Genomic DNA, 144179 nt, shown 5'->3' on the forward strand with positions numbered 1-144179 from the left:
GATGACTGATTAATATCAAAAGATATTTCTATTTAACTTAAATTTTCAAGCTTTATTTTAACTTTTCCTTAGTAATAGATATAATTATCCTACTTAGGCTTGGTTTATGGAACCGTCTCAAAAACATGCAACCTAGGGGTAATATGATTCTTTCTTCTCTGGCTGTTAATTCTTTCACAATGTGGGCCCTTTCCTACTAACAGATAAACTTTTGTCACTTACTGATCAGCTTGCAAAAACTATAAGCATGTACTGCATACATTAAATACATGTTAATGGATAGTTGGAAGAAGCACAAGCTGGAATCAGGATTGCCGGGAGAAATATCAATAACCTCAGATATGCAGATGACACCACCCTTATGGCAGAAAGTGAAGAGGAACTAAAAAGCTGTTGATGAATGTGAAAGAGGAGAGTGAAAAAGTTGGCTTAAAGCTCAACATTCAGAAAACTAAGATCATGGCATCTGGTCCCATCACTTCATGGGAAATAGATGGGGAAACAGTGGAAACAGTGGCAGACTTTAGTTTGGGGGGCTCCAAAATCACTGCAGGTGGTGACTGCAGCCATGAAATTAAAAGACCTTACTCCTTGGAAGGAAAGTTATGACCAACCTAGATAGCATATTCAAAAGCAGAGATGTTACTTTGCCAACAAAGGTCCATCTTCAAGGCTATGGCTTTTCCAGTGGTCATGTATGTTTGTAAGAGTTGAACTGTGAAGAGGGCTGAGTGCCAAAGAATTGATGCTTTTGAACTGTGGTGTTGGAGAAGACTCTTGAGAGTCCCTTGGACTGCAAGGAGATCCAACCAGTTCATCCTAAAGGAGATCAGTCCTGGGTGTTCTTTGGAAGGATTGATGCTAAAGCGGAAACTCCAATACTTTGGCCACCTCATGTGAAGAATTAACTCATTGGAAAGGACTCTGTTGCTGGGAGGGATTAGGGGCAGGAGGAGAAGGGGACGACAGAGGATGAGATGGCTGGATGTCATCACCGACTCGATGGACATGAGTTTGAGTGAACTCTGGGAGTTGGTGATGGACAGGGAGGCCTGGCGTGCTGTGATTCATGGGGTCGCAAAGAGTTGGACAAGATATAGCGACTAAACTGAACTGAATGGATAGTTAATATATACTAATAAATAGTTCTTCGTTCTGAACAAATACAGCCGTACACTAACTATATAATCCATTCAATCATTCATGAAGTGATTACTGAATGCCTAGTATATGCTAGGCTTTCTTCTTGGTGTTGGAGAAGCAACTATAGACAAAAATTAAAAAGTCTTAATTGTCACAGAGGTGTTTTTTTTTTTTTTTTCTTACAGTTAAAGAAAGAGGATGGAAAAAGAAAAAAAATAAATATACGGCATTTTAGGCTGTAATAGTAGTGATCAAATAAAATATAGTAGAGAAATAATCTGGAAAATGAAATTAGAGCAAAGATTTGAGTATGGGTAGGTAGTGCACTGTCTGGATACCAGTTGGAAAGCTTCCCATGAAGAGACATAGCAGGCACAGGAAGGGCCTGGATAGCATTATCTTGGCAAGGTCATGGAGCAAAAGGTCAGAGTGCCACAGAGCTGTCAGAAGGAACTAAATGGGACAGTGGTTACGAATAACCAGTGAGGTAGCAGAGGTCAGAGGTCACTTAGGACCTCTGAATTATTTTCTGGAAGAGATGAAAAGCTATTAGATAATTTCAAGCAGAGGAATAAGTCTTTGATTTACAATTTGAAAGAACCACAGTGTCTACTCTGTGGAGAACAGACTGTAGGAGGGAAAGACAGAAAATGAGAAACTCAGTAAAAGCCTCATTACAACAGTCTAGATGAGAGGTAATGAGGGCTTGAATAAGCATAGCAGAGGTGTAGATGGTGAGCTGCAGTCATATTTGTAATAGATTTTGAGGATGAAGCCAACAGGATTTGCTGACATTTAGAACATGGGATTAGATAGGTTTGGGGACAGATAGGTTTGGGAAAATACAGTTAAAAATTATTAAGATCATCCTTTCTTAGTAGTATCTGAAATAAAGGAAAGGAATATTTCATCTTATTTTGGTGTGCCTATAATGTATGTCAGGACTTCCCCAAGTGGCACTAGTGGTACAGAACACTCCTGTCAATCCAGGAGACAAAAGAGACATGGGTTTGATTCCTAAGTCAGGAAGGTATCTTGGAGGAGGGCATGGTAACCCACTCCAGTATTCTTTCCTGGAGAATCCCAAGGAGAGGAGCTGGGAAGGCTACAGTCCATGGGGTCACAAAGAGTAGGACATGACTGAAGTGACTTAGCACACAACACACATAATGTATGTTTACAGTTCGGATTTTACAATACTTGCTTGCTGCTGCTAAGTCGCTTCAATCGTGTCCAACTCTGTGCGACCCCATAGATGGCAGTCCCCTAGGCTCCTCCATCCCTGGGATTCTCCAGGAAAGAATACTGGAGTGGGTTGCCATTTCTTTTTTCAATGCATGAAAGTGAAAAGTGAAAGTGAAGTCGCTCAGTCGTGCCCAACTCTTAGTAACCCCATGGACTGCATAAACTTCCTTGATAAAGGACACTGAGGTCACTGATGGAGCCCCATCTATAGAAGTTCAATAATTTTACAGGAACATTTCAATAAGTGTCAACAACATCCACAAACACAATGTCATCATAGAGGCTGCTTTCTTCCTTTAGTAAGTCATCCTCCTCTTGGAGATTATGTATATGATTGAGAAGTCTTTGAGGGCGAGAATTAAGGGTTTTTAAAAGAGCATCACCTTCCTGAATAGTATAAATAAAACCACCTGCAACTCCCTCCACACCTTCCATGAATTCATGAGGCAAGGCACCCTCCCCAGTTGTAACGACTCTGAGAACTCCTCCTCCATCATTAACTGTCACTTTGTGGAGATTCCTTGACACCAGGCCTTGGAGGTCTTGGCTCTCCCACAGGATTGTACCTTCAAAGCTCTCAAGTAAGATGAATTGCTCCACAGGCTTGTACCACAGCTTGTTCACCTGCACACCACAGCTCAGAGGACTGAAGCGAGCATTGAAGAGGGCCTCCTCCTGTTCTGCGTGATAAAGCTTGACAGTGATGTTCCTCTGGAAACCCACATCACCGGCATCATAAAACACCCCAAGACTCATAATAATGATTGGATAGAGAACCCGGAAGCTCACGCTGACAACTCGGTCCTCAGAGAGCCCTGATGAAGTGTCTTCCAAAAGACTGAATGCTTTAATCTCCTGATTCAGAACTGGATTCATGATGTTGAGTAGCAAGTAACAATACTTGCTTAGTAAGAATCAAATGTAAAAAAAAAAAAAAAGTGTCTAAATGCCAAAGAAGACTTACAGTGTGGAACAGGCCAAGTATGGAACTATAGTAAATTTGATGGGTCTTCCACATCAGTTACTTAATTGTTTTCTTATAAAAAAAAAAAAAAAAGGGTACCCACTGATTCACTCTGACATTTTCTGCTGTTCATAGTGGTTGTACAAAATGGAAAGCAGTCCCTGAGATAGTTGGCATAAGCAGGGTCAAATGTAAATGCACACAGTGGTGACACAATTATATCATTACATAAACTACTCTAAGAAGTGATTCAAAAGCAGAGTATCTCCTGTAGCAGTATTACGTTTTCTACGTGAATTCTGAAAACTGATCTCATCATTTACTAGTGAACAGATTGTAAAAAAAAGTTATTTTTGTCTAAAATTGTTAAGATGATAATACTTTTCTTCTGTATAGTTTATTATTGGAAATTAAGTTCATTCAACATTTTTATATGCACCACCAGTTATTTTGATAAACAACCTTCAAAATCATGATGTTTAGCTTTCTCATTTGTACTCAGAAGCACTTAAAATCCTTCACTTATGTCTATATTAGATATTCTTCTTCAGTGAAACACAGTAAGTCTCTTTATATCCAGAGGGGATAGGTTCTAGGACCCCTGTAAATACCAAAATCTATAGGTACTCAAGTCCCTTATAAAACATGGTGTGGTATTTACATAAAACCCATGAACATACTTGAAACTATCTCTAGATTACTAGAGTTCAGTTCAGTCACTCAGTCATGTCTGACTCTTTGAGACCTCATGGACTGCAGCATGCCAGACCTCGCTTTCCATCACCAGCTCCTGGAGTTGACTCAAACTCATGTCGACTGAGTTGGTGTAGCCATCCTACCATCTCATCCTCTGAGTCCCCTTCTCCTCCCGCCTTCAACCTTTCCCAGCATCAGGATCTTTTCAAATGAGTCAGCTCTTCACATCAGGTGGCCAACGTATTGAAGTTTCAGCTTTGGCATCAGTCTTTCCAATGAATATTCAGGACTGATTTCCTTTAGGATGGACTGGTTGGAACTCCTTGCAGTCCAAGGGACTCTCAAGAATTTTCCAAGACCACAGTTCAAAAGCATCAATTCTTTTGCTCACTCAGCTTTCTTTATAGTACAACTCTCACGTCTACACATGACTACTGGAAAATCCATAGCTTTCACTAGATGGACTTTTGTTGGCAAAATAAACTCTTTGATTTTTAATATGCTGTTTAGTTTAATCATGACTTTTCTTCAAAGGAGTAAGCGTCTTTTAATTTCATGGCTACAGTCAGCATCTGCAGTGATTTTGGAGCCCCAAAAATAAAGTCTGACACTGTTTCCACTGTTTCCCCATCTATTTTCCATGAAGTAATGGGACCAGATGCCACGATCACAGTTTTCTGAATGTTGAGTCTTAAGCTAACTTTTTCACTCTCCTCTTTCACTTTCATCAAGAGGCTTTTTAGTTCTTCCACACTTTCTGCAATAAGGGTGGTGTTATCTGCATATCTGAGGTTATAGATATTTCTTCTGGCAATCTTGATTCCAGCTTGTGCTTCATCCAGCCTGGCATTTATCATGATGTACTCTGCATATAAGTTAAATAAGTAGGGTGACAATATACAGTCTTGACGTACTCCTTTCCAGATTTGGAACCAGTCTATTGTTCCATGTCCAGTTCTAACTGTTACTTCCTGACCTGCATACAGATTTCTCAGGAGGCAAGTCAGGTGGTCTGGTATACCCATCTCTTTCAGAATTTTCCACAGTTTATTGTGATCCACACAGTCAAAGGCTTTGGCATAGTCAATAAAGCAGAAATAGATTTTTTTTTTTTCTGGAACAATCTTGCTTTTTGATGATCCAACAGATGTTGGCAATTTGATCTCTGATTCCTCTGACTTTTCTAAATTCAGCTTGAACATCTGGAATTTCACAGTTCACGTACTGTTGAAGCTTGACTTGGAGAGCATCACTTTGAGCATCACTTTACTAGCAGGTGAGATGAGTACAATTGTGCAGTAGTTTGAGCATTCTTTGACACTGTCTTTCTTTGGGATTAGAATGAAAACTGACTTTTTCCAGTCCTGTGGACACTGCTGAGTTTTCCACATTTGCTGGTATATTGAGTGCAGCACTTTCACAGCATCATCTTTTAAGATTTGAAATAGCTCAACTGGAGTTTCATCACCTCCACTAGCTTTATTCACAGTAATGTTTCCAAAGGCCCACTTGACTTAGCATTCCAGGATGTCTGGCTCTAGGTGAGTTTTCACACCATTGTGATTATCTGGGTCATGAAGATCTTTGTTGTATAGTTCTTCTATGTATTCTTGCCACCCTTCTTAAAATCTTCTGTTTCTGTTAGATCCACACCATTTCTGTCCTTTATAGTGCCCATCTTTACATGAAATGTTCCCTTGGTATCTCTAATTTTCTTGAAGAGATCCCTAGTCTTTCCCATCCTATTGTTTTCCTCTATTTCTTTGCACTGATCACTGAAGAAAACTTTCTTAAGTCTCCTTGCTATTCTTTGGAACTCTGCATTCAAATGGATATATCTTTCCTTTTCTCCTTTGCTTTTCCTTTCTCTTCTTTTCACAACTATTTGTAAGGTCTCAGACGGCCATTTGGACTTTTCACATTTCTTTTTCTTGGGGATGGTCTTGATCCCTGCCTCCTGTGCAATATCATGAACCTCCGTCCATAGTTCTTCAGGCACTCTATCAGATCTAGTCCCTTGAATCTATTTCTCACTCCCACTGTATAATCGTAAGGGATTTGATTTAGGTCATACCTGAATGGTCTAGTGGTTTTCCCTACTTTTTTAAATTTAAGTCTGAATTTGGCAATAAGGAGTTCATGATCTGAGCCACAGTTAGCTCCCGGTCTTTTTTTTGCTGACTGCGTAGAGTTTCTCCAACTCTTGATTAGTTATTACAGATAACTATAACATATAACACAATGGAAACACTATATAAACAGCTGTAAATAGAATACAAATGTAAATAATTGCCAGTACAAGGCAAATTCAAGATTATCTCTTTAGAACTTTCTGGAATGCTGTTTTTCCCCAAATATTTTTAGTCCATGATTGGTTAAATCCACATCCACAGATGCAGAATGTGTGGATATGGAGGTAGACTGTATTGTATGTTTAACTTTAAAAATAACAACATTTATTAAGGTCTTAAACTGTCTTCTTTTTTTATTCCATTGAAATTTCTAGCTTTACCTATCTCTATAAATAAACTATGAGCTCCTTGATATCAAGGAACTTTCCATTATTCAAACTGGTTCCCAACACAAAGCACAGCACCTCAATAAATATTTATATAAAACTGCATATGATCTAAGTCTCAAAAATAAATTATATCTATGAAAGTTTTTAATTAACAAATGAACTTTGAAGCAAATGTCTTTGGTTTATATAAGGACAAAAAATAGCCTCCTGACTACCTCTGATTTCTTTTGTTTAGCACAACATTTTTGAGATGCATTGATGCTGTTGCATGAATCAGGATGATTATCTCTTTTTATTGTATTCTACTTAAGTATTCTACTTAATGGTGAAGAAATAAACATTTTAATACTGAAGTCACTGTCAATTGGCATATGCCATACTCTTGAAGGATACCAAGGAAAATGAGGAACAAACATATTTACTCCCAATAGTTCCCTAAACAATCCTTTTCTTCCCACTTTTGTCATTTTCCTTCATCTGTACCTAGAAGAGAATACTGAAGAAACCAAGTGTAAATAACAATAAATTAACTGAAAGTTCTTTCTTATAATAATATGAGCTTTGTTCTAAAACTGAAACTTGAAATATCAAGGCATCTTTTATTTCATTCATTAATTTCATCAGTTGAATTCTGTCTCTTTTAAAAGAACATTATTTCAATTAAGCATATTGTTTTAAAAGAAATTAAACATAATTTATTTTAACATATTGTTGTAATTATTCATCTCTTACAATGACTAGAGCATCACAGGACATGACCCACATACACTGTTTGCCTCTCTCAAATCATACAAACTCTAACCAGAGTGAGTTTGTGACAACGTTCTTATATTTGTGGTTACCTTAACTTTCATATTTGAAGAATGTGGCATGATTGAGAGGAGAAAATATAGACTTTAAAGCCAAGTTAGTTGTTTGTTTGTTTTCCTTTCTTTAATAATTTGTTATCTGTGTTAAGTATGGAAAATAACTCAACCATTTGACTCACCAGTTTTTATTCAGTGATATGATTTTAATTACATAGAATTGTGGTGAGAAAAAGATTAGATGTTCCTGTAAGTATTCCATCAGTAATAGTTCCTTCCTGATGACTGAGTTGTCCATTTTGTCAGATAATGGTTATTTATTTTTAGCCCTTGTCTCAACTTGTTCATTATCCAGTGCTTTTCTTTTCTCAAGAGTTTTATTAATGTAATTATATTTACTCCCTCCATAATCTCTTTCTCAAGTTCTTAATGTTGATCACACGGGTATTAAAATCTAAATAGGTAGTAAACATAAAAAAAAAAAAAAAGCTGTGCATGTTTATTCTATACACAATGGTGATGATGTTAATATCATTTAGGCTAAATACTACACAAAATTTAAAAAACTATGGCCATGGATTATAAGTAAGAAGAAATACTATTTACTAAGAATATCAAGAAAATTTTGACCTCATGGGTTAACTTCCAGTCATTATTTATGGCTCTTTAGTGTTTATTTTGAAGAAGGAAGCTAAAGATGTGTCTACAGGACAAAGTAAGCCAGGCATGATACAAACTTGCTTTTCACACCAAACTTGTTTTGTGGTAAACTGTAGTGAATATTGTAGCATTTCTTTTAAAGGCAATTTCATTCATTTGGAAAATTAGAAACAATGAACTCTTTTACACATCTTTATACAATCTATACTATATGTTCAACAAGTAGGTAGTTAAAAATATTTGCTGTTTTGAATTAAGTGAATTGGACCATAAAATTAGATTTTGCTTTGGGTTACCCAAAGAAACATTTCACTTATATGAGAAAAGTTAAATGTTTCAAACCAACTTATATTATAAACAGGATTCAGAGTTTGTGATTTATTCTAGACCTAAAAATAAATGTTCTTACTTAATTTCTCCTCAAATATGGTAAGATTTCTCAACAAAAAGCTATATATTTTTCTCTTTCAAGAACAAAATGCTGGCAATAAATATCAGGGAGGTTTATAGCTCAGTTTCAACACAAGGCTGGAGTATGTGGTGAGGGGTGGAAAATCAACTAGATAGATAGATAGATAGATAGATAGATATTGTTGTTGTTGCTCAGTCTCCCAATTGTGTCTGACTCTTTGCAACCCCATGGATTGCAGCGCCCCAGGCCTCCCTGTCCTTCACTATCTCCAGGAGTTTGCCCAAGTTCATGTTCATTGCATCAGTGATGCCATCCAGCCATCTCATCTTCTGAGGCCCTCTTCTCCTTCTGCTCTCAATCTTTCCCAGCATCAGGGACTTTTCCTATGAGTTGTCTGTTTGCATCAGATGACCAAAATATTGGAACTTCAGCTTCAGCACCAGTCCTTCCAGTGAACGTTCAGGGTTGATCTCCCTTAAGATTGACTGGTTTGATCTTGCTGTCCAGGGGAGTTTCAGGAGTCTTCTCCAGCGCCACACCTTGAAGATAGCAATTCTTTGGCATTCTGCCTTCTGTATGGTCCACCTCTCACAACCAAACGTGACCACTAGAAAGACCATAGCCTTGACTATACGAACCTTTGCCATCAGAGTAATGTCTCTGCTTTTCAACATACTGTCTAGGTTTGTCATCACTTTCCTGGCAAGAAGCAACTGTCTCCTGATTTCATGTTTGCAGTCACCATCCACAGTTATTTTGGGGCTCAAGAAAGGAAATCTGTCACTATTTCCACATTTTCCCCTTCTATTTGCCATGCAGTAATGGGGCTGCAATTTCCCACCTTGAAGGTCAGGAAGGGCGGTGGTGAGGAGATACCCCTCATCCAAGGTAAGGAACAGCAGCTGTGCTTTGTTGGAGCAGCCGTGAAGAGATAACCCACGCCCAAGGTAAAAGAAACCCAAGTAAGATGGTAGGTGTTGCAAGAGGGCATCAGAAGGCAGATACACTGAAACCATACTCACAGAAAACTAGTCAATCTAATCACACTAGGACCACAGCCTTGTCTAACTCAATGAAACAAAGCCATGCCCGTGGGGCCACCCAAGACGGGTGGGTCATGGTGGAGAGATCTGACAGGATGTGGTCCACTGGAGAAGGGAATGGCAAACCACTTCAGTATTCTTGCCTTGAGAACCCCATGAACAGTATGAAAAGGCAAAATGATAGGATACTGAAAGAGGAACTCCCCAGGTCAGTAGGTGTCCAATATGCTACTGGAGATTAGTGGAGAAATAACTCCAGAAAGAATGAAGGGATGGAGCCAAAGCAAAAAGAATACCCAGCTGTGGATGTGACTGGTGATAGAAGCAAGGTCCGATGCTGTAAAGAGCAATATTGCATAGGAACCTGGAATGTCAGGTCCATGAATCAAGGCAAATTGAAAGTGGTCAAACAAGAGATGGGAAGAGTTAATGTTGACATTCTAGGAATCAGCAAACTAAAATGGACTGGAATGGGTGAATTTAACTCAGATGACCAATATATCTACTACTGCAGGCAGGAATCCCTCAGAAGAAATGGAGTAGCCATAATGGTCAACAAAAGAGTCCAAAATGTAGTACTTGGATGAAATCTCAAAAACGACAGAATGATTTCTGTTCGTTTCCAAGGCAAATCATTCAATATCACAGTAATCCAAGTCTATGCTCCAATCAGTAATGCTGAAAAAGCTGAAGTTGAACAATTCTATGAAGACCTACAAGACCTTTTAGAACTAACACCCAAAAAAGATGTCCTTTTCATTATAGGGGACTGGAATGCAAAAGTAGGAAGTTAAGAAACACCTGGAGTAACAGGCAAATTTGGCCTTGGAATATGGAATGAAGCAAGGCAAAGACTAATAGAGTTTTGTCAAGAGAACGCACTGGTCATAGCAAACACCCTCTTCCAACAACACAAGAGAAGACTCTACACATGGACATCACCAGATGGTCAACACCAAAATCAGATTGATTATGTTCTTTGCAGTCAAAGATGGAGAAGCTCTATAAAGTCAACAACAACAACAACAAAAAGACGAGGAGCTGACTGTGGCTCAGATCATGAACTCCTTATTATCAAATTCAGACTGAAATTGAAGAAAGTAGGGAAAACCACTAGACCATTCAGGTGTGACCTAAATCAAATCCCTTATGATTATACAGTGGAAGTGAGAAATAGATTTAAGGGCCTAGATCTGATAGATAGAGTGCCTGATGAACTATGGACTGAGGTTCGTGACATTGTACAGAGGACAGGGATCGAGACCATCCCCATGGAAAAGAAATGCAAAAAAGAAAAATGGCTACAAATAGCTGTGAAAAGAAGAGAAGCAAAAAGCAAAGAAGAAAAGGAAAGATATAAGCATCGGAATGCAGAGTTCCAAAGAATAGCAAGAAGAGATAAGAAAGCCTTCCTCAGCAATCAATGCAAAGAAATAGAGGAAAACAACAGAATGGGAAAGACTAGAGATCTCTTCAAGAAAATTAGAGAAACCAAGGGAACAGTTCATGCAGAGATGGGCTTGAGAAAGGATAGAAATGGTATGGACCTAACAGAAGCAGATGATATTAAGATGAGGTGGCAAGAATACACAGAAGAACTGTACACAAAAGATCTTCACGACCCAGATAATCACGATGGTGTGATCACTCACCTGGAGCCTGACATCCTGGAATGTGAAGTCAAGTGGGCCTTAGAAAGCATCACTACGAACAAAGCTAGTGGAGGTGATGGAATTCCAGTGGAGCTATTTCAAGTCCTGAAAGATGATGCTGTGAAAGTGCTGCACTCAATATGCCAGCAAATTTGGAAAACTCAGCAGTGGCCACAGTACTGGAAGAGGTCAGTTTTCATTCCAATCCCAAAGAAAGGCAATGCCAAAGAATGCTCAAACTACTGCACAATTGCACTCATCTCACACGCTAGCAAAGTAATGCTCAAAATTCTCCAAGCCAGGCTTCAGCAATATGTGAACCCTGAACTTCCTGATGTTCACGCTGGTTTTAGAAAAGGCAGAGGAACCAGAGATCAAATTGCCAACATCCTCTGGATCATGGAAAAAGCAAGAGAGTTCCAGAAAAACATCTATTTCTGCTATTTTTTTAAAATTTATTTTTTTTTTTTTAATTTTATTTTATTTTTAAACTTTACATAATTGTATTAGTTTTGCCAAATATCAAAATGAATCCATCACAGGTATACATGTATTGACTATGCCAAAGCCTTTGACTGTGTGGATCACAATAAACTGTGGAAAATTCTGAAAGAGATGGGAATACCAGACCACCTGACCTGCCTCTTGAGAAACTTGCATGCAGGTCAGGAAGCAACAGTTAGAACTGGACATGGAACAAGAGACTGGTTCCAAATAGGAGAAGGAGTACGTCAAGTCTGTATCTTGTCACCCTGCTTATTTAACTTATATGCAGAGTACATCATGAGAAACGCTGAACTGGAAGAAACACAAGCTGAAATCAAGATTGCCAGGAGAAATATCAATAACTCAGATATATAGATGACTCCACTCTTATGGCAAAAAGTGTAGAGGAACTAAAAAGCCTCTTGATGAAAGTGAAAGTGGAGAGTGAAAAAGTTGGCTTAAAGCTCAACATTCAGAAAACTAAGATCATGGCATCTGGTCCGATCACTTCATGGCAAATAGATGGGGAAACAGTGGAAACAGTGTCAGACTTTATTTTGGGGGGCTGCAAAATCACTGTAGATGGTGACTGCTGCCGTGAAATTAAAAGACGCTTACTCCTTGGAAGGAAAGTTATGACCAACCTAGATAGCATATTCAAAAGCAGAGATGTTACTTTGCCAATTAAAGGTGTGTCTAGTCAAGGCTATGGTTTTTCCAGTGGTCATGTATGGATGTGAGAGTTGGACTGTGAAGAAGGCTGAGCGCCGAAGAATTGATGCTTTTGAATTGTGGTGTTAGAGAAGACTCTTGATAGTCCCTTGGGCTGCAAGGAGATCCAACAAGTCCATTCTGAATGAGATCAGTCCTGGGATTTCTTTGGAAGAATGATGCTAAAGCTGAAACTCCAGTACTTTGGCCACCTCATGCGAAGAGTTGACTCACTGGAAAAAACTCTGATGCTGGGAGGGATTGGGGTCAGGAGGAGAAGGGGAGAACAGAGGATGAGATGGCTGGAGGGCATCACTGGCTCTATGGATGTGAGTCTGGGTCAATTCCGGGAGTTGGTGATGGACAGAGAGGCCTGGCATGCTGCGATTCTTGGGGTCGCAAAGAGTCGGACATGACTGAGCAACTGAACTGAACTGACCTGAATGGGGCTGGATGCCATGATCTTAGTTTTTCTAATATTTTATCTGAAGCCAGCTCTTTTACTCTTCTCCTTCACCCTCATCAATAGTCTCTTTAGTTCCTCTTCACTTTCTGTCATTAGGGTGGTATGATTTGCATATCTGAGGCTGTTGATATTTCTCTTGGCTATCTTGATTCTGGCTTGTAACTCATCCAGCCTGGCATTGATATGCTCAGCCTAAAGGTTACACAATGATAACAGACAGCACTGTCATACTCCTTTCTTGATCTTGAACCAATCAGTTGTTCTGTACAGGGTTCTAGCTGTTGCTTCCTGACCTGCACAGGATTCTCAGGAGACAGGTACAATGGTCTGGTATTTGCATCTCTCTAAGAGCTTTCTAAAGTTTGTCATGATGTACAGAGTCAAAGACTTTAGTGTGTCAATGGAACAGGGATAGATGTTTTTTTCTGAAATTTCCTTGTTCTCTACAATCCAGGTAATGTTGGTAATTTGATCTCTAGTTCCTCTTCTTTTTCTAAATCCAGCTTGGGTATCTGGAAGTCCTTGGTTCTCATAATACTGAAGCCTACCATCCAAGATTTTAAATATGACCTTATTAGCATGGGAGATGAGTGCAACTATCCAATGGTTAACACATTCTTTGGTACTACCCTTCTTGGTTATTGGGATTAGGATTGAACTTTTTCAGTCCTGTGGCCACTGCTGGGTCTTCTAGATTAGCTGACATAATGAATGCAAAACCTTGATGGCATCCTCCTTCAGGGATTTTAATAGTTCTGTTGGAATTTCATTGCATCCACTAGCTTTATTAACAGCAGCGTGTCTCAAGGCCCACTTGACTTTGCACTCCAGAATGTCTGGCTCTGGGTGACTAACCACAGTATCATAGTAATCCGGTTCATTAAGATCTTTTTAATACAGTACTTCCATGTATTCTTTCCGTCTCTTTTTGATCTCTTCAGCATCTACTAGGTCTCTATCATTTTTATCCTTTATTGTGCCCGTCTTACAGCAGAATACTCTCTTGATGTTTCCAGTTTTCTTGAAGAGATCTCTAGTCTTTGTTGTTTTCTTCTATTATTAAACACTATTCATTGAAGAAGGCCTTCTTGTCCCTTCTAGCTATTCTTTGAAACTCTGCATATAATTGGATATGCCTTTCCCTCTCTCCCTTTCTACTCTCTTCTCTCTTTTTTCTTTGGGATGTTTTTGTTCCCTGCCTTCTGTACAAGATTATGGACCTCTGTCCATAGTTCTTCAGGCACACTGTTATCTAGATCTAGTCCCTTGAATCTATTTTTTATTTCTACTGCAAATTCATATGGGATTTGATTTAAGTCATAGCTGGCTGGCCTAATGGTTTTCCTGGTTTTCTTAACTTTAAGCCTGAATTGTGCTAATAAGAAGCTGATGATCTGAGCCACAGTCAGCCCCAGGTCTTGTTTTTGCTGACTGTATACAGATTCTCCATCTTCGGCTGCAAAGAATGTAATCAATTTAATTTTGGTATTTACCATTTGGTGATGTCTATGAGTAAAGCTGTCTCTTGTGTTGTTGAAAAAGAGTATTTCCTATGACTGATACACACTCTCGGCAGAATTCAATCAGCCTTTGCCCTGCTTCATTTTGTTCTCCAAGGCCAAACTTGCCTGTTACTCCAGGTATATTTTGACTTTCTACTTTTGCATTCCAATTCCTGATGATGAATAAAACATCTTTTTTAGGTGTTAGTTCTAGGAGGTCTTCTAGATCTTCACAGAACTGATCGACTTTAGCTTCTGCGGCATCAGTGGTAGGGGCATAGACTAGGATTACTCTGATGTTGAATGGCTTTCCTCGGAAATGAACCAAAATCGGGCTGTCATTTTTGAGGCTGCACCCAAGTACTGTATTTTGGACTCTTGTTGATTATGAGGGCTACTCCATTTCTTCTATGGGATTCTTGCCCCAAGTAGTAGATTATAACAGTCATCTAAATTAAATTTTCCCATTCCCATCCATTTTAGTTTGCTGATTCCAAGGATGTTGACGTTTATTTTTACCATCTCATGTTGATCTTGTCCAGTTTTCCTTGATTCATGAACCTAACATTCCAGGACTGTTATTTGCAGTATTTTGGGTTTTACTTTCATCACCAGGCGTATCAACAACTGTGCACTATATCCACTTTGGTGGATCTATATACACTAAAAGTATAGTATACATATATACACATATGTGTATATGTGTGTATATAGTATATATGTGTGTATATACTATACATATATTATACATATATGTTTTGAATATCCAAACCCCAAATTTTCATGATATGTTAATATGCAAAAATCCACATATACATGTGATGAAAACAGGGAAATTTATAGGTAGTAAGTACATGTTCTCTAGGTCTGAAAAGCACTTGAACTAGCTTGGGGGTATATTTATTTTCTATTCCAATTACGTGAGTCTGATAAGAATGTAACAAAATGTTAGCCACTTAGCTAAAGAGTTCAAAAGTTTAATCCAAGGTATGTCATTTGTGTCCCTTTTCTTGGCTTTCTATTTTGGACGTCAAATTTAAGAGAACCTTAATTTAACAATGTTAACAGCCATGTGACAAAAACACATATTTAGTAGATGAGAAAAAGCTAAGCAGAGAAAAGGATTAACAGGAGACAGAGGAGAGGGGGAGACAGAGACACATAGAGAGACTGAGAAAGGGGCTTAGTGCTGTTGAACATTACTGCCCAAGACACCCCAGAATTGCCTGTTTGTCTCTTTCTCTCCTTCAGTGTTAACAGCTAAACCAAAGAATGAAGCAAGGGTTGCTCTATTTGCTTAGTATCATTTCAGTGGGTTTCTGTCCTCTGTGTCACACACACACACAAAAGGTAGATAGATAAAAAGGTACCTAGAAAAATAGAATAAATGGAAGTAGAGTGTGAGGCTAAGATCACTGTCCAACGTTTAGAACTTTGTATATAATGGAAAGTTACATTTTTGTGATCAACTAAGAAATGCATTAATTTTAATCAACATATTCTAATAATGAATTAGAAAGTGGATTTTCAAAGTTCACATAATTCAGACTCAATATACACAAACTACATCAATCATCTGTTCATTTAACATTATCCTTGCATGTGATTAGTTCAGTTCAGTTCAGTCGCTCAGTCGTGTCCCACTCTTTGCGACCCCATGAATTGCAGCACGCCAGGCCTCCCTGTCCATCACCAACTTCCGGAGTTCACCCAGACTCACGTCCATCGACTCAGTGATGCCATCCAGCCATCTCATCCTCTGTCATCCCCTTCTCCTCCTGCCCCGAATCCCTCCCAGCATCAGAGACTTTTCCAATGAGTCAACTCTTTGCATGAGGTGGCCAAAGTCCTGGAGTTTCAGCTTTAGCATCATTCCTTCCAAAGAAATCCCAGGGCTGATCTCCTTCAGAATGGACTGGGTGGATCTCCTTGCAGTCCAAGGGACTCTCAAGAGTCTTCTCCAACACCACAGTTCAAAAGCATCAATTCTTCGGCACTCAGCCTTCATCACAGTCCAACTCTCACATCCATACATGACCACAGGAAAAACCATAGCCTTGACTAAATGGACCTTTGTTGGCAAAGTAATGTCTCTGCTTTTGAATATGCTATCTAGGTTGGTCATAACTTTCCTTCCAAGGAGTAAGCATCTTTTAATTTCATGGCTGCAGTCACTATCTACAGTGATTTTGGAGCCCAAAAATATAGTATGACACTCTTTCCACTGTTTCCCCATCTATTTCCCATGAAGTGATGGGACTGGATACAATGATCTTCGTTTTCTGAATGTTGAGCTTTAAGCCAAATTTTTCACTCTCCTCTTTCACTTTCATCAAGAGGCTTTTTAGTTCCTCTTCACTTTCTGCCATAAGGGTGGTGTCATCTGCATATCTGAGGTTATTGATATTTCTCCCAGCAATCTTGATTCCAGCTTGTGTTTCTTCCAGCCCAGTGTTTCTCATGATGTACTTTGCATATAAGTTAAATAAGCAAGGTGACAAGATACAGTCTTGACGTACTCCTTTTCCTATTTGGAACCAGTCTCTTGTTCCATGTCCAGTTCTAACTGTTGCTTCCTGACCTGTATACAAATTTCTCAAGAGGCATATCAGGTGGTCTGGTATACCCATCTCTTTCAGAATTTTCCCCAGTTTATTGTGATCCACACAGTCAAAGGCTTTGGCATAGTCAATAAAGCAGAAATAGATGTTTTTCTGGAACTCTCTTGCTTTTTCCATGATCCAGAGGATGTTGGCAATTTGATCTCTGGTTCCTCTGCCTTTTCTAAAACCAGCGTGAACATCAGGAAGTTCAGGGTTCACATATTGCTGAAGCCTGGCTTGGAGAATTTTGAGCATTACTTTACTAGCGTGTGAGATGAGTGCATTTGTGTGGTAGTTTGAGCATTCTTTGGCATTGCCTTTCTTTGGGATTGGAATGAAAACTGACTTTTTCCAGTACTGTGGCCACTGCTGAGTTTTCCAAATTTGCTGGCATATTGAGTGCAGCACTTTCACAGCATCATCTTTCAGGACTTGAAATAGCTCAACTGGAATTCCATCACCTCCACTAGCTTTGTTCGTAGTGATGCTTTCTAAGGCCCACTTGACTTTACATTCCAGAATGTCTGGCTCTAGGTCAGTGGTCACACCATCGTGATTATCTGGGTCATGAAGATCTTTTTTTGTGCAGTTCTTCTGTGTATTCTTGCCATCTCTTCTTAATACCTTCTGCTTCTCTTAGGTCCATACCATTTCTGTCTTTTATTGAACCCATCTTTGCATGAAATGTTCCTTTGGTATCTCTGATTTTCTTGACGAGATCTCTAGTCTTTCCCATTCTGTTGTTTTCCTCTATTTCTTTGCATTGATCGCTGAGGAAGGCTTTCTTATCTCTTCTTGCTATTCTTTGGAACTCTGCATTCAGATGCCTATATCTTTCCTTTTCTCCTTTGCTTTTTGCTTCTCTTCTTTTCACAGCTATTTTTAAGGCCTCTCCAGACATCCATTTTGCTTTTTTGCGTTTCTTTTCCATGGGGATGGTCTCGATCCCTGTCTTCTGTACAATGTCACGAACCTCAGTCTGTAGTTCATCAGGCACTCTATCTATCAGATCTAGGCCCTTAAATCTATTTCTCACTTCCACTGTATAATCATAAGGGATTTGATTTAGGTCATACCTGAGTGGTCTAGTGGTTTTCCCTACTTTCTTCAATTTCAGTCTGAATTTGGCAATAAGGATTTCATGATCTGAGCCACAGTCAGCTCCTGGTCTTGTTTTTGCTGACTGTATAGAGCTTCTCCATTTTTGGCTTCAAAGAATATAATCAATCTGATTTTGTTGCTGACCATCTGGTGATGTCCATGTATAGAGTCTTCTCTTGTGTTGTTGGAAGAGGGTGTTTGTTATGACCAGTGCATTTTCTTGGCAAAACTCATTAGTCTTTGCCCTGCTTCATTCTGTATTCCAAGGCCAAATTTGCCTGTTAGTCCAGGTGTTTCTTGATTTCCTACTTTTGCATTCCACTCCCCTATAATGAAAAGGATATTTTTTTTGGGTGTTTTTTCTAAAAGGTCTTGTAGGTCTTCATAGAACCGTTCATTTTCAGCTTCTTCAGCATTACTGGTTGGGGCATAGATTTGGATTACTGTGATATTGAATGGTTTGCCTTGGAAATGAACAGAGATCATTCTGTCGTTTTTGAGATTTCATCCAAGTACTGCATTTTGGACTCTTTTGTTGACCATGATGGCTAATCTGCAGTTAAAACATATTCTAGGGAAGCTCTGAATTATTAAAAAAAAAAAAAAACTAAGCAAAAAATAGCATAATTTTCCTCCTGAAGAAAAAGGAAAAAAACTTCTGAGGAAGGTTTCAAAGTTAATTTAAGCAAAACAGAATGATTTAGTGTTGAGAAATGCATTTAGGGTAAAGGAAAAACATAAGCATGAATATGTATCCTTCAGAGAGTTACATTTCAGCAAGTGAAACACTCACAAATATGAAACAAATAATAATAACTTGATATAGAACCAGAGGTAATTATAAATTCTTTTATACACTCCATGGAGTGTATATTCTAGAAAGTGTGGTGTCTTATCAAGGTAACAACTCAACAGAGCAGACTGTGATATTCCTTCATAAGGGAAAAGAGCCTGTAGGCTGTGTGGGGACAGAGAGAGGGAAGAGGAGCCTGGTGACAGTTCAGTTACTCAGCTGTCAGCAAAAATTTGGCTCTGGCCACTCACTTAATAAACCTGACTCAGCAGACCTAATCCTTGAGGAATCAGGTCCATCAATCCTAAAATCAAATGTAACAGCCATTTACTACTCCTGGAGCACTCTCTTTGCTGTATCACCAACAATCACACACTTATCCAAGACTTCCCTCCAACCATATACTGCACTCACCTAGGAAGACCTTCAAGAGAACTTATACTGTAATTGAATGGTTTAATTTCACTGAAGTTTTAGTCTATCCAGTTTCACTCCAGAACCAATTTTCTTAAATAAGGTTTTATTTGGTACAAGAAGAAGATAAAGGTGGTAGGGATTGAGATTAGAGGTATTTAGTTTTCATTGTTTACAAATGTTCTGATTGCCTATGTAGAAAACCTCAAAGGATCAACAAATGATTAAAGTCAATAACACAGTACAGCAAAGTTATACAATCTAAGCTTAATGTCTAAAAATGAGTTTTAATTTTACATATTAGGAACGATTAGAATATGATTCTGGCTGCTCGCTAGAGAATCTACCATTGGTAGAATGACCTTGTGAATTATCATCCAAACAGGGGAAATTATAATAGCAAAATGGAAATACTTGAAAATTAGCAAAAAACAACCAAAACAGACCCCAGAAAATCAAAAGGGATGGGCTTTCTATAGGTTTAAATGTGGAAGCCAGGAAAACAGAGTAGTACCAACATAATACAGATGGCTTGTACCAGGTCCTAGCAATGATACTGGTGAGAAGTAGTCAGTTACTAAATATATTTTGAAGATACAGTCAATAGAATTAAAAATAACATTTGTTTTTGAAAAAAAAATAAAGACATTCAAAGTATGAGAAGTATCTGTTACACATGTAAAAAGCAAAGGGTTTTTATCCAAATGTTAAGAAGAGCCTTAAATAAATTTAGTGACAAAGCACAATCAAAGATAAATAATAGATATTATACAAAATAGAACAACCAAAAAAGTGCTTTTTAATTAGAATGTTTAAGATCTACTCTCTTAGCAATTTCAAAAATAGGATACAGTATTATGTTACCATGCCGTACACTGTATCTCCCATCTTATCAAATATTTATGTGAAATTCTTTATATAAAAATACAATCGACCTTTGAACAATATGGGTTTGAACTATGTGGGTCAATTTATATGCATATTTTTTTCAAAAATTAAGTACTACATGGTCTGAGGTCAGCTGAGTCTGTGGATATAGAACTATGGACATGGAGGATTCACTGTAAAATTATACTCAAATTTTGGACTTCATGGGGAATGGCACCCCTAACCCACATTGTTGGAGTGCAAACTGTATATTCAACCACATTAGTAATCAGAGGGATGTACATTAAATGTTTTCGAGACATTGGATAACAGACAGTCAGGGCTGTAACCTCTAAGAGAAATGCAACAAAAGACATCTCTAAAGCTTTTCCTTAAGATGGTCTAAGATCTTCCTGCTTTATACCCACAGGCCCCAAACACAGGAGGTGGCTGCATATAAGGTACAGTAGGCTTACTGAGCTTACAGGACAACCCAGAATTCACAGAGACTGGGATATCTAGACTTGTGCAGCAGAAAATCAAAGAGGGAGTTACCCAAAGGAAGATTTTCAGGTATCTACACAGGAGTTCTCATGAGTCTCTGATCAAATCTAAGATGCATATCCAGGTACTAAGGTATTTGAACGTCATTAAATTCAAGAGAACAAAATAAGAAAGACTGAATTCTTATCATGATAAAAGCCATGAGGAATTGGCTTGTCATCTTTTAAAAGTACTCTAGGAGACCTGTCAACTTAGAACTCTAAATATACACATGCACACTCACACACACATCACACACACACACACAAACATAGATTTTTATGTGTACTCAAAACTGAAGCAACTCAATCATTAACAGCTGAAAGAGTTACAAACTGTGGAATATCTATATAATGAAATACTGCTGCTGCTGCTGCTAAGTCACTTCAGTCGTGTCCGACTCTGTGCAACCCCATAGACGGCAGCCTACCAGGCTCCTCTGTCCCCGGGATTCTCCAGGCAAGGACACTGGAGTGGATTGCCATTTCCTTCTCCAGTGCATGAAAGTGAAAAGTGAAAGTGAAGTCGCTCAGTTGTATCCTACTCTTAGCGACCCCTTGGACTGTAGCCCACCAGGCTCCTCCATCCATGGGATTTTCCAGGCAACAGTACTGGGGTGGGGTGCCATTGCCTTCTCTGAATGAAATGCTAGTTAGCAATATAAAGGAACAGGCTACTGATAACAGTACAAATAAATCTAAAAATCACACTGAGTAAAATAAACCAAGCAAACAATAGGACCCATGTATATAGTTCTATCTATGTAAAATTCTAGAAAATATAAGCTAAAATGTGGTAATAAATAATTACGAGATTTTTTGAAAACCACACAGGAATTGAAAAAAGCACAAGGAAACTTTGGGCGAGGTGATACATGTGTTCACTATATTGATTGTGATGATGGCTTCATGTCTCTATATGAATGTCAAAATTGGTCAAATCATACAACTTAAACATGTGCAGTTTATTACATGTTAATTAAATTTAATAAAGTTACAATAAAATGAAGCCAAAAATAAACATTTTTCTCCAAAAAATGTTGAAAAAAATGGACTATCAGTAAGTCTGTGTTGAAAGAAATATTATTGAAAGTTCTTCCACAAAATGAAAAGGACACACCAGATAGACAGAGGGAGCTCAACCCAGTGCTCTGTGACAACCTAGAGGGGTGAGATGGGGTGGGAGATGGGAGGGAGGTTCAAGAGGGAGGGGACATATGTATACCTGTAGCTGATTCATGTTGATATATGACAGAAACCATCAGAGAATTGTCAACAATTATCCTCCAATAAAAAATTGAAAAGAAAAATAAAAGAAACAAACAGTAGCAGAAATGGTAAATACATGATTAAATTTCTAAAAATTAAAAATAAAACAAATATGGCTGTTTAAAGTAAAAACTGTATTAATATACTGTCAGGTGTGTAACCAGTACAGAAATTAGATATATGTATGTGTGTATCAGATAATCAATTCCACTGGTTACATTTAGAGGTGCCCTAAAATGTGAAATGGGGACTATTCTCTTTACCTCAAAATCAACTAGTCATTTCTCTGGAAATTGCTGAGGAAGGACCACTTTGTGAGCAGTCAGTTGAGGGAGTAAAAGCCCATGTCCTGAAGGGGAATCCCATCAAGGTACAACAGCAACCACTATAATATTCTTATCCTTGTTATTCTTATTATTATTCTTTTGGGGATTGTAAATTCAGTTATTAAATAATTTTGGTTCATTGATGTTACATACATTATCTATTTCTAGATATAGATCAGAGAAAATCAGTGTTCACAGCTAGAAAGTGTACAATCCTTACAGTGCACTAACTATGACTTGAAATATAACCAGTTAGGAGCCACTATCTATATAATTTATGACTATAAATAAGTATTCTGAAAAGTAGGTGCATAAAATATGAAACAATAGGATTTATACCTTGATATAGTAGAAAGCATACAATGTGATGATATATCCTACAAAAATAAATCAGAACTTTTACTCACTGTTGAATGTCATTTTGTATGTCACTTATAATTTCATAGGTAATTTCATAAAAATCCTCACCTCCCTGGCAAACAGCAAATTTTGAAATCCTCTTTGTTTCGCAGGCCTCTTCAAAGACTCAGAGGCAAGTGTAAATGTATTTTACTGATTGATGTTTTGAAATCCTATGGAGCTTATTTAGAATAAGGTTTGCTAAGAAAGATACCTGGTTTAATTAAGGAATAGGTACTGCATACGAAAGCACTGGGAATGAAACATCGAATGTCTGTGTACTCTTGATAAGCACTTTTTTCATTTGTCAAATGAAGAAAGGAGGATCAGGCCTTATACTTTACTAATGGATTTTCTGTTAATAAATCCAAATCTTGAAGTAGAGAAAAACTGCAACATATCTCCATTTCTGTGATATCCATATCTATTTTCCTGTTACTTTATTCTTAAATTATACATTTGAAATGTATCCACACTTATTTATGCTTTATGCTTCGGGTTATGTTGTGTGATAAAAGGACATACTAGACTGGAAATAGAAGTATTTGTCCTTTCCCTTTTTAAAGCTACTAAAAGGTTTTCAGGAAAATGACTTTAAAATTGGCAGTCTTAATATGTACATAGTAGTTGTTTGAAGATCATATAACAAATCAAAAACTTGTATATAGTATTAGAGAAATTCAATATTGAGTCATTAGATAAGGTTATGCAATATGCATTATTTTAATTAATTTTTAACAGGTATATTTAAAAAGTATAAAGATTTTTAAAATATTATGAAAATAATACGCCATTATATTCTATCTTGCAACAAATAGTGTTTCTTTTCTCATTTTATTTTCCAGAAATAAGAACTTTACATACACTTACACAATCTACAGATATATATGTATATATGAAGACTTTTTTTCTTTCTTATTTGGAACTGACAAATGCAAGCAAATGACATTTCTTCTAAGGCCAGTTTAATGGTGATGAATTCCTTAAACTTTTGCTTATCTGGAAAACGCTTCATTTCTTCTTCAATTCTGAATGATAACTATCCTAGGTAGAGTATTCTGGGCTGGTAGGCTTTTTGTTTTTTGTTTTCCTTTTTTGCACTTTGAGTATATCATGCTACTCGCTTCTGTCTTGCACAATTACTTCTAATGCATTCCTCCTATTCTTTAACTTTTGACATTTTAATTATAATGTGTCTTGGAATGGGTCTCTGAATTGTTTATTTTTATGACACATATTTCAGTTCTTTTCAGTTGCTCAGTCATGTCTGACTCTTTCTAGCCCCATGGACTGCAGCAAACCAGGCCTCGTTGTGCAACACCAGCTCCCAGAACTTACTCAAACTCATGTCCATCAAGTTGGTGATGCCATCCAACCATCTCATCCTTTGTTATCCCCTTCTTGTCCTGCCTTCAATCTTTCCCAGCATCAAGATCTTTTCAAGTAAGTCAGTTCTTTGCATCAGGTGGCCAAACTATTGGAGTTTCAGCTTTAGCGTCATTCCTTCTAATGAACACCCAGGACTGATCTCCTTTAGAATGGACTGATTAGATCTCCTTGCAGTCCAAGGAACTCTCAAGAGTCTTCTCCAACACCACAGCTCAAAAGCATCTATTTTTCAGTGCTCAGTTTTCTTTATAGTCCAACTCTCACATACATACATGACTACAGGAGAAACCATAGCCTTGACTAGACAGACCTTTGTTGGCAAAGTAATGTCTCTGCTTTTTAATACGCTGTCTAGGTTGCTCATAACTTTTCTTCCAAGGAGCAAGCATCTTTTAATTTTATGGCTGCAATCACCATCAGAAGTGATTTTGGAGCCCAAAAATAAAGTCTGTCACTGTTTTCACTGTTGCCCATCTATTTGCCATGAAGTGATGGGACTGGATGCCATGATATTAGTTTCCTGAATGTTGAGTTTTAAGCCAACTTTTTTACTCTCATCAAGAGGCTCTTTAGTTCTTCTTTGCTTTCTGCCATAATGGTGGTGTCATCTGCATATCTGAGGTTACTGATATTTCTCACAGCAATTTTAATTCCATCTGGTGCTTCATCCAGGCTGGCACTTCACATGATGTACTCTGTATATAAGTTAAATAAGCAGGGTGACAGTATACAGCCTTGATATATTCCTTTCCTGATTTGGACTCAGTCTGCTGTTCCATTTCTGGTTCTAACTGTTGCTTCTTGACCTGCATACAAGTTTCTCTGGAGGCAGGTCACATGGCCTGGTATTCCCATCTCTTGAAGAATTTTCCATAGTTTTTTGTGATCCACACAGTCAAAGACTTTGGCATAGTCAATAAAGCAGAAATAGATGCTTTCTGGAATTCTCTTGCTTTGTGATTATCCAGTGGATGTTGGCAATTTGATCTCTGCTTCCTCTGCCTTTTCTAAATCCAGCTGGAACATCTGGAATTTCACAGTTCACATACTGTTGAAGCTTGGTTTGGAGTATTTTGAGTGTTACTTTACTAGCAGGTGAGATGTGTGCAGTTGTGCAGTTGTTTAAGCATTCTTTGGCATTGCCTTTCTTTGGGATTAGAATGAAAACTGACATTTTCCAGTCCTGTGGATACTGCTGAGTTTTCCACATTTGCTGGCATGTTGAGTGCAGCACTTTCACAGTGTCATCTTTTAGGATTTGAAATAGCTCAACTGGAATTTCATAACCTCCACTAGCTTTGTTCATAGTGATGCTTCCTAAGGCCCACTTGACTTTGCATTCCAGAGTATCTGGCTCTAGGTGAGCGATCACAGCATCATGATTATCTGGGTTGTGAAGATCTTTTTATATACTTCTTCTGTGTACTTGTGCCACCTCTTCTTAATATCTTCTGCTTCTGTTAAGTCCATATTATTTCTGTCCTATATTGTGCCCATCTTTGCATGAAATATTCCCTTGGTATCTCTGATTTTCTTGAAGAGATCTCTAGTCTTTCCCATCTATTGTTTTCCTCTATTTTTTTGCATTGATCTGAGGAAGTCTTTGCATTGCACTGAGGAAGGCTTTCTTATCTCTCCTTGATATTCGTTGGGACTCTGCATTCAAATGGGTATATCTTTCTTTTTCTCCTTTGCCTCTAGCTTCTCTTCTTTTCTCAGTGTTTGTTAGGCCTCCTCAGACAACCATTTTGCCTTTTTGCATTTCTTTTTCTTGGGGATGGTCTTGACCACTGCCTCTTGTACAATGTCACGAACCTCTGTCAATAGTTCTTCATGCAGTCTGTCTATCAGATCTAATCCTTTGAATCTATTTGTCATTTCCACTGTATAATCATAAGGGATTTGATTTAGGTCATACCTGAATGATCTAGTGGTTTTCCCTACTTTCTTCAATTTCAGTCTGAATTTGGCAATGAGGAGAAACCTGTTTAGATGTAGATTAGACACATATTTAGATTTATTTTTATATTTAATAATTATTTTTTGTGCAATACATTTGTTATAAATATTTTCAAGTATATTTTGTGTTTTATTTGCCATGTAGAATTTTAACATTTTGTTGTGGTATTTTCAGCCTTTCTTCCTAAACACTTTTTTGTGTCATTTAAGAAGTATTTTGAAAATTATTTTAATCATCTGGGTTCTTTCATACTAATACAAGGCTTTGTTTATGTTATATATGAATTCCATCAGGATTTAAATATATTGTGTGCTTATCTTCATACTTTGATTCTCTCAATTGACTGTGGTGTTCTAAATGGTAGAATCTTTACAAAGATCTCCCCAAATGATATTGGTGCTCTTTTATTTTTAATCTAGTTATGCTTTAGTGCTTCAGAGTTCATTGGAACAGTATTTTTCAAGGAAGAGTTTTTATGAAATTTTCTTGTTTCTTATGAAGCAAATCTTTTAATCTAAAATTTAAATTCAACATGATTATTGTACTTCAAATTTCTTTTGTTGGCCTGCTGTTTCTTCCTTATACACATTTTCATTGTGAATGAAGTTCTGGTTATCTCTTGAGTTTTTTTTTTTTTTCAAAACCAACTGCTGTTAAAATATTCCTATCAAGTCTTATGCTAGAAGTTAGTTGGCATCTTCCTACCTATGAAAGCATTCCCTGGGTCCACTGTTTTCACTGTTTTAACATGAGTAGATGACTAGAGTTATTCCCTTGTAGCTCAGTCAGTAAATAATCTGCCTCCAGTTCAGGAGACCTGGGTTCAATTACTGGGTCAGGATAATCCCTTGGAGAAGGAAATGGCAACCCACTCCAGTACTCTTGTCTGGGAAATCCTATGGACAGAGGAGCCTGGGCCAGCTACAGCCCATGGGGTTGGAGGAATCGGACACAACTTAGCAACTAAAACACCACAATGACTAGAGTAGGGCTAATTTTTTTTTTTTTTCCCTTTCCCTAGAAATGACCACCAGAGTCCAACAGGCAGACTATTTAAGTTTAGTTGTGCTAATTGCCTTATATGTGAACTGTGAACTTCCTGATGTTTAAGCTGGTTTTAGAAAAGGCAGAGGAACCAGAGATCAAATTGCCAACATCTGCTGGATCATGGAAAAAGCAAGAGAGTTCCAGAAAAACACCTATTTCTGCTTTATTGACTATGCCAAAGCCTTTGACTGTGTGGATCACAATAAACCGTGGGAAATTCTGAAAGAGATGGGAATACCAGACCACCTGACCTGCCTCTTGAGAAATTTGTATGCAGGTCAGTAAGCAACAGTTAGAACTGTACATCAGACTGCTTCCCAATAGGAAAAAGGAGTACATCAAGGCTGTATATTGTCACCCTGCTTATTTAACTTATATGCAGAGTACATCATGAGAAACTCTGGACTGGAAGAAACACAAGCTGGAATCAAGATTGCTGGGAGAAATCTCAATAACCTCAGATATGCAGATGACACCACCCTTATGGAAGAAAGTGAAGAGGAACTAAAAAGCCTCTTGATGAAAGTGAAGGTGGAGAGTGAAAAAGTTGGCTTAAATCTCAACATTGAGAAGACGAAGATCATGGCATCTGGTCCCATCAGTTTATGGGAAACAGATGGGGAAACAGTGGAAACAGTGTTAGACTTTATTTTTGGGGCTCCAAAATCACTGTAGATGGAGATTGCAGCCATGAAATTAAAAGACACTTACTCCTTGGAAGAAAAGTTATGTCCAACCTAGATAGCATATTCAAAAGCAGAGACATTACTTTGCCAACAAAGGTCCATCTAGTCAAGGCTATGGGTTTTCCTGTGGTCATGCATGGATGTGAGAGTTGGCCTGTGAAGAAGGTTAAGCGCCAAAGAATTGATGCTTTTTTTTTTTAATTTATTTTTTTATTTTATTATTTAACTTTACAATATTGTATTGGTTTTGCCATATATCAATATGAATCCACCACAAGTATACCCATGTTCCCCATCCTGAACCCTCCTTCCTCCTCCCTCCCCGTACCATCCCTCTGGGTCGTTCCAGAATGGATGCTTTTGAACTGTAGTGTTGGAGAAGACTCTTGAGAATCTCTTGGACTGCAAGGAGATCCAACCAGTCCATTATGAAGGAGACCAGCCCTGGGATTTCTTTGGAAGGAATGATGCTAAAGCTGAAACTCCAGTACTCTGTCCACCTCATGCAAAGAGTTGACTCATTGGAAAAGACTCTGATGCTGGGAGGGATTGGGGGCAGGAGGAGAAGGGGACGATAGAGGATGAGATGGCTGGATGGCATCACCAACTCGATGGACATGAGTCTGAGTGATCTCCGGGAGTTGGTGATGGACAGGGAGGCCTGGTGTGCTGCAATTCATGGGGTCACAAAGTGTCGGATACGACTGAGTGACAGAATTGAACTAAACTGATGAGTTCAGAAACTTTAAGTCTGTGAGTTTAATCACTTTCTCATGGGGCTTTCAGGTAACAGTCCATTTTAGCAGAACTAGTGCAAAATCCTCACTTCTATAACTCAAAACTCTTTCCTTTTAACCTTCATAGCCCTAGGTAGTATACAAGGGGAAAGAAGGGGAATCTTCTCCGAGCATGAAGGAGTACAGATGCATTCATGTCCCTCCTTTACAACCCCCTTCTCACTATATTTTCTACCAAGTTAGGGACTGATAAATATCCTTGTCTAAAAGTGGGATAATCAGTGGGCTTGTGAGACTAAATCTTTGCTTTGGAAAAAGAACACAGTGAGACACAGTGTAGTTAACTATGGAGCACCAAGAGACCAGTGGAAGACTATATTTCTCTGTCCCCATTCAGTTTTATAATGTATAGTTTATAGTTCTGTTTCCCCCACTTCCCGAGTCGAATGAGCAAATCTTAAATTATCCTGCATATGCTCACAAAAGGTTATGTGGTAGCTAAATGAAATCCAAGAAACATTGTGCAAAACACCAACCAAGATCTGAAAGAAGACAATGAGAAAAACCCTCAATAAATGTTCCCATACATTCAGACTGAACCCTGAAAGAAACTAATGACCAAAAATCCATGAGAAAGCCAATGTTTGTGTGGCTCTCTCACAGCTGGATCTAGCAGTGGCTAGATTCACTCATGTTGGAAGGAATTAATGGAGAAGACTAGATTATATTTGATTTTGAGGTAGTTTGGGGCAGATATCCATTTATATCTGCTTTCAATGTATCAATTTAATTCAGAACATAAGTGTACATATTAATTGGAATGTAGATTCAGATAAAATTTTGATATCAACATAATAGTAAGAAATTTCTGCTTTTTTTAAAATATCTTCTCAAAAGTTAAGTCTTTGCAGTTCTGATAATTTAATTATGGGTGTTTTGGCTTCCTTACACAAATCTAGAATAGTCTTTCAGAAAACAAGCCAGGTCTATGTATGTGTGAATTCCCACATGTCCTGGAGTGCAATTAACTCTACTTCTAGTCATGCTGTGGCACCTGTGGACAATGAAGAAATCCGTTACAAGAATTATTTCCATAGCATGAATATGCAAGCACCAGAATTAGTGTAATTCATTCAGCTGCAGATTATCTAGACTCCAGCCTCAATATGTTTTTATTGCCGTGTGTCAATTCTCTGACAGCTTCATAAATCCTGCTCAATAAACATTAAATGTTTACTTTTATAGTCTGACAAATAGAGAAACCTGGGGAAAGTTTTCCAGGATAGAGCTATGTAGTTTCAAATTCATGCAACAATTCTCATCTAAAGCTGGAGGCACTGTTTAGCAGTAACTATTTTCAATGTTTAACAGTAATGTTGAATGGGACAAAAAATTTTTATCTGGATATAAACTGTTCCCTTAGACAGAAAAGTAGTATTACTTGTTGTTGTTTTTTTTCCCTAGAGTATTCATTTGAGCTCTAGATTATATTTCAGTGCACATGTGATGACACATAAGTGAGATGAAAATAGCTAAATGTTAATGTATTTGATTTAAATATTATTCATGGTTCAATTTCAGCTCAGGATGTTAAACTGTTTTCCTTAGAATTGCCATTTCCCTACCCCCAAAATGGCTTGATTGAGTAAATATTTTAAATTGATATATTGGAAGCAGATAAATAGAATATTGACTCTTTTTTTTCAACATGAACTCAAAGAAAAATATATGTATAATATATTTATAGTGATACAGCACTAATGAAGATTACTGAAGATGGCTTTCCTGAAAATTTCATTCTTCCTTTTAGGGGCAGTTTATTCAATTGCTAAAACTTGACTTAATTATAAACCTTCAAAGATTTTGAGGCAATAAATTGAATATATTTAATTTTTTGAGCATTATCCCTAAAAATACTTTTATTTAGTATAATCTACTCTAAAATTCTGAACATGCAGACCAACAAACTAAGCATTATAAGAAATGTAGACATTTATTTCATTTTTATTATCTGAAACATACTTTTAAAAATTTACTCATATTTATTAAGCATCACTATTATGTGCCAGGTACAGTACCTGTTATAGACATCTGGGATACATCAGTGAAAAAAATGATGGAAATGCTTACCTTCTTTGAAAATTTGTTCATAAATTTGTATAAATGTCTTACACTGTATAAGAGATGCTATAACTACTTTGTAGAATTTAAAGAGCATCTTAGATAGCTGTTGTTCATTTGGCTTTTATAAGACTTTATTTGTTTTTCTTTAAAGTCTCATGGTTGCTAAAAGGGCCATAATGGCATTAAAACACCAATTTTACTTTGTAACTACAAAACCATATATTTCCTTTGGACATTTTCTAATTTAAGAGAAGCACTTTAATTTTATCACATTTATTTTTGTAATTAACTTATTGCATTCAGTTTCATCATGTTACTTAAGTTTGTTTAATTAAAATATTTTTGACTCATTAAAACAAATTACAGATATGCAATTAAAATGTTCATTTTATTCTGTCACAAATGTATCATAATTAGTGGCTCAGTTATGCATTGATCGATCTGTTCTTAGGGCCTGTACTACAGAGAAATTTGCTCTTTCTGTATTAGTTCCAACTAAATATCCAATATTATATTTATAGTTTATACTTTTTAGCTGAAAATTTGTATTTTATTCCCAAAATGAAGGTTTTTTTTAAAATTTTACTATTTTATGTTCCATATCTTTATGTTGGTTTTACATTTAACAATTGATGGCTAAAAGTTACATTTAACAAATCAACTATTTTAAAAACTTTTAGAAATTATCATTTTATCCAAATTATTTCATCTTTGGCTTCTACTACCTAATTCCTTTCAAAAGTAAATTCATCTCAATAGCTTTAAACTTTGTGTGCAAATGCATGCATGCAAGTCTGTGATATGGGTTTAATGCTAGTTTCTTAATGAAAGATATTTTTCTATCAGGTGATAAAAATACTGTGAATTCAGAAGGTTCTTCCACTTTACCAGCACAAATGGTCAGATGTATATCCCCGTATTCCTTGGGAGATTCAATCATGCCTTTTTCCTGAGAATATTTTTCTTGACTTCTAGAATACCATATATTCCTGAACTTTATTTTTGACAGTGATCATTATTAGCATGCCTGGACAGCAAATCCAATAGTTTGGTGTGAAACAGATTATAGAAATATAGAAATGTGTGACTGTGAGGCTCTGAGTATCTCCCTTTCTTATTAGCAGTTACATTCTTAGGCACCAACATGACTCTCCTTCTGTTATAAAATGCTGTAACATCCGGAGCTTCTGGTTCCTTAGCCTCTCCAACCTAGAGTGTTTCTCATGTCCTGCAAACCATGCCCTGAGTGTCAGAATACTCGTGTACCATTATGAGGAAATGGGGCATCATCAGTGAGACTGTGCATCTGCAAATCTACATTCTTATTTTGTATCTCTTCTACACTGAGTGCTGGTTTAAGAGTAAACTGATATGAAAGCAGAAGTAAATCAAGTCTGGATCACTGTTCCCAGCAATCTATTCTGAATTGGCTCCCTTTCCTCTGGCTTAGATTACAGTTCCTTCTGATTATTTTGTTGTCACAAATATAATATGTACATTTATACTGATGAATCAGTGACAATAAAATGATCTTTTTAAAAAGCTCATTTCTTCCACATACATATTCAGGACATTCATCTTCTTTCAGTGATGATGAACAATATTTCTAAAACTTTCAGGAGTAATACTTGTATTTACAAATAAGTCACTCTCATTCTTCTTCTGTATTGCCTGGGCATATTACTGGTCCAAATTTCTATTGAAAACTTGACTTTTTTCCCCATGATCACTTCGGTGCTTGATTGATGCTTCTTTGTTGTCTTAAGAGGAAAACTGTTGTCCCGCTAAGGGATATTTGTCTGAAGGTTATCATAGATGTAAAATCATTTGTTCCCGGGAACTAGAAATTGAATTAAGACAATTTCCTACCAAAAAAAAAAAAAACTTTCTAATTTATAAGTTGGCTTAATTCATTAAATAAACCAATAATTATTAATTTTAAACTTAAGTTTCTGTGCCCACAGCAGATTCATCTTAAAAAAATTTTTTTAATAAAAATTAATGGATTTTAAATGTGTGGATCACAAAAAACTCTGGAAAATTCTTAAAGAGATGGGAATACCAAACCATCTTACTTGCCTCCTGGAAAACCTATAAGCAGGTCAAGAAGCAACAGTTAGAACTTGACATGGAACAACAAACCGGTTTAAAATTGGGAGAAGAGTACATCAAGGCTGTATACTGTCACCCTGCTTATTTAACATACACAGAGTACATCATGCGAAATGCCCGGCTGGATGAAGCTCAAACTGGTATCAAGATAGCAGGGAGAAATATCAATAACCTCAGATATGCAGATGACACCTCCCTAATGGCAGAAAGTGAAGAGGAACTAAAGAGCCCCTTAATGAAGATGAAAGAGGAGAGTGAAAAATCTGGCTTAACACTTAATATTCAAAAAGCTAAGATCATGGCATAAAGTCCCAACAGTTCATGGCAAATAGATGGGGAAAAAAAGCAACAGTGACAGACTATTTTCTTCGGCTCCAAAATCACTGTGGATGGTGATAGAAGTCATGAAATTAAAAGATACCTGCTCTTGGAAAAATAGCTATGACAAACCTAGAAAGCAGCACAGACATCACTTTGCCAACAAAGGTCTGCATAGTCAAAGCTATGGTTTTTCCAGTAGCCATGTATTCATGTGAGAGTTGGACCATAAAGAAGGCTGAGTGCCAAAGAATTGATGCTTTTGACTGGTGGTGCTGAAGAAGACTCCTGAGAGTCCTATGGAAAACAAGGAGATCAAACCAGCCATTTCTAAAGGAAATAAATCCTGAATAGTCATTGGAAGGAAAGATGCTGAAGTTCCAATACTTTGGCCACTTGATGCAAAGAGCTGACTCATTGTAAAGGACCCTAAGGCTTGGAAAGATTGAGGGCAGGAGGAGAAAGAGACAACAGAGGATGGTTGGTTGCATGGCATCACCAAATCATTGGACATGATTTTGAGCAAACTCTGGGAGATAGTGAAGGATAGGGAAGCCTGGCATGCTGCAATCCATGACGTCACAGAGTTGGACCCGACTGAGCGACTGAACAACAATGTAATGATGAGTTGCAAATTTCAGTAATTGTCTTTAAACATGGTCTCTCAAATCACTCTTTTCTGCTTTCTTATTGTTTGGGCACATTCTACAATTTCCCTGTTACTTAGGTATACTCAACATTTCAGATTAGTTTAAATACTTCATCTTCTACCTGATTCCAAGGTTTTTTATCCCTTAGTTCAGTTCAGTGGACCTGAAGTAGAAATAAATTATGACCCATTGTTTTCTCCCTACAGGTTTCTTTTTACTGACTTGTTTTCCCTGTGTTGATCAGAACTTCTCCAGCGAATAACTGATTGGGTGCTACCACCAGCCCAATCAGCTTGCTTTGCTGGGGGCTTTTTTGGTTTTAGCACTGTAAGTCACACAATCTGGGAAGCGTTCATTCTTGGGAAAACTGAGAAGTCCTGTTCACGCTATACTGCTAATCTGGAAATGAGGCTGAGACAGTGTGCTGTATAAACACTTTCTGTGGGGTTATTCTGCCATGCAATCAGCTCCCTTAGTTACTTTCATGACCCAGAAGACACTCAGGCATTTTTGCCTTCCAAATAAAATGAATGCTGTCTGCTCCAACTCCTCCATTTCTGCCACTCCCAGTTGTCTGAAATTTCCTTCTAATTATATTTTTCTTATTTATTTAGACAAGATTAGAGAACAGCAAGCTACTCCAAGGACTAAGCAGAAAAGCAACCTGAGAATTGGAGAAAGACCGCCAGTCAGCTATTTATGGCACCATCTACAGTGTCTACCAATGACCCTCTTTGGACATAGTTCTTTCAGTTGACTTTGGGAAATAATCAAGCACTTTTTTTCTCTCAAAAAAAAGAAGAAGGAAAAAAACAACAAGAGTGGTGAAAGGGTCAAATGGTGTAGGTTGTAAAAAAGGTAAAAGCCTCCAGTTATAAAATAAGTAATCTTATGGATGTAATGTATATACACCATGAAGACTATAGTTAATAATGCTGTACTGTATATCTGAAAGTTAAAAGACTAAATCCTGAAAGTTATCATCCTAAGAAAAAAATCTGTAACCATGTGGTGATGGATGTTAATTAGACATACCCTGATGATCATTTTACAATATATATATACATATTGAATCATCATATTATACACCTGAAACTGATATAATTTATATGTTGATTAGGTATCAAATTGGAGAAGGAAATGGCAACCCACTCCAGTGTTCTTGCCTGGAGAATCCCAGGGGCAGGAGAGCCTGGTGGGCTGATGTCTATGGGGTCGCACAGAGTCGGACACGACTGAAGCGACTTAGCAGCAGCAGCAGGCATCAGATAAAAATACATAAATTTTTTACAACTTTGTCACTATTTACAAAGTTACTATCAGGAATTTTACTATAGCTAATATTTCCCTAAAAATCTGTTAGTTAGTTAGTTCAGTTGCTCAGTCGTGTCCAACTCTTTGTGACCCATGAATCGCAGCACGCCAGGCCTCCCTGTCCATCACCAACTCCCGGAGTTCACTTAAACTCACATCCATCGAGTCGGTGATGCCATCCAGCCATCTCATCGTCTGTCGCCCCCTTCTCCTGCTGCCTCCAATCCCTCCCAGCATCAGAGTCTTTTCTAATGAGTCAACTCTTCACTTGAGGTGGCCAATGTACTGGAGTTTCAGCTTTAATGAACACCTTCCAAAGAACACCCAGGACTGATCTCCTGCAGAATGGACTGGTTGGATCTCCTTGCAGTCCAACGGACTCTCAAGAGTCTTCTCCAACACCACAGTTCAAAAGCATCAATTCTTCAGTGCTCAGCTTTCTTCACAGTCCAACTCTCACATCCATACATGACCACAGGAAAAACCATAGCCTTGACTAGATGGACCTTTGTTGGCAAAGTAATGTCTCTGCTTTTGAATATGCTATCTAGGTTGGTCATAACTTTTCTTCCAAGGAATAAGGGTCTTTTAATTAGCCATCATCAAACACAGTTACTGACAAAAATATCACTGCTACCTCTAATAATACTGTTTAAGAAGTTCAGTAAAGAAAAACAGGAAGAACAAACTTGCTTTCTAGATGTCTCAAACATTGGTAAGAAAAACTGAGCTAGAATTATTAATAAATTAGTGTAAGTTGGGTGTCGGCTGCTGATAGTTTGGAACTCCTTGGTGGGTTCAAATATTGGTGATGTTGGAAGCAGGACTCATCTGAAGATGTTTCTATAAGGATCTCTTAAATTCACAAAAACTGCTTTTTGAAAATTCTAAGCAAGCATCATTTTGGTGTAGTCCTGGGGGTGAGACTGTGAGAAAGGCATAAAGCCCCACTAGGATCCTTCTCCCATACCTTTCCTATTGAGTAAAAGGCTTACAATTCAGAAGAGAGTGGTAGGGCTACATTAATGGTCACCCTAGTGCAGCAATAAACAATGGTAGTTAAAGAAAATGAAAAAGGGGGAAAAAAATAAAAGGTAGAAATATGTGCTGGACCCAAAACTACAGTGCATTAAGAGTAGGATCAAGGAGAGAGAGACACATTGCCAAGACCAAAGGATACAGTACTAACCTAAGACTGAGGCTTAAGCAGAAGACAGAGAACTCCCCTACAACCTCACTCTCAACCAGGCTACAAGTAAAGTAACAGTGAAATACTGCATCAAGAGTTCAGAGCTACTCACAAGGGAGAACTTCATCAGAAAGTGGATCAGGAACTGAGAAAAACCCTCTGACTAACCAATCTCTACCTTAATACAAGGTATAATTTGAAGAATTTGAAGCTATTAAAGATAAAGATTCAGGAAGATTCCCTGGAAAAGGAAATAGAAATACACTCTAGTATTCTTGCCTTGGAGAATCCCAAAACAGAAGAGCTGGTGGGCTACAGCCCATGGGATCACAAAGAGTCAGACACTGTTGAGCACACATACAGTTTGTTAGGGTTTCACTGCAAATGGGTTGCCTTTTGTTACCAGACATAAAATTACATTAAATACTGAGAGATATGGAATCTAATGGCCACTATGTGTATCTCTGTAAATTCTTCTCATTTCTTATACATGAGATGGTTGGATGGCATCACCAACTCGATGGACATGAATTTGAGCAAGCTCTAGGAGTTGGTGATGGACAGGGAAGCCAGGCATGCTGCAGTTCATGGGATTACAAAGAGTCGGACATGACTGAGTGACTGAACTGAACTGAACTGAAATTTAAATGGATATGCATTAAAATATACTGCTCTGAATGATTAGATGCAATTTAATTTTAATACAAAGTAATTACATTTTTTAAAGAATCAGGAAGGATTGATATTATGCATTTTAAATGTAACTTTTCCATGAATAAAATAACTTCCAACATATATAATATACATCCTTAAAATATATTTAACCTATTCTTATATGTTTTAGTAATTTCAGCCTTTAGTATTTTTTCTTTCTACAAATACCCATTATTATTAAAGTATGTTAATTAGCAGTTATGTGTAAGGGTGTGGAAATAACTTTGGCATAAAACTATCATTATTTTATGATTCTTACAACCATAACTAGCTGCTAACAAACAAAGTAGGTTATATCTCAAAAGGGTGAAATCTATGAAATGCTATAGAAAATCCAAAAAGAAGACTGAGTTGGGATGAAAGAGAAGGTGAAACCTAGGAAACTACAATATTACAGAAAGCAGTGATTTCAGGGCAGAAGTCCTCTTCTATATTAATTGCTATTGACACTAAGATAAGGACAATAACTGCCTATACAAGCAGAAGTGTTGTCATTATTAATCAACCTAATAACCATTTCAGTAGACAGTATAGGCAGAGGCCAGATCAGAATGTTTGAGAAGCTTAAAAAGTATTAATTCGTGCAAGAATTGTGGAGAAATATTTCTTTCTCCAAATTGTTCTGAAAGGGATATTTAAGCCGATATTACTAGGGAACTTAGAATACATAAGATTTATTTATCAGAATTAATGTTTTGCTCTTTTATTAAATCAGAAAAAAAAATTATTAAATCAGAACTTAGAATACATAAGATTTATTTATCAGAATTAATGTTTTGCTCTTTTATTAAATCAGAAAAAAGTAGGATGACCTCCTATGCTGATGAGAAGACAACGCATTTCTAATGCAGATATACAGAAAAAGGAGGGACATTCAACACCTTCTGTTCCTTTTGAGTTTGGGGATGGTGAGCATGATCCAGAGAATAGGTGAGGTATTTACTGAAATAAATTTTCTCCCCTACAAGTAAAGATTACATATGTAGATGTGGCTTTTGCCTGCTTGCTTATTCATCCAGATTTGGGGACATGATATTTAGAAAGTTCTGTTTCTTCAGTGCATTATGAAAACAAGGTGAATTACTAAGAGTGAAGAGAGTCAGAAGGAGCGCATATATTTTTGAGAATAGAGGAGGGAATGTGTAATTGCTATTTCAGGGAAAGTGTAGTGAATGTACCAAAAATAACAGGGAAAGATAATGGAATGTGAAGCACCAAACTGAGGTTTCGTATCATAAATTCAGAGAGGTTCGAATTCATTCTACAGCAGTTTCCAGCAGAGCTCAGCAGACAAGTAATGGTGAACAGAAAGAAAAAGCAGAAGGGGAAATGGAGGAGGAAGAGTACTCAGTGCTGTGGCCAGCATTTTTCCTGGTTTTTCTATTTAATCTATCCAACTTTATTAAGCAGATGCTTTTTCTATTTACATTTTTATCACAGATAAAGAAGAAAAATGTATAGAGATATCAAATATATTGGTGACATTTTCACAGATGTCCCCAAGCCTGACTTGAACTTTGAACTGTCTAGCACAAGACCCCAAATTTTAACCAATGGGCACTGCCACATCTATAAAATCAATACTGTGCATAGCGCATTTGGAGAAAAACAAGGTTTGGGGGCCTGAAATTGTAGTTAAATAGTAATAGAGGATATGGAAGATACATAAGTTTGCAAAGTCAGGCTTAGCTAGCTATAAAGTCAAGCTAATTGAGTTCTGAGTTTTAACTTAAAATCGATTTAGAACTAAAGTCTAGAACTAAAGTCTCCAGGGTTGAGATAAAGTAACATGCAAACAGCAGTTTCAGGAAATTCAGTTAGAAAAAAGAAAAAAAAGAGTGGAGAGATGGATTACCATATATTTGTATTACTATAGGAATTTGTCCACAGTAGCTGTTGGAAAAGAAAGAAATAAACAAATGTTAAGCAAAAGATGATATTCAAGTTTTCAAGAGGATCAATGTAGGGATTTATTTTCACCTAACTTAAAAATTTTATTCATATCTATTTGACTGATTCCTAAATTCATCATCTTCCCCTATATTGACTTACATAATCCCAAGTGAGCAAGACTCAATGTGAGTGAATTTAAGAATGTAAAAGTAAATTAAATTAATTAAATATAAATACAGGGATATTAGAATACATAAGAGTTATTTATGGTAATTAATGTTTTTCACTTTTATTAAACAGGATAATGTAGGACAATCTCCTATGTTGAAGAGAATAAGACACAGTAAATTATAAGAGTTCGTAGATGCAGAAAAAAAATGAGGGGTATTCAAGACCTTATGTACCTTTTGAATTTGGGAATGGTGAGTGGGATCATACTTTAAGCAAATCTATTAATTTATGTGCCTATTTAAAGCACTGAAGGGGTATTGTTTTGAACACAACTATTCATTAATGAAATTATATTAGTAAATGAAGGCATATGTGTGTATTTGGAATACAAATGAATTTGGAATATATATGCTAATGCCTGAAACAAAATACAGAGACAACACATTTAATAATATTTATCATGCTATAGTTTTAAAATCAGAAAGTTAATTTTGAAAATAAAATGCTGCAACATTCTGAGATATTTATGTCTCAAACATCAAACATGAAAATGAAATCGTCTCCATTCAAGTACTAATAGTTTCCCATATTTACTGAGTTCCATGCATTTTTGGTAGCACAACCTTACACAGAAGTGTGACTCACCTACATTCACACCAAATTCTCAGTGCTCCAGTGTGAGTTCCAGATTTTATATCATCTTGTTCCCTTGTTCCATTTGATTGTTCCAACGGTTTGCACTAGATTTAGCTTGGGGTTTGGAAAACTAAAAAGCCTCTTGATGAAAGTGAAGGGGAGAGTGAAAAAGTTGGCTTAAAGCTCAACATTCAAAAAACGAAGATCATGGCATCTGGTCCCATCACTGCATGGGAAATAGGTGGGGAAACAGTGGAAACAGTGTCAGACTTTATTTGTGGGGGCTCCAAAATCACTGCAGATGGTGACTGCAGCCATGAAATTAAAAGACGCTTACTTCTTGGAAGGAAAATTATGTCCAACCTTGATAGCATATTCAAAAGCAGAGACATTACTTTGCCAACAAAGGTCCATCTAGTCAAGGCTATGGTTTTTCCTGTCATCATGTATGGATGTGAGAGTTGGACAGTGAAGAAAGCTGAGCGCTGAAGTATTGATGCTTTTGAACTGTGGTGTTGGAGAAGACTCTTGAGAGTCCCTTGGACTGCAAGGAGATCCAACCAGTCCATTCTAAAGGAGATCAGCTCTAGGATTTCTTTGGAAGGAATGATGCTAAAGCTGAAACTCCAGGACTTTGACTACCTCATGCGAAGAGTTGACTCATTGGAAAAGACTCTGATGCTGGGAGGGATTGGGGGTGGGAGGAGAAGGGGAGAACAGAGGATGAGATGGCTGGATGGCATCACTGACTCGATGGATGTGAGTCTGAGTGAACTCTGGGAGTTGGTGATGGACAGGGAGGCCTGGCATGCTGCGATTCATGGGATCGCAAAGAGTCGGACACGACTGAGCGACTGAACTGAACTGAACCTGGAAAACTCAGCAGTGACCACAGGACTCGAAAAGGTTGTTTTCATTCCAATCCCAAAGAAAGGCAATCCCAAAGAATGCTCAAACTACCGCACAGTTACACTCATGTCACACGCTAGTAAAGTAATGCTCAAAGCCAGGCTTCAGCAATATGTGAACCGTGAACTTCCAGATGTTCAAGCTGGTTTTAGAAAAGGCAGAGGAACCAGAGATCAAATTGCCAACATCTGCTGGGTTATCAAAAAAGCAAGAGAGTTCCAGAAAAACATCTATTTCTGCTTTATTGACTATGCCAAAGCCTTTGACTGTGTGGATCACAATAAACTATGGAAAATTCTGAGAGAGATGGGAATACCAGACCACCTGACCTGCCTCTTGAGAAATCTGTATGCAGGTCAGGAAGCAACAGTTAGAACTGGACATGGAACAACAAACTGGTTCCAAATAGGAAAAGTAGTCAAGGCTGTATATTGTCACCCTGCTTATTTAGCTTCTATGAAGAGTACATCATGAGACATGCTGGGCTGGAAGAAGCACAAGCTGGAATCAAGATTGCCAGGAGAAATATCAATAACCTCAGATATGCAGATGACAACACCCTTATGGCAGAAAGTGAAGAGAAACTAAAAAGCCTCTTGATGAAAGTGAAAGAGGAGAGTGAAAAAGTTGGCTTAAAGCTCAACATTCAAAAAACGAAGATCATGGCCTCGGGTCCCATCACTTCATGGGAAATAGATGGGGAAACAGTGGAAACCATGTCAGACTTTATTTTTGGGGCTCCAACATCACTGCAGATGGTGACTGCAGCCATGAAATTAAAAGACGCTTACTCCTTGGAAGGAAAGTTTTACCAACCTAGATAGCATACTCAAAAGCAGAAATGTTACTATGCCAACAAAGGTCTGTCTAGTTAAGGCTATGGTTTTTCCAGTGGTCATGTATGGATGTGAGAGTTGGACTGTGAAGAAAGCTGAGCGCTGAAGAATTGATGCTTTTGAACTGTGGTGTTGGAGAAGACTCTTGAGAGTCCCTTGGACTGCAAGGAGATCCAACCAGTCCATTCTGCAGGAGATCAGTCCTGGGTGTTCATTTGAAGGACTGAACTAAAGCTGAAACTCCAATACTTTGGCCACCTGTGAAGAGTTGACTCATTTGAAAAGACCCTGATGCTGGGAGGGATTGAGGTCAGGAGGCGAAGGAGACGACAGAGGGTGAGATGGCTAGATGTCATCACCGACTCGATGGACGTGAGTCTGAGTGAACTCCGGGAGTTGGTGATGGACACAGAGGCCTGGCGTGCTGCGATTTATGGGGTTGCAAAGAGTCATACACGACTGAGCGACTAAACTGAACTGAACTGAATGAGTCACATCCCAAAAATGTTCAGTCCGTTGACCACAGGTATATCAATATCAAAACCCCAGGGAAAATAAATCTGACTTAGAGAAATTCCAACAAAGGATAGAGAGCTCCTGGTGATATTCAATCTTTATCATAATCCATTCTGGGTCCCTTTACATAGTTGACGTTTACCTGGTTTAATTGTTGAAAACTTTGAGGATTTTTCAATCAACAGAGAGACCATTTTCTGATGCTAGTCAACTTTCTGCCACTTGAGACATAGAATTAATATAAAAATCTAATCTGTAGAGGGCAGTATGCAAAGGGTTACTTGAAGACTGTAATCCTGGTTTAGGAAGAAATAGAGTTAAAGATATAAAGGATAAAATGCACTTACCCCTTAAAAATACATTCTGAATGGGATGGTTAAAAATTTGACTTTCATCCTACTTCAACACACCCCAGGTTATAAAATACTAATGTCACAAAGTAAGTGGAGCTCGTCTCTAATGAGTAGATGTCAATAGATTAGCATATTAAGTAGGGGATGACAGCATGATTGCAACAAACATCTGTAAAATTATTGCTTTTCATCTACATTAATTTGCTAAATGACTGCCATGCAAATAGCCCCAAACCATAAATAAAGAAGGCATTCAGGAATCATTAGTAAATTACACCTTGGTTACCTGTTTTAAAAATCAAAAAAGAAATTAAGCGTGTTGATGCATAACCTACAATACTAGAATGTAATGAGGATGTGTAGGTTAGTAGAAACCAAGGTACTTCTGTGTCCAAAGAGAATTTCAGAGAATGACTGCATGCTGCTTTTAGTGATTATTGTTGGCTATTTAAAAAGAGATTGATGTGTATCACTGTGCTGTAAAAGAATGTTTCACATGCTGTGACACAGTAGTTACCTTCAAATTCTGCCCATGGATATGAATCTGTATATGGAGATTGTTGCATTGTACTGAGTTTATACAGACCTCATAGCTACTGCAACCATCTTGCTGAGAAGTTGATGTCAAAAAGGGGGAAAATGAGTGAAAAATACAGGAGACCAGGAAAACAAATACCCATGTGGCTCTATTTCCATGCATCATATGGGTTTGTCATTTTCTAAAAATAAAACATATATAAATTTTAAAAGTTTGTGAGACTTCACTTTAAAGCTTCACTTTAAAACAGTGGTTTTGTTAAAATGTAGCTGAGTATACACACTCTATTAAAAAGAAATTCAACTCAGGCAAATGTTATTTGTTATTTGGATGGTATTCAGTGTTTAATAAATTGTTTGCTGAATTGATGCTTTCAAACTGTAGCGCTGGAGGACTCTTTTAAGAGTTCCTTGAACAGCAAGGAGGTCAAACCAGTCAATCCTGAATATTAATTGGAAGGGCTGATGCTGAATCTGAAGCTTCAAAACTTTGACCATCTGATGCGAAGATCCAACTCATTGGAAAAGACCTTAATCCTGGGAAAGATTGAGGGCAAAGAGAGAAGGGGACGACAGAAGATGAGATGGTTGGATGACATCACCGACTCAATGGACATGAGTCTGAGCAAACTCAGGGAGTTAGTGAAGAACAGGGAAGCCTGACATGCTGAGGCCCATGGGGCCACAAAAAGTCTGACACAACTGAGTGACTAAACAACTGAATTTAGAATTTTAAAAATTAGTGTCGATGTGTGAACATAATCCAAAATCAGATACACAAATTCAGGATTTCTTACTATCTCAAACTGATACTTGAATTAAGGATTTCTTACTGTCTCAAATTGACTCCTATGACGAACAGAATGCATAATGCATAAAATTGATATTTACAACAACTACTGGTTGCTGCCTGGATACTGTGCTGAACTCTTTGAAATTACCATGTTATTTAATCTTTCAAAAATCACATGAAGAAAACATCATGCTTCTTTCATTTTACAGAGCAGAAATTCTTTTGGAAGATTTAAGTAACTTTCCTGACGTGACAAAGTGTTGAAACTTTCCTTAGACGCAACTGCAGTGACCACATTCTTAAAGAAAATTTCCTTTAAAGCCAGACACTTATTTAATCATGTTTCTACTCCTCCAATTGCTATGTGCCACGTTCATGGCATGCCAAGTTTCCTAATTCCCTGACTCTGTATATAATTTAATATATGTAACAATGCCCTATTTGGACTCTCTCCCTCTACCCTCTATTTATCATTAAATACCAAACTGCATTTCCCTGGTGGCCCGGTATTAAAGAATCTGCCTGCAAGGCAGGACATGCAGGAGATATGGGTCTGAACCCTGGAGGAAGAAATGGCAACCGACTCTAGCATTCTTGCTGGGAAAATCCCAGGGACAGAGCTTGGTGGGCTGCAGTCCATGAGGTCACAAAAAAAAAAAAAAAAACAGACACAATTGAACATGAGTGAGACCCACCTAAAATATCACTTTCTTCTTTTGGCCTTCCTTGACTATTCAAAATGTCACTGACTATTTCTAATATTATATTTTATAAAAGATCATTAAATTTTACTCTCAATCACATGTTGCTTTAAGTCACTAATTATGCCAGTCTTCACACTGCAACAGAACTAAACCACCAAATACTAATGTATCAACTGTTTTTAGTCAGGGAACTATAAATACTTTAATGTTGTGGGGAAAAGCATTACAGAGAAGTGGCCTCACCCAAATGTAGGAAGAGCTTAGGAAGTGAAGGTCTAAAAGAGCTGGAAGCGAGGGGGAGAAGGTACCGAGTTAGGGAATCAGAGAAGTCATCAACTATAATTTAGCACAATAAATTAAATAGTATACCTGAGTCCACCCTCCACCTAAAAGTATTAGGCATTTGTATTCACTGTTAAATACCCTTACTAATTGCTCACATACTTCTTTGCATTATGAAGTTGAAATAATCAATATTAAGGAAAACATATTATTGTGCAGTCTATAATATAAATATACAGAAAAAGACAGTCCTTAATGCTTACCATATATAAGGTTAAGCAATGCATATTTTATGTCAAATATTCATATAAAACCTATAAGTATCTAACAACAGTCTCCATTTAGTAGGAACAATGTCTTCATTATTGCCCATTCTTTTAAAAATTAGGTCTGGGCACTAAAATTGTCATTTAAAACTGAGGGAAATATCAATTGTGTTTCAGAACCCAAACTGTCCCAAACAAATTGTTTACATAGGAAATAATTTTCTTCTATTGAATCATCTCTCAATATTGTGCTGTTGTCGAAAAGTGATGACAAGTATAAGCAATCAAACATGGTAACTTTGTTTTCATTAGAAAGCTTTTCAATTGTAATTCTGTTTTGCTTCCTAATCTTCTTATATATAACCTCTAGGAACAGCTAGAAGATGAGAGACACAGAGATTGCCTCTCCGTTTCTGATTTCCTCCCCTGAGACTCCTCAGCTGCTTCCAGCAAGCTTAAAATAATCTCTCCATAAACAAATCTATTCTTTTGTCTTTCTTAGCCTTATCTTTCAAGACCATTTCAAGAATGTAGGTATGAACAAAATAATGATATGAATTGAAAAATTCACTAAAACATACCAGACTTGAATATTAATGCAGTAAGTACTTGGCTTTGTGGAGGCAAATCATAGGAGAAGGTCATATTGATATTCCTTATATATAGGATACTAGATCTTATATTGGTTTCAGCAAAATAAACACAGGATATAAAAAGGAACAGATTGTATGTAGCTATAACAAATTTACTCAGTATTATAAAGTGCCTAATGGCATTTTTCTATATCTATTATGTTAAGAAACTTACCAATATATATTTCATGCCCAAAATTATTCTGGGACAAAAGCAAGCAAGACATTCAGAAATACCTTGACAGAAATATGAAAAATGTGAATATTTTGTTCCCTCTTTAATTATTACTATATTTTGCTTATAAAATCAGAAGATTTTTATTTATGAACATGTTTTTCTTCATGAGTATACAGAAAATTAGTCCATGTAAAAAAATTCAGAGTATTTGGGTGATAGAAATAAGCATACTTTTAGTATTGTATACATAAAAAATGTGGCTTTTTTTTAGTATTTAGAATGCAATCTGAGTTTCTCTATAGCCACTTTCTCTTCCCCTCTCTAAATAATGGATATATATTAATAGATATACATATATATGCCTGTGTATAAACACATAAACATACACACATGCACATATATATATATATGTCACATTTTTATCCATTCATCTGTCAATGGATATTTAGGCTGTTTGCTGCAGTGGAATATTATTCAGCCTTTAAACATGAAAATTCTGCCATTTGTGACAACATGAATGAACTTGAAGTGAAACAAACCAGACTCACAAAGATAAATACTACATAATCTCACATACAAGTGGATTCTAAAAAACAAAAAAACACTGAACTCATAGTAACAGAAATGGTGGTTACCAGGAGCCAGGCCAGGGGAAGATTAAAAAATGAAAGCAAAAATAAAAGTTAAATGATGGTTGCCAGGGCTTAGGGACAGAGTGTCTTGCGAAGTTATCATTCCATAGACAGAGCCTCGGGTTTGCAAGATGAAGAAAGTTCTGCAGATGAATGGTAGTGATGGTTGCACAGTATAAAGTTCTTTAATTCCACTGTTTTGTATACTTAAAAATGGTTAATACAGCAAATATTGTTATGCATATTTTACCACAATAAGAAAAAAATGGATGTTCTTCTGTCATCTATGAAATGTTCCCAAATTACAAGGCATTGATAGTCTTGAAAAATATTTACACCTTCATGTTTGTCTCACTATCATTATGCATTTTAATTATTTTTGCTTTTACAAGGCCAACTGAAAAGAATTGAAAAAAATATTGAATATTCTTTATACCTGCGGATATTTTGGTAGTATTTAAATTTGTGTTTAATAAAAAGAAATCCAAATTACAATATATAAGAAAGTAATAACTTACAAATATAAGAATATATAATAAATAATATACAAATATAAGAATATATAATAAATAAATAATTTACAAATATAAGAAAAAAAATTTGTGTTAATAATTCAGGTTTCCCAAAATGAACTAAATGGAGTCCATACTAAAATGCTTAATGGGTAATTTGATATTTTAATTCAATATATTGAAATATGTGAATTATATAATTAAGTCTTACATAGTTAGGTAGGCATATCTCTATCTCTTTTTCAACTTAACTCTAGGAGGCTTTAGTGATTAAGAAAAAAAGAAACTACCTGGACTTTCTCTGTATAGGCAGAGGACTTCGAACAAATAGTATCTTCAAAAGTGTGTCAATGCACTGTCATTAGGGTTGCTGAATTTAGAAGATAAAAATATAGGATATCTAGCTAAATGTTAATCTCATATGAAGTATAAATATTTTTTAGTATTTGCATGTGTGTGCTTAGTCACTCAGTTGTCTCCAACTCTTTGATACTCTATGGACTGTAACCGACAAGGCTCCTCTGTCCATGGTACTCTCCAGACAAGGATAATAGAGTGGACAGCTATTACCTTCTCTATGGGATCTTCCCAACTCAAGGATCATATCCATTTTTCATAGTATGGTATGCCTCAAATATATAAATGGGACACACACATACAGACACACATAATCACTGTTTAATTAAAAGTGACATGTAACTGGATTGCTGCTGCTACTGCGAAGTCGCTTCAGTCGTGTCCGACTCTGTGCGACCCCATAGACAGCAGCCCACAAGGCTCCCCCATCCCTGGGATTCTCAGGCAAGAACACTGGAGTGGGTTGCCATTTCCTTCTCCAATGCATGAAAGTATAAAGTGAAAGTGAAGTCACTGAGTCTTGTCCAACTCTTAGCGACCCCATGGACTGTGGCCCACCAGGCTCCTCCGTCCATGAGATTTTCCAGGCAAGAGTGCTGGAGTGGGGTGCCATTGCCTTCTCCATGTAATTGGACATCATACATTTAACCTGGGAATGATAGCCTCAACCCTAACTTAAAGAACTCTATTTTAATAGCTATTACATTCATGGTCTGTCATAATTATAAGTGGTTCTCTAATGCAGAAAACTACTGCAGGTTTAAAATAAGACTACTGGGCTGCTTTTGTTTACCATTTAAAATAGGCCAAGCAAAATACCTTTATAGATGGTGATATATTACAAGAGCTAGAAAATCTTCAACTATAATGCTTGAAATATGAACACAACCTTTTATTGCATATTCTGATTTACTTGGCAGGTTTATTGATTAGCAAATTATACATATATGCTGAAAGAAGGGTTAAACAGAACATAACACAGAAATTAATTTGTCCCTTTGTATTCTGGAAAGAAGCAAATTGTAACCACTCCTGCTTTTTCTCCTCAGACAAGTTAATTAAGTTCAATGCTTTTGTCTCCTAAAATGAAAAATGGGAATATCCTATGCATTTGCTATGCCCACTTATTTGGAAGTGAAAATATGATGATAAATGTGGGAGCTAAATTTGAGGTAAAAAGTGTCATACATACAAGAAAAAATCCAAATATGTCATCCATTTGGTCACTGAAATGAAATAATCTGAATATTAATTGTTTAAAGGAAAAATATCTTACTCTTCACTGCATATGTGAGGAATCTTTTCTCATAGGTAAATCATAATGAGACATTCTATTTTTGAAATTTCTCTAACACTATCTTTCTCAGAGGAACTTAAATTTTTTTACAAACATCATGATAAAGTCACTATAACTGAGCTTGTCCTTCACATTAAACATTTAAAACAATTATGGTAACAGGTTTTTCCCTCTGCTATAATATGATACACAAATATTAATATGTATCAAGAATTATCTGTTAATTCAATTTATACTTTGTATAGATATAACTAACTCAGTTTTAAAACGACACACATGACATTATGACAATAATTTCTGAAGCAATTTAAAATCCTATTTTTGAGGACTTCCATTTCAAGATGGACATGCACTCATCTCCCCCTGCTAGAGCACCAAATCCCAGCTAGCTGTTGAACAACTATCAATGGAAGGACGCTAGAACCCACCAAAAAAAGATACCCTGCATCCAAACACAAAGAAGCCACAACAGGATGGTAGAAGGGGCACAATCACGATAAAATAAAATCACATACTCACTGGGTGGGTGACCCACAAACTGGCAACAATAATACCAAAGTAGTTCTTCCACTGTTGTGAAGGTTCTGAACCCCATATCAGGCTTCCCAGCGAGGGAATCCAACCTTGAATATCAGCGGCATTTGATTATCGGACTTATACAGGACTGGAGGAAACAGACAACTCTTGGAGGGCACAAAATCTTGCATGCTCTAAGATCCAGGGGAAAGGAGCAGTGACCCCATAGGAGACTGAACCAAAAATACTTGCTATTGTTGGAAGCTCTCCTGTGGAGGAGTGGGTCAGCAGGGGCTCACCACAGGGATTGGGGCACTGGCAGCAGCAGTCCTGGAAGGTCCCCCTTCAGATAAGTCCTCTTGGAGGTCTCAGTTAACCCTACCATAAAGCCCCTAGACCCTGAGGCTGGCTTGCCTGAGACCAAATAACTAACAGGGAGGGGGTGCAACCCCACCCAACAGTAGATAATTGGATTAAAGCTTTACTGAGCAAGACCCTGCCCACCAAAGCAAGACCCAGTTTTCCCCACTCCATCCTTCCCATCAGGAAACTTATAGAAGCCTCATAGCCTCATACACTAGAGAACAGTCAGAAGCAGCAAGATCTACAATCCCACAGCAACTAGAACAAAACAAAACAAAACAAAAATTACAGAAAGTTAATCAGCATGAAAAAGCAGAAAGTTATATCCCAGATGAAGGGACAAAATAAAACTCCAGAAAAAATACTAAATGAAGTGGAGATAGGCAATGTTTCAGAAAAAGAATTCAGAATATTGATAGTGAAGATGATCCAGGATCTCAGAAACAGAACAGAAAGGATGCAAGAAAGGTTTAACAAAGACCTAGAAGAACTAAAGAACAAACAAACAGAGATGAACAATACACTAGAAGGAATCAATAGCAAACTAACAGGCAGAAAAATGGATAAGTGACATGGAGGACAGAATGGTGGAAATCACTGCCACAGAACAGAATGTAGAAAAAAGAATGAAAAAAATGAAGACAACCCAAGAGACCTCTGGGACAACATTAAATTCAAAACCTTTGCATTATAGGGGTACCAGAAGAAAAGAGAAAGAAAGGACCTAAGAAAATATTTGAAGAGATAATAGCTGAAAACTTCCCTAATATGAAAAAGGGAACAGTCAACTAAGACCAGGAAGCACAGAGTCCCAGGCAGGATAAACGCAATGAGGAACATACTGGGAGACATAGTAATCAAACTGACAAAAATTAAAGACAAATATAAAACATTAAAAACAACAAGGGAAAAATGACAAGTAACATACAAAGGAATTTCCATCATGATATCAGTCCGTTTCTCAATAGAAACTCTACAAGACAGAAGGGAATAGCACAATATATTTAAAGTGATAAAAAGGAAGAACCTACAACCAAGAATACTCTACCTAGCAAGACTCATTCACATTTGATGGAGAAATCAAAAGTTTTCCAAAGAAGCAAAAGGTAAGAGAATTCAGCACCACTAATCCAGCTTTACAACAAATGGTAAAAGAACTTCTCTAGGCAGGAAACACAAGAGAAGGGGAAAACCTACTAGAAATAAACTCCCCCAAATTAAGAAAATGATAATAGGATCATACATATCGATGATTAGTTCAGTTCAGTCGCTCATTCGTGTCCGACTCTGCAACCCCATGAATCGCAGCACGCCAGGCCTCCCTGTCCATCACCAACTCCCGGAGTTCACTCAGACTCACGTCCATCGAGTCAGTGATGACATCCAGCCATCTCATCCTCTGTCGTCCCCTTCTCCTCCTGCCCCCAATCCCTCCCAGCATCAGAGTCTTTTCCAATGAGTCAACTCTTCGCATGAGGTGGCCAAAGTCCTGGAGTTTCAGCTTTAGCATCATTCCTTCCAAAGAAATCCCAGGGATGATCTTCAGAATGGACTGGTTGGATCTCCTTGCAGTCCAAGGGATTCTCGAGAGTCTTCTCCAACTGTAAGATATCAATGATTAGCTTAAATGTAAATAAATTAAATGCACTGACCAAAAGCCATAGAGTGGCTGCACAGATGAAAACATGTGGCACGTACACTTACCACATCACTCTGCTTGACCCCCCCAAATTGTATATAATTATTTTATATTGTTAGATCAATCATGTTCCCATGATGGCTTGCAATTGTAATTATCTTTTACTTTTTGTCTCGATATTGATTGTGAAAACTTATAAACATATTTTACTATCGTGATTCTGTAATTATTATTCACTTAATACCACTGTATCATGATTGGTCAACAGGAAAATATGTCTATATCACCAAAACTAACATTTATAGAAAAAAACTGTAATCACTTCTTAAAATCCAGATGCATATAGAATTACCTTGGAAAATTTTCTGAAAAATACAAATGCCCACGTATTGCTTTTTTTTCCTTAAAATCTCCAGATATATTTCTAATGAGCAACCATGTTTAAAAACAACTATATGATGATCTTTTACTTTTGTCTAGAAGGCAGTGGCACCCCACTCCAGTACTCTTGCCTGGAAAATCCCATGGATGGAGGAGCCTGGTAGGCTGCAGTCCATGGGGTCACTAAGAGTTGGACATGACTGAGCGACTTCACTTTCATTTTTCACTTTCATGCATTGGAGAAGGAAATGGCAACCCACTCCAGTGTTCTTGCCTGGAGAATCCCAGGGACTGGGGAGCCTGGTGGGCTGTGATCTTTGGGGTCACACAGAATTGGACACGACTGACGTGACTTAGCAGTAGCAGTTTGCTTCACTTTCTCTTTCATATTTAGTGCTCACATTTCATTTAGTTTATGTTTTCCAATTTCTCCATCTCTTTCTCTGTTTTGATGTTCTTTCTCAAGCTTTTATCAAGCATAGTAGAAAAGCTTTTGTGTATGTATACATATATATATATAAACATTATGCATAATATATATATTTTAGAAAACATGAATTTTTGCCTAACTAAAAAATTTGACATTTTGATTGTACTTGTTTGACTTCATAAAAATAGAATGCTAAATTTCTAATTTAAAGAATATATATGCAACAAGCAATAAAGGTTTACTGTATACCACAGGGAACTATAGTCAGTATCTTAGAATAACTTAGAAAATAATCTGAAAAACAATACTTGTGTATATGTATAACTGAATCACTTGGCTGTGCATCTAAAACATTGTAACTCAACTATACCTCAATTATATATATATATATATATATATATATATATATATACACACACACACACACACACAAAGAAAAAAATAAAATCCCATTTTGAGTTCACTAAAGTTAGGGCATTCTCAATCATTCACTCTTAGTAACTATTGATAGTGTTTTACATTTACTTGATTTTTTTATCTGCAGAGTAACTGAGATGTGTGTATAAGGCTGTGTCAAAGAGAAAAAGAGTGACTTTTTAAATGAGATAACAGAAATAAATAAAACCAGAAGGAAATGACTATGGTAATGAACTTGAATTAGTAAAACTCTGAATTAAGATAATTTAGTGGCCCCTTAAGGAACAAAGATGAGAGAAACTGAAATTTAGCTGATACATTAAAACATTATAATTATACCAGATTACCTATTGTAACCAGTGTGTACAGATGCCACCTACATTCTGGAGTAAATAGGAGTAGTGCTGTCATGAGATGAAACTAGAATATATAAGGTCATAGAGAGAAAGCATCTTGAAAAACAAAATAAATAAAAAGGAAAAAGTGACAACACCAGAGAAAGACAGTTACAATGTTCAGAATCTTTTTATTTTCCAATCTTGGTTACAGACTCTCACAAAGGGATGAGATCTGTAGAATTTTTTAAATGACATATAGCAGATGATAGATAGATAGGTAGATACAAAGATATGTGTCTGTGAGTGTGTACTGAAGTCAACAAATATAGCCATAAGTCAATGTTAATTACTACACAATAGAAAAATAACATTTAATCACAGCAAAAAAGTCATTTTTAATGTAAAAATCAAAACATACATAGTTTGCTTAATCCTCTCTCTATTTAAGGTGAAAACTAATGTGTTCATTTTATTATATTTTTGACACTAAAACTTCTTATGTATGGATCATGCACATCATCCAAAGTTTTAAAAGATTTCTATATAACAGAGCATCATTTCTCATGACAGAAGGAATTAGTAAGAATCTGTTACTTTCAAATAAACTATTTTAAGTCTCATAAGTATCTTTTCCAAGAAAAATCTGAACAATCTGCAACTGTTAATACTGCTGAATTCTTAAGTAATACTTTGATGACTAAGAAAGGCAAATTTCTGTTCTTGAATTACCACCAACTCCTAATTTATGGATTTAGCATAGAATTATAGTAGATGTTTCTACCTCTTTTATTCTGGATGTTCTTAAAATATTATCAATTGACTTTTTAGATGATTTATATATTTTACTTCCTTACTTTAGTTTTATTTCTTATCTGTCTCTTCCTGGGGGTAAATAAAAATATATGAAAATTGTACCAAATTTGCTATAATAACTGATTTTCTAATATTCTGATATGATCTTTTCATAGATATAGAGAACAGTGTAATAATTTGAATTTAATAGAACATATATATAATAGGTGGCTATATTTTTTTAACATAAAGTGGTCTCTAGAGAGTAATGATGTACACTGTCAATTTTCTTCTCTTTAGAAGCTCAAGTATCATCATTTCCCCTGCAACTCTCACTGAAATATCCTCAGATGTATACAGAAGACTATTTTACAATTTACAATCTGTTCAAAGATTCCACTAAATATAAATAGCTTACAGCTCCCAGGGTCATGACCTTTATAAATCTCTTTGAAGCCAAAAAAAGGAAATAATAAAAGCTAACCTATATACAACTTTAACTTTTTTGACTCACTTCTACCTCTGGAGGTAGTAGAATAATTCTATCACACTAACACCCCAGGTAAGTACATCAACGGTTGCATAAAATATATAAACCAACTGCTTAAAAACACTGAAAACAATCATGACATCAAAACTTTGATGTCCATAGAAAAGGGTGGCACACTGAGGTGAAGCCCAAATAAATTTCTAATTTTCTACCAGTTTACATGGGTTCCCTGGTAGTTCAGATGGTAAAGCGTCTGCCTGCAATGTGGGAAACCTGGCTTCGATCCCCGGATTGGGAAGATCCTCTGGAGAACGAAATGGCAACCCACCCCAGTACTCTTGCCTGGAAAATTCCATGGATGGAGGAGCCTGGTAGGCTACAGTCCATGGGATCACAAAGAGTTTGACATGACTGAGCAACTTCACTCACTCACTCACCAGTTTACATGAATAAAAGTCTTCAAGATCTCTTTCTCTGTGGGAGATTAAGTTTGGGTTAAACTTTCATATTTTACTAGAAATTTGATAAAGATGGACTATCACCTGTGTTACTAGGCAAACTGCTTATGATAAAAATGACTTCCGATTGGTAAGTTGTATCTTGACTTGGAATAGTAAAACCAATTATAAAGAACTCCTGGAATTCACACATTTGCGTTTTCATAAGTCGAGTGTTACTTGTACCTAGGATTTCTTCCTTGCTGAGTCCATGGAACTATTACAAGAGAGAAAAGTCCCTAAAAGGATGTCTCATGCAGTACCCACTCAAGAGATCTCATTCTCTCAGACCTGAGTCTTCATTTGAAATTCACCTTAAAAGGCATGTCTGATGTATCTCTTCTGGTATTCTGAAATTCTTGCCTTGTACATTAAAAAAAAAAAAAAATCGATACCAGGAGTGGCCTATAACAGTGGTTTGTTTTTAACTCTCCTCTTTAGTATAGGACCACTCAAGGTAAGTGGCAACTGCAGGAATTTGCCAATATCCATGTCTGCAGATAGACACCAAGTACAAAGCAGCATCTTGGGGCATCTGAGTGTCCCAAGGTAGGGGAGACAGAGGCTAGATTTCAGAATTGGCAAAAAAGGGTGAAATTGAAAAACCAGGATTTCAAAAGGAATGAAACCTTAAAGAAGTGAGCCAAAATTTCTGTTTGCAATTTCCTCTCAATAATGTTTCAGGTTTTAAGCTGATAGAGAGACAGAGAAACTAAGCATAAAACAAATGGAGTGTTCTCATGGCACCTGAATTGCTAAATTGGAGAAGACAGAATCAAATGATCTTTTATAAGATCATTAAAAAAAATTTAAAAACCCTACACTGGAGGAAAATACCACATAGAGTTTGACAAGTTTTTTCATATGCAATGTCCAGAATTTAGGAACAAAATCATCAGATATGCCAACAATTGGGATTCCATTTAGGCAACTCATATTCATCAGTTTAAAAATATCCAAATTCAAGGACAAAAAGAAATCAAAAGGACTAAGGAAAAGCTAAAGGGAAATATTGTACATAATCTTTACAGCCTGTTGTGATCTCAGCAGCAAAAGGCATAGAGGTCATATTTGAAGAAATAGTGACTTATATTTCTGTATCTGATGAGAGATCCCAAGTCACTGATTCAAGTTTGATGGACCCCAAGAACTATGAAAAGGCTATGGCACCCTACTCCAGCACTTTTGCCTGGAAAATCCCACGGACAGAGGAGCCTGATGGGCCGCAGTCCATGGGGTTGCTAAGAGTCGGACACAACTGAGCGACTTCACTTTCACTTTCCACTTTCATGCATTGGAGAAGGAAATGGCAACCCACTCCAGTCTTCTTGCCTGGAGAATCCCAGGGACGGGGGAGCCTGGTGGGCTTCCGTCTATGGGGTCGCACAGAGTCGGACACGACTGAAGCGACTTAGCAGCAGCAGCAGCAAGAACTACAAATAGTCACATTACAATAAAACTACTGAAACCAGAAAATGAAGTGAAAACTTAAAAGCAGGATTAAACACACACAAACACAAACTATCTCTAACAGAGTAATCTTGTGACGGATGGCAGACTTTTTAACAGTGTTAGAGATATAAAAGTTGAATTAGGTCTTTGAAAGAAATGGCTGCTGACTTGGAATTCTATAGCCAATGAAAAATATCTTAAAAATAGGAGAGAAATACAGTGTTTCAATCAAACAAAAAATGATAGAATATAAATTATCACCAGAAAAACTTACCAAAAGGAACGCTAATGGATGGTCTTCAGACAAATAGAAAATCCACGTGCAAGGAAGGAAATACAGGAATAAATTTAAACTATTGCAAAAGATAGCTATGTGTGAAAAATGTATACTGTTGAAAATAATAAGAAGGTTATGTATGCTTTTAAACTTACATAGAATTAAAAGATTTGAAAATAACAGCAGAAAGGCTGATGGGGAAGAAAAAAATGAAATTAAAATTTTTGTAGGCCTCATATTGTTCAGGAAGTGATAAGAATACTAATTTAAAATAGACACTAATACATCAAGGCAGCATATAGTACTCTCTGACATAATCCTAAAGAGTTAATGAAGAATGAAAAACTATAGAAGGAAATAAGTAAAATAATGTGCCTAATTAAATAATTAAGGAGAAAAAAAAGTGTCTCAATTTATTTTATAAGGCCCTAATAAATTTTAAACCAATAGGGACATTATAAGAAGGATACAGTGCTGTGCTAAGTTGCTTCAGCTGTGTCTGACTCTGTGTGACCCTATGAACTGTAGCCGGCCAGGCTTCTCTGTCCATGGCACTCTGCAGGCAGAAATACTGGAGTGGGTTTCCATGCCCTTCTCCATGGGATCTTCCCAACCCAGGGATAGAACCCACATCTCTTATGTCTCCTGCATGGGCAGGTGGGTTCTTTACCACTAGCTCCCTTGGGAAGCCCCATAAAAAGAATGGTAGATCCAATTTCTCTCATGCATATAGATGCAACAATTCTAAACTAGATATTAGGAGATTAATCCCAACAATACATAAAAATGATATACAAAACTGATAAGTGAGCATTATTCCAGGAATAATCAAATATGACATACAAAAACACAATATTCATATGTTCAGCATTAGTAGTCAACAATAAAAATGCCATTTAAAATGAGATACTGACACACAACTATGAGAATAGCTTAAAATACGAAAGATAAAAAAAAATTGTCTTAGTGCTGGCAAGTGCTGAGGATAATGTGGATATCGGAAAGTCCCATATACTGTAAGTAAGGTTAATTAACCTTTGGAAAACTCAAAATCTTCCAAAACTTAACATATGTACTTACATACGTTATTCTGGGCTTCCTTGGTGGCTTAGACTGTAAAGAATCTGCCTGCAAAGTGGGAGGCCTGGGTTTGATCCCTGGGTTTGGAAGATCTCCTGGAAGAGGGCATGGCAACCCTCTCCAATATTCTTGCCTGGAGAATCCTCACGGACACAGGAGCCTGGCGGGCTACAGTCCATGGGATCACAAAGAGTCAGACATGACTGAGCAACTAAGCACACACTTTATAATATCAATTCTTAGACATGCATTCAGCTATCCTGAATACATATATGTACACAATAGCCAAACACTTGAAACAAAGGTTCACTAACAGTAGAAGGAATAACTAACTACAATGTGGAATGTTCATACAGTAAATTAAATGAACCCCAAGTATATGCAAAGATAGTTATGAATTTGACAGATATGTTGAATGAAAGAAGCCAGAAACAAATTAATACTCTGTTGTCTCATTAACCCAAGTTTAAAAAAATGGACAGATCTAATATATAATGATGTTATTGACTAGGAAAGATCAAAGTAGGTTTCTGTGTTACAGGTACCATTCCTTATCTCAAATTTAATTTTGAAAATTCATCTAGTTATACACTTAAATGTCTGAAGTTTAGTCTATACTTATCCTTCTAAACATGTAAAAGTTGAGTTTTCAAAACATATTTTTAATATCAACTATTTTAAGTGTGCTACATTCTCAGCAAGATGACATGAAAGTTCCTGTTAAAAATGAAGCTCGTATTTGGGAAGGGGTATTAGATTTAAAAAAAAAAAAAAAGGACACAAACTATTAGTTCCACCTATACAGAAGCAAGTAGTTTCACTGAGATAAAAATAACATGGGAATGCAGAGGAAGGATCAATTAATTCCAAAGGGGCATCAAGAAAATTTCCAAGGATTATAACTCAAACTTGTAAATAAAAGGACTGTTAGAATTTCATTAAGTAGAAAGTATTGGTGGGATTTGCTTAACAAAATATATTAAACTAACAAATCATGTTAAATTGTAAAACCATTGGTTGCTGAAGCCAAGCAAAGGATGCTTAATTCTGTATCAAATACCACTAGCATATAATAACATTCCATTCTATAGTGCCAACTCTGACATTTCTAAAAGTGGATTTTTTTTTTTTGTTTTCCAACCAAAATATAACGAGTTCTTGGATAACCTTTCCAACCCACAACAGAACTTAGGACAAAAGAAAATAATCAGAGCAGTGCCAAAGAGAACATAGAGGGAAAAGTTATTTCTGGAATAATAGGGGCAGGCATTTTGGAAAACCATTAGAAAGATAGTGACTCTGTTTAGGTACTGCATAGGGGTTCTGTCTCAGTTAGCAAAAATAGTTTTATGTATAAAAATACCTTGAGAGAGAGATAATGGAAGTGTGAATACTGAGTATTTGCAGCTACAGAAGCTGAGACATCTTTTCAGTCATTACAGAATCTCTGATATACAGAAAGTGACAATTCTGCCACAAAGAGTCGAGTGTGATATTGACAGCATAGGCATAAAGACAGGTGTCAATGCAGAACCATGGCTTAGAGGACAGAGCCACTTTTCTTAAACATGGCTGTAAAATGTCTAATTATGAGGATGGCATAATATTTGATTATGGCATTTAAGAAAGTCTCAACAAACCCTTTGTGTAGTAAAAAATACTGATTGTAAAAAAAGGAGAAAGGTGCATGTGTGAGATGATAAAGCTGGAGAGAGACTTTAGTCAATATGAAACCTCAAATTGGATCCCATCCACAGGAAAGCCCTGTCCAAATGCTTACAACAAGCAACCAGCAGCAACAGTGTAGCCAAGAGACAACCAGATGCCTAAAGTACAGTATTTAATCAAAGGAGAACCGGTTACCAAAAGCACGGTGATCCTGTCTGTAGCTTCTATGAAGTTGGGATAAAACATACTAGAGTTATCACAGGACTATACCCACACACAGAATGATAGAACATTAGCCATGATGGAGAGATAAAAAGGACCCCACTCTTTAGGTGGTGCTGTGTAGAATAAACAAAAAGGAGAAGCTGCATGTGTTTGAATAACTGCTGGCTCTAGAGCAAGCCTTCTGCAGAGAGAAACTCATGCAGGGATATTCTAGGTTATTGAATGTCTGATAGCAAGAGGATTAAGGTAAGCCCATTTTGGTAATAGGATGAGAAGGCTTACATGGAGAGAGAGACCTGAGAACCAAGTATTGAGAGTCGAGGCTTGCACAAAGCTCCTGCATCTGAGGAATGGGATGGGAACAAGAAGTCAGGAACTTGATGGAAAGCATTCTTTTTGAGGACTGACTGCATCAATTGCAGGTCTTGCAGATGGTGTAATAATTAATACACAGAATACAAAAAAAAAAAAAAAAACCAGCTACCAAAAGTCAATATATACACATATTTAAATAGAATAAATAACTCAACATTTACTTCCAACCTATCTATACTATACATACGTTTTAAACAGTCTAATATATGCATACTTTCTCCTTTACTCTTATATAGAACAGATAAAGCAAGCCTCCGTGGAACATTTTCCTCACAAATGAAAAGCACCTTTTCACTTCCTCACCTTAAGAAGAAATCACTGTCCCCTGCTTAGAGTCTATCTTGCCAGAGAGTTCTACTTTTTTTTTTGTCAATAATACCAGTTGTTCTCCAAATTGCCTATACTAATTCACTCTGCCATCCGGGCATTACAGAAATTATTTCATCATATGCTTATAATAATTGATACTATCAAATTTTAAATATTTTTCCAAATAGGAGAAATTCAAATAAAAATGTGATCCCAGTCATTTTATATGTGCATTGCTTCAGCACTTCTGATAAAAATCAAATAACCATGTAAACACTGGTCTATTTATGGTATCTCTAATCTGTCTTGTTGATTTATTTGAAATGCCTTGTGCCAATACTACATTGTCTTGTTGACTATAGCTCTATGGTAAATCTTGAAATCAGGCAGTAAATGCATCCAACTTTGTTCCTTGTAAAACGCTGTTTATCTCTTCCATTTCCTTTGCATTCCACATAAACTTTAGGCTTAGTATAGCAGTTCCTTATAAAAGCCCATCTGAAATTTTGATTCAGAATACAATGAATCTCTGAACCAATTTCAGGAAAACTGACATCTTAATAATATTGAGCCTTCTGATTTGTGATTATGATATATCCTTCCATTTATTTATTTAGATTTTGCCCAGCTTTTCTCAGCAATATATTGCAACTTTCAATGTAAAAACTGTGAATATCCTGTTAAACTCATTTCTATTTCTGGGTGAAATGGTATCATAATATAGTAACTTTACTTTCAATTATTTGTGAGAGTACATATAAATTTATAGTTTTAAATGTATCCCTCAACCTAAAATATAGCTAAGTTTATATATTCTAATAATTATATGTTAATTAAGATTTTAGATACATATCATGTCATCTCTAAAACTAAGATAATTTTTCTTCTTTGCTTTAAATCTTTAACAAAAGCCCCATTTTCTTACACAGAACACAACCTCCAATTATGAAATAACCTGTGACCAACAATAAGAAAGTAGGAATGGATGAGGAGTGGGACACTTCATGATCTCCAAGCTGGAGAAAGATCTCAGTGTAACACAGGACACCACCATGCAGAGACAGCTGTTCTAGCTAGGCTGTGCAATGACAATTGAACAGAAAAAAAAATATATATATATATATATGCCAATAAATATTAAGACCCTATTTTAAGAAAAAGATAACAAATAAAAAATTACAAGCCTTCCTTGAAAAGGAACCAGCACTAGTTAATAAAAATGTCATGAAATAAAATGCTTGAGTATCAAAAGTTTTGTTCATTTAAATAATATGCTGAAAATTGCCACATATAGGTTGATAAGGGCATTGTATTTAAAACCTAGTAAACCAAATGAGGTTATCATTAACTTTGACAGGGAGATTTTACACTAGAGGAAACGTAAATAATGTATATTTCTTATCATAAGTAAACTTTTTAATACACTGTAGTGTGCTCAGTCATGTCTGATTCTTTGCAACCCCATGGACTATACCATCAGTGGAATTCTACAGGTCAGAATACTGGAGTGGGTAGCCTTTCCCTCCTCCAGGAGATCTTCCCAGCCCAGGGATGAACCCAGGTCCCTGACATTGCAGATTGATTCTTTACCAACTGAGGCACCAGGGAAGCCCAAACTTTTTATATAGTTTCCTCCTATCCAAAGTAAAGGATGTGTTCCTTTATTATAACATTGTGCTGCAGGGCTGGATACTAGGAACCGTGGCAGTAAGTGAAACGGTGTTCAGAGCTAAGGTCCAAAAAGGCAGAAACAGATCTGCCATGAAACTGAGGCTCATGATGATGTACTAACAAGTACCTGGTTTGAGAAAAGCAAGACTGAATAAGTATTGTAATCTGAGTATAATTCAATGTCTGTATAGGTTCCAGGTACCTTCAGTAGTACAAGGTTCAAAGATCTGTCAAGGAATTTGGCCATAGGTAAACATTTGACATGGCTCTATATTTTTCAATGTGAGACCAAATTGTTGATACATGACAGGAAAGTGGATACTCTGGTCTCCACAAAATGTATCTGTATTTATATGTAGCTTTCATAGTTTCACTATGATTAAGGCACAGCATTCAGTGAGTATCTACATATAATCAGCATCAAGGTCATCAATATCCCTCACCCTATTAGCAGAGCTGTAGCAGAAGTAAGGCCTTTATCCCGTCATGTTCTAGTTCTGCCTGAGCTACAATGGAGCCTCTACAGGCTATCTGAGTAGCTCACATTTACTAAGCTATAATTCAGGATATCAAGGACCTGACATTCAATGTTCTTATGTGTCATGTTGAAACACTTGCAGATTTCATCCAATATCTAGCCAGTATCAAGTATGCCAAGTGACCGTCCACATCTGATCACTTGGAGAGCCAGAATCGCAATGCATTCCTCACAGCTGAAGTCAATATATACGCAGAGATTTTGAAGTACCAAGTGGGAATCTACGTCAAAACTTTGACACTATATATCTGATAGTAAGTGTACCTGGGTTATTATACATCATATTCAGTTACATGTCTTCCCTGATAGCTCAGTTGGTAAAGAATCTGCCTGCAATGTAGGAGACCCTGGTTTGATTCCTGGGTGGGGAAGATCTGCTGGAGAAGGGATCAGCTACCCACTGCAGTATTCTTGGGCTTCCCTGTAACTCAGCTGGTAAAGAATCCACCTGCAATGTTGGAGACCTGGGTTAAATCCCTGGGTTGGGAAGATCCGTTGGAGAAGGGAAAGGCTACCCACTCCAGTATTCTGGCTTGGAGAATCCCATGGACTGTATAGTCCATGGGGTCACAAAGAGTCAGACAACACTGAACAACTTTCACTTTCATTCAAAGATGCATTGCTGAACTCTGGAAGAATACACAATTTTGTAGAAATACTTTATTACTTCTATTAGTGATAAGTTTCTATTAGTCAGGATCTAGCTATGAAAACATAAACCACTCTAAGAATTTTTAACAGAAGGAATTTAATGCAGGAAATGGTTACAGAGGTGATGGGAAAGACTAAGAAACCAATCAAGAATAGGTGATTGGAAAGGAAACAAAAAGGTATAACTTTACACAAACCAGTTTAGAGTTGAAAAGAGCTATTATAGATCATGTCCTTTCCAAGAACACTTACTAACATGGACTTAGGGAAACCTAACAGCATTGTTCCTCCTATGAATTTACATAAACACAGTCATTCCACACATTCATACACAGATTCATTCATTCAATCACATAAACAAACATTCGTGTTAAGATCCCGGATAATAGCTGAAGACCTGGGATAATAGCTGAAGACATGAAGATTCCATCTCTTTTTAGCTTTTCCTATGTAAAGGACAGAAATGGTATGGACCTAACAGAAGCAGAAGATATTAAGAAGAGATGGCAAGAATACACAGAGGAACTGTACCAAAAAGATCTTCACGACCCAGATAATCACGTCAGTGTGATCACTGTGACCTAGAGCCAGACATCCTGGAATGTGAAGTCAAGTGGGCCTTAGAAAGCATCACTACAAACAAAGCTAGTGGAGGTGATGGAATTCCAATTGAGCTATTTCAAATCCTGAAAGATGATGCTGTTAAAGGGCTGCACTCAATATGCCAGCAAATTTGGAAAACTCAGCAGTGGCCACAGGCCTGGAAAAGTCAGTTTTCATTCCAATCCCAAAGAAAGGCAATGCCAAAGAATGCTCACACTACCACACAATTGCACTCATCTCACATGCTAGTAAAGTAATGCTCAAAATTCTCCAAGCCAGGCTTCAGCAGTACGTGAACCATGAACTTCCGTTCAAGCTGGTTTTAGAAAAGGCAAAGGAACCAGAGATCAAATTGCCGACATCTGCTGGATCATGAAAAAAGCAAGAGTTCCAGAAAAATATCTATTTCTGCTTTATTGACTATGCCAAAGCCTTTGACTGTGTGGATCACAATAAACTGTGGAATATTCTGAAAGAGATGAGAATACCGGATCACCTGACCTGCCTCTTGAGAAACCTATATGCAGGTCAGGAAGCAACAGTTAGAACTGGACATGGAACAGCAGACTGGTTCCAAATAGGAAAAGGAGTACGTCAGGGCTATATATTGTCACCCTGCTTATTTAACTTATATGCAGAGTACATCATGAGAAATGCTGGGCTGGAGGAAGCACAAGCTGGAATCAAGATTGCTGGGAGAAATCTCAATAACCTCAGAGATGCAGATGACACCACCCTTATGGCAGAAAGTGAAGAGGAACTAAAAACCTTCTTGATGAAAGTGAAAGAGGAGAGTGAAAAAGTTGGCTTAAAGCTCAACATTCAGAAAACTAAGACATGGCATCTGGTCTCATTACTTCATGGCAAATAGATGGGGAAACCATGGAAACAGTGTCAGACTTTACTTTTTGGGGCTCCAAAATCACTGCAGATGGTGATTGCAGCCATGAAATTAAAAGATGCTTACTCCTTGGAAGGAAAGTTATGACCAACCTAGATAACATATTCAAAAGCAGAGACATTACTTTGCCAACAAGGGTCCGTCTAGTCAAGGCTATAGTTTTTCCAGTGGCCATGTATGGATGTGAGAGTTGGAATGTGAAGAAAGCTGAGGGCCAAAAAATAGATGCTTTTGAACTGTGGTGTTGGAGAATACTCTTGGGGGTCCCCTGAACTATAAGAAGATCCAACCAGTCCATCCTAAATGAGATTAGTAGTGGGTGTTCTTTGGAAGGACTGATGCGAAAGCTGAAACTCCAACACTTTGGCCACCTCACGCAAAGAGTTGACTCATTGGAAAAGACTCTGATGCTGGGAGGGATTGGGGGCAGGAGGAGAAGGGGATGACAGAGGATGAGATGGCTGGATGGCATCACCAACTCGATGGACATGAGTTTGAGTGAACTCCGGGAGTTGGTGATGGACAGGGAGGCCTGGCGTGCTGCAATTCATGGCGTCGCAAAGAGTCGGACATGACTGAGGGACTGAATTGAACTGAACTGATGTAAACTTCAAGGCCTTGGAGCTTGGTTGACTCTTCTTTCCCTGCCTGGATCAACTGACCCCATCAACATGGATAGCTTTTTCATTCGATTCTTCAAATATAGAGATTTGCACTTACTACACAGAATGCAACTATTAGTTCATTTTTCTATTTCACTGATGGACTGTCTCCAGTGAAGAATCTGAGTCACATTGGATACTCAGTAAAACTCTCTTTAAGGGAAATGATTAAACAAAAGACTAAAATGTCTTATATCTTTGGCGGCATTTTTAAGATATATAAAAAGCTTTCAGTAGGTATTTATTAGGAGGCTTAAAGTTTCAAAGGAAGAAAGTTGAAGAATATTTCAAAGCATGTTTAAGAACTTTTGGATAGCCAAATAATAACAAAGGCATCACTCCCTGAAGACATCTGAACATGCAAAAACATGCAATTTGTCATGCAGAAAAGTAATTCCTTGACCTTTTTCCAGATCCACTAATAGGGTTGTCTTAACATGTTTCTCAAGTTCTCACAGGCCTGGTCTTTATTCAAAAGCCTTGTGCAGAGACAAGTATCATTATTTTTACTAGTCCACAATATCTATTATCTACCATATTTTCATCAACCTCTAGCTATATCTCTGTAACTTAAATTGCTTCAAATTCCATTCCTCTCTTTTTTTTACTTTTTTTTTAAATTTTAAAATAAAAAAATTAAAAGTAATTAAAAAAAATTAATTGTTTTAATTGGAGACTAATTACTTTACAATATTGTGGTGGTCTTTGCCATACATTGACATGCATCAGTCACGGATGTACATATGTCTCCCATCCCAAACTCCTGTTTCTCCTCCCTCCCCTTTCTATCCCTCTGGGTTGTCCCAGTGCAGTAGGTTTGAGTGCCCTGTTTCATGCATCAAACTTGGACTGGTCATCTGTTTCACATATGGTAATATACATGTTTCAATGCTATTCCAGTCCTCTCTTTTTAGCAGGAGAAGTTGCAAAGCTAAAACACTATATTTAAGTAGTCCTTTGTTGCTGGGATCCTCAGTATCATTTAGGCCATGTCAGATAATTTCACTCACATGAGACTTGATGAGCAGAAGAGAGGCAGACGTGATTCTCTATGAGCTGCTGCTGCGTCACTTCAGTCATGTCCAACTCTGTGCGACCCCATAGACGGCAGTCCAACAGGCTCCCCCGTCCCTGGGATTTTCTAGGCAAGAATATTGGAGTGGGTTGCCGTTTCCTTCTCCAATGCATGAAAGTGAAAAGTGAAAGTTAAGTCGCTCAGTCGTGTCCGACTCGTGCAACCCCATGGACTGTAGCCCACCAGGCTCCTCCGTTCATGGGATTTTCCAGGCAAGAGTACTGGAGTGGGTTGCTATTGCCTTCTCTGCCCTATGAGCTACTGGCTGATAACTGCAGTAAGCAATGCTATAGTTTTGCTGCAACAGAATTCACTCACCATTGTACAGCTTCATGACAGGAACATATGCACTGTGCCACAAAATACAAAACCGGGGCAAGTATTCTAAGATATAAGCAAAAAAGCCATGCAGAAAGAAGAGAACATGCAAGTTCTATGAAACAAGGGCAGACAGAGGCCAAAGTTGGTGTGCCTTGTGGAAATGAACAAGGCTGATGATTCACATGAATGTTGTAGTGAGAGAAATACCAAAATACCACTAATTCAGAACACACTTGTATTTATATCTATACATTTTCTAGATTGGAGCATGACTGCTGTCTCCACCCCAGTTTCTTCAAACTTTGGTCATAAATATTTTAGGACTTCCTCATAGTTGCATCCATTTAACTAAGAGATAAATGATTTAAAGTAGTTTGATTTATAACACATTTCTCTCATGGAAATTCAAAATCCATTAACTGTGATCAACTCAGACACAGAAGTTGTAGATTTTAGGCACCCATGTTTTTTTCTTCTGCTATCAAAATTGTGAGGAAAAAGAAAAAACAAAACTTTAATGTGTTTTTTAAACTATGGACTGTTGGATGTTGGAATTATGGGTAGAATTGGAGCAATCAAAGCAAAATGGCATCACAATTCACCCACTGCAATATAACAATATGTGATATATGAAAAGGGTTTTTCCTAACAACACCATGACTTAAATGAAGACTGAAAATAATAAATATTATAACCTGACATTTGGCAATTAAGGGAGATAGTTTTTGGACTCTGAGAATTATTAATTACATTGAAAATGTGCCATAACCTCCCTCCCCGTTTTAAAGAAGAAAGGAAGACACAACATAAAATCTTCAATAGGCTACACAGTGTTAGGATGACATATTGTAATAAGATATAGAGCCTCTCATAAAAAAAAAAATATCAAAAGGAAATAGGAAACTAATTATGAAGCAGTGTTCTGTGGCATTTTCTGTGCTGTGTCATATGAAAAATGCTTGAAAGATGAAGTAAAATGATGTAGTGTGGCAAAGCTAGCAGTTAAATATCCTCACTTTCTCTAGGAGTTGCCTGCCAGTCAAGTTACTGACTGCAAATGAGAATAATGTCTATGGCTAGCAAACCTGACAGAAACATCCTGGCACTTCAATAATGAATATCATAAACTTGTCAAAATAGGAAAATGTTTTCTTGAGTTCCATAGGTCTTAATGACCATAACCCATGCAGTGAGTTTCATACAATGTGGCTTTTAAAAGCATAAATACACTAATGATCTTTCTCTGTGTGGTATAAAGGATATCTGTTAAGTCAGTGTTGTAAAATCTTTAATAATAATTATTCTTAGCATCAGGATGTATATAGGAGGAAAGTTGTCATATAAATACATTTTTTTTTAAAATAAGAGGTATTTTTTTGTTGTTTCAATCCATCTTTTTTTTTTTTTTTTTGAGATATTTTTCAACAACTGATGATTCTCGGTGTGTATATTTTCATACCTATGAATTAGGCATTCAAAGCTTCCAGAAGGCTCAGATGCATGAACAATTTATAAACTGATGGACCTTTAGGTCCACTGTGCAGTACAAGACCTGGCTGATTTATGTGGAGTATCCATTCCCATCACCAGAACCTATATGTATGGGCTCTCTCTTGAACTGCTTAGTTTCCTAAAAAGGATTCTAAGCTTGGCCAGGTATGCTTAGAAGGTTTGAGGTGAAGATCAGAAGTTTTATGGTGTAAGACACTTTTTTTTTCTTTTCCTCAGCTTCATCAGTGTTCAATGGGCCCAGGACAGAATTTCTCTTATTCACTTTTCCAAAGAAGCAGATTTCTTTTTTTGACAGAAGTGGAGGAAAGCAGTCCCTTAGCTAGCTAGTGACAGGGTTATCAATTATCTTCATAGATGTTCAAGCAGTCCTCCTTTCAGCATCTCTGCCTTGCACACATTCTTCCAGAGAGATGCATTGGTCCCAAGTCACTGAGCATTTGGAAGGAATTCTCTGGAAGAAACCTATGGGATTCTTGGACTATTCTCCACCTTATCTTGGACACTCATTTAGGCACTTCAGATAGATACAGCAAACCCTATGTCATTTATTATTTGTACATTTACTTTCTTTGGCAAACTTGGTTAGCATTTCTCATCTGTGGTCATTTTTGTTTCCTGTATCTATCTATGAAGATTTAGTCTTTTATATATATATATATATATATATATATATATATGAATTGTGAAAGTTGGATGGGTAGAGATAAATATGTGCATCTTATCACAGCTTACTAAAATTCTGTTATAATATTTATGTTACTGTTAGGTAGTTAGAATAGGAAAATGGAGTCCAGAGTGGTGGTGGCTAAAAGACTAGGAAGGGAAAAGCCTGTGAAAATAAAACAAAGGAAGGTCTGAAGACTGGAATGAGGACCTCAGGTAGAACAAACAGCACTCCTGGCTAGCCCAATTTACACAGGGTAGGCCCAGAGGGAGGGGGAAAAAAAACATATAAAAAGAGGAGCCAAAATTGGGCTAGGGACTTCTCTTCACGTCTTTTGGGTCAGCCCACCCTCACACCTCAAGGATGTATTCACCTTTGCTTTATAAATAAAATTGAGCTGTAACACAGAGCTGTAACATTGGTGTCTGAAGAAATTACATGGGTCTTTAACACTGGTCCATCCATCACTTTAAATTTTTGTTGTGACAAGACAGAATCGAGCAAATTACATACGCCCCCAACATTACTAAAAATATTCTAGACATTTTTCTTTTTAATAACTTAATATGTTAGATTATCAGCTAAACATTTACATTTTCACACATATTAGTGCATAAAAATTCATTCCTTTAAAATGTGTATGTTCAGTTTCCTCCTGAAATTTTGAAATATTTCTTCAGTGTGATATTTTGAATTTGAATTCTCATAATTCTAATATCTTTATTGAGATTTTATCTTATATCAACACAAATTGTTCAGTGACTTCAAACTGATATTCACTTGAATTCTGTTACTTCATCCTGTCCAGCAATTATGTTATTGTCTCTCTCCTTCCTTAAAAACATGTTGCCACCACATCAAAACAGAATCTCAAAAAACAGAAATAAGCTTTCAGACAATCTTATAGTGTTGAAGTCAAATAAACCAGATCATAAGGTAGGAAACACATGCTATAAATCATTTTTTTCGAAATCTCAGTGTGTGATCAATAGAACACAAAATATGTCACTAACTTATAGAATAAGAATTTAGTCATAAAAGCATTGAATTATCATTTACACTCAAGAGTTATTTCAGCTAGAATTGATTTAAACTATTAGCTGCAGCCATGAATTTAAAAGATGCCTACTCCTTGGAAGGAAAGTTATGACCGACCTAGATAGAATATTAAAAAGCAGAGATATTATTTTGCCAACAAAGATCCATCTAGGAAAGGCTATGGTTTTTCCAGTGGTCGTGTACGGATGTGAGAGTTGGACTGTGAAGAAGGCTGAGCGCCAAAGAATTGATGCTTTTGAACTGTGGTGTTGGAGAAGACTCTTGCAAGTCCCTTGGACTGCAAGAAGATCCATTCAGCCCATCCTAAAGGAGACCAGTCCTGGGTGTTCATTGGAAGGACTGATGCTGAGGCTGAAACTCCAGTACTTTGGCCACCTCATGCGAAGAGTTGACTCATTGGAAAGCACCCTGATGTTGGGAGGGATTGAGGGCAGGAGGAAAAGGGGACGACAGAGGATGAGATGGTTGGATAGCATCACCGACTCAATGGGCGTGAGTTTGAGTGAACTCCAGGAGTTGGTGATGGGCAGGGAGGCCTGGCATGCTGCGATTTTGGGGTCACAAAGAGTCGGACACGACTGAGCGACTGAACTGAACTGAATTCAAGATTACCCTATACATATATACTTATTTTTAAATTTTTATTTATATGCATGTTGATGTATGGCAAAACCAATACAATATTGTAAAGTAAAAAAAATAATAATAATAAAAAAATTAAAAAAAAAGACATCTATAAGGCATTGATATGTATCTCTGGCTTTCACCGATTCATTCCATAATGAAAGTGAAATTTGGCTTTGTGAAGCTTACAATAATCAGTTTGTTTGTTATGAGTATCAAGGAGATTTTTAATAGTATAACTATCTTTTCCTGGAAATGGTGCTGCTAACAGAATCAGTTTTATTCAGGATTTTTATCCAAGGTTTTTATCCTGATAATCATTGTTTTCTTCAAATACCTTAAAAGCCCCAACATATCCCTGACTACAGTTTATTCAAGTGACCTTTCCTACAAACAAGGAACAGTGCCTCTCCAGTTGCAATACGGTATATATTTTCCTTAATGATACCAAATGACTCCATTGTATCCTAATCACATGCTAATATTTATTGTCTATTTCCTCAAAGGCAACTTGAGCCTCAGGAAACTTGACCCTTAGGAAATACAAATCTACATTAAGTCATGATTTTGCTTTCTTTGTGCACAAAATTTGTCTGTCAGTATGGGTATAAAGCTTCACCAGGACATAAAGAGAAGCCACAAAAGAATAAATAGTACATGTTGCAGAATGTAGTCAAATCCTAACAGCACCATAGGATATGATTGCTGATTGGCTTGTTTTCGGTATGTTTCCTAGTGCTTTTGGATCCAGAGAGTACAATCTGCAGCTATAGCTTTCCCAAATGCAGACCTTTCCATGGCCTTCTGGCCTTCTGAGAACAGACCAGCAACATACAACATCCTTAGCAGTTTACTGTTTTTCAGTATACTGGCACTGCTTTATTTTTGAAGAAAAGCATTTTAAAAACAAACTATATTGCAATGAAATAAAATAGAGGGAAAATACAGTACTTACTAGGACATATTAGAAATGTATTGAGGGACCAAGTAAATAGAATATTCAAAAAAATAAAAACAATAAATTTCAGTAAACTTTATTTTGTTCCACTTATGGGTAGAAAAGCATGAGTTTCTTGATGCAGATAAAACAATCTGATATTAAAGATTCATGTGTAGTGGGAGGTATCTAATTGCAACAACAGTTTATGGAATTTGCTTCTTTCTAAATTATCATTGAAGTATAAAGAATTAACATCTCAGATGCTGAACTTATTGAGAAGTACATCTATGTCATGAAATATTTCATGTGGGATCATTGTGAGCCATCCATTTTAGGAAAACTAAGAATTTTCGTTAAGATGAACAGTATTGTTGGCCTTTCTACAGTAGTCCCCCTTCTCCACGGGCTTGCTTTTTGTGCTTTCAGTTACCTGTGATCGACCAAGATTTGAAAATAGTAAATGTAAAATTCCAGAAATAAGCAATTTATAAGTTTTAAATCACAGGCCATTTTGAGTAGCATGATGAATCTCACACCATCCCACCCTGTTGCTCCCAGGATGTGAATCATCCCTCTGTCCAGTGTATCCATGCTGAATATGCTACCCACCCATTAGTCACTTAGTGGCTGTCTCAGTCATCAGATCACCTTCCAAGTTTCACAGTCAGTGCTTGTGTTCAAGTAACCCTTATTTTACTTAATTATGGCCCTGGAGCACATGAGTAGTGATGTCGGGAACTCAGATGTTCTCTCACTGTGCTTCATTCATAAATTAAACTGCATCATAGGTTTGTATGCATAAGAGAAAAACACAGGACATGTAGCATCTGGTACAGTCATCCATTTCAAGCATCCACTGGGGGTACTGGAATATATTCCCTGCAGACAAAGGGGGTTTCTATATTTTATTTGAGTGTAGATTCCTATTTCCAGCTAAATCTTTGACCCTGTAGAGAGAAAATTAGATGATAAATAGGTAGGTAAATAGAAGGTATTTGGAAGGGAGCAAATCATTAAAAGAAAAACAAATGATAACAATACAATAAGTATAATACTAAAATTACTTTTGTATACTTCCTGTGTTCAGGTATGCATGTATTTATTGATTTATATCCACTGTAGCTAAGATGCTATATAAAAAGCATGAAATTTGGACAGACTTCTATTTACTTCCTTCCTTTATCTACCTAACTTTTTTTTTTTTTTTTACCATGCCATGGAGCATGTAAGATCTTAGCAGTGGGATCTTAGTTCCCTGACCAGACTGACCAGAGGTAGAACCCATGCCCCATGCATTGGGAGCTCAGAGTCTTAACCTTTGGACCACTAGTGAAGTCTCCCTAATATCTTTAACATAGTTAATGTATATTGTAATCAACCTATTCCATGCCAAAAGTAGTCTTTCTTTGAGTATCTAATAGTCTTATGACTTTGCTTCTGAAGATTCTGTTTTTACTCACGCAATCATTGGGGAATACTATAATAGATAAAGCATGAACAAAGTTTAAGAATATCCATTAATATAAATCTCTAAAATGAACCAGTCCCTAAGTAGTGCTAGTCATATTCTCAACTACCTCTTACTAAATTGATGTGTAATGAAATATTGAAAGTCTCTACATATATTCCACATCAATTATAAATTTACTTATGTTAGGAAAAATCTAGATACTTTAAAAGCAGGAAAATAAGAAGGATCATCTTTTACATTTTTACACTGTACATCATACAATGAATTGTATAAACATGTTTAACTGTAATTAAATGAAGAACCAATAAGAAACAAAACCATGTTTTTAGTTATTAGTAGTGCATAAGGAATTCTTCTAATAGAATTTTAAACTTTCCTCTCAAGTTGTTTCAAATTAATAGGTCATTAAAACAGGGCCCTGTAAAAGAAAATTCATCTGACTTTACCTCACTGCTTATTATAAGATAGCCAACTTAAAAAAAATAAATAAATAACATGGAGTAAATTCTGGATAAAGTTAAATGTATAGACTGAAAAAATACTCTATACTAAAGAAATGCACTGTGTTACCATAATGTGTTAAACATTGTTACTTATCATTTGTTGCAGCCACACAAAAGGCATAAAGAAGACAAGTCCTTGCCCTGGAGGCCTACACTCTTAGAAAGTAAGTTTAGCAGGTAAAGTAGCTGAGAAAAAGAATCACTCCATATGAAACATTTATCCCTAGTCTCCTTTTATCTTACCATCTGTTAAAACAGCAATCTGAAATGTAGCCCTGCTTTAGAAGAATAATCAGTTAGCTTGAGACCTTGATACTGTGAGTATTGGAAGTTTGTATTTTGTGAAAAGGGTATCCTTGGGTACAAAGAAGCACTGGTGAGCCATTCTTTCAGAAGGCAAGATTTTATGTTATTAAATTATTTTCTATAACTTTGAATGACTTGGAAATACACAATTGATCACTGTGGCTGTTATACTTGAGTTTCAGTGGAGATATGAAAACTAAATATAACTGCATATATTGCACCTAGAGAAAATAATACTGGAAATTGCTAGTGAGACCAGAAGTCAGTAAGAAATGAAAAACAAAGCAAAACAAAAAACTTTCAAGGAGAAAGTGACACTTGAAGAAAAGAAACTGACATATAACAGACTGACCTCCGTGTTCAAAGGATAATTTTGAGGTGAAATGGGAAATAAATTTGGAATACAAAACAGAATAATAGTTTGGGGGATCTAGAACCAAGACAGTGAGATTATGGGCAACTCCTGTCACTCTTCTCATTCTCAGGAAAAAGGATAAGTAATATTTTTAAAGTGGTAATTTTTAGAGCTCAGTTCAGTTCAGTTCAGTTCAGTCGCTCAGTTGTGTCCGACTCTTCGCGACCCCATGAATTGCAGCATGCCAAGCCTTCCTGTCCATCACTAACTTCTGGAATTCACCCAAACTCATGTACATGGAGTTGGTGATGCCATCCAGCAATCTCATCCTCTCTCGTCCCCTTCTCCTCCTGCCCCCAATCCCTCCCAGCATCAGGGTCTTTTCCAATGAGTCAACTCTTCACATGAGGTGGCCAAAGTATTGGAGTTTCAGCCTCAGCATCAGTCCTTCCAATGAACACCCAGGACTGGTCTCCTTTATTTTTTTTTATTTTTTTTTTTTTTGTTTGTTTGTTTTACTTCTTTTTTTTTTCCAACTACAATTTTATTTTATTTTTAAACTTTACAAAATTGTATTAGTTTTGTCAAATATCAAAATGAATCTGCCACAGGTATACATGTGTTCCCCATCCTGAACCCTCCTCCCTCCTCCCTCCCCATAGCATCCCTCAGGGTCATCCCAGTGCACTAGCCCCAAGCATCCAGTATCGTGCATTGAACCTGGACTGGTAACTCGTTTCATACATGATATTTTACATGTTTCAATGCCATTCTCCCAAATCTTCCCACCCTCTCCCTCTCCCACAGAGTCCATAAGACTGTTCTATACATCACTGTCTCTTTTGCTGTCTCGTACACAGGGTTATTGTTACCATCTTTCTAAATTCCATATATATGTGTTAGTATACTCTATTGGTGTTTTTCTTTCTGGCTTACTTCACTCTGTATAATAGGCTCCAGTTTCATCCACCTCATTAGAACTGATTCAAATGTATTCTTTTTAATGGCTGAGTAATACTCCATTGTGTATATGTACCACAGCTTTCTTATCCATTCATCTGCTGATGGACATCTAGGTTGCTTCCATGTCCTGGCTATTATAAACAGTGCTGCGATGAACATTGGGGTACACGTGTCTCTTTCCCTTCTGGTTTCCTCAGTGTGTATGCCCAGCAGTGGGATTGCTGGATCATAAGGCAGTTCTATTTCCAGTTTTTTAAGGAATCTCCACACTGTTCTCCATAGTGGCTGTACTAGTTTGCATTCCCACCGACAGTGTAAGAGGGTTCCCTTTTCTCCACACCCTCTCCAGCATGTATTACTTGTAGACTTTTGGATCACAGCCATTCTGACTGGTGTAAAATGGTACCTCATAGTGGTTTTGATTTGCATTTCTCTGATAATGAGTGATGTTGAGCATCTTTTCATGTGTTTGTTAGCCATCTGTATGTCTTCTTGGGAGAAATGTCTGTTTAGTTCTTTGGCCCATTTTTTGATTGGGTCATTTATTTTTCTGGAGTTGAGCTGTAGGAGTTGCTTGTATATTTTTGAGATTAGTTGTTTGTCAGTTGCTTCATTTGCTATTATTGTCTCCTTTAGGATGGACTTGTTGAATCTCTTTGCAGTCCAAGGGACTCTCGAGAGTCTCCTCCAGCACCACAGTTCAAAAGCATCAATTCTTCGGCACTAATAGATATTACTTGAGTGTAACAACTCTTTTTGTATTATTGTATATTCTTGTATTATTTGTATATTCTTGTATTATTGTATATTCTTTTAGGTAAATTTGAATGGAGTTAGATTAATTTTATTTTAGCACAATTTTAATGATAAGAAAGGAAAAGAGTCTATGGCTAAAACAGAGCAATATAAGTCATGCTCAAATAGAGATATATAATGTATTCACTCCACTCAAAACTCAAAAACACACAGAAGCATGCAAGTTACATAACTAGAGATAAACTGAATTAATATGTGAAAGTATAATATATATAAATAAAATACATTATTGAAATAGATTAGGATATACACAGCCTGTTCCTATAACAAGTCTGTGTACTATATTAGTAAGACTTTTCTGAGACAGGTAAGCCTATTTGCAAAGCTCAGTCATTTATTACTCTTATGTATTTATTTTTGTAATTACTTAACATGGGAATTGCACTAGATAATATTCAGTAAGGCCCATTCTAGTGCCAACATATTCATGTATATAAATATCTTGCATTATTTCCTTGTTTTGTATTGTATATTTTGCCTTTCAGCTTGATTTTTTAGGTTTTTAATATTCATGGACTATAAATTCTGGTTACTTTTCTTTGCCTATAATATAGAGGTACATGACTTTCACACGTCTTCTCCCATGGTTAATTATAGACAACAATATTATCATCAATTAATTAAAAAGTACCTACAAGCCTCTCCTAGTTATCTGACACTATATCAGGTTCTGGAGTTTTGAAAAAAGTTGCAAAGCCTATACTCTTGTGGAACATATTTTATACAAGGAGAAATAGACAAAAAACAAACACAAGTACACGTTTTTACACAAGTCTGATGTAAAGCTAATTTAGAAATCAAACTGTGATGTATGGTTTATAGGAAACAACACAAGATTTTGTTAAAAATAAGAGTGGTGGAGGGCAAGGGGAGTCTACATATACAAGACAGCTATGGAAGGTCTCTCTGAGGTGTAAAAACTAAAAGATGAGGAGGCTCAATCATACATGTAAATAGAGAAAGAACTCTGGTGTAATAAAGAAACCAAGGAGCTACAGATTTGAGAGTTGAGGAGAATTGTATATGATGACTTTGGAAAGAGCATGATGAAAATGTCTCAATGTCCTCCAAAGCTTTCATTTCTGCATTTTTTCCCCAAATATCTCTTTATGTTTTGCTTTCAAATTCACCCCTCCTCAAACTTGCCATGGAAGTTAAAAGGATTACCCCACCTTGACCTCTGAGGTAGGCCAAGAACATCTTCAACCAAACATTAAATTGAGTTCGCTTGTTCACATTGACTTTGTCAGGAAGTTTACAACTTGATTCATGCCAATGACAGAGAAAGCATCACAGAGTATCACAGAAAATGTAAGAGACTCTCTTTTCCCTACATGATGCTTGTTGTTTGTGACAAATAATATAATTGTATCAGATGAGGAAAGTGGGAGCAAACTTATTTTGAAGAACTATATTACCTTGGACAAAATAAATAAATATAATATAGCTCAGTGTATTTAAAAGCCCAGTTAATACTGATTAACTTTAAAACGTTTTATATTGACCATTTGAGAATAAACAGCATAACAGTATAATTGTTCTGGTAAACATTCATGTGTGCATGCTAAGTCACTTCAGTCATATCCAACTCTTTGTGACCCCATGGACTGCAGCCTGCCAGGCTCCTTTGTCCATGGGATTCTCCAGGCAAGAATACTGGAGTAGGTTGCCATGCCCTCCTCCAGGGGCTCTACCCAGCCCAGTGATGGTCCTGTGTCTCTTACATCACCTGCATTGGCAAGTAGGTTCTCTAACACTAGCACCATCTGGGAAGTCTGGTAAACATTCATATATTTAGTCAATTGCTTTAGCCTGCCTTTACTACCTAGTCTGATATTTTTCATACAATGGTGCAGTTTTCAACCTGAAATCATGTTTGTCATATATACAATGGAATATTACTTAGTCATAAAAAGGAACAAATTAGGTCACCTGTAGAAATGTGGGTGGAAATAGAATGTGTCATACAGCATGGAATAAATAAGAAAGAGAAAAACAAATATCACACATTAATAAATATGTGTTGAATCTATAAAAATCTAGTTCCAGGGCAGGAATAGAGACACAGACATTGAGAATGGATGTCAGGAGACAGTGAAGGAAAGGAAATTGTGATGAATTGTGGGATGAATTGTGAGTTTAGGTTTGACATAAATACGCTACCATATGTAAAATAGAGTAACCTGCTATAACACACAGAGAGCTCAGCTCAGTGCTCCCTGACCTAGATGGGTGGGATGAAGACAGTACAAGGGAGTTCAAAGAGAAGGTGGGTATATGTATACATATAGCTGATTTACTTCATTGGACAGCAGAAACTAAAAAAAAAAAGTCTTTTGTTATCTCATTTTAGTTTTTTTTTTTTTTCCTTCTTTTTTTTCTGTGAAAAATACCATCAGAATTTAGAAAGAGATTCCATCAATTCTGTAGATTACTTTGACAGTACGGGCATTTAACAATATTAATTCTTCTGGAATCAAGGTTGCCAGGAGAAATAACCTCAGATATGCAGATGATACTACTCTAATGGCAGAAAGAGAAGAGGAACTAAACAACCTCTTGATGAGGATAAAAGAAGACAGCAAATAAGATGGATTAAAACTCAGCATTCAAAAAAGTAAGATCCTGGCATCTAGTCCCATCACTTCATGGCAAATGCCTGGGAAAAAAGTGAAAGCAGTGACAGATTTTATTTTCTTGGGCTCCAAAATCACTGTGGACAGTGACTTCAGCCATGAAATTAAAAGACTCTTGCTCCTTGGAAGAAAAGCTATGACAAACTTAGACAATGTATTAAAAAGCAGAAACATCTGTTTGCCCACAAAGGTCCATCTAGCCAAAGCTATGGTTTTTCAGTAGTCATGTATGGATGTGAAAGCTGGACCATAAAGGAGGTTGAGCACCAAAGAATTGATGCTTTAGAACTGTGGTGCAGGAGAAGACTCTTGAGAGTCCTTTGAACTGCAAGCAGATCAAAACAGTCAATCCTAAAGGAAATCTACCCTGAATAGGCACTAGAAGGACTGAAGCTGAAGCTCCAATACTTTGGTCACCTGATGGGAAGAGCTGACTCACTGGAAAAGACCCTGATGTTAGAAAAGACTTAGGGGAGGAAGAGTAGGGGGCAACAGAGGATGAGATGATTGGATGGCATCACCAACTCAATGGACATGAGTTTGAGAAAATTCCAGAAGATAGTGAAGGACTGGAAAGCCTGGTGTGCTGCAGTCCATGGGGTCACAAATAGTTGGACATGATTTAGTGACTGAACAAATTCTTCCTATGGACTCAAAATATCTTTTATTTCTTTTTACTTCAATTATTTTCATCTATGTCTTACAATTTTCATTGTACAGATCTTTCATTTTGTTAGTGAACTTATTCCTAAGTATCTACTTTATCTTATTTTATTTTTTGATGTTATTGTATTATAATGGGAATGTTTTCTTAATATCTTTTTCCAATAGTTGTTGTTAGTATGTAGAAACACAACTAATTTTGTATCCTATAATAAATAAATTTGTGTACTAGCTCTAATATCTTTTGGTGGAGAACTTAGGGTTTTCTACAAATAAGATCATGCCATCTGAAATCAGATACAATTTGTATTCTTCCTTTAAAATATATGTGTCTTTCATTTATTTTTCATGCCTAATTGCTCTGGCTAGGACTCTTAAGTATTGTGTTGAGTAGAAGTGATGAGACTGGGTAAACCTGAGTTGTTCCAGAACTTGAAAAGAAAATTTTCTGCTTTTCGCCATTGAGTAAGATATCACACGGTATACTTGACATATAGAGCTTTTATTATGAGAAGGTATATTCCTTCTACACTTAATTTGTTGAGAGTTTGTCATGAAAAGATGCTAAATTTTTTCAAATATAGTTTTTTTCTTTTTCTACCCAGATGATCATGTAATTTTTGTCCTTCATTCTATTAATGTGGTGTTCACAAATACTGATTTGCATATGTTGAACTATCCTTGCACCCTAGGGATTAATCTCATTAGATATTTCTGCATTATCCTTTAAATGTGCTGTTGAATTCAGCTTGCTATATTTTGCTGAGAATTTTCACATATATGGTTACCAGGGATATTATTTTCTTGCAGTGCCTCATAGGGCTTTGGTATCAGGGTATTCTGGCCTTGTAAAATAAGTTTCAGTCTGTTGCCTGTGACACAGGCACACATTACTCCTCCAAGGTCACTCTATGAGTGGAACTAGAGCCACAGTCAAGGCCAAACATGGATGTAGATGAGTCTACAGGGGAATGGGGCTCTTTCTGGGCCTGTAGCCAGGACCATAGTAAGTCTGCCACCAGGGCATGGTGTGTCTTCTCAAAGTATTTCTCTTCAGTCTTGGGCTTCATGAGGGTTTCAGAACCTCCTATTTGGATCCCAATGCTCATACAAAGGCATTTTTATCCACAGGTAGCTGGAGAGACACAAGTGAGATACTGCCTGTTATATTATCTTACTGACCAAACCCCTCCTTTACTAAAATTTTTCAATAAATCCATTTCTAGCAAGGACTATGTTACTATAGTAACATATTGTAATAATGTGTCTATGTGCCTATCTTGGTGGATATCATTTTATATATGATTTGAAAACTTAGTATGCAGCATATACTATAAACACAAAATACAATTTCAGTTAAAAAAATGCTTAATGCTATCAAAAGCTATTTGTGTGTGCATGCTCAGTTGCTTCAGTTGTGTCCAACTCTGCAACCCAATAGACTGTATCCCACTGGGTTCTTCTGTCCGTGGGATTCTCTAGGCAAGAATATGGAGTGGGTTGCCATGCCCTCCTCTAGGGGATCTTCCTGACCTAGGGATCAAATCCACATCTCCCTGCATCTCCTGCATTGCAGGTGGATTCTTTACCCATGGTGCCACCTGGAAAGACCAAAACCTACCTACTTGGTTTATAGCATAAACAATACTCAAAGTTGAAGAAGTATATGCATGCAAATTACCAACAAGGTTAGAGTTTATCATTACTATGATTTAAGACTGAAACAAAGGTTCTGGGGCAATAAGACAAAAGAGGTATAATAGTAAATATGCTTTTAAAAATGAATATCAAAAGCCATAAAAGGGAGAAACAAATGAAAAGCAACTCAACTATTACTAATACTAAATAATCTACTTAATACAACTGTGAAAATAATGTATAATAGACAGCATCAGTTCAGTTCAGTTGTTCAGTCATGTCCGACTCTTTGCAACAATGGACTGCAGCATGCCAGGCCTCCCTGTCCATCACCAACTCCCAGAGTTTATTCAAATTCATCTCCATTGAGTCGGTGATACCATCCAACCATGTCAGCCTGTTGTCCTCTTCTCCTCCCGCTTGCAATCTTTCCCAGTACCAGGCTCTTTTCAAATGAGTCAGTTCTTTGTATAAGGTAGCCAAAGTATTGGAGTTTCAGCTTCAACATCAGTCCTTCCATTGAACACTCAGGACTGATTTTCTTTAGGATAAACTGGTGGGATCGCCTTACAGTCCAAGGGACTCTCAAGAGTCTTCTCCAACACCACAGTTCAAAAGCATCAATTCTTCAGCACTCAGCTTTCTTTATAGTCCAACTCTCACATCCATAAAAGACTACTGGAAAAGCCATAGTTTTGACATTTCTTGGCAAAGTAATGTCTCTGCTTTTTAATATGCTATCTAGGTTGCTCATAACTTTTCTTCCAAGGAGCAAGCGTCTTTAATTTCATGGCCACAGTCAGCATCTGCAGTGATTTCGGAGCCCCAAAAAATAAAGTCTGCCACTGTTTCAACTGTTTCTCCATCTATTCGCCATGAAGTGATGGGACCAGATAACATGATCTTAGTTTTCTGAATGTTGAGCCTTAAGCCAACTTTTTCACTCTCCTCTTTCACTTTCATCAAGAGGTTCTTTAGCCCTTCTTCTCTCTCAGCCATAAGGGTGGTGTCATCTGCATATATGAGGTTAATGATATTTCTCCCGGCAATCTTGATCCCAGCTTGTGTTTCTTCCAGCTCAGCGTTTCTCATGATGTACTCTGCGTATAAGCTATACATAATAGATAGCATTCAGTTCAGTTCAGTTCAGTCTCTCAGTCGTGTCTGACTCTTTGTGACCCCAAGAATCACAGCACGCCAGGTCTCCCTGTCCATCACCAACTCCTGGAGTTCACTCAGACTCACGTCCATCAAGTCAGTGATGCCATCTAGCCATCTCATCCTCTGTCGTCCCCTTCTCCTCATGCTCCCAATCCCTCCCAGTATCAGGGTCTTTTCCAATGAGTCAGCTCTTCACATGAGGTGACCAAAGTATTGGAGTTTCAGCTTTAGCATCAGTCCTTCCAATGAACACCCAGGACTGATCTCCTTTAGAATGGACTGATGGGATCTCCTTGCAGTCCAAGGGACTCTCAAGAGTCTTCTCCAACACCACAGTTCAAAAGTGTTAATTTTTTGGTGCTCAGCCTTCTTCACAGTCCAACTCTCACATCCATACATGACCACTGGAAAAACCATAGCCTTGACTAGATGGACCTTTGTTGGCAAAGTAATGTCTCTGCTTTTGAATATGCTATCTAGGTTGGTCATAACTTTCCTTCCAAAGCACAAACGTCTTTTAATTTCATGGCTGCAGTCACCATCTGCAGTGATTTTGGAGCCCCCAAAAATAAAGTCTGACACTGTTTCCACTGTTTCCCCATCTATTTCCCATGAACTGATGGGACCAGATGCCATGATCTTCATTTTCTGAATGTTGAGTTTTAAGCCAACTTTTTCACTCTTGTCTTTCACTTTCATCAAGAGGTTCTTTAGCTCTTCTTCTCTCTCAGCCATAAGGGTGGTGTCATCTGCATCTCTGAGGTTACTGAGATTTCTCCCAGCAATCTTGATTCCAGCTTGTGCTTCTTCCAGCCCAGCATTTCTTATGTTGTACTCTGCATATAAGTTAAATAAGCAGGGTGACAATATACAGCCTTGTGTATTCCTTTTCCTATTTGTAACCAGTCTGTTGTTCCATGTCCAGTTCTAACTGTTGCTTCCTGACCTGCATATAGGTTTCTCCAGAGGCATGTCAGGTGGTCTGGTATGCCCATCTCTTTCAGAATTTTCCACAGTTTATTGTGATTCACGCAGTCAAAAGCTTTGGCATAGTCCATAAGATACAACAAATCTAAACAGTGCTTTGAAAGGGTATGTCATATCCAAAGATTACTCTACCAATATTCAAGTTTGATTGGACTACTTTTTCTGCAATGGGACAACTTGTATTTGCCACTTCAGAGACTTCTCTATCTTCCAATTACCTATTCTAGGCCTAGGAGGCTGACCTCTATTACTGTCATGAACCTTGTTTTGTACACTCTGGGTCCCCTTTGTATCCACCTAATGGAAGAGGTTGACAGCAGAATCAAGTGTACTTATTTCTTGATTCTTTTCTCTAGGACTGAAATTTTAGCAGGAGCCATCCTTTTTCCAAGGGCTACAACTCTTGGTAAAGGATCTATTTTGTAGACTTGAATTTTTCCCAGGTTCCCATAATACAGTTCTTTTTACCTTCCACCTATGTGTGGTAATGAAGTTCCTTGGTTTTTAGTCCCCTGGGCCCCAGTAATCTTGGTTTGTTCCTTTAAGTCTAACCACAAATCTATGTATCAAATTTTTGTTTATTTTCAATGATCTTACAAAATTATTAATATATGCATGTACTCTACTTATTCTTCAGGGGTTTCTATTTACGTTTTTCACTGGATTAAGTCCTTTTATCTCTAATTAAAATTATTAATATAAAAATGTTTTAATTTCTTAATTATTTAAAATCTCACTGTCTTACATTTATGTTTTCCTTTTTTAAATAATTATTTTTTTCATACTTAGTTCCTTTAAATGTCTGTTTAGTTTCATGTATATAGGTTTTATGATAAAATATTCTCATTTTACTGATAAGTTATACTCTGTGATTTTGCTTCATACCACTATATGTTCATATTTCTTCCATTTTAAAGATTATTTTGTCATGTTTTCTAACTTATTGAGTTAATGTCTTTGCTAAGTTATTTTCAGCTTTTCATATTTTTCAATAAAGATATTTAAGTGTTTAAATTTCCACACAAGCTCTGCAATAAAGTTTGATTAATCTCAAAAAATTTAACATTTGCTTTAATTTCATTTTTGTATTAAATATATGTTTTGCTTTTGCCTGTTTCTTGCACTAAATATCTGAGCAGGAAAATTTGGTTGTTTGGCTATCCCTCTTTTGTTAATTCCAATACTAGTGAATTGTAATCAGAAATGTGTAGTCACAAGATTTTTCATGTTTGCAGCTTAAAGGTTTATCTTCATGATCAAATGTATGGTTTTTGTTGGGGTTTCTTGTACGTTTGCAAGTTCAAGCTTTGCATTTGTCTTCTATTAATAAGTCTTATTTATTTTAGGTTTGCTTGAAGTGTTTCTAAAGATTTAAAATTATCACCTTCTAAATCTATTTTTGACCTTCCTACATTTTGTTCAAGAAATCAAATATTCATTAACATTTTCTTACTCAGTTTATACATTTCATATGAGTTTTTTATTCATTGAGTGGAAATTTTCACACTGCACTTCACAATCTTTTCATGGTTTGATCATGAGTAGCAAAATGGCCTAAATTAAACATTGCAGTTCTTTCAAAATGGTACTACTAAATAAGAACTTATGAGAAGATAAAAATTGAAACTAAGAAAACTTAAGAAAATTGAGAAATTAGTTTGCGATACAAGAAACTGTTAAATAAAAATCAGTTCTAGTGCAGTCACAGTATGTGCAGTCCTCTATAAATGACCAATGATGTTATTCTGTCATTATTCAGTAACTATGAACTTTGAGTCTGTTTCCTAGGAATTAAGATGAATTTGTTTTGACATGAACACAAGGGCCTATTCAAGTTCTGCAATGCATAGCTCTCATTTTGGGCTTAGACAAGATTTTGTCATCTATGGCCATGCCTTGCTTTGTCATGGCACAACAGACCGGTACTTTTGTTCAAATATATTTCTGCATGATTCACACTAGTACATGAAAGGATTATAGAATCATAACAGAAATGAAGGGATTTTTAAAAGGCAATACTTTAGATGACATGAAATGACAATATAAAAGACAGTTATATAAGAAACACTTCAATATTAAAGAAACAATGTTCCTAACTCAAAGCCATATAGAAATAGAAATTTATCTCACATAGGCATGTATCTATGTGTGTGTATATATGTATATGATATGTATTTTTTTAATCTGAAAGAAATGTATCCAGAGCACTAGATGTTGCCTAATATTCTCAGAAGAAACAACTGTGGATAAACTAAAAGAACTTGCAATTTTACTCAGCTTTGCATCTATTTCAAACTTACAAATCTGAGAAACTTCTGGTCCAAATGAAGAGTATAGATGAGAAGGAGTGGCGTCTGTGAGAGAGTACAATGATTCACATAATTTTCTAGGAGTCTTGAGTAAAGGCATAGAATATGGAGCCTTTATATGAATGTCATTTATCAGTCATTTCACCCAAGCCATGACCTATTTCACCGTCAGGGGGATTTCAAAATGGCTTTTTCTGAGAAGAACTACACGGTGTCTACTTGGAATGATAATTTTGTCTCTCTTTTAAAGCCGCTTGGTGTGATTTTACTGGAAAAAATATACTTGGTAGATTTTAATGAAAGTGTCAACAAAGGGCTCATCTTCTTCTAGTAATAGATTGTCACACATTTTCTGATGTAGATTGGCCCTTAGAGGCACCGGTACCCTATGGCAGTCAATCGCTGGGTCTCCTGGGAGGAGAAACAGGCACTTGGCGTCAGCTCGGAGGCAGCCAGCAGCTTACGGGCTGGTGCTCCGAGCACTCTCACTGGTGATGCAGACGCTCTGCTATTTCCGAACAAAGGAGGCCGGACCAGGTGCCACCCAGTGTGCGTGCACTCAGGGATAAAGGTGCAAGGTTCGGCCTCATGGGATCCATTACTGTCCACTTTGGTGGGGCAGCCAGTCGATTTTGTGAAGGAACGTAAGTGTTGTTTGATGTTGACTCCCCGCTTCCACGGTGTACTCTGCCAAAAAATGTGGAAGACCTGGCAGAGTAGGAAACAGGATCACCAAGCAACTGGCTTCCGCAGGCCCAGAGCCGCTCTCAGACAAGGCGCTGCCTTGAGGCCTCTGGACCTTTCCGCAGACAGACTTGGACTGGAGAAATGATGCTGGGGTCCTGGGCTCTTCAGGCCCCCTAGGTGCAAGGCATTGTCCTGGAGGTGGGAGACACAGTGTCATGGACGGAAACTGATGGTGTTCTCCCAGTCCCTCTGGGCCAGCCTGACACTGTAGGCGAGATCGCTGGTCATGGTGTTGTGTTTCGCGACATGCTCATCTCTTTGCACCGTCAGTATAGTGCAGGATTTCCTTCCTCCTGAAGGCAGTCAGGTGCCCAGGTGCATAGTGTATATTAACTGACCTCAATGCTTCACTTCCTCCTCCAGCTACTGGCTCAGCAGCACGTGGGGCTCGGTGCATTCAGCAGGGACAGCGCCATGGTGTTCATGTCCCTCTTGTCACCGTTCCCTAGGCTCTCATAGCTCCACTCTCTGCACCTTTTAGGAATAGTCATTTAAATAGAGACACAGTTCCAGCCTTCTGGGTCTTCTCACCTCCTCATCTGCGTCTGCACACGTGGCCGCAAGTCAAAGCTGATTGAAATTAGCATAAATTGTATTCATCAAATTGATACATTAACCGTGTCTCAATTCAGCGTTTTATCCTAGTGGTAGAGAGGATTTAAAGCTTGTTTTTTTTTATTATTTATTTTTTAATTGAAGGATAATTGCCTTACAGAATTCTGTTGTTTTCTGTCAAACCTCAACATGAATCATCCATAGGTATACATATATTCCCTCCCTTTTGAACTTCTTTCCCATCTCCCTCCCCATTCAACCCCTCTAGCTTGATACAGTGCCCCTGTTTGAGTTTCCTGAGCCATACAGCAATATCCCGTTGGCTAGGTACTTTATATATGAAAAGGTAAGTTTCCATGTTATTCTTTCCATACATTTCACCCTCTCCTCCCTTCTCCCCATGTCCATAAGTCTATTCTCTATGTCTGTTTCTCCACTGCTGTTCTATAAATAAATTCTTCAGTACAATTTTTCTAGATTCCCTCTATGCATGTCAGAATACAATAGTTATCTTTCTCTTTCTGACTTACTTTACTATGTATAATAGGTTCTAGGTCCATCCACCTCATTAAAACTGACTTAAATGTGTTCCTTTTTATAACAGAGGAAGCAGAGATCAAATTGCCAACATCTGCTGGATCATGGAAAAAGCAAGAGAGTTCCAGAAAAACATCTATTTCTGCTTTATTGACTATGCCAAAGCGTTTGACTGTGTGGATCACAATAAACTGTGGAGAATTCTGAAAGAGATGGGAATACCAGACCACCTGACCTGCCTCTTGAGAAACCTGCATTCAGGTCAGGAAGCAATAGTTAGAACTTGACCTGGAACAACAGACTGGTTCCAAATAGGAAAAGGAGTACATCAAGGCTGTATATTGTCACCCTGCTTATTTAACTTATATGCAGAGTACATCATGAGAAACACTGGGCTAGAAGAAGCACAAGCTGGAATCAAGATTGCTGGGAGAAATCTCAATAACCTCAGAGATGCAGATGACACCACCCTTATGGCAGAAAGTGGAAAGGAACTAAAAAGCCTCTTGATGAAGGTGAAAGAGGAGAGTGAAAACGTTGGCTTAAAGCTCAACATTCAGAAAATGAAGATCATGGCATCTTCTCCCATCACTTCATGGCAAATAGATGGGGAAACAGTGGAAACAATGTCAGACTTTATTTTTGGGGGCTACAAAATCACTGCAGATGGTGATTGCAGCCATGAAATTAAAAGATGTTCACGCCTTGGAAGGAAAGTTATGACCAACTTAGATAACATATTAAAAAGCAGAAACATTACATTGCCAACAAAGGTCCATCTAGTCAAGGCTATGGTTTTTCCAGTGGTCACATATGGATGTGAGAGTTGGACTGTGAGGAAAGCTGAGCATCAAAGAACTGATGCTTTTGAACTGTGGTGTTGGAGAAGACTCTTGAGAGTCCCTTGGACTGCAAGGGGATCCAACCAGTCCATCCTAAAGGAGATCAGTCCTGGGTGTTCTTTTGAAGGATTGATGCTAAAGCTGAAACTCCAGTGTTTTGGCCACCTCATGCGAAGAGTTGATTCATTGGAAAAGGCTCTGATGCTGGGAGGGATTGGGGGCAGGAGGAGAAGTGGGTGACAGAGGATGAGATGGCTGGATAGCATCACCAACTCGATGGACATGAGTGTGAGTGAAACCTGGGAGTTGGTGATGGACCGGGAGACCTGGCATGCTCAATTCATGGGGTCGCAAAGAGTCGGACACAACCGATTGATTGAACTGAACTGAATATTCCATTGTGGTATATGTACCACATACACACATTCTTTATCCATTCATCTGTGTTGGACACCTTGGTTTCTTCCATATTCTAGCTATTGTAGGTTGTGCAATGAACATGAGATACAAGTGTCTTTTTCAATTTTGGTTTCCTCAGGGTATAGGCCAAGGAGTGGTGTCGCTGGGTTGCTGGGTCATATGGTGGTTTTATTCCTAGTTTTTTAAGGAATCTCCATATCATCTTCCATAGTGGCTGTATCAAATTACATTCTCACCAATGGTGCAAGAGCATTCCCTTTTCTCCACACCCTCTCCAGCGATTATTGTTTGTAAACTTTTTGATGATGACCATTCTGATGAGTGCAGTTTTTATGTACAAAAGGCACTTGCATATTGGACGGCAAAGTTAAGAACTTCACATTTTAGGAGTTCTGTACCATTTTGTATTCAATTTTATTTTAGGTATGCATATTTAATCTATATATGGCCATAATAATATTCTTTGCAGCCAAAGAGGGAGAAGCTCTATACAGTCAGCAAAAACAAGACCGGGAGCTGACTGTGGCTCAAATCATGAACTCCTTATTGCCAAATTCAGACTTAAACTGAAGAAAGTAGGGAAAACCACTAGACCATTCAGGTACGACCTAAATTAAATCCCTTATGATTATACAGTGGAAGTGAGAAATAGATTTAAGGGCCTAGATCTGATAGAGAGAGTGTCTGATGAACTATGGACTGAGGTTCGTGGCATTGTACAGGAGAGAGGGATCAAGACCATCCACATGGAAAAGAAATGCAAAAAAGCAAAATGGCTGTCTGAGGAAGCCTTACAAATAGCTGTGAAAAGAAGAGAAGCAAAAATCAAAGGAAAAAAGGAAAGATATAAGCATCTGAATTCAGAGTTCCAAAGAATAGCAAGGAGAGATAAGAAAGCCTTCCTCAGTGATCAATGCGAAGAAATAGAGGGGAAAAAACAGAACAGGAAAGAGTAGAGATCTCTTCAAGAAAATTAGAGACATAGAGGGAACTTTTCATGCAAAGATGGGCTCGATAAAGGACAGAAATGGTATGGACCTAACAGAAGCAGAAGATATTAAGAAGAGGTGGCAAAAATACACAGGAGAACTGTACAAGAAAGAGCTTCATGACCCAGATAATCACGATGATGTGATCACTCACCTAGAGTCAAACATCCTGGAATGTTAAGTCAAGTGGGCCTTAGAAAGCGTCACTGTGAACAAAGCTAGTGGAGGTGATGGAAGTCCAGTTGAGTTATTTCAAATCCTGAAAGATGATGCTGTGAAAGTGCCGCACTCAATATGCCAGCAAATTTGGAAAACTCAGCAGTGGCCACAGTACTGGAAAAGGTCAGCTTTTATTCCAATCCCAAATAAAAGCAATGCCAAAGAACACTCAAACTACCCGCACAGTTGCACTCATCTCACACACTAGTAAAGTAATGCTCAAAATTCTCCAAGCCAGGATTCAGAAATATGTGAATTGTGAACTTCCAGATGTTCAAGCTGGTTTTAGAAAAGGCAGAGGAACCAGAGATCAAATTGCCAACATCCACTGGATCATCAAAAAAGCAAGAGAGTTCCAGAAAAACATCTATTTCTGCTTTATTGACTATGCCAAAGCCTTTGACTGTGTGGATCACAATAAACTGTGGAACATTCTGAAAAAGATGGGAATACCAGACCACCTGACCTGCCTCTTGAGAAACCTATATGCAGGTCAGGAAGCAACAGTTAGAACTGGACATGGAACAACAGACTGGTTCCAAACAGGAAAAGGAGTACATCAAGGCTGTATGTTGTCACCCTGCTTATTTAACTTCTATGCAGAGTACATCATGAGAAACGCTGGGCTGGAAGAAGCACAAGTTGGAATCAAGATTGCCTGGATAAATATCAATAACCTCCGATATGCAGATGACACCACCCTTATGGCAGAAAGTGAAGAGGAACTAAAAAGCCCCTTGATGAAAGTGAAAGTGGAGAGTGAAAACATTGGCTTAAAGTGCAACATTCAGAAAATTAAGATCATGGCATCTGGTCCCATCACTTCATGGCAAATAGATGGGCAAACTGGTAACAGTATCAGACTTTATTTTTCTGGGCTCCAAAATCTCTGCAGATGGTGACTGCACCCATGAAATTAAAAGACACTTACTCTTTGGAAAGAAAGTTATGACCAAATTAGATAGCATATTAAAAAGCAGAGACGTTACTTTGTCAACAAAGGTCCGTCTAGTCAAGAGTATGGTTTTTCCAGTGGTCATGTATGGATGTGAGAGTTGGACTTTAAAGAAAGCTGAGCACTAAAGAATGGATGCTTTTGAACTGTGGTGTTGGAGAAGACTCTTGAGAGTCCCTTGGACTGCAAGGAGATCCAACCAGTTCATCCTAAAGGAGATCAGTCCTGGGTGTTCTTTGGAAGGATTGATGCTAAAGCAGAAACTCCAATACTTTGGCCACCTCATGTGAAGAATTAACTCATTGGAAAGGACTCTGTTGCTGGGAGGGATTAGGGGCAGGAGGAGAAGGGGACGACAGAGGATGAGATGGCTGGATGGCATCACCGACTTGATGGACATGAGTTTGAGTAAACTCTGTGAGTTGGTGATAGACAGGGAGGCCTGGCATACTGCGATTCATGGGGTCCCAAGGAGTCAGACACGACTGAGTGACTGAACTGAATTTAATTGTATGAGCGTAATAAAACTACACACTGAGGCATACAAAAAATTTTTGGTAACAAGTTTAAAGGATATTCTTACATATTTATTCTAATAGACTTAAGTGTTAGTAATATATAAAAGAGTTTTAAAAAACTGATGAATTAATATGTTGTTTCTAAAGCTGAACTACTATATGTCTCAAATTCATTGACGGAAATATGATTTTTAATTTTTTTTACTGAAAGTATAATATGTACAATATCCTCATCCACTGAAGTCCCCTAACAACCAATCTAGAAAACTGAGAAAGAATGAGGCACTATTTAAAGAAAGTAACTCAGATAATTCAAAATTATATCAAAATATTATAGTTCCTAAGTTGTTCTTTTTTAACATTAATAGAAATACATTCATCTCATAAAAATTTTTAATTATAACATTTCCAATGATTTTTTCCCTACTATATAGTTCTCTCAAATTTTTAATGAAAATTATAAAACTTAAATTTTCTTCATCTTTAAATAATGCCATCACACAGTATTGATAATGATGCTTAAAATAAAATTGTAAAACTAAAATTAAAATTATAATAAAAGATGTTAAGCAGTACATATTTATACAACATAGGTTAGTGTTTTAATAGCTAAGTAGTACATTATCACATATATTCATGAGTCATTTCATCCTGCTAATTCCAAAACATTTCTGTGGCTTTATTGACCTCATTCACCTGGAATTTGTAATATAATTTACTGTTTTTGAATATTTCTTTTTTTATGCTCTGATTTTATAAATCAATGAAAAATTTCCATCATCTTATATGTATCTAAATCGGTATAATATCTTATTTAAATGAAGAAAATAACTATCATTTTAATGTTGAAGAATTACTTTAACTACTTTAATTTCACAGAAACATGTAATTTCAAAACATTTTTCCGAGTCTTAATTTTTGCTTTGGTAATCTCAGTGTAATTTAAATAGTAAATGTATGCCTTAATATTATACATTTATTTGGTAAAATATTTTTGGACAGAAAAAATTTTCTACTTTTTGAATATGTTAATAGAAAATAAAAATATATCTGAACAGATGCTTATAAATAAAATTCTTAAGACACTCTATCTATAAAATATAAATTCAGAGTATTTTCAATCTTAATGCTATCTTGGTACCTTCATTAATTTTTCTTAGTGAGAAAGAAAAACATAATTTCAAAGTATTTTTACATACACTGTATTGGAAACTAGAAATCAAACTATATGGAAATTCTCACAGGCATTTGGTTTTGTATCTAAACTCTCCAAATGTGCTATTATGGGCTTTCCTTGTGGCTCTGATGGTAAGGAGCCTGCCTGCAATGAGGGAGACCCAGGTTCAATTCCTGGGTTGGGAAGATCCCTGGAGAAGGAAATGACAACTCACTTTAGTTTCTTGCCTGGAAAATTCTGCAGATGGAGGAGGCTGGTGGGCTACAATCCTTGGGGTTGCAAAGTTAGATTCAACTGGGCAACTACTACTGGGCACTGAAATGTGTTAATTATAATACAAACATTCCTATTTCATCTAAATGTTTCACCTATGTGATTACTAACCATTTTAAATTGGTTATACTTAATTTCTTTATTTTCTTTTATTCTTACCTACTAAAAGAGCAAATAAGTACATGCAAGAGTTCAAAGATAATATATAGTTTTGGAAAATTTCCCAAAGAAACCTGTTTTAAGGATCAGGTCACTGAACACTCAACATTGTCTAAGCATATTGCAAATGGCTAAATATAATGCAGGTTTTCAGATTTGGAATTCTTCAGTACATGTAAAGGGTGTGCATGTGAAGAAGGGACCAAAAAAATGAAAAGGCAAAATTTGATAACTATCCAGAGTATTCAGATTTCTATAGTCAGTTATTATTGTTGTTGTTATTCAGTCACCAAGTTGTGTCTGACTCTTTGCAACTCTATGGACGGCAGCATGCCAGGCTTCCCAGTCCACTATCTCCTGGAGTTTGTGCAAATTCATATCCATTGAGTCGGTGATGCTATCTACCCACCTCATCCTCTGTTGCCCTCTTCTCCTTTTACCTTCAGTCTTTCCCAGCATCAGGAACTTTTCCAATGAATTGACTGCTTGCATCAGGTGGCCAAAATTGGAGCTTCAGTTTCAACATCAGTGTTCCCAATGAATATGCATTGTTGGTTCCCTTTAGGATTGATTGATCCCCTTTCAGTACAAGAGACTCTCAAGAGGCTTCTCTAGCACCACAATGGTGTGATCACTCACCTAGAGCCAGACATCCTGGAATGCGAAGTCAAGTGAACCTTAGGAACATCACTATGAACAAAGCTAGTGGAAGAAATGGAATTCCAGTTGACCTATTTCAAATCCTGAAAGATGATGCTGTGAAAGTGCTACACTCAATATGCCAGCAAATCTGGAAAACTCAGCAGTGGCTGCAGAACTGGAAAATGTCAGTTTTCATTCCAGCCCAAAGAAATGCAATGCCAAAGAATGTTCAAACTGCCGCACACGCACTCATCTCACACACTAGCAAAGTAATGCTCAGAGTTCTCCAGGCCAGACTTCAACAGAATGTGAACCATGAACTTCCAGATGTTCAAGCTGGATTTTAAAAGGCAGAGGAACCAGATACCAAATTGTCAACATCTGCTGGATCATCAAAAAGCAAAAGAGTTCCAGAAAAATCTCTACTTTTGCTTCGTTGACTATGCCAAAGCCTTTGACAGTGTGGGTCATGATAAACTGAGAAAAATTCTTAAAGAGATGGGAATACCAGACCACCTGACCTGCCTCTTGAGAAATCTGTATAAAGGTCAAGAAACAATAGAACTGGACATGGAACAATGGTCTAATTCCAAATCTGGAAGGGAGTACATCAAGGTTGTATATTGTCACCCTGCTTATTTAATTTATATGGAGAGTACATAATGTGAAATACTGGGCTGGAAGAAGTACAAGCTGGAATCAAGATTGCCAGGAGACTTAGCAACTGGAGTGTACTAGCACTGAGCGACTGGATTGTACTAGCACTACAATTCAAAAGCCTCAATTCTTTGGCACCCAGCCTTCTTTATGTACCACCCCTCACATTTGAACATAACTTGTTTAGTTGCTAAGTCAGTTCAGTTCAGTTCAGTTGCTCAGTGAGGTCCAACTCTTTGTGAACCCGTGGACTTCACACCCCTGGCCTCCGGGTCCATCACCAACTCCTGGAGTTTACTCAAACTCATGTCCATTGAGTTGGTGATGTAATTCAACCATCTTATCCTCTGTAATCCCTTTCTCCTCCTGCCTTCAATCTTTCCCAGCATCAGGCTCTTTTGTTCTTCACATCAGATGGCCACAGTATTGGAATTTCAGCTTCAACATCAGTACTTCCAATGAATATTCAGGATTGATTTCCTTTAGGATGGATTGGTTGGATTTCCTTGTAGTCCAAAGGATTCTCAAGAGTGTTCTCCAACACCATATTTCAAAAGCATCAATATTTTGGTGCTCGGCTTTCTTTATAGTCCAACTGTCACATCCTTACTTGACTAAGGGAAAAACCATAGACTTGACTAGACAGAGCTTGTAGGCGAAGTCATGTCTCTGCTTTTTAATATGCTATCTAGGTTGGTCATAGCTCTTCTTCCAAGGAGCAAGTGTCTTTTAATTTCATGGCTGCAGTCACCATCTGGAGTGATTTTGGAGCCCCCCAAAATAAAGTCTGATACTGTTTCCACTGTTTCCCCATCTATTTGCCATGAAGTGATGGGACCAGATGCCATGATCTTAGTTTTCTGAATGTTGAGCTTTAAGCCAACTTTTTTCACTCTCCACTTTCACTTTCATCAAGAGACTCTTTAGTTCTTTGCTTTCAACCATAAGAGTGGTGTCATCTGCATATCTGAGGTTGTTGATATTTCTCCCGGCAATCTTGATTCCAGCTTGTGCTTCTTCTAGCCCAGCATTTCTCATGATGTACTCTGCATAGAAGTTAAATAAGCAGGATGACAATATACAGCCTTGGCATTCTCCTTTCTCTATTTGGAACCAGTCAGTTGTTCCATGTTAGTTCTAACTGTTGCTTCCTGCCCTGCATACAGATTTCTCAAGAGGCAGGTCAGGTGGTCTGGTATTCCCATCTCTTTAAGAATTTTCCACAGTTTGTTGTGATCCACACAGTCAAAGGCTTTGGTTTAATCAAGAGAGCAGAAATAGACATTTTTCTGGAACTCTCTTGCTTTTTCCATGATCCAGAAGATGTTGGCAATTTGATATCTGGTTCCTCTGCCTTTTCTAAAACCAGCTTGAACATCTGGAAGTTCACAGTTCATGTACTGCTGAAGCTTGGCTTGGAGAATTTTGAGCATTACTTTACTAGTGTGTGAGATAAGTGCAATGACACCCCACTCCAGTACTCTTGCCTGGAAAATCCCATGGACGGAGAAGCCTGGTAGGCTGCAGTCCTTGGGGTCGCTAAGAGTTGGGCAAGACTGAACGACCTCACTTTGACTTTTCACTTTCATGCATTGGAGAAGGAAATGGCAACCCACTCCAGTGTTCTTGCCTGGAGAATCCCAGGGACGGGGAGCCTGGCAGGCTGCCGCCTATGGGGTCGCACAGAGTTGGACACGACTGAAGCGACTTAGCAGCAGCAGAGAAGAGTGCAATTGTGTGGTAGTTTGAGCATTCTTTGGCATTGCCTTTCTTAGGGATTGGAATGAAAACTGACCTTTTCCTGTCCTGCAGCCACTGCTGAGTTTTCTAGATTTGTTGGCATATTGAGTGTAGCACTTTCACAAAATCATCTTTTAAGATTTGAAATAGCTCAACTGGAATTCTATCATTCCCACTAGCTTTGTTCGTACTGATGCTTCCTTCCTGAGGCTCACGAAGTCAAGTGAGGCTTAGGAAGACATGTTAAGTCATGTCTCACCCCATTGTGACCCCATGGACTGTAGCACACCAGGCTCCTCTGTCTGTGGGATTTCCCAGGAAATAATACTGGAGTGTGTTGACATTTCCTTCTCCAGGGGATTTTCCAGACCCAAAGATCAAACTTGGGTCTCCAGCATTGCAGGCAGATTCTTTAATATCAAGTCACCAGGGAGTCCTGGGCTACATCTAGGTCTGTTCAAAATATCTCTTGCATTCTTAAGACTGTTTTAAAACTAACTTGCTATCCAGCTGGCATCTGTCAAAATGTTTCTGCACAGAGGCTTTAAGGTTTGGGAAGTCATATTGAAATATGTATAGGATAGAATTGATTTTCAGGTGTTCTAGGAAAACTCTATCCTTCTCTTATGGGTATAGGAGGTCAGCTTTAATGAAAATAAGGGCTGTGATATTTATACATTGGGTTAAGTCACTCAGTCGTGTCTGACTCTGCGACCCCAGGGACTGTAATCTACCAGGCTCCTCTGTCTATGGGATTTTCCAGGCAAGAATACTGGAGTGGGTTGCCATATTTATAAGGTGTAGTTAAAAGTCGAAATCTCCTATATACACCTAGGGCTTGATTTACTAGTGGTTTTCACCCGTGTATCGTGTTAGCTACATTAGCTTAACTGCATAGCCAAATATGTGTAATCCCTCTCCCTTACTTCTGCCTAAGTGCTCGCAAGACCCACATTTCATTCCAGTTGATCATGATAGCTCAGTTGGTGTTAATGCCTAGCCAGTGTGCATTATGGATTCTGTAGAGATTGTCTACAGAGAGATTGTCTATAGAGATTCTGTAGAGGACTGAGTATCTTTCAGTCCTCTAGAACTTGTCTGTACTCTCTTTCTATTGCTGTCTTTTATTTTCATATTTTAATTAAAAAGCAGTATGTGTATATGCATTGGGAAGTTTGATGAGTCCTTTGAGATATCCAAACTTAGGAAATCTGTGTAGTATTTAATTCAGCTTTTCTTGGTCTAGACTAAGATGAGGTAAGCCAAGAGCCTAGGGCACAAAATGTAGGGAGGCACTCATTTTCAAGAATCTGAGAGTACCTCCTTTAATTCTGTACCTTATTTCCCATCCTAGTCCAAGACTCGCTATCCTTGCAGTTTCAAGTGTCTTTCCAATTATCAACTTGTCTTTGTTGTCTTTCCTGCCTATGTGTTATTACCAACAAGGTACTCTTTATGAATTTTTATTTGCTTTTTCATTTAAATCTATCATACTATTAATGCTGTCAACACTTCTGCCATTAAAATTATTTTAAACACTGTTGAAATAAATAATGCTGTAATCTTACTGAAAAAAAATGAAAAACTGATTGGAAACTGCCTCCAGTGATTTTGTTAATTCCAGAATCCTTCTAGATGAAGAGCATTTTTTTGTTGTTGTTTTGGATCTAGAATTTTGATGCCTCTAATGACAATATCTTTCAAAGTCAGAGGATTAGGGACACTTGAGCAAACTGCTCAGTATAGAATTCTGTATATTAGAGAGTAGTTAAAGCCCTGAAGTGCAAATAATCCTCTTGAAAGGAATACCATTAACATCTGGTCTATAGCACTTTAAAAAATATGCACATAATATTTAGTTGATTATTTTTTGTGTATTAAAAAAGAAAATATGTAAATTGTAAGAGTTTGTAAAAATGTCACCTATTCAGGGTATTAGAAATAATTTCAAGCTTGAAATAACTCTTTTTAACCTGTGTTGATATCCTTCTTGTGTTAGTCTCTGCAAGGATTCATAAACCTAAAAGATTCATTTTAATTGTGATGGCATTTTCCCATGAACTAGTCCATTAAAATCACATTGAGTGAGTTTTCAGGTAAAATGCTCAGCTGTTGGTTAATTCTCAAGCCAAGATAAAATCATTTAACTCCACATATCCTGCTATGATTTAAAGTAACTATCTTAAACACTAGTCAATGAAACTATGAAACTGTTAAGTGTTTTTCTTGGAGGTTTGGCTTGATATCTAGCACAGTAATATATTTTCAATTTAGAAGAACAGAATAAAAAATATAGGAAAATATTTTCTTTTTCTTTAGTAATAAATCTATTTAATTAGTTCTTAAAATAATTTAATATTTCTGTTTACTTCAATCTTTTTTTTCCTAGTGGGAAGGCGAGGATTTTTAAAATTATATCTTTTTTTCTTAAATAATAATTTCCTATATAGCCCATCAATGACAAAGTAATTTTCCTGGATAGAGATTCATTTAAATATAGCATGTTTCTGTAAAGCAATTATCCTCCAATTAAAAAAATAAATAAAATTTAAAAATAAAAATTCTTGATACCAATATTCGTGATATATTGAATGAAGGTCAAAGTGTTTGTCGTTCAGTTATGTCCGACTCTTTGTGACCCCATGGACTGTAGCCCACCTGGCTCCTCAGTCCGTGGAATTCTCCAGGTAAGTAATACTGAAGTGGGTAGCCATTCTCTTCTCTAGGAGATCTTTGCAACCCAGGGTTTGAACCCAGGTCTCCCTCATTGCAGGTAGGTTCTTTACTGTCTAAACCACATAATGGTATTATGATATCTAGATTAGGTAAATCTTACTCATGAATAGGTTTATATCCCCAGATTACTCACAACACAGATATAAAGTCTAATTGTTAATTCAGTTCAGTTCAGTTCAGTCGCTCAGTCATGTCCAACTCTTTGTGACCTCATGAATCGCAGCACTCTAGGCCTCCCTGTCCATCACCAACTCCCAGAGTTCTCTCAGACTCACGTCCATCAAGTCAGTGATGCCATCCAGCCATCTCATCCTCTGTCGTCCCCTTCTCCTCCTTCCCCCAATCCCTCTCAGCATCAGAGTCTTTTCCAATGAGTCAACTCTTCGCATGAGGTGGCCAAAGTACTGGAGTTTCAGCTTTAGCATCAATCCTTCCAAAGAAATCCCAGAGCTGATCTTCTGCAGAATGGACTTGTTGGATCTCCTTGCAGTCCAAGGGACTCTCAAAAGTCTTCTCCAACACTACAGTTCAAAAGCATCAATTCTTCAGCGCTCAGCCTTCTTCACAGTCCATTAATCAGTTTTATAAACATATTGTTATACATTCAGCATTAAATTTTATTATAATGTTTAAATGCACCATTACATAAAACACAGAGTAAGTATGGAACAATGACAAGGATTTTGGAAGCACTAATTTATTTTCAAACTTTAATGTATATTTTCTTGGTAAACTTTATCAAAATTTTTCCTCTTTGAAAATTTCTTCATCTAAAATGGGAATACTCCTACCATATAGAAATATTTTTAAGTAGGTGGTAGTTTAGTCACTGATCCATGCATAACTCTTGAGACCCTGTGGTCTGTAGCCTACCAGGCTTCTCTGTTCATGGGATTTCCCAGGCAGGAATGGAGTGGGTTGGCATTTTTTTCTCCAGGAGATCTTCCCAACCCAGGGATAGAACTGCACTGAAGGCAGTCTCCTGAATTGCAGGCAGATTCTTTACCTTTGAGCCACTAGGGATTCCCATTTTAAAATTGGGCCTGCTATTTTGCAAACGATAAGATATTATGACAATATAAGTGAAACTCACGCAATAAATTACATACAGAATTAAACAAAAGGAAAAAAAATCACCCTAATATAATAAGATAACGTTTATTGAATCTAGTTATACATGGCTGGTGAGCTACATCAGTGTTCAGTCTTTATACAGAAAGCAATTAAAATGTATATATATATTTCCCATTTTCCTCCATGATTTTAGAGTTCTAGAGAAAGCATTACTAGCATTCCTTGAGGGAAAAAAAGAATAGAACATACAAAAAAGAATGGAACAGGTGGATAGATGTACAGATATAGATGCTAATTAGTTATTCAAAAGGAAATCCTATCATTTGCACCAACATAGATGAATCTTGAGAACATTATGCTGAGTGGAACAAGTCTGAGAAAGACAAGTACTGCATGATCTCACTTACTATGTGGAATCTGGAAAAAAAAAATTGTAAAAGCAGAGATCAAGATGATAGTTGGCAAAGGTTTGAGTTGGGGTAAGATAATGGGGAAAGTGGTCAAAAGGTACAATGTCCAAATATAAGATAAATGACTCCTAGGGATGTAATGTTGTTGTTGTACAGTCCCTCAGTCATGTCCTACTCTTTATGAGCCCATGGACTGCAGCATGCCAGGCTTCCCTGTCCTTCACCATCTCTCGGAGCTTGCTCAAACTCATTTCCTTTTAGTCAGTGGTGCCATCCAACCATCTTGTCCACTGTCATTCCCTTTTCCTCCTGCCTTTAATCTTTCCCAGCATCAAAGTCTTTTCTAATGAGTCAGCTGTTCATATCAGATGGCCAAATTACTGGAGCTTCAGCTTCAGAATCTGTCCTTCCAATGAAGATTCAGGACTGATTTCCTTTAAGGTTGACTGGTTGGACCTCCTTGCAAGGGATCCAAGGGATTCTCAAGAGTCTTCCCTGACACTACAGTTCAAAAACATCAATTCCTCGGTGCTCAACCTTCTTTACGGTTCAGTTCTCACATCCATTCATGACTACTGGAAAAACCATAATTTTGACTACATGGACCTTTTGTCAGCAAACTCATGTCTCTGCTTTTTAATGTATTGTCTAGGTTTGTCATACCTTTTCTTCCAAGAAGCAAGGGCTTTTAATATCAGGGATGCAGTCACCATCTGCAGTGATTTTGGAACCCAAGAAAACAATGTCTGTCACTGTTTCCATTGTTTCCCCATCTATTTGCCATGAAGTGGTGGGACTGAATGCCATGATCTTAGTTTTTTGAATGTTGAATTTTAAGCCATCTTTTTCACTCTGCTCTTCACCTTCATCAAGAGGCTCTTTAATTCCTCTTTGCTTTCTGCCATAAGGGTGGTTGTCATCTGCATATCTGAGGTTATTTATATTTCTCCTGGAAATCTTGATTCTAGCTTGTGCTTCATCCAGTCCAACATTTCATCATGTACTCTGCATATAAGTTATATAAGCAGGGTGCCAATATACAGCCTTGACATGCTCTTTTCCCAATTGGAACCAGTACATTGTTCCATGTTTGGTTCTAACTGTAATGTACAGCCTGATGACAATAGATAATAATGTACTGTGTGCTGAGTCACTCAGTCGTGTCTGACTCTTTGAGACTCCATGGACTGTAGACCACCTCTGTCCATGGGATTCTCCAGGCAAGAATACTGAAATGGGTTGTCATGTCATGCCTTCCTCCAGGGGATCTTCCCCACCCAGGAATCGAACCCAGGTCTCCTGCATTGCAGGCAGATTCTTTACCAGCTGAGCCACAAGGGAAGCCTGATGGTATTATAATATTATAGTATTATAGATAACAATACTGTACTGTATATTTGTAAATTGCTAAGAGACTAGATCTTAAAAGTCCTCATCACAGGAAAAATCAGTTGTAAATATGTGAAGTGTGTATGTTAATTAACCTCATTGTGGTGATCATTTCACAACATATGCCTGTATCAAGTCATCTTGTTATATACATTAAACTCATACAATGTTGTAAGTCAATTATACCTCAGTAAAACTGGATAAAGAAAATTCCAAATACAAATACATTTTTAAGTAACCTTGTTAAGTGGAAAAAGAATTCTGTTGATGGAGTTAAAGATTCAGTATTGCTAATTTACTAGTCTTCCCCATTTGAACTATAGAGCTGATGGAATTCCAATTAAATTCCCATCATATTTTTGCATATGTTTGCACACTGATTCTAATATTTATGTGGAAAATCAAAGGATTTTAAGTAGCCACAACAACTTTAAAAAAAAAAAAATGGAAAGACTCAGAGTATCCACTTTTAAATACTGTTATGAAGCTACAGTAATCAATACTATATGAAGAAAGAACTAAGGGATTTTTTTTTTCCCTTTTTTCTTTACACAGTGAGAAGCTGGCAGGGATCCTGAAGGTAAACTACATAAAACATTGGTGGCCTCCCTAACACTGCTGCTGCTGCTGCTAAGTCGCTTCAGTCGTGTCCAACTCTGTGCGACCCCAGAGACGGCAGCCCACCAGGCTCCCCTATCCCTGGGATTCTCCAGGCAAGAACACTGGAGTGGGTTGCCATTTCCTTCTCCAATGCATGAAAGTGAAAAGTGAAAAGTGAAAGTGAAGTCGCTCAGTCGTGTCCGACTCTTAGCGACCCCATGGACTACAGCCTACCAGGCTCCTCCGTCCTTGGGATTTTCCAGGCAAGAGTACTGGAGTGGGTTGCCATTGCCTTCTCCTTCCTAACACTAGGATCCCCAAAGTGCATAACTTTCATGATACTCCACACTTAACTGCCAGCAGTTGTTCAGTTACAGTTTATGTCTACCTACTTGTACCAGTGCCAGCAGTGGCTTCTGCACCAAGTAAGTTGTGATTTCTGTGAATCTCCAAATCTGAGTCTCTGTTCAGATTTTCAGGCCACACCTTATTCTTTGACCTCAATTCTCTGAGTTGTCTTTCAGCTTATTAGCATTTTTTTAATTGAAAGAATGACCCTACATGCCAGAGCAGAAACATAAACATTTATTTTTAGAAACGAGAGTCAAGGAGACTTAAAATTTTCAAATGTTATTCTATGCAAAATATTTTTCATTGTATCTCACAAAAGTCTAATAATGGAATGAACACTTCTAATTGATTTTGTATTGTATTATTAACCATATTTATATCTAAGAAAGCTGTACAATGTGGAAAGTGCTGCTTTAGTTTGTTGACTATCTGGAAAATGGAATCTGTCTAATTTGATGATTCATTTTAAATACATTTGAATAATCTATTCTGTGCAAGTTCAAAGGGATTATTGGCATTGCACTAGATTTTTCATATGTATATATGCATAATCCCCAACCTTAGAATCACCTTCAAATACTTTATGTTTTATCTCTATCCAGACATTTCTATTTACCCTTAAGGGATTTTATTTTAGTTTTTAATGTTCAGAGATGGTGTTAAAATGAAATTCCTAGACAGGAGTGAAGTAGAATGTTCATTGGTAACATATCTACATCAAAACCAAATCAGGAAAAGAGAAAACAATTCTGAAATCTTAATAGATACTGAGGGGATTGGCAGTTTTCCGCTAAGGCAGGAACACTCATGCTGGTCTGGATATCAGAACTACCAACAGCCATAGCAAGACTGATTGCAGTTTTTGAGCCATAGAATGTATTTGAAAAGCCAACCATTTTGAGCCTTACACGTCCATTTATGATAAAAACCCTCCATAAAGCAGGAATAGAAGGAACATATCTCAACATAATAAAAGATATGTATGACAAACCCTCAGCAAACATTATCCTCAATGGTGAAAAATTGAAAGCATTGCCCCTAAAGTCAGGAACAAAACAAGGGTGCCCACTCTCACCACTACTATTCAACATAGTTTTAGAAGTTTTGGCCACAGTAATCAGAGCAGAAAAAGAAGTAAAAGGAATTGGAAAAGAAGATTGGAAAAGAAGAAGTAAAACTCTCATTGTTTGCAGATGACATGGTCCTCTACATAGAAAACCCTAAAGACGCCACCAGAAAATTACTAGAGCTATTTAATGACTATAGTAAAGTTGCAGGATATAAAATCAACACACAGAACTCCCTTGCATTCCTAGACACTAACAGTGAGAAAATAGAAACAGAAATTAAGGAAACAATTCCATTCACCATTGCAATGAAAAGAATAAAATACCTAGGAATATATCTACCTAAAGAAACAAAAGACCTATATATAGAAAACTATAAAACACTGGTGAAAGAAATCAAAGAGGACACTAATAGATGGAGAAATATACCATGTTCATGGATCAGAAGAATATAGTGAAAATGAATATACTACCCAAAGCAATCTATAGATTCAGTGCAATCTCTATCAAGCTACCAACGGTATTTTGCACAGAACTAGATCAAATAATTTCACAATTGGTATGGAAACACAAAAAACCTCGAATAGCCAAAGCAATCTTGAGAAAGAAGAATGGAACTGGAGGAATCAACCTGCCTGACTTCAGGCTCTACTACAAAGCCACAGTCATCAAGACAGTATGGTACTAGCACAAAGACAGAAATATAGATCAATGGAACAAAATAGAAAGCCCAGAGATAAATCCACACAGCTATGGTCACCTTATCTTCGACAAAGGAGGCAAGAATATACAATGGAGAAAAGACAATCTCTCTAACAAGTGGTGCTGGGAAAACTGGTCAACCACTTGTAAAAGAATGAAACTAGAACATTTTCTAACACCATACACAAAAATAAACTCAAAATGCATTAAAGGTCTAAATGTAAGGCCAGAAGCTATAAAACTCCTAGAGGAAGACATAGGCAAAACACTCTCCAACATACATCACAGCAGGATCCTCTATGACCCACCTCCCAGAATATTGGAAATAAAAGTAAAAATAAACAAATGGGACCTAATTAAAATTAAAAGCTTCTGCACAACAAGGAAACTATAAGCAAGTTGAAAAGACAACCTTCAGAATGGGAAAAAATAATAGCAAATGAAGCAACTGATAAAGAATTAACCTCAAAAATACACAAGCAACTCCTGCAGCTTAATTCCAGAAAAATAAACGACCCAATCAAAAAGTGTGCCAAAGAACTAAACAGACATTTCTCCAAAGAAGACATACAGATGGCTAACAGATACATGAAAAGATGCTCAACATCACTCATTATCAGAGAAATGCAAATCAAAACCACGATGAGGTACCATTTCACGCCAGTCAGAATGGTTGCGATCCAAAAGTCTACAAATAATAAATGCTGGAGAGGGTGTGGAGAAAAGGGAACCCTCTTACACTGTTGGTCGAAATACAAACTAGTACAGCCACTATGGAGAACAGTGTAGAGATTCTTTAAAAAACTGGAAATAGAATTGCCATATGACCCAGCAGTCCTACTGTTGGGCATACACACTGAGGAAACCAAAATTGAGACACGTGTACCCCAATGTTCATCACAGCACTGTTTATAATAGCCAGGACATGGAAGCAACCTAGATGTCCATCAGCAGACGAATGGGTAAGAAAGCTGTGGTACATATACACAATGGAGTATTACTCAGCCATTAAAAGAATACATTTGAATCAGTTCTAATGAGGTGGATGAAACTGGAGCCTATTAGACAGAGTGAAGTAAGCCAGAAAGAAAAACACCAATACAGTATACTAACGCATATATATGAAATTTAGAAAGATGGTAACGATAACCCTGTATGCGAGACAGCAAAAGGGACAAAAATGTATAAAACAGTCTTTTGGACTCTGTGGGAGAGGGCAGGGTGGGATGGTTTGGGAGAATGGCATTGAAACATCTATATTATCATATGTGAAATGGATTGCCAGTCCAGGTTCAATGCATGATACAGGGTGCTCAGGGCTGGTGCACTGGGATGACCCAGAGGGATGGGATGGGGAGGGAGGTGGGAGGGGGTTCAGGATGGAGAACACATGTACACCTGTGGTGGATTCATGTTGATGTATGGCAAAACCAATACAATATTGTAAAATAATTAGCCTCCAATAAATAAATAAATAAATAAACTTAAAAAAAGTCATCAAGTCAGTGACGGTTACATTTTAAATTTTATACACAGCTGTCACACACACACATACACACACACATACATATTTCTTTGGGAAGATTGAAACAGAGTATTTTGCTTTCTTAAGTAGTATTTCAATTATAAACTAATCTTATCAGGTTAATCTTCTTTTATTAATATACACACCAATAATAATTATGTCATTGTCATATAGACCTTGTTTTATGGACTATGGCTTCTTGATATTCCAAATTAGACCTTTCAGCGCCAGACCTTTCCAAAATCCACAAATTATCAAACTCATTCCTAAAATACCAAAGTAAAATTCAAAATTCTTGGCCAGTCATTCTACTCTGTTAATGATCAGATTTCTGGTAACCTTCAGTTCAGTTCAGTTCAGTCGCTCAGTCATGTCTGACTCTTTGTGACCCCATGAACTGCAGTACACCAGGCATCCCTGTCCATCACCAACTCCTGAAGTCCACCCAAACCCATGTCCATTGAGTCAGTGTTGCCATCCAACCATCTCATCCTCTGTTGTCTCCTTCTCCTCCTGACCTCAATCTTTTCCAGCATCAGGGTCTTTTCAAATGAGTCAGCTCTTTGCATCAGCATCTGGTAACCTTAAGTTTTATTATATAGGGAATGTACAATTCATACACACCATAGTATATTGGTTTGGAGATACAAGTTTATCCTCTTACCTAACTCAAATGTATTAGACTTTTTTTGTAATAATAAAATTGTGTTGTTTTCTTCATGTCAATCTCAAGCAATGTTCTTTACTGTTATTTCTAGGTATTTTATTGGTGTTGCTATTTAAATGTGAAATCTTTTTTCCATTAAATTTTCTGGATAATGCATAAAGATATTTGCATATATTTATCTACTTTCTGGACACTTTAATAACATTATTATTTTGGAAGGTATAGACTTTTTTCTGGCATCATGGCATTTGCAAAGTTGTGTGACTCAATTGACAGAACTACTTAGTATTGTAATTTGAAATAGATACAGGTTCCTCTCTTGCTGTTGGCTCAGTCAAAGCCCCAAAATTGATTCAGTTCTTGTCAATATGGAGGACATGCATGATGCTCTGTACATTGACCACAGAGTCTAGCCTTTTTCATACTTTACTCTGGCAGAGAAGGAATGTTAATATAACTCTAAAGCTAGTAAATGTGTCCTGTTTTCTGTCCTAAAGGAATGTAAATGACTTCTGATTCCCATCCTGGTCTGGGGTAATAAGACCACATTAGTAACCATTTGCCAATGTTCAGGGTTTTGTGATATGTCTCAGTAAGATACTACATATGTTAGAGAAGCTATGATAGAGCCTATCACGTGGTTAAAGTTAGACCAGACCACTGTAATCCGCTATGATATATTTGCTTTTGCAGGGGCCAGAACATTGAATTAAGTGAGTTATGACAGGGATTCATTTCAATATTAGCACACACAACATACAATCCTATTAAAAATCAGTGATCTGAATAAAAAATTTTCTGAAGAAGGTGTGCAGATGATGAAAAGATACATGTAAAGATGCTCAACATTACTAATGCTGTGGGAATGAAACTCAAAATCATAATGAAATATCACCTCATGTTATAATGGCTAATCAAAAAGACAAGAAATAAGAAGTGTTGGCAAGAATGTGGAGAAAAGAGAGCCCTTATGCATTGTTGGAAATGTAAATTGATGGAGCCACTGTGGAAAACCATAAGGAAGTTTCTCATAAAATTAAAAATCAGTTCAGTTAATTCACTCAGTGTGTCCAACTCTTTGTGACCCCATGGACTGCAGCAGTCAGGCTTCCCTGTGCACCACCAACTCCCGGAGTTTACTCAAACTCATCTCCATAGAGACGGTGATGCCATCCAAATATTTCATCCTCTGTAGTCCCCTTCTCCTGCCTTGAATCTTTCCCAGCATCAGGCTCTTTTCAAGTGAGTTGACCCTTCGCATCAGGTGGCCAAAGTACTGGAGTTTCAGCTTCAGCATCAGTCCTTCCAATGAACACCCAGGACTGATCTCCTTTAGAATGGACTGATTGGATCTCCTTGCAGTCCAAGGGACTCTCAAGAGTCTTCTCCAACACCACAGTTCAAAAACATTAATACTTTGGCACTCAGCTTTCTTCACAGTCCAATCCTCCCATCCATACATGACCACTGGAAAAACCGTAGCCTTGACTACACAGACCTTTGTTGGCAAAGTAATGTCTCTGCTTTTGAATATGCTATCTAGTTTGGTCTTAACTTCCTTTCCAAGGAGTAAGTGTCTTTTAATTTCATGGCTGCAATCACCATCTGCAGTGATTTTGGAGCCCCCCAAAATAAAGTCTGACACTGTTTCCACTGTTTCCTCATCTATCTCCCATGAAGTGGTGGGACCAGATGCCATGATCTTCGTTTTCTGAATGGTGAGCTTCAAGCCAACGTTTTCACTCTCCACTTTCACTTTCATCAAGAGGCTCTTTAGTTCCTCTTCACTTTCTACGATAAGGGTGGTGTTATCTGCATCTGAGGTTATTGATATTTCTCCAGGCAATCTTGATTGCAGCTTGTGCTTCTTCCAGCCCAGTGTTTCTCATGATGTACTCTGCATAGAAGTTAAATAAGCAGGGTGACAATATACAGCCTTGACGTGCTCCTTTTCCTATTTGTAACCAGTCTGTTGTTCCATGTCCAGTTCTAACTGTTGCTTCCTGACCTGCATATAGGTTTCTCAAGAGGCAGATCAGGTGGTCTGGTATTCCCATCTCTTTCAGAATTTTCCACAGTTTATTGTGATCCACACAGTCAAAGGCTTTGGCATAGTCAATAAAGCCTTGTTACTAAAGGAAGGTGAGTAGGTGAGTTCAATACCATATCTAATAAAACTAGCATGTTCTATATTGAAGTTGTTGCAAATTTCTCTGTTTGTTGCGCACCCTAAAGTCTGATTAATACGGTAGACATTATAAATAGTAGAGTGTGCAAGACATAAACATCTACATAAGTTTTTTTCAAGAGCAGCAGAAAATAAAGTGGTTCTGAAGAATGAAAAGGAGCTAACTGAAGCAGGAGAAGTTACCTTGTGGTTAGCTGATATATGTAAAACTACAGATATTATTAGAAGAAGATACAATATACTAGTGACATTAGATAGAAGTGGCCACAACTTTTGATGGCTGTTTGATGTACAGCTAAAGAAATGGAAAGGGCAAAGGTAACTCTGTCTCTTTTGAAGTTCCTACTGTTGGCTTCCTTTCCTTAGTCTGTCCCTAAAGATTGGATTGGAGTCTTGCAGAAATGTTTTCCTGGCCTATTTCTCTTATTTCTCAGCATTCTGCTGCCGCTGCTTCTGTGCATCTTTTTATTTCTCTACACTTATGTTCCCATGCCCCAAATTTGTATTTCTAGCTCAGACATCATATCAAATGCTAATCAGTTTAACCCAGCCAATCAGTGGTCTACTGTACTTGGATTTTTTATTGAGACCTCCAATTTAACAACTTAAGATGTTTCCTACTTATCCTCCAAATCTAGTATTCCTTCAATATTGCTTTACCAGCATATATCAATAGCATTCTTTCAGGATGAGGGAGGATTATGGTCATTATTGATAAATTTTTCATTTTTTTTATGTTTGCGATTTTTTACACAAGTTTTGAAGTTCTTATAAATCAAGCAGAAAAACTATCCCCCATGTAGAAAAATAAGGAACATAAATATTAAAATAATGTTGCAGTGATGATTGGAAATAGTTGACAGACAACATGTAATTAATTCATATGATTTAGTAGATATGTGATCACTTATAATGGTTTTCAAGGAAATTGACTCAATTTTTTCAAAATGAAAAATTTTAAATGAAATTAGAGACATTACTTTGCCAACAAAGGTCCGTCTAGTCAAGGCTATGGTTTTTAACAGTGGTCATGTATGGATGTGAGAGTTGGACTGTGAAGAAAGCTGAGCACCAAAGAATTGATGCTTTTGAACTGTGGTGTTGGAGAAGACTCTTGAGACTCCCTTGGACTGCAAGGAGATCCAACCAGTCCATTCTGAAAGAGATCAGCCCTGGGATTTCTTTGGAGGGAATGATGCTGAAGCTGAAACTCAGTACTTTGGCCACCTCATGTGAAGAGTTGACTCATTGGAAAAGACTCTGATGCTGGAAGGGATTGGGGGCAGGAGGAGAAGGGGACGACAGAGGGTAAGATGGCTGGATGGCATCACTGACTCAATGGACATGAGTATGAGTGAAATCCGGGAGTTGGTGATGGACAGGGAGGCCAGGCGTGCTGCAATTCATGGGGTCGCAGAGTTGGACATGACTGAGTAACTGAACTGAACTGAAATGAAATCACTTATTTAAATTGTTACAGTTATTCTTACTAACCATAACTCTAATCTTGGTTCAGATACTTATGGCTGCCAATATTCTGATATTTTATTTGATTTTAGACATTTTATTAAAAAAAAAAAAAGCTATCACAATATTTAAAAGCTTTTCCTGGTCACTTTCTTTTCAATTGCAACTTAACACATTTTAGGTCATTATCTTTGAGGATTCAATTGTCATAACTGTGATCTCACTACAAAGAGAGAGAAAAGTGTTTGCTATATTGACAATTAATTAATGGCCTTAGGACTGAAGTGTTTTGGAGATATTTAAAATGAGGAGGGACACAAGCATGAGGAAAATTATTGTTTAAAAGCAATCTCAGAAAAGTCTTTACTATAATTCAAATGTTCCAACAGGTAATCTTTTATATGGTTGTGAAGTCAAATGTTGTTTCTGTTTGCTATATCATCACTGCTCATGATATAATGTTGTCAATTCTAACTTCTACAAACTGCAAACTGTGTAGTCATTATTAATTTTCTCTAATTGGTTCATAAGACATGATAAATTCAGCAGTGGTTTTGATTTCTTTTAAGACACATTCCAAGTTGTTTCATTAAAAATTATGTTAATAATGCAGGGAAAAAAGATAATTCATAAAATGATGATTCTGAATCTGTGATTATATAAATAAGATAGTTTTTAAAAAGTCTATCAAAATTTCATATTTTCTTTAGAAGATTCTCAGCAAGCTCAAAGTTTGAGATACAATTTATGCTATCAAAGCATATAAAATATATTATTTCCCTACTGATAAAATAGGGGAAAAGATCAGTTGTATCCCATTAATTGAATTCAATATACAATTGAATGTGATTACATACCCTATTTTATTTTTAAATAATATCCTTGTAAGTACTTCTGCCTGAAAGTCAGTTTTGTTTTTTTTTTCTTTTTGCTTTATTTACTGATTATCACACTTCAAGCTTTAACATTTTATATTGGAGTATAGCCAATCAACAGTTTTGAGATAGTTTCAGATGAACAGCAGAGGGACTCAGCCATAGCTTACAGGTGTGTACTCCCATCCAAGCTGCCAAATAACACTGAGCAGAGTTCCCTGTGCTATATAGGAGGAAGTTCATTATCCATTTTAAATATAGTGATGTGTACATGTCTGTCCCAAACTCCCTATCAGTTCCTTCCCCATATTTTCCCCCTTGTCAAACATAAGTTTGTTCTCTGTGAGTTTGTTTCTGTTTCATAAATAAGTTTATCTGTAAATTTATTTTTAGATTCTGGTTATACATGAATATTCCCCTTAACTGATCAAATTTCATTATCAAATTGAATGCTTTATTGACATTTAGAATAGATTTTAATTTTTAACTATTAGAGATATATATGAAATTATTTTTAAATCTATCTTTTGCTTATGGTAATCTAGCCAGCTATGTGGTTGCAGTGCTACAGACCTATGAACTAAATTCATTGTGAACAAAAAAGCAGACAAAAACCCAAATTGGCTCCAACACATATTCATAATTTTACTGTGCATTCTACTGAAACCTGGACATTAATCTATCTTTCCACAGTTTGGTTCTTATCAACTTGGTACATGATTAATGGTTTTATATGAAAGTAACTATAATACAGTGATAATGGAATCGGCCTTTCTGTTTTTGGTCTAATGTTCACCATCTTTCTCACCATGGGCGAAAAACTTTCTTTTATACTATGCCTTCCTGTGCCATCTTTCATACTTGGTGCAACTTATACTTCATTGGTTTATCTTCTTCCCTTCACCTTCACAATTCAGATAAAAATTACTAAGAGGTCCTAATTAACACCAGGAAGCTTCGTAGACAATGTAAACAACCCACCAGCGAATGCATGAGACATAAACACAGGTTAGATCCCTGGGTCAGGAAGATACACTGGAGAAGGGCATGGCAATCCATTCCAGGATTATTGCCTGGAGACTCCCATGGACAGAGGAGCCTGGCAGACTATAGTCCATAGGGTCACAAAGAGTTGGACACAACTAAAGCGACTTAGTGTACATATTATCAAAATGCTACCTTTCACATATGTCTGTTCTTAAAGGCCTAGTCTAAAATTCTTCAATGATTTGGTCATCACTTCTATGGTAGTACCATTGTTTCAGCCTTCAATTTAAACCATGTCCCCTCTGTGAAAGATAATTCTAATTTCTCCTATTGGAGACTAGCTTCGCAGATTCTTCACGATTGTTCTCCCCATGTCTTAACCTGCACAGTTAAAATATCAAATGTGTACTGGCCTGAATGAAGCATCTATTTGAGAAATTCCATTCTCATAATGAGTTTTATCCCATGCTATTTTTGTTAGGAAACATCTTAGGACTGCTGGTTTCTCCTTTAGAGGGGTTGGATGATGGTTCACTATACCAGGGACTGTGAGGTCACTCACTCCCTGTTTATGAGTCTAACTGTAAACATATTTGTGTTGCATTCTCCAGGCTCTGCTTTCAAGCTATCATGACATCATACAAAGTTGATAGAGCAATAAAGCTAGAAGTAGTTTGCTAATTTTCTATACTGACAATGAAAAAATAATTTAATAATGCACATGTCATCTTAATTAAAATCCTTTTTAAAATAATACCTCTGAACAATGATATCAATCTTTGTTAATATTTGGATAATATAATGAGAGATTTCTTGCTATAAAGAAATAAAATCATCAGATATATCTTAAATCTGCATATAATTGTTTTGAATTTTCATTATTCCTTGATTACCATTTTATTTAATGTAAATTTTGCCTTTAGTGTGATCATAATTTCTATTATATGAACTCCCACAATTTGTACATAAAGACTTTTTTTTGTAAAGATTTTCTACCTACCAGTGCTTTCACTTTGGACCAATACTGAATAGAGCTAAAAGAAATATTTCAGCTACTCGTAATTGATATTTTTGAATCATGGTGTGGGAGAAGACTCTTGAGAGTCCCTTGCATAAACAAGGAGATCAAACCAGTCAATTCTAAAGGAAATCAACCCTGAGTATTCATTGGAAAGACTGATGCTGAAGCTGAAGCTCCAATATTTTGGCCACCTGATGCGAACAGCCAACTCATTGGAAAAGACCTTGATACTGAGAAAGATTGAAGGCAGGAGGAGAAGTGGACAACAGAGGATGAGATGGTTGGATGGCATCACTGACTCCATGGACAATGGTTTGAGCAAGCTCTGGGAGATGGTAAAGGACAGTGAAGGCTGGTGTGCTATAGTTCATGGAGTCACAAAGAGTCAGATATAACTTAGCAACTGAACAACAGAAACAAATGAATATTTGGATGTTTTCTTTCTAAGATATTTAAAAAAATAATTGCACTTTATGGATTTGCTTAAAACATCTAAATAAATATAAAAATATGTTGTTAGAGTTTTATTTCACAGTTATTCTCATTAAGAAGATATATATTATTTCCTTTAGAAAGAGATGGCCATATATTTTAAGTTGTGACACTCAAAGGATTATGTTTTGAAGATTACAGCCCAGATAAATATCCACATATTATTAAAGTTGGATTTTTTAACTGTATAAACATACATACACATGCACACACACATATAAATGTAAAGAATATATGTGTGAATATATATATGAATTAATCAGTGGCAACCCATGTCAACAACAGTTTAAATCAACTGCAGCCAGTATATAAAGGAAGACTAATTATTTACTTCCAGAGTTACAAATCTGTTCATACTTAAGAAAATAAAGCATATTTTTCATATTGTCATCCTTTAAACTTTTACTGTAATAAATTCAGTTTTTTACTCATATTTTCTTTCATGAAAGTTTATCATACTATTCATATAGGAACAAAGATGACTTCCAATGAGACTTATAAGTAATTTTAGAATGATGCAATAGCATTTCACTGCAGGTTGTATTAAGGTTGTAAATCTTTTCTATTCTAGGAAGGATCATACCCAAAAGGAGATTTCTCAGAAATGGCAGCAAAGCCTCCCATGACAGATTGGATATCGCATGTTCGGCAGAATCTCTTTGTCTTGATACCTAGCTTTAGAAAAGCCAAGTGTGTCTAAAATGTTAAAAAAGAAATGTCTAAAAGGGTGTTTTAAAGAACCTTCAAGGATTTTGAAGGTCTAACACTTAAAATGTTTATCACAAAAATTTGTCAGACTCCTTCTGACTTTTTCATTTTTCTCACACAATTTAAGAAAGTATTGATCTTTTCTTATAGCCATGCATGGTTGGTGCTGACTTTGAATATATACCTAGCAATTTTCTAAAGTCCATCAGGAAATAACAGAAATCCTCAAAAACAAAAAATGCAAAAATACTAAATTTTCCATTTATTTGACAATTTTACATTCTGTTGGCCAGTATATTTTGAGTTAAAGACATATGTCTTGTTTTGTTATGATTTATAATCCAGAATGCTAGAGTGCCTTGTTTACATACTTAACAATCCTGAAAAATGAAGTTGTATTCTTCAATTGACAGTACCACATAAATACACAAGTGGAATAAACTCCTATATAATAAACATGATTACTTAGATGTTACTATATACACTGTATTTTACGGATTACATTTTAAAGTCAATCAATGTCAACTGGTACAGAAAACTATTGAATCTCTTAGTATATTGCAGAATTAATAATTTCCTGTCAAAGAGTTGAAGTTCCCTTTGTATAATTTTGGAGGAAAAATTCATTAGTCTGACATACAAATTTGACTTGTTAAAACAGCATCTAAACCACTTATGCTTAGACATTAGCAGTTTTTCTTTTTCCATAGGTGAGATTATATATATGAAAGGTTAGTTGTCATTGGAATAGATTCCTTAAATGTGTCATAGAGAAATCAAATATTTGGATTCATCAAAAGCTGGAGTTTTGCTAGACACATGCAACCAAAAAATTTAGAGAAGTGAGGGAGATTAGGACACTGGTAAGAATATGTTACTGAAATGATAGACCATAGGATATCAAATTAAATAGAAGGGAAGTGAAGAAAATAGAGGAGGAATGGATTTAGAAAAAGCAAAAAGATCAGTACTTTTGTGATTGTGACCTAAATTTTAGCTTTGGGCATGGGTTATTCAAGTGGAGAAAAGGAGGTCACTTGAAATGAGATTGTGAAGAGGTTGACAGGGAAGGCTTTAGGATTTGTAATACAGTTAATTATTGGAGTCCCCTAAATTAATGGCAAGGCTTGAGGTGAGGACGGAAATTGAGCCTGTGTTCAATGGATGTGGTGAACAGGACTGCATGAAAAGGAATAAGGGAAAAGTTCCAGTGTACACTGGAACTCACCATCTAAGGAGATTGCAGGGAAGTAGTTTCCTCATTTGACACAGAGGATCTGCTGGTTTGGAAGAGCAGTTCCGGAGAGCACAATGAATAATTTGTAGATGTGGGAGGATATTAAAAGTGTTATGAACCAACCAGATAAATTAGATAAGTTAGAAAGATTACTGCTGTGGTCAGTGGGTGTGGAGGAAGTAGAGGGTGGCTAACTGAGATGAGGGATTTAGTACTTTATTCTCTGCCTATACTTTGATTTATGAATATTCTAAATAAAAGCCTCAGGATAAAATTAAACGTTTAAAAATAAAATAAAATTTAAAAAAAATTAAACGTTTAATCACCAAATAGTTTTTATTGTTCAAAAAATCCAAGATATAGTCTAAAACTTTTGTATGTATGAATTTCTTTTTGTTTCAATGACGCTCTGAACAGAATTTTAGGTAATCTTGTTTAATAGGAATTTTAGCTGAATTTTTGCTCTAAGAATCATTGGCCACTGCTTTATTTCTTTAAGGTATTTCCTTGAAAAGAGAGAGAGAAAAGACAGTGTTGGCAAAAGCGGGGGATTTTCTTTGTCTTGAATATGTAAACAGATACCAGGCTATAAATAAACATGGATGTTAATAACATAATAACAGAGAAGAGATTTCTTAAGAGAAATTTTCAATATTTTCAACTTCAGAGATAAACTCATTTACTCTTACATGGCATCTATACTTGAACCCACAGCCTCTTCTTTTTCTGTCACATTCATTTTTTCCCCTTGTCAGTCTTGCTTTGATTTTGCAGCTGCAAAGCATGCCTATTCTTTCCAACTGCCATTATCTTCTTGATATCTGTGGTCCCTTAAGAGGCAATTTACAAAAGTACTAAGGCTTTCAGTCATCCAGTCTTCATCTTGATCTCTTACAATCCACTTTCAGCCCTGTATCCTCACTTAAGATTTCTTTAGCTACTGCCTTTATGAAATAAACTGGTCTGTGTTTCCTATACATTCCTAAACTCTCAATCTCCTTATAAATACCTACTCATGATCTAATTGTCACTATGTTGTTATCCTTATCATATCTTTATATTCTTCTTACTACTCCACTTCAAAAATGTCTCAGTCAGATATCGGTTCAGAATAAAATAATTCTCTTTCCTGTTATAATACCAGCAACTTTACCAGTGATTTCTCAGTTTTATTCACTGTACAGAATATATTTACCATTTATTACCCTTTCATGTTCTCTTCTATTCTCTTTCCACTGGTCTTCATCTTTTCTCATGTCTTCAATTACTATACGATCAATTCCAATTCCATGGGTCTTTCTACCCATGACATGTTCTGCTTTATTCAATTCACTATCTATACCTTTACTTGTGACATCTTCCTGTATGTTCCATTGCCATCTAAAACTTAATGTGACAAGGTCAGACTCTTGAAATTTCCTGCTAAGCACCCTTCCACTCTTCCCAGCTCCATTACTCTCTCAATTTTATCAGTGTGAAACTTGGGCATTAACCTTAATACTTTTTTAATCTCTCCCTCAAGGCCTTATTAACTGTTTTGCCCTGTATAATCTCTATAAAGATACTTCTTTCTTTATCCCTTGATAAAAATTCTACAAATGTCCTCATTTTTATGCTTGAGTATTGTGTATTCATTTCCCCTGATGTTCTGATTTCTCATCTATTATAGTATTTTCTCATAGCACATTTGCATATTTTATTATTGAATTTAATATTGCTTTTCCATTAAAAAAACCATGCTTGTTATATTTTTTTTAAATAGTATCCTGAAGGAAAAAAAAAAACAAGAGAAAAGATATACATTCACATCTTTACTTCTGCACCTATTCATGTATATTTCTATGTGTTTTCTAATAATACTAATATTTTCTAATAAGATATTCTTCAGTATCTCATGGCCCTTATGTGTGTGTGTGTATATATATATGTGTATATGTATATATATATATATATATATATATATATATATGATACATATGTATTGGGTATTTTTTTTCTCTTACTGATATCTAATTTAAGAAAGAATAATTCATGGGATTTGTTTATCCTTAATAAGCATGAATTCTATAAATGAAGTTATTCTACTGTAAGACTCCAAATGTTTCTAAGATGTGAGAATATACAATAATGTGTCCAACTCCTATAAATGACTCAAAATATTGAAGTTGACTTACTTGAGGTTTTGGAATATGTGTTTCTTTGGATAAAATATACTAATTCTTTTGTAATTTTTCTTTATTAATCCTCTAATTCCTTCTATGTTTTTTTACACATTATCTTGAGGCTCATTCCCATATTTTATTGTTTTCCTGTTATAAGTATTTTATATAATCACAGCCTTAAAATTAATAAAATAATATAGTTTAAATAATAACTCTTAAAGAAAATCTCTCAGCAGTGTTATACTGCTTTTTAAACTGTAGGTAGTAAATTGAATTCCTCTGCAGACAAAGTTTGAGTTTTATTTTTCTGGATTGTCTTGAAATATCTAAGCAATATTTATACTAATATACATAAATTACGTGTTTTGTAAAATAGAAAGTACTTATGACTGAAATAGAAAATGGAAAGTTTATGTAAAAGTCGCTCTTAGGTCTTATATTAATAAAGTTTAATTCCAATTACCATAAGAACCTTCACAGAGTTTAAAATTAGATATAGCTTCAGGACACCATATATGTAATAAGAATATATATCAGTATATTTTATCTTAATATTTGTTTTATGTAGGGATATGGAATGGCAACCCATTCCAGTATTTTTGTCTGGAGAACCCCACAGACAGAGGAGCCTGGCAAGCTACAGTCCATGGGGTCGCAAGAGTTGGACATGACTTAGCAACTAAACCACCACCATGGATATGTGTGTGTGCATGCATAATTATTTATACATAGTTGCCAGTTCTGTAGTATTGTTATATTACTGTAGAAGGGATATAAAGCCTTTTTCTGTGTAGTGATCTAAAAAAAAAAAGATTTACTAAATTATTTCTGTGTCCAGTGTGCTGCCATACTTAAAAAGAGAAAACGAAAGTGAACTCGTATCTGACTCTTTGCTATCCCATAGATTGTAGCCTACCATGCTCCTCTGTCCATGGGATTTTCCAGGCAAGAGTGCTGGAGTAAGTTGCCATTTTCTTCTCCAGAGGATCTTTCTGACCCAGGGATCGAACCCAGGTCTCCTGGATTGTAAGTAGACAATTTACTGTCTGAGCCACCAGGAAAGTAACTGCTATACTTAAATAATTGCAAATACCCAATAACCTTTTAGGCCTGGATTTGTTATACTCCCATTGGAATTAATTAACGTGATCTAAAATATTATCAAGATTAATGCCTACTTTGTATGTTATAAATGAGAAACCAGTGCTTGACATTCTAATCAAATAAATGAATTTTCTTTCTTCTTTGGCTTCTCTTGTGGCTTAGCTGGTAAAGAATCCGCCTGCAGTGTTGGAGACCTGGGTTCAATCCCTGGGTTGGGAAGATCCCCTGGAGAAAGGAAAGGCTACCCACTCCAGTATTCTGGTCTGGAAAATTCCATTGACTGTATAGTCCATGGGGTTGCAAAGAGTCAGACAGAACCGAGTGACTTTCACTAACACATGTATTCCTCCAGAGTTCCCACTCATGAAAGTTGAGCTTTTAATGACATATAGTGCTAGAGAAGGAAAAAAAATAGAGTCAGATTTCAGAAATTTCACTAGGTAGACAAGTATCTGTCATATAGTAACATTTATAGACATTTCTTTTATGAATTAAAGGAATGATATCCTCTGCCTATTTCTGGAAATCTAGATATATGTACTCAAACTCCTTGCATAAAAGCTTTCAAATGAGTTCTGGGTAAGTATTATAACAGCTGTATTTTAAGTTGGCAGAAAAATGAATTCAGTCATTTCACAGTGTTAATTCACTTGCATAATGTAAACATGAATTTTGGTAAACTATTTTCATTTTATTATACAAACTGCCAAGTCAACAGAGATGTGTGAATCTTAGTTATAGGAGCTATTTTCTTTAAAAGATTTTGTATTATAATTCCACACTCAATGATTATATTCTTTATTCTTTTTCTTTGCTAAAACAAATTGAACATGTTTTTCAACATGGTTTGCAAGATGAAATCTAAACATAGAAAAAACTAGACAGGACCTGGCCATCACATTCTGTCTTGTTTAATTATAGCCTAGCTAACTTAACCTTCTTCATGCATTTGTAAACTACTTGAGGAATTTGAATTGTATATATTTTTTCAAGCTTTATAAAACATTATTTAAAAACTAAAGATCTTGATTCAAGAGATATTAAGAGATGAAATAAAGTACCACACTCTGGAAATAGTATTTGCTTAGACTTTCTAAAGGATATCCGTCATATCCCTATTTGGTTTATAATTATACGTTAATGTAAAGTTTAATTCTGCAATCACTGTGTACCTTTTAAGGGTAACATGAATTTTGCTGTTCCATGTTTTATTCCTATTCACTCTTTTAACTCATCCTAAATATCATATCATAAGGGATATCATTTCTAACTGTAAAACTAGGTCCAGACCCTCATCCCCTTTTAAGCTGCACAGCACTACCTACTTCCCCAATTGTAACTTACCAATTTTGAATTTCTTCTCAAACATGAGACTCATATCGCACTTATTCCCTTGTTGTCTATGACCAGAAATTAAGTTAAGATTTATAGGAACAGTCATGAATATATGGAACAATTCTGTAATCTATCAACTTGGCAATATCCATCAAAATAAACATTTTAATCATTTTGACTCAGAAAATCATGAATTACTCATAAAATCATGATAAAGACAAGTAAAAAAATGTTTGTTTTATTACTGCTCCCAAAAAAGTCTAAATATACACCCCTAAGTTATGTATGATGTTTATGTATGTGTGTGTGTATATATATATATATTTGTATTTTTAGTGAAGTATGATTAACTTAGAATATTGGGTTAGTTTTAGTGTTTCATATAATGATCCAATGATCTTACATTTGATGTAAGATGATCTTACACTGGATCATTACAAAATGATCACTATGATAAGTGTAGTTACCATTTCATCTGTCACTATACAAAGTTATTAAAATATTATTGATATATACCTTATGCCGTGCAGTGCATTCTTGTAATACATCTGTACCTCTTAATTCTTTTCTCCTGATTCTTCTATCTCCCTATCACCATCCCACTGACAACCAATATATTACTCTCTGTATGTATGTGAGTTACAGTTTTATGTTTTGATTTTTTCATTATTTTGTATAGCTGATATACGTGTGTGTGTGTGTGTGTGTGTGTGTGTGTGTGTGTATCACATACTCTTTAACCATTCATCTATGGATGGTGGACATTAGACTGCATCAATATCTTAGCAATTGTAAATAATGGTGCAGAGAACACAGTGGGTGCATTTATCTTCTTGAATTAGGGTTTTTGTTTTCTTCAGATAAATACCCTGGAGTGGAATTTCTGGGTGATTATGGTATCTCTATTTTTAAATTTGTTGAGTAACCTGCATACTATTTTCCATAGTGACTGTAACAGTTTAATTTCTCACCATTTGCATGAGGGTTCTGCTTTCTCCACATCCTGTCACACACTTGTTATTTTCTGTCTTTTTGACAACAATAATAGCTTTCCTTACAGGTGTGATGTGATATGTCATTGTGGTTTTGATTTGCACTCTTTGGTAATTAGTGGTATTGAGCATTTTTCCATATGTCTGTTGGCCATGTTTACATCTTCTCCGGGAAAATGTCTATTGCTGTCCTCTGCTGAATTTAATTAGGTTATTTTGATGCTAAGTTGTATAAATTATTTATATATTTTGGATAATAACACTTTATTGCATATATAATTTGAAAATATCTTTTCCCATTAGTGGGTTGCCCATTTATTTTGTTGATGATTTTCTTCGCTTTGCAAAGACATTTTACTTTAATACAGTGACATATGTTTATTTTTGCTTTTGTTGCCCTTGTATGAGGAAACATGTATATTGTCACCCTGCGTATTTAACTTATATGCAGAGAACATCATGAGAAATGCTGGACTGGAAGAAACACAAGCTGGAATCAAGATTGCGGGGAGAAATATCAATAACCTCAGAGATGCAGATGACACCACCCTTATGGCAGAAAGTGAAGAGGAACTAAAGAGCCTCTTGATGAAAGTGAAAATGGAGAGTGAAAAAGTTGGCTTAAAGCTCAACATTCAGAAAACGAAGATCATGGCATCTGGTCCCATCACTTCATGGGAAATAGATGGGGAAACAGGGGAAACAGTGTCAGACTTTATTTTTGGGGGCTCCAAAATCACTGCAGATGGTGACTGCAGCCATGAAATTAAAAGACGCTTACTCCTTGGAAGGAAAGTTATGACCAACCTAGATAGCATATTCAAAAGCATATTCATTACTTTGCCAGCAAAGGTCCATCTAGTCAAGGCTATGGTTTTTCCTGTGGTCACATATGGATGTGAGAATTGGACTGTGAAGATGGCTGAGCGCCAAAGAATTGATGCTTTTGAACTGTGGTGTTGGAGAAGACTCTTGAGAGTCCCTTGGACTGCAAGGAGATCCAACCAGGCCATTCTGAAGGAGATCAGCTCTGGGATTTCTTTGGAAGGAATGATGCTAAAGCTGAAACTCCAGGACTTTGGCCACCTCATGCGAAGACTTAACTCATTGGAAAAGACTCTGATGCTGGGAGGGATTGGGGGCAGGAAGAGAAGGGGATGACAGAGGATGAGATGGCTGGATGGCATCACTGACTTGATGGACGTGAGTCTGAGTGAACTCCAGGAGTTGGTGATGGACAGGGAGGCCTGGCGTGCTGGGATTCATGGGGTCGCAAAGAGTCGGACACGACTGAGTGGCTGAACTGAACTGAACTGAACTGATCCAAAAAGATACTGTTAAGAGAGTTTTCAAAGAGTTTATTGTTTATATTTTTTCTAGAAGTTGTATGGTTTCACATATTACATTTGCATCTTTAATCAAATTTGACTTGATTTTTGTATATGGTGTAAGAAAGTGATCTATTTTCATCTTCTCTGTATAGCTGTCCAGTTTTCCCAGAATAATTTGTTGAAGATACTGTCTTTTTCCCAATGTATATTCTTGCTTCCATTGTCATAGATTAATTGGCCATATAAGCATGGGCTTGTTTCTTGGCCCTTGGTTCTTTTCATTGATCTATGTTTCTAATTTTGTGCCAGTACCATGCTATTTTGATTATCATAGCTTTGTAGCATTTTTTGAAATCAGGAGGTATGATGCCTTCATCTTTGTTTTTCGTTCTCAAGCTGTTTAAACTATTTGGAGTCTCTTCTGGTTCTAAACCACTTCCCTGGTAGCTCAGAGGTTATAGCGTCTGCCTGCAATGCGGGAGACCAGGGTTCGATCCCTGGGTTGGGAAGATACCCTGGAGAAGGAAATGAGAACCCATTCCAGTACTCTTGCCTGGAAAATCCCATGGACGGAGGAGCCTGGTAGGGGTTGCAAAATGTCGGACACGACTGAGCGACTTCACGATACAAATATGTATGGTTCTCTACATATTTCAGAATTTTCTAGTTCTGCTGCTGCTGCTGCTGCTGCTGCTAAGTCGCATCAGTCGTGTCTGACTCTGTGCGACCCCATAGACGGAAGCCCACCAGGCTCCCCTGTCCCTGGGATTCTCCAGGCAAGAACTCTGGAGTGGGTTGCCATTTCCTGCTCCAATGCATGAAAGCAAAAAGTGAAAGTGAAGTCGCTCAGTCGTTTCTGACTCTTGGCGACCCCATGGACTGCAGCCTACCAGGCTCCTCCGTCCATGGATTTTCCAGGCAAGAGTAATGGAGTGGGGTGCCATTGCCTTCTTCGTTTCTAATTCTAGTTCTTTGAAAATGCAATGGGTATTTTGATAAGGATTGCATAAAATAATTAGAATTATTTGGGTGATATGGACATTTTAACAATAATAGTAATTTCACTCCTCAAGCATGGGGCATACTTTCATTTATTTATATCATATTTAATATTTAATCATGTATTACAGTCTTCAAAATACAGGTCTTCCAAATTCTTGGTTAAATTTGCTCCTAGGTATTTTATTCTTGATGTATTTTAAATGAAATTGTTTTCTTCATTTCTTTTTTTTTTTAATTTTTATTTTATTTTTTTAACTTTACAATATTGTATTGGTTTTGCCATATATCAAAACGAATCCACCACAGGTATACATGTGTTCCCCATTCTGAACCCTCCTCCCTCCTCCCTCCCCATATCATCCCTCTGGGTCGTCCCAGTGCACCAGCCCCAAGCATCCAGTATCGTGCATCAAACCTGGACTGGCGACTCACTTCATATATGATATTATACATGTTTCAATGCCATTCTCCCAAATCATCCCACCCTCTCCCTCTCCCACAGAGTCCAAAGGACTGTTCTATACATCAGTGTCTCTTTTGCTGTCTCGTATATAGGGTTATTGTTACCATCTTTCTAAATTCCATATATATGCGTTAGTATACTGTTGGTGTTTTTCTTTCTGGCTTACTTCATTCTGTATAATAGGCTCCAGTTTCATCTACCTCATTAGAACTGATTCAAATGTATTCTTTTTAATGGCTGACTAATACTCCATTGTGTATATGTACCACAGCTTTCTTATCCATTCATCTGCTGATGGACATCTAGGTTGCTTCCATGTCCTGGCTATTATAAACAGTGCTGTGATGAACATTGGGGTACACGTGTCTCTTTCAATTCTGGTTTCCTAAGTGTGTATGCCCAACAGTGGGATTGCTAGGTCATAAGGCACTTCTATTTCCAGTTTTTTAAGGAATCTCCACACTGTTCTCCATAGTGGCTGTAGTAGTTTGCATTCCCACCAACAGGGTAAGAGGGTTCCCTTTTCTCCACACCCTCTCCAGCATTTATTGCTTGTAGACTTTTGGATTGCAGCCATTCTGACTGGCGTGAAATGGTACCTCATAGAGGTTTTGATTTGCATTTCTCTGATAATGAGTGATGTTGAGCAACTTTTCATGTGTTTGTTAGCCATCTGTATGTCTTCTTTGGAGAAATATCTATTTAGTTCTTGGCCCATTTTTTGATTGGGTCATTTATTTTTCTGGAATTGAGCTAAGGAGTTGCTTGTATATTTTTGAGATTAGTTGTTTGTCTGTTGCTTCACTTGCTATTATTTTCTCCCATTCTGAAGGCTGTCTTTTCACCTTGCGTATAATTTCCTTTGTTGTGCAGAAGCTTTTAATTTTAATTAGGTCCCATTTGTTTATTTTTGCTCTTATTTCCAATATTCTGGGAGGTGGATCATAGAGGATCCCGCTGTGATGTATGTCGGAAAGTGTTTTGCCTATGTTCTCCTCTAGGAGTTTTATAGTTTTTGGTCTTACGTTTAGATCTTTAATCCATTTTGAGTTTATTTTTGTATATGGTGTTAGAAAGTGCTCTAGTTTCATTCTTTTACAAGTGGTTGACCAGTTTTCTCAGCACCACTTGTTAAAGAAATTGTCTTTAATCCATTGTATATTCTTGCCTCCTTTGTCAAAGATAAGGTGTCCATATGTGCATGCATTTATCTCTGGGCTTTCTATTTTGTTCCATTGATCTATATTTCTGTCTTTGTGCCAGTACCAAACTCTCTTGATGACTGTGGCTTTGTAGTAGAGCCTGAAGTCAGGCAGGTTGATACCTCCAGTTCCATGCTTCTTTCTCAAGACAGCTTTGGCTATTCAAGATTTTTTGTATTTCCATACAAATTGTGAAATTATTTATTCTAGCTCTGTGAAGAATACCGTTGGTAGCTTGATAGGGATTGCATTGAATCTATAAATTGCTTTGGGTTGTATACTCATTTTCACTATATTGATTCTTCCAATCCATGAACATGGTATATTTCTCCATCTATTAGTGTCCTCTTTGATTTCTTTCACCACTGTTTTATAGTTTTCTATATCTAGGTCTTTAGTTTCTTTAGGTAGATATATTCCTAAGTATTTTATTCTTTTCGTTGCAATGGTGAATGGAATTGTTTCCTTAATTTCTCTTTCTGTTTTCTCATTATTAGTGTATAGGAATTCAAGGGATTTCTGTGTGTTGATTTTATATCCTGCAACTTTATTATAGTCATTGATTAGTTCTAGTAATTTTCTGGTGGAGTCTTTAGGGTTTTCTATATAGAGGATCATGTCATCTGCAAACAGTGAGAGTTTTACTTCTTCTTTTCCAATTTGGATTCCTTTTATTTCTTTTTCTGCTCTGATTGCTGTGGCCAAAACTTCCAAAACTATGTTGAATAGTAATGGTGAAAGTGGGCACCCTTGTCTTGTTCCTGACTTGAGAGGAAATGCTTTCAATTTTTCACCATTGAGGATAATGTTTGCTGTGGGTTTGTCATATATAGCTTTTATTATGTTGAGGTATGTTCCTTCTATTCCTGCTTTCTGGAGAGTTTTTATCATAAATGGATGTTGAATTTTGTGAAAGGTTTTCTCTGCATCTATTGAGATAATCATATGGTTTTTATTTTTCAATTTGTTAATGTGGTGTATTACATTGATTGATTTGCGGATATTGAAGAATCCTTGCATCCCTGGGATAAAGCCCACTTGGTCATGGTGTATGATCTTTTTAATGTGTTGTTGGATTCTGATTGCTAGAATTTTGTTAAGGATTTTTGCATCTATGTTCATCAGTCATACTGGCCTGTAGTTTTCTTTTTTTGTGGCATCTTTATCAGGTTTTGGTATTAGGGTGATGTGGCCTCATAGAATGAGTTTGGAAGTTTACCTTCCTCTGCAATTTTCTGGAAGAGTTTGAGCAGGATAGGTGTTAGTTTTTCTCTAAATTTTTGGTAGAATTCAGCTGTGAAACCGTCTGGACCTGGGCTTTTGTTTGCTGGAAGATTTCTGATTACAGTTTCAATTTCCGTGCTTGTGATGGGTCTGTTAAGATTTTCTATTTCTTCCTGGTCCAGTTTTGGAAAGTTATACTTTTCTAAGAAATTGTCCATTTCTTCCACGTTGTTCATTTTATTGGCATATAATTGCTGATAGTAGTCTTTATGATCCTTTGTATTTCTGTGTTGTCTATTGTGATCTCTCCATTTTCATTTCTAATTTTATTGATTTGATTTTTCTCCCTTTGTTTCTTGATGAGTCTGGCTAATGGTTTGCCAATTTTATTTATCCTTTCAAAGAACCAGCTTTTGGCTTTGTTGATTTTTGCTATGGTCTCTTTTGTTTCTTTTGCATTTATTTCTGCCCTAATTTTTAAGATTTCTTTCCGTCTACTAACCCCAGGGTTCTTCATTTCCTCCTTTTCTAGTTGCTTTAGGTGTAGAGTTAGATTATTTATTTGACTTGTTTCTTGAGGTATACCTGTATTGCTATGAATTTTCCCCTTAGGACTGCTTTTACAGTGTTCCACAGGTTTTGGGTTGTTGTGTTTTCATTTTCATTCATTTCTATGCAAATTTTGATTTATTTTTTAATTTCTTCTGTGATTTGTTGGTTATTCAGCAGCGTGTTGTTCGGCCTCCATATGTTAGAATTTTTAATAGTTTTTCTCCTGTAATTGAGATCTAATCTTACTGCATTGTGGTCAGAAAAGATGCTTGGAATGATTTCAATTTTTTTGAATTTACCAAGGCTAGATTTATGGCCAGGATGTGATCTATCCTGGAGAAGTTTCCTTGTGTGCTTGAGAAAAAGGTGAAATTCATTGTTTTGGGATGAAATGTCCTATAGATATCAATTAGGTCTAACTGATTTATTGTATCCTTTAAAGTTTGTGTTTCCTTGTCAATTTTCTGCTTAGTTGGTCTATCCATAGGTGTGAGTGGGGTATTAAAGTCTCCCACTATTATTGCATTATTGTTAATTTCTCCTTTCAAACTTGTTAGCATTTGTCTTACATAGTGCGGTGCTCCTATGTTGGGTGCACATATATTTATAATTGTTATATCTTCTTCTTGAATTGATCCTTTGATCATTATGTAGTGACCTTCTTTGTCTCTTTTCACAGCCTTTGTTTTAAAGTCTATTTTATCTGATATGAGTATTGCTACTCCTGCTTTCTTTTGGTCCCTATTTGCATGGAAAATCTTTTTCCATCCCTTCACTTTCAGTCTGTATGGGTCCCCTGTTTTGAGGTGGGTCTCTTGTAGACAACATATGTAGGGGTCTTGCTTTTGTATCCATTCAGCCAGTGTTTGTCTTTTGGTTGGGGCATTCAACCCATTTACATTTAAGGTAATTATTGATAAGTATGATCCTGTTGCCATTTACTTTTTTGTGTTTCCTGTCTAGGGAATATCCTTTAGTATGTTGGAGAGCTGATTTGGTGGTGCTGAATTCTCTCAGCTTTTGCTTGTCTGTAAAGCTTTTGATTTCTCCTTCATATTTGAATGAGATCCTTGCTGGGTACAATAATATGGGCTGTAGGTTATTTTCTTTCATCACTTTAAGTGTGTCTTGCCATTCCCTCCTGGCTTGAAGAGTTTCTATTGAGAGATCAGCTGTTATCCTTATGGGAATTTCCTTGTGTGTTATTTGTTGTTTTTCCCCTACTGCTTTTAATATTTGTTCTTTGTGTTTGATCTTTGTTAATTTGATTAATATGTGTCTTGGGGTGTTTCGCCTTGGATTCATCCTGTTTGGGATTCTCTGGGTTTCTTGGACTTGAGTGATTATTTCCTTCGCCATTTTAGGGAAGTTTTCAACTATTATCTCCTCAAGTATTTTCTCATGGTCTTTCTTTTCGTCTTCTTCTGGGACCCCTATGATTAGAATGTTGTAGCATTTAATATTGTCCTGGAGGTCTCTGAGATTGTCCTCATTTCTTTTAATTCATTTTTCTTTTTTCCTCTCTGATTCATTTATTTCTACCATTCTATCTTCTAATTCACTAATCCTATCTTCTGCCTCTGTTACTCTACTATTTGTTGCCTCCAGAGTGTTTTTTATCTCATTTATTGTATCATTCATTATATATTGACTTTTTTATTTCTTCTAGGTCCTTGTTAAACCTTTCTTGCATCTTCTCAATCCTTGTCTCCAGGCTATTTATCTGTGATTCCATTTTGATTTCAAGATTTTGGGTCAATTTCACTATCATTATTCAGAATTCTTTATCAGGTAGGTTCCCTATCTCTTCCTCTTTTGTTTGGTTTGGTGGGCATTTATCCTGTTCCTTTACCTGCTGGGTATTCCTCTGTCTCTTCATCTTGTTTAAATTGCTGAGTTTGGGGTGTCCTTTCTGTATTCTGGCAGTTTGTAGAGTTCTCTTTATTGTAGTGTTTCCTCGCTGTGTGTGGGTTTGCACAGGTGGCTTGTCAATGGTTTCTTGGTTAGGGAAGCTTGTGTCGCTTTTCTGGTGGGTGGATCTGGATTTCTTCTCTTTGGAGTGCAATGAAGTGTCCAGTAATGAGTTATGAGATGTCTATGGTTTTTGGGTGACTTTGGGCAGCCTGTATATTGGATCTCAAAGCTGTGTTCCTGTGTTGCTGGAGAATTTGCATGGTATGTCTTGCCCTGGAACTTGTTGGCCTTTGTGTGGTACTTGGTTTCAGTGTAGGTATGGAGGCATTTGATGAGCTCCTGTCAATTAATGTTCCCTGTAGTCAGGAGATTCCTGGAGTCAGGGTTTGGACTTAAGCCTCCTGCTTCCATTTATCGGTCTTATTTTTACAGTAGTCTCAAAACTTCTCCTTCTATACAGTACCATTGATAAAACATCTAGGTTAAAGATGAAGTTTCTCCACCGTGAGGGCCACCCAGAGAGTTTCACAGCATTACATGGAGAAGAGAAGAGGGAGGAGGGAGTTAGAGGTGACCCAAATGAGATGAAGTGGAATCAGTAGAGAGAGCAGGCTAGCCAGTAATAACTTCCTTATGTGCACTCCACAACTGGACCACTCAGAGATGTTCACAGAGTTATACAGAGAAGAGAAGTGGGAGGAAGGAGACAGAGGTGGCCAGGAGGATAAAAGGGGGAATGAAAAGGAGAGAGACAGATCCAGCCAGTAATCAGTTCCCTAAGTGTTCTCCACCATCTGGAACCCTCAGAAATTCACAGAGTTGGGTACAATAGAGAGGGGTTAGGGAGGAGACACAGGCGACCTGGTGGAGAAAAAGGAGAGTCCAAAGAGGAACAGAGCAGTCAAGCCAGTAATCTCTCTCCCTAGTAAAAAATGGGTACTGAAGATTGGGTTCTTAAAGGTACAAAATTGGTAACAAATACCTAAAAGCAAAAATTAAAAATCTAGAGTAGAGTTTGGAATTTCAAAAATACAATGTTAAAGAAAAGAAGAAGAAAAAGAAAGAGAAAAAAACATACAAACAAACAAAAACAAAGTCACAAAATTTATAAAGAAAATATAAGTACAAAGTTGATAACAAATACCAAAAAGCATAAATTAAAAATCTAGGGTAGAGTTTGGAATTTCAGAAATACAATGTTAAAGAAAAGAAGAAGAGAAAGTAAGAGAGAAAAAAAAGTCACAAAAATTATTTAAAAAAATATAGGTACAAAATTGATAACAAATAAACAAAAAGCTAAAATTAAAAATCCAGAGTAGAATTTGGTATTTCAAAAAAAATACAACGTTAAAGAAAAGAAGAAAAAAAAAGAAAGAAAGAAAGGGAAAAAGAAAAAAAAACAAGGTCACAAAAATTATAAAAAATATATATACGAAGTTTGCTTTTTAAAAAAAATAGGGTTTTTTTTTGTTTGTTTGTTTGTTTGCAAAGTAATAGTAGGCTATAAAAATGAAAGTTAAAGGAGTAATAGAGGACTTAAAATTTTTTTAAAAATTAAAAAAAAAAAAAGAATGATCGTAAAAATAGTAAAAATATATCTAGAACTTTCTTTGGTGTTGTTGTGAGTATTGTGGGGTCAGTTCATTTTCGGCTAGTTCCTTGGTCTGGCTTATATTTCTCAAGATCTATAGGCCCCTTCCTATGTAGTCGCTACTAATGACAGGGTTTTAATCTATTGCCTGTTGCTGCCAAGGCAGTTCCCTCTGTTATAGCTTCTTCTGTTTGCTGGTCTCTTCAGTGTCTGATTTCCGCCCTGATACAAAGAGGGCGGTGGTGGACATTTTTTTTTTTTTAGGCTCACTTGTTCAGTCGCGCTGTGGGGACGGAGGGACGCTGCAAACAAATAACACTGGCGTGTGCTCGCATTGCCTCAGCCACACTGGGCCTGCCCCCACTCAGAGCGCATGTAGCCTGCCTGCCCACACTGCTCAGGCTCTAGGTTGCTCTGCTGGGAACCATCTGCGGCCAGCCCTGGGCTGCTTGTGCCTCCCAGGTCTAAGACGCTCAGGTTCAGGCACTCTGGTAGTCCTCAGAGGCGCAGACTCAGTTGGGCCTGCGTTTTGTGCCCTTCCCAGGTCTGAGCAGCTCAGGTGATGAGGTGTTTGGAGAGCGCAATTACTGCCACTTATCCCCTCCCTGCTGCTCGGTTATCTGGGTGTACAACTGGCGCACCTTCTCAGGCAGATGTTGACCGTCCAGAACCCCAAGAAGTTTTAGTTAGCAAAGAAGCCTGCTTACAGTTTTGTAGATAATGTGTCTCTGAGGCTGCGATTGCCCCTTCCGGCTCTGGCTGCCTGTCACGAGAGGGGGATGGTCTGCAGCCGGCTATTTCTATTCAGTCTTTTGTTCCGTGCACAGGCCTGGTGGTGTCTTAGGTTAGGGCTGGCTTTTCGTGTGGTAGATATCCCACAGTCTGGTTTGCTAGCCCAAATTAGTTCGCTCAGATAGTGCTTGGGGCTTTCAGGCCAGATCCTTACTCTAAGCGATGCAGCCCGTGCTGCGCCTCCCTGCCCAGCCCCCTCTTGCTAGTGGTGGGTTCAGGCGTCTGCGCTGCTTCTCCACTGGGAGAGTTACCGTAAGGCTCGTAATCTGTGGGTTTTAACTGTTTATTTATTTTTCCTCCCTGTTATGTTGCCCTCTGTGCTTCCAAGGCTCAGCACAGACTCGGCAGTGAGAATCTTTCCCGGTGTTTGGAAACTTCTTTTTAAGACTCCCTTCCCGGGATGGAGCTCTGTCCCTTCCTTTTTTGTCTCTTTTTTTTGTCTTTTATATTTTTTCCTACCTCCTTTCAAAGACAATGGGTTGCTTTTCTGGGTGCCTGACGGCATTCAGAAGTTGTTTTGTGGACTTCACTCGGGTTTAAATGTTCTTTTGATGAGTTTGCGGGGGAGAAAGTGTTCTCCCCGTCCTACTCCTCTGCCATCTTAGCTCCTCCTCCATTTCTTTTTATGATAGTTTATTATTAGCATTTTAAAATACAGAGAATTTTTTTCAGTTACTTTTTTTCAGATTTTTTTCAGTTGTATGTTATTGTGAGATACTGAATATAGTTCCCTGTGTTACATATTGAATTCTTGTTACTTATCTATTTTATGTATGGTAGTTTGTATCTGTTAATCCCATAGTTCTAATTTATCCTTCCCCCACTTCTCTTTCCCCTTTGGTAACTGTAAGATTGTGTTTCATTTCCATGAGTCAATTTATTTTTTGTATATAGATTGAGTTGTATTAATTTTTAGATTCCATGTATGTGTTATATATCAGTCTATCTCTGTCTGACTTACTTCCCTTAGCATGGATGTTCTCTCAATCCATTCATGTGCTACAAATGGCAATATTTCACCTAAATGCAGTATATTTCTTTATATTTTCTATCCTGAAACTTTACCAAACTCACTTGTAGTTCTTATGTTTTTGGGGTAGCATATTTAGGGTTTTCTATATATAGTACCGGAGAAGGCAATGGCACCCCACTCCAGTACTCTTGCCTGGAAACTCCCATGGACGGGGGAGCCTGGTAGGCTGCAGTCCTTAGGGTCGCAAAGAGTCAGACACGACTGAGCAACTTCACTTTCCCTTTTCCCTTTCATGCATTGGAGAAGGAAATGGCAACCCACCCCAGTGTTCTTGCCTGGAGAATCCCAGGGATGGGGGAGCCTGGTGGGCTGCCGTCTATGGGGTCACACAGAGTCGGACACGACTGAAGCGACTTAGCAGCAGCAGCAGCAGCATATATAGTACAATATCATCTGCAAACAGTGAGAGTTTTACTTCTTTTACAATTTGGATGAATGATATTTCTTTTGTTATCTGATTGTTGTATTTGCGCTTTCAATATTATGTTGAATAAAAGTGGTAAGAGTAGGCATTTTTGTCTCTTTTTTGATCTTAGAAGAACATATAGTCAACATTGAGTATAATATTAACTATGAGTTTGCCACATATGATCTTTATTATTTTGGTATGTTTCCTTTGTACCCACTTAGTTGAGAGTTTTTATCATGAATGAATGTTGAATTTTGTCAGAAGCTTTTTCTGTATCTATTGAGATGATTACGTGATTCTTATCTTTGTTTTGTTAGTGTGGTATACCATGTTGATTGATTTCTGGATTTTAACCATCCTTGCATAATTGAAATAAATCCAACTTGATTATGGTGCATGATATTTTGAATGTAGGGGGCTTCTTATGTGGCACTAGTGGTAATCACCTGCCAATGCAGGAGACATAAGAGTCACAGGTTTGATCCCTCGGTCAGGAATATCCTCTGGAGAAGGGTGTGGCAACCCACTCCAGTTTTCTTGCCTGGAGAATCCCATGGACAGAGGAGCCTGATGGGCTACAGTCCATGGAGTGCAAAGAGTTGAACACAAACTGAAGTGACAAAGCACACACATGGCATATTGTTGAAATAAGTTTGCTAATATATTGTTGAGGACTTCTATATCTATATACTTGAGGGATATTGGTCTGTAATTTTTGTAATATCTTTGTTTTTAGTATCAGTATAATTATGATTTCATAAAATGTATTTGGAAGAATGTATTTCTGCTAAGTTTTTTGTTGTGTTGATAATTTGCAGAAGATAGGTATTGACTCTTTGAATGTTTGGTATAGCTTATGAAGCTATCTGAATATGGACTTTTGTTTGTGGTGAGTTTTTTGATGGCAGATTCAATTTTATTAGTAGTAAATAAATGATCTGTTAAGATTTTCTCTTTATTCCTAATTCAGTCTTGGACGATCATATGTTTCTAATAATTTCTTCGCTTCTAGATTGTCTAATTTGTTGATGTGTAATTTTTCATAATACTTTCTTTTGATTTTTGTATTTCTGTAGTATTGGTTGAAGCTTCTCTTTTATTCCTCTTTTTATTTACTTGGTGAGTGTGGCTAAAGGTTTATCATTTTTATCTTTTTAAAGATAAAGTTCTTAGTTTCATTAATCTTTTTATTTTTTTCAGTCTATATTTCATTTTCCCATTCCCATTTATTATTTTCTTTATTCTAGTAACTTCAGGCTTTATTTTTTCTTGTTTTTCTAGTTCCATTTGATGTAAAGTTTTTAGATTGTTTGAAGCTTTACTGGTTTTTTGAAGTAGGCCTTTACAACAAAGGGCATATTTTGGACTCAATAAACAAAAAGAGGAATATATACTTAGATCCTTTTCCTACTCAAATTTAGGCTTTGAATATCTATTAAAGAAATGTAAATTTACTTGCATTTCATGGTTTTAAAGAAAAACTAAGTGATCAAATTGTATATCAAAATCTTATACTTTTAGTCTAGACTTCAGCCTTCACACATGAAGAAAATTACTCAACTACCTTGAAATAAATGCTCTATATTTAAAGTGAGTTGCACATGAAAAGTATGCTACTGCTGCTACTGCGTCGCTTCAGTCGTGTCCGGCTCTGTGCAACCCCATAGACGGCAGCCCACCAGGATCCCCCGTCCCTGGGATTCTCCAGGCAAGAACACTGGAGTGGGTTGCCATCTCCTTCTCCAAGGCATGAAGGTGAAAAGTGAAAGTGAAGTCATTCAGTCGTGTCCGACAAAGTATGGTTATCATTAAATTCCTGGTATTCTGTAGATAAACAATCACATTCCTTGATATTATCTTTTGTAAAAGTTCCCCAAGAAGGATTGACTACCTTCTTGAGTTACTATAACCCACAGATGTTGTTGTTCAGTCACTCAGTCATGTCCAACTCTTTTGTGACCCCATGGACTCTACCCCACCAGGCTCCACTGCCCATGGGATTTTCCAGGTGAGACTACTGGAGTGGATTGCCATTTCCTGTTCCAGGGTGTCTTCCTGACCCAGAGATGGAACCCATGTCTCCAGCTTTGCAGGTGGATTCTTTACTGCTACCAGAGAAACCAGATACTACAATGGATAAGCACAAACATTCACTAACAGCAAGACAAGAAAGAGAATGATAAGTAAAATGTATTTTGAAAGACAAAGAATCAAAATAGAGTAATGCTTACTTAGTTTAGTTTTGTTACTTTCCAGATATATGCACACAGGCAGAAGTGAGAAAAATTTTACTAAGAAAGAAGGACAGAGTTTGCATAATTATACCAATGGGGTTGGATTTTAGACATATCAGTTTTCACTCTAACCACTAATCTTAGTGTAGAGTCCTGTTTGTATACTGTGTAAATCAATAGTAGCAAATAAAAAAGCAAAGAACTGAGAATTTCTGGATTCTACCTCAAGATGTAGAACTAAGTAATAGGATACATTCTCTCTCTCTCTCTCTTTTTTTTTTTTTGATGACACATTCTATCTTGCAACAGAAAAAGAGGTGAACAAACTTCAAAATCATAACTGGTGTCAGAGCAAATTTGTTGTTCAGTCTCTGGGTTGTGTCCAACTCCTTGTGACCCAATGGACTGCAGCACGCCAGGCTTCTCTGTCCTTCACCATCTACCAGAGCTTGCTCAGACTCATGTCCATTGAGTCAGTGATGCCATCTAAGCATCTCATCCCCAGTCATCCCATTCTCCTCCTGCCTTCAAATTTTCCCAGCATCAGGGTCTTTTTTAATGAGTCAACCCTTTACATCAGGTGGCCAAAGGATTGGAGCTTCAGCTTCAGCATCAGTCCTTCCAATGAATATTCAGGACTGATTTCCTTTAGAATTAACTGGTTTGATCTCCTTGAGTCCAAGATACTCTCAAGAGTTTTCTCTAACACAACAGATTGAAAGCATCAATTCCTCAGCACTCCACCTTCTTTATGGTCCAACTCTGACATCTATACATGGCTACTGAAAAAAAGAAAAAAAACAAACAAAAAAAACATAGCTTTGACTGTATGGACTTTTGTTGGCAAAGTAATGTCTCTGCTTTTTAATATTTTCCATAGTAAATAACTGGCCCCAAATCTAAGAAAATGCAATGCTTGAAAGAAAGAAAGCAGATATAAATTCACACTTACTGGGATAGAAGTTCCTGAAAACATTAGAGTTTAGCTAGAATTGCTGACAAATATTAAGCATCAAATGCAGGTTAGAGGATAGTGTAAAACTCTAAAATGAAGTCATAATATATGAGCTATTTTTTCCTGAATTTTTACAGAAACAACTCTGAGGAGTGTCTTTTGTGTTACAGACCTAGGGGAGGGGCATAGCAGCCATGCAATTGGGGCAAGAAATTGGACCCAGATTCTTCTCATTGCTGTCTCTGCTATGGAAAAGAAGCCACAACTCTCTGTGTGTGTGTGTGTGTGTGTGTGTGTGTGTGTGTGGTGGGGAAGATGGTTCAACACTGTGAGCCTTAAGGCATTAGTGAAAAACTCATTGTAGCTGGAAGACTAGAACAGGTGGGTGATGGGCATGCAGAAGGAGGGGTGCTTAACTCTACTCAGATTCAATAGGTCAAACTACAGAGATATGATACAGGTAAGTATTTGCTAGGGATTGGGGGAGAAAAGGGGCTGACTGCAAAGGAGCTTCATATCGTAAATTTAGGGTAAATGAAATTTACTGTTTTGTATTGGGGTGGTGGATACATGATTCCATGCATTTGTAGAACCCATAAACTATAGCATTGCAAAGAGTGACTTGATTAAATACTGTGGTAGATTGCAAGATGTACTACTCTAAAATACAGTACCTTAGCACATTGAATATCTTAAGCTAAAGGAATGTAAGAAAACCACAGAGGCAGAAATGCCTTCTGACTTCCTTCCTTCACCTCACCCTGCTTCTCTGGAGCTGGTCTTAAAACCCTTATGTGAGAGATACTCTTCTTTTATCTGGAGAAAATGGGCATCCTAACTCATAAGACAAAGGGATGCCGAGAAGAATCTTAACTAACAGGATTTGCTATTTTTTTCCCCAGGTTACAATATTGAGCTTATACCCTTTTGTCCTATCACATTTTTTCCATGACTTTCTACTCTCCATCAAACCCAGTATAAACATACTCAGTTTTAACTATTTTTTATTTATTTTTATTTTTGGCCATGTTATGCACCATAACACATCTTATTTCCCTGACCAAGGATCAAACTTGTGCCCCCTGTATTGGGAACGTGGAGTCTTAACCACTGGACTGCCATGGAAGTCCCTTAATGTTTATCTTCTTTTTCTTATGAAAGCTCCTGTGTCTTGTAAAACTGATATTAAATACATTTGTGCTTTTCTCCTGATATTAAATACATTTGTGCTTTTCTCTTGTTAATTTATATTTTGTTACAAAGCCCCACCCAAAAACTAAGAAGAAGAGGAAGAAAAGCTTTTTCCTCCTCCTCTATAATGTAGAAAAATGAGGGAAATTAAAAAAACAAAAAAACACTGTAAGAACACCACAGTAACAATTATTACTGGCAAATTCATTGATTAATGACAGAATTAGAGGACAAACTTAAGAGAAACCAGCTATTTTATTACCCCAAAATAACTCCCCTACAAGTTTTTAATTAGTTTGATAGTTTTAAAAAATTATCATGAATTTTCAGTTACTTCCCTATCAAGGAGATGAGAGTTCAGTTACTTTCCTTTTCATTGTGAGCTAGAATTATTAACTAGATCCTAACAATAGATGTCACCCTGCTTATTTAACTTATATGCAGAGTACATCATGAAAAACACTGGGCTGGAGGAAGCACAAGCTGGAATCAAGATTGCTGGGAGAAATATCAATAACCTCAGATATGCAGATGACACCACCCTTATGGCAGAAAGTGAAGAGGAACTAAAGAGCCTCTTGATGAAAGTGAAAGAGGAGAGGGAAAATGTTGGCTTTCAGCTCAACATTCAGAAAACTAAGATCATGGCATCCGGTCCCATCACTTCATGGCAAATAGATAGGGAAACAGTAGAAACAGTGGCTGACTTTATTTTTCTGGGCTCCAAAATCACTGCAGATGGAGATTGCAGCAATGAAATTAAAAGACGCTTACACCTTGGAAGGAAAGTTATGACCAACCTAGATAGCATATTAAAAAGCAGAGACTTTACTTTGCCAACAAAGGTCTGTCTAGTCAAGGCTATGATTTTTCCAGTGGTCATGTATGGATGTGAGAGTTAGACTATAAAGAAAGCTGAGCGCCGAAGAATTGATGCTTTTGAATGTGGTGTTGGAGAATATTCTTGAGTGTCCCTTGGACTGCAAGAAAATCCAACCAGTCCATCCTAAAGGAGATCAGTCCTGGGTGTTCATTGGAAGGACTGATGTTGAGGCTGAAACTCCAATACTTTGGCCACCTGATGCGAAGAGCTGACTCATGTGAAAAGACCCTGATGCTGGGAAAGATTGAGGGCAGGAGGAGAAGGGGATGACAGAGGATGAGATGGTTGGATGGCATCATCGATTTGATGGACATGGGTTTGGGTGAACTCTGGGAGTTGGTGATGGACAGGGAGGCCTGGTGTGCTGTGGTTCATGGGGTCACAAAGAGTTGGACACGACTGAGCAAATGAACTGAACTGAACTGAACAATAGATTATGAAAATGAAAAAGTAGTTGCTTAGAGGAGACTGAGTAGATATGGCAACAAAATGCATTTTGAGATCGAGAATTGGATCTTGGAACTGAAAAAGTACTTTAGTAAATAAAGTCTGTGACTCTGTTGGTATTGATAATTGCAAGAGAATTAACATTAGGAAAGGATGAGTGAAAGTTATGAGAACTGTCTGTACCATATTTTAAACAACTTTGAGATATAATTTGCAAATCATAAATTCACCCATGTACAATTCAATAGCATGTAGTATATTAATTAGAATTATGCAGCTATTATAAAAAATCTAGTTTTAGAACTTTTTGTCACTCCCCAAAATAAGCCCCATATCTATTAGCCATCAGTCCTCATTTCTTTCCGCCATCACTGCTTCCCAATCTAGACCACTAATCTACCTTCGGTCTCCAAGTTTGCTTTTGGTAGAGGTTTCAAATAAATGAATTCATTTAGTTCACCTTTCATGGCTTCTTTCACTTAGCCTAATGTCGTCAAGTTTCTTTCATGTTGTAGCACATATCAGCACCTCATTAATTTTTATCCCATTGTATAACTCTTTTGTTGTATAAATGGATAACAAACAATTGTGTATTCATTCATCATTTGGAAATTTGTAACATTTCTACTCTTAAGCTATCATGAGTAATACTATATGAATTTAGTGCACTAGCTTTTGTGTGGATATGTATTTTGGATTTTCTTGGGATTCTATCCAGGGCTAGAATTTCTAGGTCCTATGGCAAATTCTGCACTTAACATTTTGAGAACATGCCAAACTGTTTGGGGAAATTGTCTTATAAGAAAGGGGTCTCTGCATTACTTTAAATAAGAAGGGAAATGTTAGCTTTTAATAGGGAGGCCTGGGCAACTTCTGCAGATTCAGGGCTTACAGTTATATCTAAGGATTCAACATTTGAACTTAACCCTGTCAAGTTAGGGTCCAGTATTTCCCCAACATTGGCCCTAAATTTGCCTTGGCAAACCTGTTTTGGTTTTAACCTTATCTGGACCTTAGCCATTCAGACAATTAAATTCTTGGCCTGGCCTCTGCTTTATCTGTTGTCCAACTCCAGGAGAAGAGTTATTTTATGCAGTGCCAAAGGAACACTTTGGCTTTCACACTAGCTTTAATTACCTATTAATCCCCTGAAGCTTTTCATTAATTTTTTCAAGGTTTCAATGGTGCTTAGTGATCGCTATTGTATCCCATTATCTCTCTATTTACTATTTCCCTTGTGTCTCTCTAATGTGTGATAAATGGCTCCAGTTATGCATTCCCTTTCTTTGATACACCATGCCAGTTCCCTGCTTGTGAGATTTTTAACTAGTGGATCACTACCTTGCGTCAGGGGCTCTCTGTACCCCACTTATTGCCAGTGAAGCACTGCTTTTGATGGCAGAGAGTCTGGCAAGAGATTTGGTTACAAATATTGTTGCATTTGTTCTTGCACCACTCCTGAGAATTACTGTCACTAGCTTATTTCTGAGGAAAGAGAAGCTGAGAAAGAATTTATCATATGAAGTATTAATTAAGGATCAACACCCATGGAAGGATGATGGTGGAAGCAACACTGAGAAAGGAAGAGATCAAAGTAATGGAGACCTGACATAGTTGATCATACTCATGAGGACATTTAGGGCTTCCCTAGTGGGTCAGTGATAAAGAAGAATTCACCTGCAATGCTGGGAATGTGTGTTTGTTGTTAGGTCAGAAAGATCCCCTGGAGAAGGAAATAGCAACCCACTCCAGTATTCCTACCTGGAAAATCCCATGGACAGAGGACCTTGGCGGGCTACAATCTGTGGTTTTGCAAAGTCGGATATGATTTAGCAACTAAACAACAACAACAATGAGATATTTGCAATCGGTGTGTCTTGTCAGCATTGTCCAACATTAGGATTGACCTTGTGAATTCATCTTTGGATATGAGCCACACAGGAAAAGCATGGTCTTGGGTGAAGTGCAGCTCCATTAAACCCTAATTCAGATTCCAAGAGGAGTAAGTACTCCTTATTCAAAGAAGAATCTGGGTGGTGCTTCACACCTATACCTGTATATTGAATATGAGATAAAGCTAAAAACTCAGTTGCTGAGTCCTGTCTGATGCTTTGAGACCCCATGGACTATCCCCCACCAGGCTACTCCTCCTACACATGGAATTTTCCAAGCAATAATACTGGGATGGGTTGTCATTTCCTATTCCAGGAGATATTCCCAAACCAGGGGTTGAACCTGCATCTCTTACGTCTCCTGCATTGGTAGGTGGATCCTTTACCACTAGTGCCACCTGGGAAAACCCCTAAAATTAGAATATTAATTTCTAACTCTCAGTCTAACTGTGATTCACCATGGTGTTCCAGGTAGAGAAATAGAGCAATATCTGCCTGCAGTTGAGAACTAGTTAAAATATGCTTATTATTTTTTTCTGTGACTTTTTTCTTAAACTGATACTATTCTCAGTAATACCTTTCCTCTGTAAGTGTTTTTGTGTGTGTGTGTGTTACTGCTGCTCAATTTGCAATGTGCACATGTGTGTTTTTCTTTTCCACTTGTGTGTGTTTCATATTCCTAATGTTTAACTGTTTACATCAGATTTCCTATTATAGTGTCTATACAAATCATCCATACTAAACTATAAAGTAACCCAGGAAGAAGAAAAACATTAAAGTAGGACTGTATTTTTTTCCCTCTGTGGTATATGATATATTCATTCTGAATAATTTGAGAAATAAATTTCAAATATATTTAAAAAATAAATCTGCTCTTTAGAAATAATTTATTTTTCATAGGTATCACTGGCTTTTCTGTTTATGTGCTTGTCTCTTTCCTTAGGTTCGTATCTATTTTTCCTTATGTGTCAAACTGAATTTTGGATTTGGAGAAGTTGGCATTGCAATTTTATGGTTAAGAAATAGGACAGTTTGCAGAGAATTTGTTTCTAGTCAGTAAGATATGTAGAGACTAAGGAGTAAAAAAATAAAAGACCTCTATCAAAAATGCAGAATAGTGTTGTAAAAAAAATAACATGCAATTCTGATTTTCTTGCAGTTTCCAATATTTATATCATGAAATACCAAAATAAGACTAAAATATGTGGGATGTATACAAATTTAGATTTAAACAGATGACAAATGTTTTTTTTTTTTTAACATGGATACATTTATCAATATAAATGTTCTTAAATATATGCAATCCATCTGATAGTCATTTATTATTTATTGTTTTACAGCCTTTATAATGTCACTTTGATGCATGTAGTACATTTTTCTCCAGGTTGAATAATATCTCCATGTATATATATATCAGATGCTTTTCTATAGCAAGTAATTTTTAGTATTTGCACATGAAACAAATAGTCATTTTGGAATTGGATGCATGTAATTGGAACTTAACAGGTGGCACAGTGGTAAAGAATCTGCCTGCAATGCAGGAGGTGCAAGAGACATGGGCTTGATACCTGGGTAGGAAAGATACCCTGAGTAGGAAGTAGCAGTCCACTCCAGTATTCTTGCCTGGGAAATCCCATGTACAGAGGAGCCTGGAGGGCCACAGCCCATAGGGTCACAAAAAGTCAGACACCACCAAATGACTGAGCATGCATGCAAATGAGCATTACATGAATGTAAATTGCATTTAAAATAAATAAATTTTCTTTCCATTTCCTTTTTTTTTCCTCAACAAGATTTTTCTTTATCTTAGAAGAACATATTGATTCTAAGTTCAGGATTTTATGACATTAAAACCAATACAATTGTTTACATCCAAGTAATAGGGCAAAAACATTTTTTTATAATTGCTTGGCATTTAAAATAAAACCACTTTAGAATATAGGGCATAGAGTTCCATAGGCCAAAATTTTATTTTCAATTTTTCCATAACAAAATGAAAACTATCATATCTAAACCACAAGTATTTTATAAATTCAATGTATTTTTAACAAAAAAGATATTTCCTTATAATATCAGGAAAGGTAGAAAGCTCAAGAACTCATGAAAATTGCCAACAGATATATGCCTAATGTTAGAAATTAATTAAAATTGTGTTCTTATTTTCAGTTATAGGAATTCCCAAGTAAATGCTTAATCTAGATTAAAAAGTAGCTCATATAAAATTACTTAATATCTTTTGATGTTCTAAGAGTTTTATTTTTGTGATTTTTAAAAATAAATAATGAGAATTATCACAAGGAGATGATCTGAAGTTATAGAATTCTTAAAATGTTTGTCACTATTTATTCTTGCTTGCAAATCCTATGGACAGGGAAGCCTGGAAGGCTATAGTCCATGGGGTTGAAAAAGAGTCAGACATGACTTAGTGGCTAACAACAACAATAGCAATGTTATAGATAAGTTGAAATTCAATATGACAGTTAAAGCAAATATAGGACATGGATTCACATATAAGATATTAATATAGTGATTTCTGGAGTTATACTTTAGAAACAGTGAAAAGCCCTCTGAGGCAAAAGTGGAGTAGGAACCTAGGATGTGTGTGTTAGTTGCTCAGTCATGTCTGACTCTTTGAGACCCCATGGATTTTAGCCTGCCAGGCTCCTCTGTCCATGGAATTCTCCAGGCAAGAATTCTAAAGTGGATTGCTGTTTCCTACTCCAGGCTATCTTCCCTTCCAGGTATTGAATCCAGGTCTCCTACACAGCAGGCAGATTCTTTACCATCTGAGCCACCAGGGAAGCCCCAAGGACCTAGAAAGCTTAAGAAATAGAATCAGTCAAAACCAGAACATGAACCCAAATACAGAGCTGTTAATTTAACACAGGGGTCAAACTAAAGATGGTTCCTAAACATAAAACATGTGCTATCTCTATACAATGGAATATTACTTAGCCATTAAAAATAATGAAATAATGTCATTTACAGCAACATGGATAGACCTAGAGGTTGTCACACTGTGTGACTTAAGTCAGCTCAAGGAGAAATAACACATGGCTTTCCTTATATGTGGAATCTATAAAGAAATGGTACAAATGAATTAGAAACAGAAAGTCACAGACTTTGAGAACAAAGTTATGGTTCCTTGTGGGGAAGGGACAGTTAGAGAGCTTCAGATGGACACGCACACAATACTATATTTAAAATGGATAACCAACAAGAACCTAACATATAATACATGCAGCTCTGCTCAATGTTATTGGCAGCCTGGATGGGAGGGCAGATTGGGGGTGAATAGATACATGTATGTGAATGGCTGAGTTCTTTGCTGGTCACCTGAAATTATCACAAAATTGCTAATCAGCTATTGTTGTTGAGTTGTTCAGTCACTAAGTCGTGTATGACTCTTTGCGACCCCATGGACTGCAGCATGCCAGGCTTCCCTGTCCTGCACGATCTCCTGGAGTTTGTTCAAATTAATGTGCACTGAGTTGGTGATTCTATCTAACCATGTTATCCTCTGCCTCCCTATTCTCCTTTTGCCTTCCATCTATCCCAGTATCAGGGACTTTTCCAATGAGTTGGCTCTTCACAGCAGGTAGACAAAGTATCGAAGCTTAAGCTTCAGCATCAGTCCTTCCAATGAATAGTCAGGGTTGATTTTCTTTAGGACTGACTGGTTTGATCTGCTTGCAGTCCAAGGGGCTCTCAGAATCTATTTCAGAAACACAGTTTGAGAGCATTGGTTCTTCAGTGTACAGCATTCTTTATGATCCAACTCTCACATCTGTACATGACTACTGGAAAAACCATACCTTTGAATGCTTGGACCTTTGTCAGCAAAGTGATGTCTCTGCTTTTTAATACATTATCCAAGTTTATCATAGCTTTCCTTCCAAGGAACAAGTATTTTTAGTTTCATGGGGGCAGTTACGGTCTGTAGTTTTTGGAGTCCCCCAAAATAAAATCTATCACTGCTTCTACTTTTTCCCCATCTATTTTCCAAGAAATGATGGGACCTGATCATAGTGTTTTGTATGTTGAATTTTAAACCATCTTTTTCACTCTCCTCTTTCACCTTTATCGAGAAGCTCTTTAGCTCCTCATCACTTTCTGCCTTTAGAATGTTATAATCTTCATATCTTAGCATGTTGATATTTCTCCATGCTGTCTTGATTCCAGCTTGTGATTCATTCATTCCAGCATTTCTTATGAGATACTCTGCATATAAGTTAAATAAGCAGGTTGACAACATGTAGACTTGATGTACTCCTTTCCCAATTTTGAACCAGTCTGTTGTTCCACGTCTGGTTCTAACTGTTGCTTCTTAACCTTTATACATGTTTCTTAGGAGACAGGTAAGGTGGTCTGATATTCCTATCTCTTTAAGAATTTTCCACAGTTTGTTGTCATCCATACCATCAAAGGCTTTAGTGTAATCAATGAAGCAGATGTTTTTCTGAAATTCCCTTGTTTTCACTGTGATCCAGCAAATGTTGGCAATTTAATTTCTGGTTCCTCTGCCTTTTTAAAATCCAGTTTGTACATCTATAAGTTCTTGATTTACATATTATTGAAGCCTAGCTCTCTATTTTCTGATAGTTTGAAGATTCTTTGGTACTACCCTTCTTTGAGATTAGAATGAAAACTAATTTTTTTTCCAGTCCTGTGGCCACTGCTGAGTTTTCCAAATTTGCTCTCATCTTGAGTGCAGCACTTTAACTGAATCATCTTTTAGGGTTTTTAACAGCTCAGCTGGGATGCCATCATCTCTACTAACTTTTTCAGTAATGCTTCCTAAGCCCCACTTTACTTCACACTCCGGGAAGTCTGGCTCTAAGTGAGTGACCACACCATTGTGGTTATCCAGGTCATTAAGACCTTTTTTTTTTTTTTTTTTTT

General features: G+C 37.0%; 1 pseudogene; it reads right to left on the reverse strand.

Moving 5' to 3' along the window:
- Window positions 1-2526: 2526 nt before the first annotated feature.
- Window positions 2527-79618, reverse strand: LOC133254342 (UDP-GalNAc:beta-1,3-N-acetylgalactosaminyltransferase 2-like; annotated as a pseudogene).
- Window positions 79619-144179: the final 64561 nt, after the last annotated feature.

This window comes from Bos javanicus, chromosome 9 (genome assembly GCF_032452875.1).
Source record: "Bos javanicus breed banteng chromosome 9, ARS-OSU_banteng_1.0, whole genome shotgun sequence".
Taxonomy (NCBI): Eukaryota; Metazoa; Chordata; class Mammalia; order Artiodactyla; family Bovidae; genus Bos; species Bos javanicus.